The 134749-nt window shown below is 34.9% G+C and overlaps 7 protein-coding genes and 1 long non-coding RNA gene across 12 annotated transcripts in view; 5 read left to right on the top strand and 3 right to left on the bottom strand.

Moving 5' to 3' along the window:
- The window catches only part of LOC128203302 (heat shock 70 kDa protein 12B-like), a 19360-nt gene extending 14164 nt beyond the window's left edge, over window positions 1–5196 (bottom strand). Inside the window, exon 1 of one of the 4 annotated variants that reach the window (XM_052904668.1) lies at window positions 5178–5196. The gene's annotated coding sequence lies outside the window, so the exon portion shown is untranslated. Of the gene's footprint in view, window positions 1–4836; window positions 4890–5177 lie in introns of those variants that run through there. The other 3 variants (XM_052904663.1, XM_052904666.1, XM_052904664.1) reach the window with 3 other exon arrangements.
- Window positions 5197–22917: 17721 nt separating this feature from the next.
- Window positions 22918–27767, top strand: LOC128245754 (heat shock 70 kDa protein 12A-like). The gene is made up of 4 exons (XM_052963982.1): window positions 22918–23229; window positions 24952–25170; window positions 25690–25825; window positions 25992–27767. Exons 1-4 carry the CDS (start codon window positions 22918–22920, stop codon window positions 27044–27046), a joined length of 1722 nt encoding a protein of 573 aa, XP_052819942.1. The 3' UTR covers window positions 27047–27767.
- Window positions 27768–40216: 12449 nt separating this feature from the next.
- On the top strand, window positions 40217–43080 carry LOC128245753 (heat shock 70 kDa protein 12A-like). Its single transcript, XM_052963981.1, has 4 exons — window positions 40217–40528; window positions 41022–41240; window positions 41436–41571; window positions 42032–43080. Exons 1-4 carry the CDS (start codon window positions 40217–40219, stop codon window positions 43078–43080), a joined length of 1716 nt encoding a protein of 571 aa, XP_052819941.1.
- Window positions 43081–57211: 14131 nt separating this feature from the next.
- Window positions 57212–64202, bottom strand: LOC128203262 (heat shock 70 kDa protein 12A-like). The gene is made up of 5 exons (XM_052904596.1): window positions 64126–64202; window positions 61310–61640; window positions 59476–59694; window positions 58708–58843; window positions 57212–58494 (listed from the first exon to the last, which is right to left on the bottom strand). Exons 2-5 carry the CDS (start codon window positions 61619–61621, stop codon window positions 57440–57442), a joined length of 1722 nt encoding a protein of 573 aa, XP_052760556.1. The 5' UTR covers window positions 61622–61640; window positions 64126–64202; the 3' UTR covers window positions 57212–57439.
- A 2384-nt stretch (window positions 64203–66586) lies between these two features.
- On the bottom strand, window positions 66587–79109 carry LOC128245752 (uncharacterized). Its single transcript, XM_052963980.1, has 6 exons — window positions 78870–79109; window positions 75208–75291; window positions 74338–74470; window positions 69423–69545; window positions 68077–68207; window positions 66587–67388 (listed from the first exon to the last, which is right to left on the bottom strand). Exons 1-6 carry the CDS (start codon window positions 79107–79109, stop codon window positions 67269–67271), a joined length of 831 nt encoding a protein of 276 aa, XP_052819940.1. The 3' UTR covers window positions 66587–67268.
- A 5655-nt stretch (window positions 79110–84764) lies between these two features.
- Window positions 84765–89219, top strand: LOC128246423 (uncharacterized). Of its 2 annotated transcripts, none has more exons than XR_008263247.1 (3): window positions 84765–84781; window positions 87832–87986; window positions 89064–89219. It is a non-coding gene; the product is annotated as an uncharacterized LOC128246423 (long non-coding RNA). The 2 variants fall into 2 exon arrangements; XR_008263246.1 differs by lacking the exon at window positions 84765–84781 and adding an exon at window positions 84809–85129.
- Window positions 89220–107179: 17960 nt separating this feature from the next.
- Window positions 107180–108571, top strand: LOC128246624 (uncharacterized). Its single transcript, XM_052964915.1, has 3 exons — window positions 107180–107306; window positions 107654–107692; window positions 108050–108571. Exons 1-3 carry the CDS (start codon window positions 107246–107248, stop codon window positions 108436–108438), a joined length of 489 nt encoding a protein of 162 aa, XP_052820875.1. The 5' UTR covers window positions 107180–107245; the 3' UTR covers window positions 108439–108571.
- Window positions 108572–122810: 14239 nt separating this feature from the next.
- Window positions 122811–124338, top strand: LOC128203764 (uncharacterized). The gene is made up of 2 exons (XM_052905305.1): window positions 122811–123135; window positions 123970–124338. Exons 1-2 carry the CDS (start codon window positions 122875–122877, stop codon window positions 124189–124191), a joined length of 483 nt encoding a protein of 160 aa, XP_052761265.1. The 5' UTR covers window positions 122811–122874; the 3' UTR covers window positions 124192–124338.
- Window positions 124339–134749: the final 10411 nt, after the last annotated feature.

The following is a 134749-nucleotide window of genomic DNA, read 5'->3' as shown; positions in this document are numbered from 1 at the left end:
ATGTTGTCCAGTCAACATGTCACTTAAATAAAAACTACTTCCTATGTTGTCCAGTCAACACGTCACTTAAATAAAAACTACTTCCTATGTTGTCCAGTATACACGTCACTTAAATAAAAACTACTTCCTATGTTGTCCAGTCAACACGTCACTTAAATAAAAACTACTTCCTATGTTGTCCAGTCAACATGTCACTTAAATATAAACTACTTCCTATGTTGTCCAGTCAACACGTCACTTAAATAAAAACTACTTCCTATGTTGTCCAGTCAACACGTCACTTAAATTAAAACTACTTCCTATGTTGTCCAGTCAACACGTCACTTAAATAAAAACTACTTCCTATGTTGTCCAGTCAACATGTCACTTAAATAAAAACTACTTCCTATGTTGTCCAGTCAACACGTCACTTAAATATAAACTACTTCCTATGTTGTCCAGTCAACACGTCACTTAAATAAAAACTACTTCCTATGTTGTCCAGTCAACATGTCACTTAAATAAAAACTACTTCCTATGTTGTCCAGTCAACACGCCACTTAAATAAAAACTACTTCCTATGTTGTCCAGTCAACATGTCACTTAAATAAAAACTACTTCCTATGTTGTCCAGTCAACACGTCACTTAAATAAAAACTACTTCCTATGTTGTCCAGTCAACACGTCACTTAAATAAAAACTACTTCCTATGTTGTCCAGTCAACACGTCACTTAAATAAAAACTACTTCCTATGTTGTCCAGTCAACACGTCACTTAAATAAAAACTACTTCCTATGTTGTCCAGTCAACACGTCACTTAAATAAAAACTACTTCCTATGTTGTCCAGTCAACATGTCACTTAAATAAAAACTACTTCCTATGTTGTCCAGTCAACATGTCACTTAAATAAAAACTACTTCCTATGTTGTCCAGTCAACACGTCACTTAAATAAAAACTACTTCCTATGTTGTCCAGTCAACACGTCACTTAAATAAAAACTACTTCCTATGTTGTCCAGTCAACACGTCACTTAAATATAAACTACTTCCTATGTTGTCCAGTCAACACGTCACTTAAATATAAACTACTTCCTATGTTGTCCAGTCAACACGTCACTTAAATAAAAACTACTTCCTATGTTGTCCAGTCAACATGTCACTTAAATATAAACTACTTCCTATGTTGTCCAGTCAACACGTCACTTAAATATAAACTACTTCCTATGTTGTCCAGTCAACACGTCACTTAAATAAAAACTACTTCCTATGTTGTCCAGTCAACACGTCACTTAAATAAAAACTACTTCCTATGTTGTCCAGTCAACACGTCACTTAAATAAAAACTACTTCCTATGTTGTCCAGTCAACATGTAACTTAAATAAAAACTACTTCCTATGTTGTCCAGTCAACACGTCACTTAAATAAAAACTACTTCCTATGTTGTCCAGTCAACATGTCACTTAAATAAAAACTACTTCCTATGTTGTCCAGTCAACATGTCACTTAAATAAAAACTACTTCCTATGTTGTCCAGTCAACACGTCACTTAAATAAAAACTACTTCCTATGTTGTCCAGTCAACATGTCACTTAAATAAAAACTACTTCCTATGTTGTCCAACGTAACGCGCCAAAGTTGTCCAATCCACGTGTCACTAAATTAAAGACTACTGTTTTTAGTCGTCAAATCCGAGTGTCACTAAATTAGAGATTACTGTTTTAGCTGTCAAATGCATATGTGAATTTATTAAAAAAAAACCTGTTTGTTTCAATTGTACAATCCACGTGAAACAACGAAAGTCAAGTTTTGTTCCGTAGTCTGTTAGGGCAACGTAATTTATGTACAACAAAAAGTGCAAAACTTAGGACAGGTTATTGACAATACTTTGTCAGGTGAATCTCATAATTCTTACATGCCAGCTCAGTTGCATGCAAAGATGCAAGCCTGTGCCATCAATTGGAATCAGTGACCACGATATTGTCCTATATGACACAAACATTACAGCGAGACGACCTAAGCCTCTTCGAAAAGACATCTTACTGTGGAAAAAAGAAGAAGACATTCCAGGCATAAGACGTGACATAAATAATTCCAATGAAATAATATTAATAAAAACTACTTCCTATGTTGTCCAGTCAACATGTCACTTAAATAAAAACTACTTCCTATGTTGTCCAGTCAACACGTCACTTAAATAAAAACTACTTCCTATGTTATCCAGTCAACATGTCACTTAAATAAAAACTACTTCCTATGTTGTCCAGTCAACATGTCACTTAAATAAAAACTACTTCCTATGTTGTCCAGTCAACATGTCACTTAAATAAAAACTACTTCCTATGTTGTCCAGTCAACATGTCACTTAAATAAAAACTACTTCCTATGTTGTCCAGTCAACATGTCACTTAAATAAAAACTACTTCCTATGTTGTCCAGTCAACACGTCACTTAAATAAAAACTACTTCCTATGTTGTCCAGTCAACACGTCACTTAAATAAAAACTACTTCCTATGTTGTCCAGTCAACACGTCACTTAAATAAAAACTACTTCCTATGTTGTCCAGTCAACATGTCACTTAAATAAAACTACTTCCTATGTTGTCCAGTCAACACGTCACTTAAATAAAAACTACTTCCTATGTTGTCCAGTCAACACGTCACTTAAATAAAAACTACTTCCTATGTTGTCCAGTCAACACGTCACTTAAATAAAAACTACTTCCTATGTTGTCCAGTCAACACGTCACTTAAATAAAAACTACTTCCTATGTTGTCCAGTCAACATGTCACTTAAATAAAAACTACTTCCTATGTTGTCCAGTCAACATGTCACTTAAATAAAAACTACTTCCTATGTTGTCCAGTCAACACGTCACTTAAATAAAAACTACTTCCTATGTTGTCCAGTCAACACGTCACTTAAATATAAACTACTTCCTATGTTGTCCAGTCAACACGTCACTTAAATATAAACTACTTCCTATGTTGTCCAGTCAACACGCCACTTAAATAAAAACTACTTCCTATGTTGTCCAGTCAACACGTCACTTAAATAAAAACTACTTCCTATGTTGTCCAGTCAACATGTCACTTAAATAAAAACTACTTCCTATGTTGTCCAGTCAACATGTCACTTAAATAAAAACTACTTCCTATGTTGTCCAGTCAACATGTCACTTAAATAAAAACTACTTCCTATGTTGTCCAGTCAACACGTCACTTAAATAAAAACTACTTCCTATGTTGTCCAGTCAACATGTCACTTAAATAAAAACTACTTCCTATGTTGTCCAACGTAACGCGCCAAAGTTGTCCAATCCACGTGTCACTAAATTAAAGACTACTGTTTTTAGTCGTCAAATCCGAGTGTCACTAAATTAGAGATTACTGTTTTAGCTGTCAAATGCATATGTGAATTTATTAAAAAAAACCTGTTTGTTTCAATTGTACAATCCAAGTGAAACAACGAAAGTCAAGTTTTGTTCCGTAGTCTGTTAGGGCAACGTAATTTATGTACAACAAAAAGTGCAAAACTTAGGACAGGTTATTGACAATACTTTGTCAGGTGAATCTCATAATTCTTACATGCCAGCTCAGTTGCATGCAAAGATGCAAGCCTGTGCCATCAATTGGAATCAGTGACCACGATATTGTCCTATATGACACAAACATTACAGCGAGACGACCTAAGCCTCTTCGAAAAGACATCTTACTGTGGAAAAAAGAAGAAGACATTCCAGGCATAAGACGTGACATAAATAATTCCAATGAAATAATATTAACGTCCAGTATTTTCATTTAGGGTACCTGGCTTACTTTTAAGAATACCGTTAATTACTCTATGAACCGAAGCGTTCCAAAGAAAATGTCTACATCGTGACACACATACCCTTAGATTAACTCTGAAATTAAGAGAGAAATACGAAGAAAGCAAAAAACATCAAAGAAAGAACAATTCACCAATTCAAAAAGGTACATAGATCGATAAAACAATAGAACATGATGAAAAATTTGATCCACCAAGCAAACAAGAATAACTTAAAGTTTTGGGCAAATCTTAAAAGTAAAGGCCAGGAATCCACAGGGGAAGCCCCACTGAAAAACAAGGATGGTTTTATTCAAAGTCACAGCAAAGCTAAGCAAACATCCGAAACGATCAATTTGTAGCTGACAATGTTCTTGGATTTAACACCTGAAATATGCTACATATAAAAAGTACATTTGGTGGGTGTAATAACTTAAGTAATACTCATATTTTTTATTTTATTTTGAAAAGTATGAATCATTCAGACATAAGTTCTACTAGTACAATTACCTGTTGACGATAGTACAAAAATGCCTATATCTCCCATTTAAAAAAACAACAACAACAACCTATTCAAAGGTAGTAATGTCAGGTGCGTCCATGCTTCCCGGTTCATTGTTTTGAGTGGAAAACGTCCTCGATTCGGTGAGTATTACCACTGTTTTCTATATGTTTCAACGATAATTTTAAGAAACGACCTTGTGCACCGAATGAAGAGCAATTGCTCATTTACGAAAACGCTTGTTTTAGATCTAAATAGTGTCTGTATTAAAATATCTCGTGAAAACAATGCATGTTCTTACTAAGCTTCCCGACTCACTCAATGCATTTTTTACTTCAAAACGACTATTTAATCTCTTGCGTACAAACCACACCCATTTTTAGAACCTATGTCCATCCCAAATCTAGAAGATCTAGACGCACCTGGCATTACTGCCCTTGCTATTGCTTAAGAATGATAAACATTTAACCAGGAAAATTAAAGGGACAAGCCAATTAACCAAAAACTGTAAAGAAGTCCCTTAGAGACACAAGGCGTTATAAATACCTAGCCAGAAAAAAACACACAGTGGCACAGGTATACTCGTCCCGTCTTCTGTATAATTGTAATTAAAGAGAATCGTTATACTCACTACATCCATAGAATAACTTGTTTTCTCAAACATAGGGCATGAAACAATTCAAATAAGCTGTTTATATGCATTTGGATACTTCCTTGTTTGCTAAATGCTGACCATTAACTGAATAAGACATATTTAGTATGAAACAATTTAAAAAAAAAAAATATTATTACGTCAATTGTCATTTTATGTACAAATATTATTTTTGTGGTTTCTTCGAATCAATGTTATCAGAATAAAGGTATAAAAACGTAAACAAAATACTTACATGTAACGATCCTTTCACTTTCCACTCGATATCTGGGCTGCCGTTTGTTATAAATAATAAATATATTTCCTGCTTAGTTAAACTTCCTGTATTTCATTTTATGAATTTGTTGAACAATTGAATGTATTAATATAGTAAAGAGGTACTAGGAAATTTCGAAAATAGTGCTTGCATTTGTTTAGTCATATTGAGGCTTAAATTATCGGAACACTTTTGAACAAAAGTAATGGTTTGTGTTGATGTTCTAATTAAGTCGCATGCCGGGAACGGCCCGGTGCCGTAAAAATGAATATAAAGTCAAAAATAAATGCTTTCTCAGTGTAGAGCGCAAAATGCCTCTATTCAAACCAGTGCGCATGCGCAAATATCTCAATTACCCACTTATAATGAGGAAACAGACACGAGCTATTCGGATTTGTCACAATCAAACTTTAAGTGGGGTGAGATGATTGATTGATCACGAAACCACTTTAGTGGGATAGGATGAGTGACTCTCGGGTGTTCACCTTAGTGGGGTGGGATAAATGACCCTCAAGTGATACCTTCAATGTGGTAAAGTGTTTGACACTGTAAAGATCACTTAAGTCGGGTAGGATGAGTGACCCTTCATTGATCACTTAAGCAGGATAAGGTGTGTGTTCCTCAGGTCATCACTCCGATGGAGTAGGATAAGTGACTCTCAGGTGTTCACTTCAGTAGGGTAAGATAAGTGAACCTGAATTGATCACTTAAGTGTTGTAAGGTGAGTGACCCACAATCGATTATTTGATTGGAGTAAGATGAGTGACGCTCAACTAATCACTTCGGTGGTGCAGTGAAAGAGACAATTAATTTATCACGTCAGTGGTGGGGTAAGAGTTGTGTCCCTCAGGTGATCATTTCAATGGGTGAAGATGAGTTATCCTCAATTGATCGATTGAAGGCGTTGGGAGGAGTAACCCTCAATTGATCACTTCACTGAAGCTAGATGAATGACTCCCAGGTAATCACTTCAGTGTGGAAAGATGTTTGACTTTAAAGGGAACACTTCAGTTAAGGTACGAGGAGTAACCATCAAGTGATTACTTGAGTGGGGTAAGGTTAATAACAATTCATTGATCACTTCAGTGGGAAATGAGGAACCCTCAAGTGATCACTTGATTGGGGTAAGGTGCATTACAATCCATTACTCGCTTCAGTGGGGTAAAATGAGTAATCCTAAGGTAATCAGTTCATTGGGTGCACATGAGAGACCTTTTATTGGTCGATAAGGTGGGGAAGAATGAGCGACACTTAATTGATCACTTCATTGAGGCTTGTTGAGAGTGTTTGACCCTAAAATGATCACTTCAGTAAGGGTATGAGGAGTGACCCTCAGGTGATCACTTGAGTGTGTCAACATGTTTAACCCAAAGTGATCACTTTTGCTAAGTAAGAGGAGTGGCCCTCGGGTGATCACTGGAGTGGGTTATGGTGAGTGACCCTCAAGTGATCAATTCAGTGTGGTAAAGTCATTGACCCTCAAATGATTACTTGAATGGGTAAAGATGAGTGACACTCACTTGATCATTTGAGGGATGTTAGCTGAGTGACCCTCAATTAAGCACTTAAGTTGGGTAAGATAAATGACATTAAATCGATCACTTTAGTTGGGTAAGATGTGTGACCCAAAACTGATCACAACTTGAGTGGGGAACTAATGCGTGACCAACAATTAATCAAACGAGTGGGGTAATTGAAATAATCCTTAGATGAGCACTTCAGTATAGTGCGATGTATGACCCTCAATTGATGACGTCAAAGGAGAAGGGTTAGTGACCCTCACGAGAACACTTCAGAGGGGTGACCCTCAAATGGGTGAAGTGGATTAAGTGGGGTAAAATGATAGACACTCAATTGTTCGATTGAATGGAAATTGAAGAGTAACCATCAAGTGATCACTTGAGTGGGGTAAGGTGAATAATAATCATTTGATCACTTCTGTGGGGGTAAGATGAGTAACCCTCAAGTGATCACTTGAGTTGAGTAAGGTTAACAAAAAATAATTGATCACTTCAGTGGGAAGTTAGTTACCCTCAAGTGATCACATGAGTGGGGTAAAGTAAATAACAATTTATTGATCACTCCAGTGGGATAAGATTAGGAACCCTCAAGTGATCACTTGACTGGGGTAAGGTGAACAACAATCCATTACTCGCTTCAGTGGGGTAAGATGAGTAACCCTCAAGTGATCACTTGAGAAGGGTAAGGTTAATAACAATTCATTGATCACTTCAGTGGGAAATGAGTGACCCTCAAGTGATCACTTGAGTGGGGTAAAGCAAATAACAATTTATTGATCACTTCAGTGGGGTAAGATGAGTAAACCTCAAGTGATCACTTGACTGGGGTATAGTAAGTTTATTATTATTTGTATTATTGTTAAGTTTCCTCAGGTTAATGCATACTATGATAAGAATTACTTTTTGCGTTTTTTTTCTTTATTTATGATTGTTAGGATAAGAGTGAGGATTGTGCACTTTAACTGGTTTAAACCCCCAGTAAATTTACATTTTACTGACCGTTCCAAGGCGTTACCTAACAATCCTTGATAAACATACCTAGATTTTTATATATTTAATATGTATGCAATGTGAGTTTTGTGTTGTTTTTCCATGTTTCTTGTTTGTGATTTTTTGTTTTTATGTTCTATGTCTTTGGCGTTTACCCAGTGCCATTAAATCGGGTTTATGTTTAAACATTTTGCTACTGAGCTTGTTTCTGTAGTTTTCGCATAAATACGTTAACTGAATACTTGATTAGAGTAAGGTGAGCGACTCTCAAGTGATCACTTCAGTCGGGTTAGGTATTTGATCCTCAAAGGAATACTTAAGTGGTGTAAGACGCGTAGTGACCCTCAAATGATCACTAAATGTAGGTAACATAAGTGACCCTCAAGTGATCACTTCGGTAGGGAAAGAGGAGTGACACTTAATGATGAACTTGGTTTAGGTAAAATGAGTGACTCTCAAGTGAGCACTTAATTTGGGTAAAATAAGTGACCCTCAAGTGATCACTTCGGTAGGGTTAGAAGAGTGATCCTCAATTGAGAAAGAAATTCGGGTAAAATGAGTGACTCTAAAGTGATTACTTCAGTATGGTAAGGGGAGTGACCCTCAATTGATCTAGTTTCCTACGATAACCGAATGGGCTGCCCCAGGTAATGCCAGGTGACGCCAAGTGACGCGATCACGGCCTGAATTAAGAAAGTAGTCCATCTGATGGCATCGTCGCACTGGTGTACAATAGTGTGTGGAAAGTCTCACTCTGTTCATTCACGATTTTAAAGGTCATGACCGAGGTTAGATGCAAAGACCCATTAGCAGGAATTATACATTTAAAACAACAAGACGAATTTCCGGTTGTGTCGACTGTTTTCCCCGGTCCCAAATTTATTCCTTCTTATTCTATAATAAAAATTCTGTTTGAGTCGATTTTTCTATCTCGATTTTTTCGCTATGTCGACCTCCTGTTTCAGTCCCTGTGGTCGAATGTCACACATTTTCGTTGTTCCTTATGTCGAACTGTAGATCGAGTTGTAGTTGCGAAAATATTCGTGACGGTTTGCGGCATGTCGCTAAATTACCAAGCGTGTCAAAATAACTTTTCATAATTGGAGGATAATTGGTAAGTGTGAATAATTAAAATTGCTTGTATATTATCAAAGAGACATTTATTGCGCAAGCTCATGTTTATTGGTTTTGTATAAAACATGAATATTTTATTGTTTGATAACCATTCCAAATGGTCACAGAAAGAATAACTTCAATATGTCAAATGTTAGTTCCACTGCTCTGGTCGAACAACTCAGAGAAGGATCCAGTATAAAATCCGGGGGGGATATATGGATCGGCCAAAGGGAGTCAGGGTTCTAAATTAAATACATTTGACACAAATAAAAAAAATCACTTTATTTTTCAATAATACGTTTTCACGACGGTAATATGTAACAAGACCGTTCAATTGCGGATATAAACAAAGCACATAAATCGATGACTAATTTTTCTAAGTCCAGACAATGTCGACAAAAAAAGTTTCGAACATATTACACACAAGCAGTGACACACGGAACATAGTTTAGATGCAAATTATTAGGCGAAGGCTTGTCCGAAAGCGAAATTCTTGAATCTTACTGTGCATCACACTTATGTTATAATTGAAACATTTAACATGTTGTTCATGAATATAATTATGAATAACATCCCAAAAAGAAATGTTATCCACACAGTATTGCAAACCTAGCACGAAAACATAGTAACTAGGTATGCCAACTGTAGTGTTGATAAACGCAACATAATGGCTTTTTAATTTCGACTTAACAATATTTTACTTCCACATGGTGCATATATTGTTTGCAAAATATACATCATCTGGTTAATATTCTGCAAGTAATAATAAGCGTACGCATTGATTGACCGGGCTTTCTATCCGCAATCCAATAAATGTTCTAGTGTTGTATTTTGACATTATATAATCTCACATCTATGCAAAATAAGTCTTTCAGTCAGTGAATCGCATTTACAACAACGCTGGAGCTTTAATGTTTCCATCCAAAATCGCCTTCTGTGTACACCTTGTTGGAAATATCACAGTCTGTAAATGGTTGAACATAATACCCAGCAGCCCATATTGTGACAATAGACTATAAAATTTTCTAATAGTTAACCTGGACTTGTTATCATGGCCAATGAATCTGTATAGCCTACTATTAAATACTTGTTTAAACAGATATGTTTTTAAGTCACCGATACAATTGTCCAAAATATGCAGCTGCCTCACATCAATAAAAGTTTCAATGGGAGCAATCCCTATTGCACAAAGTGACCAGTCTGTACTGCTTCTTCTAGGTAGAGACTGCATATACTTCACTCAAAACCTGTGCGCTCTTTCCAACTTTAGTAGCTCCGAGGGTGAAATATATTATTTGATCACACCTCGCATCCATACAAGCATGAGATAACAGCAGAATATATAAAAAAAATACGTCAACGGATATAATGTAACTGGGTGAACAACACTGTTGCAAATGCTTATAAACGTACCACGTATTTTAACACACGCGTCATCGATGGGGTCGTACTGCGATATGCGTCACATTCAATTCCCAGATGAGTATAGTTTTTTGTGTCATTGATACATCATTTACTTCCCTGTTCGAATGTTCGTGCGTTGCGCAAGTTTGGGTTTTCGTTCATTAATAACCGAGCATTTATTAGCATTGTAAGTATATCTACAGAGTCTTGAATAGTTTTCGCAAAGGTCAACCATTTTAATAAGTCCATTAACGAAAAAGAAAATGAGTAGCATGTCGTCTGCCACGGTGGGTGTTCCAAGTTTCACAACATACATACACACGCCTTGTCCACTAGTTTCTAGTAAGTTTATAATCACATTGATTTAAAGGAGCTATATTATTGGCGACGACTTGCCTCCCTGTCTGGTTCCCTCTCGTACTGAGAACCACTCTGATGTATTTCCGTGATAACGTATGCAGCTTGTCATATCGGTTAATACGCTGAATAACATAGTTACGAAGTTGGTTCTAGACAACACTCCTTTTTCAGTTTGTATATGATTCCTGAGTGCCAAACAGTGTCGAAGGCCTTCCTGCAGTCGAAAACCGCTACATAGACCTTAGACCCATGTTAGCTTGCAAAAAACAACTCTTTTCAGAACAATAAAGGAAGTCATTGTACATCCAAGACCTTCCTGAAATCCTCCTTCTTGCTTGTCAATATGTTTCGTTATACACTCCTTAGGTCGCTCTAAAAGAATATGCTCAAATGGTTTAAAATAGCTGATGAAAGCATAATTGCACGAACAATTGTCAGGGTTGTCCTTGGGATTCCTGCCACCTATATGCAGCGTTAAAATAACTCCCCTCTTTAGCGAGTAAGGAAACATCCAGGTTAACACGTTAGCAATAATAGGTATATAATCTTTAGCGTAACTTTAATGTTTATACTGGATATTGTCCGCGCCAGCCGCTTAACCGCTCATGAGAGAGGCTTTAGCGTCACGTACTGTATCCGGTGTTTCTACAGCACTGGGATTGGACTGCAGTGAGCTCAGAGTGTCCTGAACATAAGAATTCAATATGTGCTCCCAGGAGACATCGGTGTCCAGGGTCGCCGACGGCGTATATAAATCTTGGAAGTAGTTAGCCATCCGTCCGTTATCAACTTTGGGTCACGTACCACATCAACGTAAAATTTTCAACTTGAACACGGTTTGTTGGTCTAGAAATATTAAGACAACTGTGATTAATGTTACACTTTCTACACAATGGCACAGCTCACTTGATACGGAAATTAAGTCAATCAATGTATGGTTTTTGTCATTATATGACACATATGAATATGGCGAGCCTGTACAAAGTGGTAAACAGTTGACAGGTAACATAAAACAATCGTTCAAGAAACATCTTAAGAAGTTATCACGAGTATTTACATTATCCGTTGGTATTAAAATGTTGGAGTATTGATACCATAGATCATACGACTTATACGACAATATGCCCCCTATACATTGAAATCGAGTGATTACAACAAGGTAAATTTACCTGAAAATAAAACATGTATTGGTTAGGTGATAGTTTAAAGTGTATGCCAATTATGCGGTCACTATCGATGTTCAGAGGCACATTATACTTTTTATGCCATAAAATGGCTACCCAACCCTTTACAACTATTCTACTGTTATTGCATACAAAGCATTATCACACACATCATGGTAGCAATAATCTGATGTCAGATTATCAAATAGGCGCCTGTTCTGTGGCCTGAGCCAATGTTCAGAAATTCCACATAAATCAATTGTATGTTTAACAAATTGTCAGCAAGAAAAGAAGCACTGGAAATTATGTCTTTGGGCGTGTCTTTACCCCACCGGCTTTAGCCACTTCCGGCCCGTCCACTACCACGCGATTCGAACCTAGGCGCGATGTATCGTTACCGATACCTTCTCTGGTCATCAGTGTGGTTTCGGCGTCTCTAACCCGTGTGGCCTCGTTCAATGGGGTAGAGGGCCCCGCTTTCATGACGGTGGTCTCTGGCCTCGGTGCGGACCGGGTACATCAGGCCATTCATGTTGGGCCATCACGCCAACATGCGTCCCAGCTGTAGGTCCCCCTCGCCAGGTTGAGCACGATAAGTCCCGTTGCGACCACGATGTTCAGGACGAAGACGGTCAGCGCCACCCGGTCCGCCCTAGTACTGGTCCCGAAAACCGTTTCGTGTGAGCTAGGGTTTGCATATCACATAGTCCGGCCGAATCCCATCACACAGAACATGCGTCGTCAGAAACACAATTTACACGGATATAACTCTGTTTGGAGATTTACGCAATGGAAAAATCCGAACGTTGGTAACCGTTGGACCCCGGCTATTCACATAAGAAAACATATTTTGCACTGTCATACATGTGTGGTACCCTCTTACAAAGAAACGCTTTGACGAACGTTGTGTCACCTTGGTGAAGTGTCCATCACCGGTGTTTGTTACTACCGCGGGCATTCTTTTAAAAGTCTCCGCAGCAGAAGCTCGTGCTAAATGACATTTAGCGCCCTTAATATGACAAACATTCACGTCACTTCCGGTGCGGCGTTCATCAGTGACCTTAAGCTGAGCGGATTCCTCGGTAGGTGTTATGACGTCACCATTTGTCACGGTATCAAATATTATTGACATATCCTGCGCAGTCTCCATGGCGCTCACACAAACAACGCCAAAGTAAAATATTTTACGGAGACTAGAAGCTAAAATTATCTGACCTCTATCGTGGAATCTGTCAAGATGATCAACACGCGAGTCAAGCGATTCACGCGCGATTTCTACAAGTTTTAAAAGCTCTCCTACATCAGTACATTTTCTCTAAGCTGGACCGTGATATCACAAACGTAACAGAATGTTGTAAAACAATACGTTGACAATGTCTGTTGGTAAGAGCCATTATATGAGAAGTCCGTTTATTATCGTTTGAGTATAGAGTATAGACCACTTCTGCACAGTTATTTTGTCGAAAAGGGATAAAACTGGTAAGTTAAATTTTTGACGTTTTCAAGATTTATGTTCCTTATTCGGAGTTTGGTACTTTTATAAAGCACTTTAAATACTAAAACCCTCTTGAATAGACAATGCATTTCTTTGATTTTTTTATGTAGAGCACTTCTGTATAGTTATTCGATCAAAAATGTTTTACTTAAAATATTAAAAATTCACCTTTTATGTTCCCTAATCGGGTTTGAATAGGGAATAGTGAACTAGTTCCTTATTCCTTATTCGACTCATTGTGCGTTATAAAGTAATTGTAACACTCCATCCCTTTGAATAAGTCAATGCATTTATTCAAATTATTTTATATTTGTTTGATAAGATCAATTTTTGATATTTCGTCAAAAAATGAGCAAATAAAGCACTTTGAAATTGAGTATTTTTCGTAAATTCTGTTACTTATTCGGAATTTGGATTGTCTGGTACGTTAAAAAAGCACTTTAATCACTAAAATTCTCTTGCATAGACAATGCATTTCTGTAAACTTTTTATGTAAACCACTTCTTCGAAGTAAGTTGAAAAGAATGTATTACTTAAAAAGTTTTTATTTCTTATTCGCGTTTAAATAAGGAATATGGAACTAGTTCCTTATTCTTTATTCGATATATTTTCTATTTTCGTGCATTATTTTATTCCCAAAGTTTTTATTCGAAAAGGAATAAGAAATAAGGAACTAACTTGTCGTCCATCAATATAGCCTTTTGTTTTATATTTAATTGAAACTCCGGTAGAATCCCATATCCAAAGTAGAAAACGAAATGTAAAATATTAGATTTGTTAAAATGACAAAACCTTGAGGAAAAAAGACCTGCAAACTTATTCCTTCAGATTCTGACGCGATACAGGAAAGTTGAGGACAGTTGAGTAGTGTGCTTTGATTTCTAACATTTACACTACCTAAGAAAGTACCTCCAAGTGAACAATTACTTATACTTATGTACGTGTAACTGAATAATATTACACTTTTAAAACTAAACTAGATCCTGAATATTTAATGTTCATTTCTATCTACTGATCGTGAAATAAATATCGTCAATTTTATTCCTAGTTGTTTAAAACTAGCATAAAAATACTAGTTATCAATGTATTGAACAATTCTTTAACAAAATTGAGGAATACAATACATTAATTACCTTTAAAGTTCCGCTAGTCAAAATGATATCATTCTTTACATGGCCGAATTTTGTAATCGGGTATTTGCGGAAATTGTTTAGCAAGTTCTTTACTTTCTGTTTCGTGAAATTATGTAAATTCCGTTTCGTGAAACTGTCATATGAGTTTGATAAGATATTGACACAATTATAAATTTATTAACTGCGTGTTTGCATCTGTTATGATATCGTTAACATTAATCAGTATCAGAAAATAATAAATCGACAAACAACTGATATATAGATGTTTACATTGTAAATATAATGCACATAGCACAACGGTCAGTGTACTCAATCACATTCAAGTCACTTGAGTAGGTAAGATGGGTGACCATCTAGTGATCACTTGAGTAGGTAAGATTAGCAACCATCTAGTAATCACATGAGTAGGTAAGATGGGCGACCATCTAGTGATCACTTGAGTAGGTAAGATGAACGACCATCTAGTGATCACTTAAGTAGGTAAGATGGGCCACCATCTAGTGATCACTTGAGTAGGTAAGATGGGCGACATTCTAGTGATCACTTGAGTAGGTAAGATGGGCGACCATCTAATGGTCACTTGAGTAGGTAAGATGGGCGGCCTTCTAGTGATCACTTGAGTAGGTAAGATGGGTGACCATTTAGTGATCACTTAAGTAGGTAAGATGGGTGACCATCTAGTGATCACTCGAGTAGGTAAGATGGGCGACCATCTAGTGATCACTTGAGTAGGTAAGATGAACGACCATCTAGTGATAACTTGAGTAGGTAAGATGAACGACCATCAAGTGATCACTTGAGTGGGTAAGATTAGCAACCATCTTGTGATCACTTGAGTTTGTAAGATGGGCGACCATCTAGTGATCACTCGAGTAGGTAAGATGGGCGACCATCTTGTGATCACTTGAGTAGGTAAGATGGGTTGCCGTCTAGTGATCACTTTAGTAGCTAAGATGGGCGTCCGTATAGTGATCACTGGAGTAGGTAAGATGGGCGACCATCTAGATTTAATGATCACTTGAGTAGGTAAGATGGGAGACCATCTAGTGATCACTTGAGTAGGTAAGATGGGCGACCATCTAGTGATCACTTGAGTAGGTAAGATGGACGACCATCTAGTGGTCACTTGAGTAGGTAAGATGGGCGACCATCTAGTGATCACTTGAGTAGGTATGATGGGCGACCATCTGGTGATCACTTGAGTAGGTAAGATGGGCGACCATCTAGTGATCACTCGAGTAGGTAAGATGGGCGACCATTTAGTGGTCACTTGAGTAGGTAAGATATGCGACCATATAGTGATCACTTGAGTTGGTAAGAATGGCGACCATCTATTAATCACTCGAGTAGGTAAGATTGGCGACCATCTAGTGAAAACTCGAGTAGGTAAGATGGGCGACCTTCTAGTGGTCACTTGAGTAGGTAAGATGGGCGGCCATCTCGTGATCACTTGAGTAGTTAAGATGGGCGACCATCTAGTGATTACTCGAGTAGGTAAGATGGGCGACCATCTAGTGATCACTTGAGTAGGTAAGATGGGCGACCATCTAGTGATCACTCGAGTAGGTAAGATTGGCGACCATCTAGTGATCACTCGAGTAAGAAAATATGAACGACCATCTAGTGATCACTTGAGTAGGTAAGATGGGTGACCATTTAGTGATCACTCGTGTAAGATAAGATGAACGACCATTATAGTGATCACTTGAGTAAGAAAAGATGAACGAGTCATCACTTTCAGCGACCATCCAGTGATCACTCGAGTTGAGTAAGATAAATGATCATCAATTGAGTTGTGTAAAATGTTTGCATTCAATAGATCACTTCAGTGAGGTAAAATGTTTGACCTCTAAATTGGTAAAGATGTTTGACCTCGATTTGATCACTTCAATGTGGGTATGATGAGTGTGATCCTCAATTGATACCTTGAGTTAGATCAGATGGTTGACTGTCAGGCGATCACTTTTTTTGTGGTAGCATGAGTGACCCTCAAGTGATATATCTTTTTAGTTTTTACAAAACCTCGTTTACTCTCAACTTTTCAAAGTGGTCATGAACTGTGGTAACCTCGAATAATGGTGGCGATGAAATGTGCATACAGGAGGTTTGAAGATCTGTTTAACCATTCATGGCATTAAATTAAACGATCCAATTGTTAAATAGGGCTTATTTACAATGGCAGCTTTGTCCACTCTCACCTCCTCATGCACCTGCACATACACATTGAACCACTTATCATTTTACCAAAACGTCTTCTCCCCTGGGTGTTTTGCACCAATCTTTTTATACGCATTGACTTACGTGTTTTTCATATTTTTCATATTTTTTCTGAACGTAAGGGATTTCGCCGAAATGGACGACCAGAATAAAAGTTTGCACTAGCAGATATATTGGTCTTTTAGACAAATATTGGCTAACTGCCACATTTATCTTTAGCTTGTTATTACCCTTCCATGTGATGGCATTGTCCTGAATTGCCAAAGCGGTAATTATTTCCTCTTGAGTTTGTTTGGAATGTTTATCAACAAGGTAACGTGTCACGGTACCAATACCTACACATGTGGTGAGGAGGTGTGTACGCGAGCCGGTGAGCTCAGTCGGTAGAGCACTCGTCCTGATAGCGAGGAGTCCCGGGTTCGTGCCGCGGTTTGGTTGCACATTTTTCTCCCCCTGTAAAACACGCAATGAAAAAGGACAAATGAACAAGAACATGCTTTTGGTTCTCGGTATCTAAGTATAAATATCAGAATAAACGGTCATTTCTGTTTTACATGTCAATGAGAGCTACTCTCACATACAACCGATCCAACATTTAAATATTGTTTTCATTCATATATATGCCTCCCCATGGACCGCCGCTGGCCTTGTGAATTTCTTTCAAGTTGCCGTTTGGTTTTCGCTCGTGTACGGATACATCTGCTGTTCCTCATGGAGTAAAGCGTTGGAACGTGTTTTATTTAAATGACCACAATGAATAAGACAAATTAAAAGACCGCAATGAATAAAAAAAAACCAGGGCCCGTATCCACTATTGTCAACAAATAGATTTTAAATCATATTAAACCTGTTTATTTTAACGTAATAGAACTCATTCCACCGACTTTACTCATCAATTTTACAATACAGTCTTGAAGTTTAGCCCTCTTTAGTCCTGAGTGTCAAATTTATAGGTTTGTGAATGGCCACTGATTTATGAGATGTAAGCCATTACTCGTATATGCTATAGAGTATCACACCTATTACTTGAAGCCAGTGGTCTTAACACAAAGACGTACAGAAAAGCATTTTAACTGAATTACAAAGAAATCTATTTATTTTATTCGTTTTACCAATATATGTGAATAATTGTACAATTTCGAATAGTAATAAAAAATATCAAAATGTAAAACCCTCCTTGAAAGAAAGTTTCAATGAAATGAAAAATTGAGGTTTTGTCACTTGAGACTGTTAGTAATTATGGTTACAGAAGTCCCGGTATTGAATCCTGTTGTCGATCTAAAAATATACTTTTCTTTTATTATTGTTATATTATTAATGTGTATACTTGTGAATGAATGCTATTATTGTCGATAATGTTTTATGTTTCGTTTAAGTCATTAGGCTGAGTATTAGTCTTCAAATACTAACATATGTTTTTTGATCGGACTTGAACCTACAATATGAATATCAGTCAATCAGACATGCAAACCACGACGTTATAAAATTTAATATATTTTAGTAACACATTTAACATGTAAGGCTGTAAAGCATAGTTTAAATAACGCGGATACCCGATTGTTTTCAATATAAATGAATTACTCATGTACGTGACTAGTCGATATGAAGATAGGACACTATTCATACAGCAAACAATGCAATGTTAAATAAGTCGTGTCAAAGGGATTGCAAATCTACCATAATTAGGATATAACAAAAGAGGAATCTACAATAACGTATTTAAATATCTGTTTAATTATCTGGCAACTTAACACCACCAACTTTATAAACTATTTATCGTATTTAGTTGAAAATTATTTTGATTTAAACTTTGAGAATCAATGCAGTACTTTTAAAACAATACCGCACTACAGTATCATTTTGATTCGCGAGCTTTAGTTAACTACCAGATTAAGAACCCCATACATGGGCAAATTTGGATCTGAAATAAGACCAAAGTACAGAAAAACCTTATAATATAAACGGCGATGACGTTATCATGAAAACAAATAATTGATGCAGAAGGCATTTACAATCTTAGATAACGTTTTGCATATTGTAAATAAACTAGAACAAATCAGTGAAACGGCATACACAAATATGCTTAAATGTAGAAAGTATTTCGAAACAATTCTTCTTCATTTCTTAACACAGTATCCACTACACTGACGTATGCTTGCAGTTTTTTGAAAGAGGTCAAGAGAGAACTGTTACATTCAAATATCTACGTTTATGTTCAGGAGATCGCCTGGACACACTTTTAACAAAGTTCTCAATCCTATCGACACATTTTGCTATGAGTCAGAAGCTTTATGGGAAGTGTCTGAGATACCTTATACAACCACTTATGTATGTCTTTTTTCGTAAATGTAAACATATACACAAGTTAAATATAGTATGCGCCTTTAACAACTATAGAAATGAAAACATGTTAGTACCCTATACCTACAAGATTTGTAAAGTTGATTATTTCCTGTTTTGAAAAGTCTTTGAAGGCGCAGATGATAGATTAGTGCAAAAAACTAAATGCATTATATGTTTAAATGATCTGACTGTATTTATCAAAACAAAAACGCACATGTTCCGTGTAAACATTTATAGCGCTTTTAAATTGGGGGAAATATGGCCACGAAGTAATTATTAAAAATTTTTTTTATAAAATATAATATGTCTTTATCTGTATATAAATTTAAGAAGATATGTAATAAGCGTTTATACTTTAGATATAAACTAGTCTTTTGTGTCTTCCATCATGATTTCGCCAGCGATATCAACGATAAGATACACATTAAATAAATAAGAGAACCACGGACGAAAACAACCGTCACATTCCCATTTAATCCTTAATTTCGTTATTGAGAAGTTCGTTTATGCGCACTGGCTAATTTGGACTGGCTAGAATGGAGGCATTTCGCACAAAACACAAAGAAAGTTAGAATTTATTTTTTTTATTTTATGAATCGCCACCGGTCTAAACACCAAGCATAAACTCAAATAATAACTTATAATAGTCAATAAGTTTTCTGATGATTTACGTTTCAACTGTATTGTGGTTTATTTAATTGTTTTGAAAATGTCAATACAAATGCAAACACTGTTCACAGTAGAGTTCATTGAACCTAATTATTCTATTCATATACTGAACAATCTCATTTTAGAACACAGACGGTTTCACAGATCAGGAAGTAAATAATTTTCGAAAACAGACAAAGACCCACAGATAAGTCTCAGTGGATAGTAACAGGATCGTTACAGGTAATTGTTTCCTTTACGTTGTTTTATACCTTAATACTGTTTATATCAATTTAAAATGATATGTAAAAGTTGCATATAAGATCTCAATAAACATAATGATGTCATTCAGTTTGTCCAAAATTGTTTTTTTACTAATTGTGTATAATAAGGGCCATGATCAGAATTTAACAAACATGGATATAGTTTATTTTAATTTTTACAGCCCTGTTTATTCCTCATATACACGTCAATAGTTAATTCCATAATCAGTCTACCAAAGCGAACGAAACATTTACATTTAAATATTTACATCTGTTCTTGATTTTCTGAACGATAAAAAATGAGATCATTTTGCATGAACCGGTCGACCTTTCCTGACTTTTGTAGGCGGAGTTTCGCAACAAAGCAACGGTGAGTGGGCGCTGGTGAATCACTGCGCGTAGTGATTTTACTATGTTCTACTTTATTGATAAATATAGCAGGGCACATGTTCTGTTAAATGCCGGCGTGTTTACATGTTTCTTCTGATGTTTTACGAAGAATTTAAATGAAAGACATTATTTTCTAGAAATATCATTTGGAAAATGCTTTATTTTGCATTTGATAACAAAAGAACACGCATTGAACAAACAAATTAAAATTGACACGGTTTATTCTACGGTTCGTCTGCAACAACTGTCAAAACAAACATGGCTGATGATTCGGAGTTCGGCGATTTCTTTCTAGGACAAATGTATGATATAATATCGGATTCAGACAATGATTATCTTTCTACGATAGAATTAGGCGATATCTTCGTCTACATTTAAATACATGAAATGATTAGAGACTGCCCAAGTGTTATGTATTTTCGTGAGTTCGAACAAATGTCTTAATATTGACAATTCGAGAAGACTAGCACGACACAACACTTCAATATCTTTGCAAAAATTAAAAGACAACAATAATGAAATAATGACGCATTTAATTACCTTGAACTGGAAGTTATCCATTAAATCACCATGACCACAAATGTCTATGCCCTCTCACATAGGTCATGCATATGCAAAACATGAGTTAAAATGTATCAGAAGTTCTCTTGATTAAAATGAACATATTAAAACAAAAATCATTATTACTTCCACATATTTAACAGAAACTATTAAATGATTAAACAAATCTTTGATTCTTTATTTCTTTCTGCAAATTACTTATGGACTATTTATTATGCGGAGGATTAACAGAACGCCCAGCTAAAACACCAAGGGCGACAAATGCTCTTACCATTTACATTCGCTCTTCACGTTTTGATCCCCTTTGTTGTAATTAAAGGCTTATTCTCAAACACTATTAGGTCGAAAAAAAAGCCAAATAAAAAGAGAAAATGTAAATATAAGTATTGATTCTTAATACTAGCGCGGTTTATGCATTTACAAAAACATAATGCATGAACGCACAAAAATAAGAATCAATCCTTAAGTGTGGGGAATGCATGAAATAATAAATACTAAGCATATAACAGTAGCTTTTAGAGGTTTATCATGTAAAAGAATATTAAATGCATATTAAATTTACTTGAACTGTTTGATGCCCTATGTTTGACAAAACAAGCAATACTATGGATGAAGTGAGTAGAACGCTTCCCATGAATGACAGCATCACAGACATGTTTACCTGTGGCACTGGTGGAGTTTTTAAAACTAGTTTATTGCCAAATTCACACAATATATTTTTGAAAATAGTTCACTGTTTATCATGCTTCAAAATGAATAATGCACTCTCACCATCAAGGATAACATTTAAAAAATATTGGATATATTAAAAAAATAAAACATAATATGTATTCCTTCATGAATCATATTAATTTCAAAGAAAACGGAATCCAACCAAAGTTCCTTATCCTAACATTTCATAGGCTCAGATTATATACAGCGACTAAATAGAGGCCGTAAGAAACGTCCTTCATAGTAATGTGAAACCTCCATTGCATAATAATTTTAATAAAACAATAATATGGTGCCGAAACATAAGCGAGTCCGTTTAAAATCGTAACGCTATTATTTATTCTGTGCTTTCGTAAAATATTGAAGAGATTTGCCTAAAGAATACACATTCAAACAGTAGGGAGGGTTCATACATCAATGTATATTTTCTTCGTCTTTATGATTTCTTTTCGGCAGAGACAGGTGGTTGTCAAAAATATTGAAACATCATCCATTGCCAGACAGAAGTAAATAATCAATAAACTGCTATGGGTTAATTACAGTTTCACACTGAACATTTGAACTGCCACAATTTCTGAAAATATTTATAAACACCTGGGTAAAAATCAGAAATGGCTGCCATATCACAAAACTATTTCAAAAAACTAAGTCATTTCCCAATCTACGATTGATAGGATGCATCCAAAATATCTTGGTATTTCATGGTATGAAATCTCCTAGTTTCGTATATGAATATATTTTTTATAATCTTTTTTTCATTCTCAAAATGAAACTTACTATTGCCTGTAAATTATTTTATTTATAGTAACAACGTTTGCAGAAATCACAAAACTATTTAAGTCATTTCTAAATCTCTGTATGAAGTAACTTCTCCAAAACACAGCTGAGCTTCGAAATTTCATCCAGTCATCTTTTTTTAAACATGCATTCTCTCGTTAATGAGACAATGTTTGTGTTAAAGCTAAATAAGGTAACAATTATGTATAAAACAATTGAATAGAACTTATCATTTTTTAGCAATTTTGTGCTCTAGAATGGTTTCGCTTTATGATATTGACCAACGATATATTTCAAGATTATCTACGACAGCATCCGCTTGTCATGGTAATAAAACATTCGATTTTTAATCCTGTTATGACGGTTTGTTGTAAAATAAGTTATGAGAGTTATGCGGTATTGGGTTATGGCGGAAAGTTAATCAATAATCGTTAGTTTGAATTCATCGCTAGCAGAGATTTTTTGGTACTACTGTTGAATATCTCTCCTAAGAACAAATTTGAATCTAGACCTGATGTCTTGGTTGAGGACAAATAGGAAACCAAGACCTCTTAAGTGACGACGGGAAACATTACCACTAGACAACTCTCATTTTCACATATCTGTCTTCTTTTAGGGCAAAGCAACCATGGCCAGCAATGCTCAAAACAAGACCCTGCTAGTTGCTGCTTTTGACTTTGGTACCACGTATAGCGGCTATGCTTTCTCTTTCCGAGACGATCCTAAAAAGATTCAGACAAACCAGAATTGGTATGCAGGCGGTGGATCTTCCAAACTGGTGTCATTAAAGACTCCTACCTCCGTTCTTCTCAAACCCAAAGGACAGTTTGATTCGTTTGGATTCGAAGCTGAAGATAAGTACGCAGACCTAGCGGAAGACGATGAGCATCACGGCTGGAGGCTTTTCCGGAGATTTAAAATGGTTCTGCATAGTAATGAGGTATTTTATTAATAATGTTATCCTGTACTAGCATTGTATGTTATTATTATTTTCTTTTTCTCCCTTATTATTTGTTTTACTTTCGTGCTTGTCTCTGTAGGTCTCGTTGTATTATTTATGTTATTGATTATACAAATATTAACCTCATATACTAAATTGATATTGCAGGGTGACTTTCAGTGGTTTTTAGGGGGGTAGGTGGTACCAAGAGTAGAACAACAAATGAAATATACCAAACTGTTTGGCAAAGTCTGTAGAATATAAAACTGTCAGCATAAATATTTCTTATTTGACTGATTTTTTTGCGACATTAATTTTAAAATGTTTGGTGTGTCATTTTGTTACAATATAGTCATTTCAATACATTATTCAAAATGTAGTGGTTACACGCTAAATATTTAAGCTCTCAGAAACAGCATCTTTTGTCAACAGCCTTGGGACAGGCTAGTATGACGCCTCGATGTGTTTAAACGATTTGACTGAAGGGTAGCTGAACATGGAGGGAAGTATTATTCACTGTTTAACAATCATTTTTATAAGAAAAAAGACGTTATGTACAAAACAATTACATATAAATAGGTAAAGAAACAAAATATCTCGTGTATGCTTGTTTGGGTATTTTGAGCTTGAAATTGCCTTGACCTTAACATGTTAGTTATGTATGTCAACACAAAGCACATTATGAAACAAATACATGACAGTCATATTCATATATCTTAAAGAATTAAGCATTCACAACTTATTGTACAATTCTGGCAGCAAGTTTGTTACCACTTTAGGCCCAATGGAATAACGCATTCTAAACAAAAATAAACACCTTACTTGAAATATATATATAATTAGTAAATTAATTGAACAGAACTTGAGCATTACACCAAAGATGTCAGTAATGAAATAGTGACATGCCACACATTTAGATAAACTTAGATATATTGTAAAGTGTTACAACATACAATTAACACGACAATAGTAATTTTCAGACACACTTTTGTTTCACACCACCACGCGGATGAAATATATGTGTTTTAAATCCGACAAATGAACCTAACAGTATGTCTTAAATTGAAGACACATATATTTAACAAGCTTGCACCATTTTTCTATCCACAATAATTATACTAAACTTGTAGATGTGACATTTACATTGACCTTGAAATGGTCAATGTAGTATGCCAATATCCGACAAGTTATATCCATGTAAGTATTCATTCAAATCTATTGAATAATTATACCATTTTCAGAAAGAAACTTTTAACTGAAAATTTATGGCGGACATTTTGGACGGAGCCTTGGAGTTTTCAACCCACACCACAGGCTGGCAATTTATGCCGGCAGTTTCAAATACTACAGACTTTGCAAAACATGTTGTTTATAATTTTTTTATACCGTCTCATCCTTACTACAAGTAACATACGTTTTGACTGAAAATCACCCTACTTACAATATCAGCTTGGTCCTTCTACAATAATATTATTTAGAGACACGTAGTTTAATACATGACAGACAATCAACGGAATCACGCGGCGGCATGATGGATATCAAGATATCGGTATCATTACATATAACGGTAACCGCTTTAGAAATATCAAGTAGTCAACCTGTTATTTTTTGTAGCATTGATCAATGAGGAACTAATTTAATAAGTTACCTAATTGGAGCCAAATTCAGCTAGATGATGAAGACGTAAAACGTTTATAAAAGTAAAATTAATGTCACCTCTAGCACTTGACGAAAGAAGTTACGGTGGAGGACATTTGCGGAAAACAGATGAAGGCTTTCCCGCTGTTTGTCCTGTCTATACATTTCATGAGAGAGCACTTGCTAGATGCCGTTAAGAAGCAAAAGATAGGAATCGAAGAAACGGACATATCTTATGTGTTGACCGTCCCGGCTATCTGGGAAGACAATGCCAAGAGGTTCATGAGGGATGCAGCAGTTGCAGTATGTTACTGTTTTTTTTTGTTGCGTTGCATTTTAAATTAATTTGTTTTATATAGACAACCAAGACTTTGTTGGAATAACTGACTGATAGTTTAGACCTTCTTCGTCATATACATGTTAGTATTTTTAAAATGTAAAATGGGCCATTGAATATAGATTAAGTAGTCCAAAGTAAAAACATAGACATGCTTACTAACTTTGAAAACAACTTGAATTGAGGCTTTGCGATCAATAACGTAAACGCGTTGAAACATTATGGAAATCGTTGTATTTTATAAGCTCTCATACGACTCTCACTATGATAATCAGAACTAACGATATTATATAAAAGTACGCTTCTAATGGAACGATGTCCATAACGTCACGTTTCAAAGCAGTTAAAACAACCATTAACCTCGTTACTGAAATAATACATCCAGCGCTTCAAGCTCATCAATGAATTCAAAACCTCCGGTAGAGGATACAGTAGCTCGTATGTACCTAGGTCTATACTAAGCTGCTGTATCGACTTTTTCAAAGGCTGGAATAGACCCAAACCGCCTTAAGCTTGCCTTGGAGCCGGAGTGTGCCTCGATCTGGTGTGAGACGTTGGGTATGGACATAAAAGGCGCTGTATCGATTCCAGGAGCTCAGTACATGGTTGTCGATCTTGGAGGTTAGAAAAGTTGCTCTATATTAAAATACAAAAGTCATACCTACTTATAACCGTCCGTCTTTCATTAACCATAGGATAATTGGCCACAAAAAAAGTGCGCATATTATACATGGATACTATACGTAAGCATTTTAGAAAACAATAATATCCTAACGATTTTTTCCAGGGGGAACAGCAGATATATCCGTACACGAAAGAAAACCAGACGGAAACTTGAAGGAAATCCACAAAGCCAGCGGCGGTCCTTGGGGAGGCATCTTTGTTGATGAAAATTACATGAAAATGTTGGGTTGTTTGTTTGGGGAAAGGGCTCTCATTGAACTGCAAAGTACGGAAATGGGTGATTATTTTGATATCACTCGTGAATTTGAGCACAAAAAACGATCCTTTGATAGCGTTAAAACAAAGCATATTATTGTTCGTTTGTCTGCTTCATTGTGTAACCTTGCTAAAGAGCATTCGAAACAATCGATTGAAGAAAGAATTGCAGCATTGGAAATTTCCATGACACTGAAGGGTCAGGACAAGCTGAAAATCGATGGGGCAGTTATCCAATCATGGTTCAAAAGTCCAATCGACATGCTGATCCAGCATATAAGGTCACTTCTAGCAGAAGCAAAAATGAAACGCGTGCAAACTATCGTTCTAGTTGGTGGCTTCGGTGAAAGCCCGTACGTTCAGGAAAGAATGAGGAATGAAATACCAGCCGTGAGGATGATCGTTCCTGAAGACGCGGGCCTCGCCGTGATAAAAGGCGCAGTGAGGTTTGGACACAACCCAGCCATTGTCAGCTCAAGGATTATGAAATACACGTATGGGACAAAAGTGTTGGTCGAGTTTGATGAAAAGAAACACCCAGGTGATAAGAAGGTATGGAAGAATGGAGAGTGGTGGGTGCCTAATTGTTTCAAGGTGTACAGTCGGGAGAACGATAAGGTGGGAGTGGACGTTCAGGTGACCAAGATGGGTACTCCTTACAGTAAAGTTTCCCTTACACCCGTCTATAGGACGATACAGGAGAACCCCGAGTACGTGACAGACCCTGGATGTGAACTCATTGGGACTATAAGACTGGAAAACAGCATTGACATTCCATTTGAAGAACAGGATATAGAAGACACGTTTGTGTTCGGGGATACTGAGTTGCTGGTAAAGACGAAGAACATGGCCACGGGGAAAGAAGTATTCATGACATTTGAGTGTTTCAAATACATAGTTTGAAGGATGATGAGTGTGGAAAAGCACATCAGAACGTTTGTAGAGTATTGCATACTTATGCCACAAAATATGTAATTGTATAGAACGTTTCACAAAACTATTATATAGATTGTTTCGAAAGTGTTTGCTTGTAAGTTTCACGTTTGAATATATATTCATCAATTTTCTTGTTCGAAAATGCCTTAACCCTTTACCTGATAGAAACTTAATTCTACTCCTCTATCTTCAGCTTGATATATACTCATATTTACTACATTACTGATAGCCTCATTCATTCTCAATGACCAAAATATACGTTACCTGGAATAAAAAATCATCTACTAAATGTGACATATATATCCATCAACACAAAATACCGTTACTGGTGCAAACAAAATATATGTTACTACTAAACGTTTTTCAACAATTGATTCATTTGAGAAACTGGCATCTAATCTTTCTAAGTCTGCGATCTGGGTCATAAAACAATGCCCAAAGGGTTAAACAGATGGCAGATGGCCTATCAATTTTAGTCAGATGTATGGGAATAAATAAATATAAATCAATAGATAGCCAAATAAAACAAGAACACATTTCTGATGAAAATCTATCAGGGAAAGGTTTAAATGTAGAACAGACATATATTGGATGAGATCATGTCTGTATTTACAATAATTAACATATTATGTATTGCATTGTTATAGTACCAGTTTATACGGATTTCAATTATGATAATAAAGTTATGTATCAATTAATGACGACTTAATTGCATACATCAATGGGTAAGAATGTTAGAGGCACCCTTATTTATAGAATCTATTGTGTAGGTTGATCCGTAACTTGTCTGAATGATCCGCTTTACATGGCATTTGAGGGGCAGCATCCGCACATAGAAACGTGGTGCTGCTGAGTGTTGACCCAGTTTTCTACATCGATATGAAGTTATATTCCATGGATGCAGTTTCATTTTAACCGTAACAACAGGTTACATCTCAGACATGTTGGTTTGCCAAATGGAAGAACCCAAATAGTTAAAGTTTATACCATCTTAATTTTATTTTGTTCATACATGACTCTGTAGCTGCAGCCGTTGAGAAGCTTTTTGTAGGCATCGTTTAACAAAAGATGCAGCCTAACTTATCTTTTATCTATTACCTGGCACTCAAGACCTGCGTGTGTAGTCATACTGAGAAAACCCATAATGTGCTTATAAAGGCAAAACAATGTCTTTTTATTTTTCCAAAGTAGAAAAAATATAATTGTATTAAAAGTGTATGTTGACCACTGAAGTCATGCGCACACATTGGTGGAATCATTCCGTCATAGATCAGTGGTTGATTAGTTTCACCACCGATGTATATGTATTTATTTCTTTATTAAATAACTTTCCAACTTAGGAAAATAATAACAATGACATTTGGACAAAATAATGTGTACAGTGATATGACGAATAAACCAATACTTACATAATGTAACAACGTAATGCAATATTATATCGCATAATATACCTATATCCGAAACGAAATTACATCAGCTTGCTAATCGGACCAAAACGGTAAAAGCTGTTTTACAATTTGATTTTCAATTCGAAAATTAGACTGTGCAATAACCTCATACTGATAAAGCAAATACACAATCTATAGAGGTACTGATAAGACGTAGGAATATATCTCACATTCAATTTAAACTTGTTTGAAGGGTTTTGTCAACATTCATTTTAATATCATGGACGCTAGGATATTGTTTCAACTTTTAAACAATATAATAAAGTGATTCATAGTTTTGTTAAGTTGGCAGAAAGTAATATTTCAAGCTGATAGAACGCCTGATATATTATTATAGATAAATGTTCCCTATTGTTACAAGGGCAGCATAATGAATAAGCTGTAATTCACTCATCACCAATACATGTATAAGAGGCCATAATATTATAGATGATTTTTTAGATATATTTCATTAATCATTTAACAAAGAGTATTGGAAATGACTATTAAACAATTGAACCAAATACAATATTTTATCAGCGCAACACGAAGTATGACCCAATTACAGGACATTTGCTTTGAATTAAAAAATAAATGTTGGCAAGGTATGACTTAGCTTCGGAATGCCTAAAAAAGCCTCGAAATGTCACGAAAAGCCTGAAAATTTACAAAACTGTTCAAATAGTTTTCTTTTTACCCGTTAATTTCACTTTACTGAAATTTCACTTCAATGCTCTGGTTCAAACAATTACATTTTCATTTTAATTTGTTTCTGATTTAAATATATCGTCAACACACACTAAATATGATTCAATCCCGTTATCAAACACAGTTTCAGTTTTAGATACAAACAACAAGGGATTTTCCTTTCTTTCCATCACAAGGATTGTTAGTTTAATGAAGGCGTCCAACAAACATTAATATACGAATGGAAGTTCTAATTTTTCATTTAGTAGATACATTAAGCTGTCAATACTTATACTGATTTTGATAAAGCAATTGGCGTTATTTGTTCGTCAACTCTTTTAAGTACAAGTCACATTTATATTTTAATGACCGTCAATAAATAAACGACGCTCGTTCATTTAAATATGCACTATAATGGAAATTACTTATAATTACTATTTCCAAAGTCTATGTTACACAATAAATGCAATTCTTTTAATCATATTCAATCTACGAAACCAGGTATAAAGTAATCATTATTTCAAACGTCTTTGCCGCACTCAAAAATATATTCCTTCTTCGAATACGCATATTTTATTACATGATATCTAGGGGTTAAGATGTACCTTATTTTAGGCGTTACTAGACGCTTAATGAGAACAGAATAACACCATTGCGCATTTTCCCTCCAAAGCTGCATTATGATTGTATTAAACTACTTATTACTTGCGCAACTCTCTTATATATGTAAATACATTACAGTCAAAATCTCGTTTTTTATTTTACTTTATATAGTCCCGTCAATTTACGTATACATGAATACATGAAATGAAAGCAACTATCATTATCTTAAATTTTTTGAGACACTGCAAATATATATGTGCGTGAGAGAAAAACAATATGGAACGCTGATGGCCTTGGGAGGTATCTTTTTGGATGAAAAGTACATGCACATGTTGATTGAACTCTTTGGAGATGAAGCTTTAAGTGACCTCCGTAAGACTGAATTGAATAACTACTTTGACGTCACTCGTGAAAGTGGACGTAAGAAACGGTTATTTGACACCGAAAAACTAAACATATCATTTTTCGTATTTATGCTTCAATGAGATCTTGCAGGAGACCACTAATGGTTTAAAATACTAACAGATCTGCTTATGCATCATCTTAAGTCTTTCTTAGCTGGACCAAAGACGAAAAGCGAGCAAACCGTTATACTGGTTGACCGTTTCGGAAAAAGGACTATGCGTTCAAGAGAAAGTCAGAAATTCAATAGCCGGCATGAGACTGATTGTCCCTTCAGACGCGGGACTCGCCGTGTATACACATGAATGATTAAAACACAATTGTTTATAAGTATTTCCAAAGGCTTTCGTTTTTATTTTCCGACCAAAATAACAATTATCAGTCGGTGTTCATATTTTTGGCACAGTGGACTTAAGGGTTGTATGATCATGTTCAATTATGTTAAAGTTCTGACTCAACACACATTGAAAGGTTTATTAAAAAGTAGACTTCTTTTAAAAGAACAGAAATTGTCCTAACATAACACAAGTAGATGAAACAAATTACGAACCATTGGCATTGAAGCTATCAAAATGTCTTATAGAACAAGTTAGTGTTTAACATGAGTCACGTCGTCAGCTAAAGAGTCCTGTTAAGGAATTGAAAAAGCGACTCTTTATTTATTTATTTTTTCATTTTGATCCGTTTGAACAGGCACTTATTGTTTGGATATACTTTTGTAAACAATTTCATTATGTAAGTTTATTTATAATTTCATGTTTAGTTCCCATCAGCAGGTTGAATTAAGTAGTTTAACAACAAAGTTTATACCTCAACAAAGCTAACTTTCGCAGACGCGGTAACAAATCTTTAAAACAAAAGTATAGTCCCTTTGGGAACATTAAAAGTTTGTAATGCAAAGGTACACCTTTCAGTTTAAATTCCAGTAGTAGAAATATTTACAGTGCCTTTTGCCATATATTTTCTTCGAGTGTTTTGATAACCCCGCACCATCCGGAGTTATATACTATATGATTAGTGATGTAATTATCTTCTCATATAATCGAAGCGTTTGCGCTTTGAAATGCATAGTAAATGTGAATACAACACCAGTTTTACTGACCATTCCAAGGAGATAATTACCTGTAAACTCGTTGTATAAAGAGAGACAAACTTCATGTTCATGCTTTGTTGAAATCCCGTTAGTTCGAAATCCCGTGTGTTGGAATCCCGTTTTCACAGAAACGGATTTGTCAAAATGATTTAGATTATCCAACCAAAAAATTGGCAGGGTATTTTGAGTACATACGTATCTACAAATGCAGTCTTAAACTCACTTCATGGTTACAAAAATGCAAATATCTTTCATAATACAGAAACAATCACCACAAAGCCACATATCATAACTTGGAAAGTGTGAAATAGTTTGTTTCCTGGAACTGTTCGTGATATTGTAGTACATTTTACATATGAAATGCAAATGTTTTTCAATATATTCTGTTAAAATCTTCTTTTGAAAAAAGACTTTCTCTCAATGGACCTTAAAATATAGACTCTGGCTCTCGGAAAAAATATTGTTTTGGTCTTTTGAAATCATTTTACATGGTAATAATTTCTAATATACTTCGCATAACCAGAAAAAAATAACTGTTTTCTACAAAACGGACAAATTAAGGATATGAGATCGTTCGTCCACCAAACAAGTTTTAACGCCAGCTTTAGAGAAACATTAGATAAGAATTGTCTTAAAATTCGATCCTTAAGAAGTGTTTCATTTCGATAGAGACACTGTCAACAGTAAGAGCACTACTGTCAATGTCAGAATGGTTTTGTTTAAATGTCTTGTCTGTTGGTTGCCCTTTCGTGAACGTGCATTCTAACCTTTTTCTGTCAATAAAAAGGATTTTAACTGGTCAAATGACAAGAAACTATAATTGAGTGTATCTTTGCCTTTGCATCGATATATATTTTTTCCTCAATAACATGGACTTTATTGTGAATTAACTGCTCGTATGGGAAGTCATATTTAAACAACATAAGATACATGATTTATAGAAATAAGATGAATTTGACGATCAAGGAAGTAAATTTCCCGGTTTTTTAAAGATCGATATCCGATCACCTGATTTCTTATCTGTCTGAGCCATACAGATGGCGGTGGTTTACAATTGGATAAAGGATTTTCTCAGGTACTTATTACCTTTTCTTTCGAAATATTTATGCCTTAAATTTTCAATCCTAAATGTTAAATACCAAATAAAGCTATTTCAAATCAAAATGTATACATGGCATTTACAAGTGGTTATTTGATTATATATATGACTGCTTATATTCGAGGAGTCTAAGATTTGACACGTCTGATGGTAAAAGTCCAAGTGTAGTAAACAAAATGTACTCTCCATTGCTAAAATTACAACATGAATTAAATTAAAATGTTTTAAAATACTGTATAAATCAAATGTGAATATTTAATGTTGTTGTTGTTTTTTTCTATTTCTGATATGAGAATTTGGACATTCTCATGGGAAACATGTCTGGCAAATAGAAATATGTTTTCCACATTTAAAAATCAACAATATCTTAAAATCTGATCAAGGTATTGCTGCAACATCTCAGATAGTTATCAAACAAAATTATTGTAAATATTTTAGTGTCATAGCAATAAATCCTGATGGGAATTTAATTTATTTACGTATCGTATCTATTATACAGGGAAGTATGCATACATATATTATTAGAAAGGTAGAAAGGCTTGATAATATATCACGCGATTGTTTTGTTTGTTTGACCCACTTGGTATCTTATTACGATTATTTAGGCTTTGCTTTGTATTACCCCTGTGAAATCTCCTGCCGCACCCATTCAGTTTGAAGAACCGTTACTCTTAACTTGCGCGAGATGCACAGCGATATATTCCCGACAGAGTTGCTTTTTCACATTTCACTCAACAAGAAGAGCTTTTGTCAAAAAGGTCATGAAGTTTGCCTGTGAGTTTCCTTCCATTTATCTGTTAAAGTATGAAATACATTCAAGAGCCTTCCACAATGAGATTGTGACTGGGCAAGGTGAACAAATTTAGCGCTTTAAAAAACCGTTTGATTTTAAGGTACAATATTTTTCAACAGTTTAGCATACATGCTTTGGTGAGTAGCAGATCATACTTATTTTATCTGAGATACATGTATGTTGAATTATATTTCTACGGCAATATATGTCCATAAATTGACATGGTCTTTGTGTCAAAATTATCAAAACGACCAAATCAGTAGTTTCTCATTAGATTGATTCAGATTTTTTTCCGAAGGGAATTTGCATTTTTATCACAAGAGAGTTACAACATTAGAAATTATTTCAGGTCCCAACCTGTTTGGCAATATCAAATTAAAACCATTCAATGGCTTGGTAATATCTTAAGAAATTGTTTTGCATCTTCGCAACAAAAAATATAATTTTAAGACATCATTTTGTCAAATTGTATTCAATATCTTTCTTTTTTAAATTTATCATGAAGAAGCCACATGACACTAGCTGGTTGATGGGTATGATGTGATCGATTGATTGACTGATTGATTGATTGGTGAATTGATTGGCTGATTTATTTACCCTTTCGTTTCCAATAGCATCAAATAAAATGACACAACTTTGTTTTGCTGCCAACTTACTAGGAACAAGGGTCAACACGTTCATATACCATTTAATCGTTTACTGGTTCCCTTATCAAATGACTCCAAGTTATAGTTTTTGGATATTTACATGTCCTAAAAAAACTCAATGATTGTTTATAGAACAGACAGTAGATAACTTGATGATATTGACAATCGATTTATGGCGCCGCCGACCGACAAGCTAATTACAATTGTTTGTTCAAATTAGCTAAAATGATTTGTCAACGCTTTAATAAATATTTAAAATTAATATTTTTTAGTATCAATTGAATTGAGTTTTCACGAAAAATATATCTTGTTCAATTATTCAATATAAATCAGACCCGGAAGTAGTTGTGATTTTCAACTTTCTAGAATCGTATGTAGACACTCAAATACAGTTCGTATAAGGTAATTTTGTAAAGCTTCAATCGGAAATCTCCACACATTTACATCGCATTTTTAGAAATGCTATATATAATATTTTATATTTCCTCCAATTTTCAATCAGGAGATTCACTTCAGTTATTATCAGTACAATTCTGTGAAAAAATCCCATAACAGACGGGTTTCGAGATTTTCGTTGGTAAAACTTTGAAAATAGGGTATTTAAACCACTGACACAGGCGCACAAACGCCAATGCATTTACGAATATGTCAACACATGTACAATGTACATCAATTACGTAATGCAATACATTTTCTCGAAAACTCCCTTTATCTCTTTGGGAAATGGAAATTGCACTCACATGCAAAGTGAACCGATTTGTGAAAGAAATGCACACAACTATTTTAAAACCTTTTGCAACTTTATTTTGAATTCTCAAAATAGGATGTGAATTAACATCTCATAACAGAAACTTGTTTACTTTACAACCAAACAATATTCTGTAGTGAAGATAAGATTTAGCAAAATATTTTAAGTGCACTTTTAAACTCGTGTGAAGTGTTATGTCAACAAATTTGTTAAAATGAAAGACACAATAACATTGGTTCACCTTCCAAACGCTATTATAAAATGATATGTAGTTGTTTTGCAGTTGAATGTAAGTAATAAATCAAGCTGATCTATCTCTGATCGCCTTCTAATTTCTTAAAGACGAATATCCATATTCTTTTTCAGGATGGTTAGTTTACATCAGGGTCTCATAAAGTGTGGCACCATAATAGTCTTGGAATTTAAGCATCTAAAACGGAAAACTATCTATACACAATTTTCATTACATGTTGGAGAATACACCATCTCCGGGATAATACCTTTATAATGCATCTTAAATTTGTTACAATACAATTATGTTATAATTGCAGCGCAAACGTAGGGTTTGAAGCTTTAATCTTCTAACTGTGAATTATACAAGAATCAAGGATTTGTTAAATCTTGGTTAAACTTTGAAAACGCAAACTAGTATAGCGATTCCGCTACAGAACATGAACAAACGTTTAAATAGACCAGTCCAACCAGTTTGACGCCTTTTCTGGTCACGTTACCAAATGAGTATAAATACAGCAGCTCGCCGGTTTTTGGACAATCTTGTGTTGGCTGTTACTGCTGAAAAAAAACGCTAAAAAACTACTGTTAAAAGTACATATATTTGGATATGTCTAATACAGTTTAAACACTGATTGTTCCAGTGGCAGGTTAAACTCAAGGGGTTGCATTTCCTAGTTCTAGAGATTCAAATTAAAAAGCCTTATTATTTGAGTATATAAAACCTGTTTTAAAGTGCATTGCCTTCCATCATAAAGTACAATTGTGACAACCCTGACAACAAGGGGCAAGGAGATTATTTGCAAATTCTTGATTTTCCATTGTAAATTGAAGTAAGTAAACGTAATCCAATCAGACATTGCTTAAACATTAACTTCCAATAATTATTTTTACTTCTTTTTTCCATCAATCAACTTGCAAAGTAGCCAAGAAGAACATTGCAATATATATATATTATACCTTACATAAATGTGTCCCTTCTTTGTATATATAAAACTGATCGGTCCGTATATCACTGTATAAGTTATATAAAAACACAGTTTTTTGACGTCAGCGGTCCATATCATATCTTTGGCCGGTCCGGACCTCGCCAAAAATGTAATATGGACCGGTGACGTCATACAACTGGTAAGTGCGGTTTGCTATTTTCACAACGGCGAAAATTTGTCGCAAGTAAAAATTATAAGCTTTGTTCAATAAAACACATCGAAGGCGCTTTAAAAATAATGAATGGTAATACAAAATGTTCGGTATAATATAAGAAACATTTACACACCACTAAGGGCCATATGACATTATAGTGACCGGCCAATCAGCCCCCGAACGTGAAAGGACCTCGGCTAACGCCTCGGTCCATATACACCTTCGTTGGCTGACTGGCCGGTTCTTATAATGTCATATGACCCTCAGTGGTGTGTAATATTTCTTAAATTTATATAGCTGAAATCAAGCTAGCTCTGTCAATAGATCAATAGATACTAAATTATAACATTTCTTTCGAAAAACAACAGTACATTTTATTATATCTTTTAAAGAGGAATGACTTGAGTGTGAACAGTCACATGAAGCACCAAAATGTAATAAAAACACGTTAAGCACTGAAATACAATGAAAAGCCACGTTAAGCAACGAAATGCAATGAAAAGCCACGTTAAGCAACGAAATGCAATGAAAAGCCACGTTAAGCAACGAAATGCAATGAAAAGCCACGTTAAGCAACGAAATGCAATGAAAAGCTACGTTAAGCAACGAAATGCAATGAAAAGCCACGTTAAGCAACGAAATGCAATGAAAAGCCACGTTAAGCACTGAAACGCAATGAAAAGCTACGTTACGCACTGAAATGCAATGAAAAGCCACGTTAAGCACTGAAATACAATGAAAAGCCACGTTAAGCAACGAAATGCAATGAAAAGCTACGTTACGAACCGAAATGCAATGAAAAGCCACGTTAAGCACTGAAATGCAATGAAAAGCCACGTAAAGCAACGAAATGCAATGAAAAGCCACGTTAAGCAACAAAATGCAATGAAAAAAACACGTTAAGCACCAAAATGCAACGAAAAGCCACGTTAAGCAACGAAATGCAATAAAAAGCCACGTAAATCAATGAAATGCAATTAAAAAACACGTTACGCACCGAAATGCAATGAAAAGCCACGTTACGCACCGAAATGCAATGAAAAGCCACGTTAAGCAACGAAATGCAATGAAAATCCAAGTTAAGCACCGAAATACAATGAAAAGCCACATAAAGCACCAAAATGCAATGAAAATTCACGTTAAGCACCGAAATGCAATAAAATCCACGTAAAGCACCGAAATACAATGAAAAGCCATGATTAGCACCGAAATGCAATAGAAAAGCCACGTAAAGTACCGAAATGCAATGAAAAGCCACGTAAAGCACCGAAATGCGATGAAAATCCACGTGAAGCACACAAATGCAATGAAAGGCAACGTTAAGCCACGTTAAGTCTCGTAAAGCCCCGTAAAGCCACGTCAAGCCACGTCGAATAAAATCAAAAACAAAAAAAATGTAGTAATATCAAGAAGAATAAATAAATAGTTTATATAAAAAAAACTTTTAAAATAATTTTCTTCAACCTCTAACGTTCAGTTACTTAATTTGATTAACCTAAATCGTATGCCTCATTAATTGATACTTTTTTAGTATATCGTTATGATAAACTTAACCGGATTCGATCCGAGATTCAGTTTTCAGTTATCAAATTCATACGTTAACTTTAGTAAAGCATTGGTCCCATACGATTTATGTTCTTAGATATGTAAAAGATATTGACATATTCACAGGATAAGCAGGATGTTTGAACAAGGCCTCTAAAACACGTTTATAAAAGAAAAGAAGTTCAAATTTTGATAGACACGATGTCAAAAGTATATGAACTTTGATGTTATCATTGCCGTATTGTTTAGATATAAATAAGGTTTTATTAACGAGTTCATCGACGTTTCATGCCCGATGAACACTTCCTGTTTCGAATGATGATCAAGAGAAAGGCTGTAAATATACGAAACATGTGCTTCAATATAGTGTGAAACCATTTAGTCAACAATTAAAAGCAAATAATGTAATTGGTTGATCTTGTTGACAGTCCAAGCCAATTTGTTTTTGTTTTTAAAACAAGTCATTTTATATTTGTTTCAATTTTGTGTATGTTCTCTAAAATGCTGACTAAGAACTCGATAAAAACATCCATCATGATTGAAACCCTGAATTTTCCAAATATACAACGGACAATTAATTCCTAAGAAGTAATGAAATTCGTACAGTATTAAATACATGTGAAACGCAGGACTTTAATATATTGTTTGTTCTGATATTGAATATTGTAATGACCAACTACTGATAGAAACAATACTTATGAACATTATGCCGAATATCAATGTGACAAGGCAAGGCGAGATGAAAGCTTCGTCTTCTATATTAAATGTTTTTTTTTTCAAAAATGCGTTTCTATCATCATCATCATCATCATCATCATCATCATCATCATCATCACCACCACCACCACCACCACCACCACCACCACCACCACCATCATCATCATCATCACCATCATCATCATCATCATCATCATCATCATCATCACCACCACCACCACCACCAACATCATCAGCAGCAGCAGTAGCATCATCATCGTCATCAACGTCATCATCATCATCATCATCATCATCATCATCATCATCATCATCATCAAATGCTTGTCATGTATACACAGAACATGTTTCGTGTGCACTGTACAAAATACAATGCCGAAAAGTTTGTTTAGGCTGAACACAAATGATATAATAACAATTATTGGTGTAAAAGAATCTTGATAAAATTTGATATATTTGAAAAATGAACGAACAATTAGTGTTTGTTAAACCTAAATTGTAACTTATATGCTTACCGTTTCATACCAAATATGTCATATTCAGTTCATGGTCAAGATTAAATAATGAAGCAAGTTGTTTATTTTTCATCATATTTCAACAATTTGTTTGAAATCTTTCATGTTATATGTTTGAGGATACAAGTTGCTCTAAAATGATCAGTAAGATTATCTTGAATGACAACCAGTGACACTAAATTGGATGAACATATGAAAACTAGTGTGCGTATTTATTCGTTTAGTGTATATTAACTGGGTCGTCTTCACATTTTTTTTGATGCAGGGCTTGTCCTAAAATTTTCGTCAAAACCAATAGGGGTTGTGTTTCTTTAAACGGGAGAAACCTGTAGTGTGTACTTGTCCAGTCGTTTTGCTACTGTCGTCAATAAGTTCAATTGGCATTGGGGGGAGGGAGGTCTTTAAACGGGAGAAACCTGCATTGTGTTTTTTTGTCCAGTCGTTTTGCCATTTTCGTCAATAAGTTCAAGTACATGTATCATTTTTGTATGAATGATTAAAACTATTCAACTGTCAAGAATAACGTTCTCATATTTATTTATGCTGCTCTTAGGATATAACTATATATATACACATTTTCAAAGTGTTTGTCATCCTCTCAACACATTCCTTCCAATCATCTACAAGCTACGAAACTTGGTTTAAAATACTACATATTACCAACGTCTTTATCCTACTCAAAAAATATATTCCATTTTCGAAGACATACAGCATATTCAAGTTAAATCCATTTCTGAAAAAATGGCATTATGCAATAGCTAGAACTGTATTTTTTATCTATATAGACATGTCCAAAGCTAATACAAATGTACCAATACATTTCTAAATTCCGTAAAATGAAACAACAAATACTTCGGCTCGAGTGTGAAGAAGCTACTAAACTACTTTCCAGTCAGTTTTCTGGGTAAAAAACAACACTGGACCCAATATAATAAAAGTTATAAAGGCATTTCCAAATCCCTCATTACAACGCATTTTACCATATAATAGCAAAATTTAAAAAAAAACTAATGTTACTTTTCTCTCGTATGTTGTTAGATTAATGTATGTTGTTTATTGATGATGTATAAAACAGGTGAGTATAACTTATTAGTGTCGATCAAATACTTTTTAAGCTCAAGAATTACTTCTCTTTAGAATATTGACCAACATAGATATCGACGGAATCTGTGTGTCAGATATGTAAAACAAATCATTTTGAATCATGCTGGTATGTGGTAAAATGGAATGACTCAATTATACGATGTTTGGGCCTGGAGGCGGTTTTATCAAGAAGCATATGGTCGATTTCATATCAATGCGAGCTTTTAATTAATCGTTTCGTTATTATTGAGTATTGATGGAACAAGCACCTGCTCTCTTTGTCGAAGAGCCAAGAGAAACGGAAGGAACATTGCCTTCTTGGGTGAGAGGCGGAAACCTATACCACTAGATTATTTTCATCTTCACTAACATTTCGTGTTTTAGAGCAGCGTGTAGCTTTAATAACCATGACAACCAGTGTTCAAGGCAAGACCCTGATAGTGGCAGCTTTCGACTTCGGAACAACATACAGCGGCTATGCTTTCTCCTTCCGAGATAACCCCGACAAGATTCAGACAAATCAGATCTGGTATGCAGGCGGTGGGGCTTCCAGATTAGTGTCACTAAAGACGCCTACATCCGTCCTCCTTAATCCAGAGGGAGGGTTTGACAAGTTTGGTTTCGAGGCCGAGGACAAGTACGCAATCCTTGCTGCAGATAATGAGCACCACGGCTGGAGGCTTTTTCGGAGATTTAAGATGGTTCTTCATAAGAATAAGGTATGTTGTAAATTTACGAATCATGTTTGCCTGATATACATATAATTAATGATAGCACATTGGTTTGCCCACGAGCAAGTGTAGATATTCAACATGGTTTGGTTGTAAGAATGCCAATTAATTCCTAAAACTGTTAAATAGCATTCGCACCTTCAGTTAACTAAGAAATCTACAGGGCACCTAATACAATCAATTTAATTGAAGATTACCTTGTGAAGAGGCACAACGTTGAATTACTAAGAAACACGCAACGATAGACATAAGACGCAGCAAAGCAGCATACACAAATTTCATAAATATCTTATTATGACTAATGGTTGGGATAATCACACTTGAACGGTCAGTGAGTACTTAACATCACAAGTATCTTAGTATCGGTCAATTAAATCAATATAAATCATGATAGTCTAATATGAGCCATCATCAACACGAAGACAACGTATCAAGTAATGACTATAGTATTGCTTTTGTAAACATGTAATGTTTTCTCTAGTATTTGACGAAAGACGTTACGGTAGAGGATTTTTGTGGAAAACGTATGACGGCTTTCCCATTGTTTGTTATATCGATAAAATACCTTAGAGAACATCTACTAAAGGCAGTTGCTACGCAGAAAATAGGAATCAAAGAGACAGACATAACTTACGTGTTAACCGTCCCGGCCATCTGGGATGACAATGCCAAGAGGTTCATGAGGGATGCAGCAGTTGCAGTAAGATATTGATATTTCCTTTGGATTAAATTTAGTGTAGGTTGTTTAGCACTTGATCATATGCATATTGGTATTGGGAAAAGTTCAATATAATGTTAGTTTTAAAAACTTAATATTTTAATCAAGTTTACTAAAATCAAAACTTTAATACTCACGTTGATATTATTTTAAACCTGTATATGCACTTTTGTGAAGGCTGACATCGACCCCGCTCGCCTTAAGCTGGCCTTGGAGCCGGAATGTGCCTCGATCTGGTGTGAAACTTTAGATGTGGACATCAAGGGCGCTGTAGCTATTGCAGGATCACAGTACATGGTCGTCGATCTTGGAGGTTAGAATTATGTTTAGCTCTGTAGAATCAAATGCTTATTTTAATTAAAATCTACATAATATACTTGTCGTAGTTTCGTTCAGATAAGACCACTGGTTATACGTAATAGGTGTGATTTTTTCGAATTATATAGACTACGGGACAACATCTCTTAAATCAGGGTCCATATTGAGTTATATACACAGCCCTGAATTTGATTCTTAATACTCAAGACAGTTAAACTTTACATTAGTATTGAAAAATTGCTACTGAAAGAGTTATGTCGATTACACGTGCTCTATTAGGTAGAATTAACAAGTAAAACTAACAAGTAATACTACAATTCTATGTTGTGAAATGTTTAAAAAGGAGCATTTCTGAGTCAAAAACTCATACTTATGGAGTTAGTAAATATATACTCTTGTTTTAGTTTAATTCATTGTGATATTTAACAAAAACACGTTTTAGCGATTTACTGCAGGAGGAACAGCAGACATATCCGTACACGAGAGAAAATCAGACGGAACATTAAAGGAAATTCACAAAGCCAGCTGTGGTCCTTGGGGAGGTATCTTTGTGGATAAAAATTATATGGTTATGTTGGGTCGATTGTACGGGGAAAAGGCTCTGATTGACCTGCGAAAGACGGAAATGAGTGATTATTTTGATATCACTCGCGATTTTGAGCACAAGAAACGATCCTTTCATGCGGAAAACACAAATCCTGTTTTTGTTCGCTTATCTGTTTCATTACGTGACCTTGTTGATAAATATTTCAAACAAACTCTTGAGGAGAGAATTGCAGCTTTGCACATTCAGGAAAATTCTATAAAGCCAATAGGTAAGGACAAGCTGAAAATCGTTAGCACAGTTATCCAATCATGGTTCAAAGGGCCAATCGATCTGCTGATCAAGCATATAAACTCACTCTTAGCAGAAGCAAAGATGGAACGCGTGCAAACCATTATTCTGGTAGGCGGTTTCGGTGAAAGCCCTTACGTTCAGGAGAGAATGAGGAATGAAATAGCTGGCGTGAGACTTATCGTCCCTCCAGACGCGGGTCTTGCTGTGTTGAAAGGCGCCCTGAGGTTTGGCCATAATCCCGCAATTGTATCCTCAAGGATCGTGAAATACACGTATGGGATATCAGGGCACACAACTTTTAGTGAAAAGAAGCACCAAGGTAAAAAGAAGGTTATGCTGAATGGAGAGTGGAAGGTGCGTGATTGCTTCAATGTGTTCGTGCGGGTGAACGAGGAGGTGGGAGTGGACCATCAGGTGACCATACAGAGTACCCCTTATAGTGAAATATCCCTGACACCCGTCTACAGGACGACACAGCAGAACCCCGATTTTACAACAGACCCCGGATGTGAACTCCTCGGGACGATTGAGCTTGAAAACAGCATGGACATTCCATTTGAAAATCAGTATATAGAAGACACGTTTTTGTTCGGAGATACAGAGTTGCTGACAAAGAACACTTTCACGGGAAAAGAGGCATTTTTGACATTTGAGTGTTTTAAGTAAAATGTTTGCCGGACGATGAGAGTAGAACTGCACATCAGCACTAACATATGTATGCCACAAAATATGTAACCGTTTTAGACGTTTCACAAAACTATTTTATAAAATATAAAATGTTTTTGGTTTTAACATAATTTTACTTTTTCTGTACAATGTACTACGTTTGCATAAACATTTATTTTCTTTTTTAAACGTCTTAAATATATAACACAATTACCTTGGATGAGATCGTGTTTGTATATGCAATAATTAACAAAAAAATGTATTAAATAGTTTTAGTAGTCCATGTTTACCCGGACTGCAATCCAAATATATTTTTATATTTATATTGTTAAATTAATTGCGAAAATAAAATACTTATTCTGAAAAAGATGCATGCAATTATATTCAATTCATCCAGTAGTACGTGTGAAGGTATTTTCACAGTAAATGATCGTAAAGAAATTATTTGATGGATTTTATTACTGGAATAGTTTTCAAATGGATATCTTTTTGCAATTCATTATTATCCAATGATTTTGAGAGTTTTTGAAAGTGTTTTTAAAGTAGACGTAACTTTGATAGCTGTTCATATATAGATATACCCGTTTCTTAATGTTCTTAGATTTTCCAAAATGAAATTACAAACGGAAAACCTATATGACGATATAACATCTGGACTATTCGTTGACAGGGCAAATCTCTAGTAAAAACTATTCATATACGCTTCTAATATTTGCATGTTAAAGAGATAAAAATTCGCAGGAGCATTCCTACTTATACAGCCGATTGTGTAGCTTAATCCGTCTCAGGGCGGTATGGTCCACTTTGCACGGTTTTCGAGAAAAAGTAGATGCACATATAAAAGAGCTGAATGCTGGCAAGTGGTTCTACATCGATATGAAGATATATTTATGGACACATTTGCAGCTCGTAACAACATGTAACTTCTCAGACATGGCCCTGTAGGCTTTGCAAAATGGACGAACCCGATTGACATGGTGAACGCTTATACCATATGTACTTAATTTTATTTATACCTGAGTTTATAGGTGCACTCTTTGAGAAACTATGTGCAGGAATAGTGTAACAAACGGAGCAGCCTTACTTATGTTTTATCCATAACCTGTGACTTAAGACCTGCATTGTGTGGAAATACTGAGAAAACACATACTTTGCTTTCAAGTATATACCGGGCGTATCTAAAGCGGTGATTTGTTTGGTTGTTGGTAATTTGTTGGAGATTGATTGGAGTAAATATGGAATATGAGTAAAATTTAAATCAAATTAATTGAATTAAAAAGATAAAATGTTATCACAGAACTGACGTATACGGCTTTATGGTAGTTGCCTAGAAAAGGAATTCTTAGACTGATGTTCTTTGAGACTCTACACTACTGTATCCGGATTATGGGCACGCTTGTCATAGTATTAGTATCCTGAATATGTATCGTCGACAAGATCTTTACTGGAAAGATAAAATATATGTGAAACTAAGCATTAAGTGCATTATCGTGTGGATAGATTCAAATCAAACATGTTTTCACTACGATTCTTCTAGACAAGGCTTTGCAATCTGGTAGCAAACTTATGGGTTTGCGTCTATGTGTGATTAATGCATGACTGCATAATTCATAATAAAGGCCATTTTTATCATGATGACCACGATTAGTTACATACAAGCATAAATATAGAGTAATGATACTAGGGCACTTTTATAAAAATGAATGAACAGATATATCATCGGGTAGTATTGGTCTCTGGCTTTGGCAGACGACCGTGAAAGGAACGGAAGGGTTAAAAGAAGGGCCAGGTAGACAAACATTGGTTATAGACAATTGGGATGTCTACCAGACCGCTGACGACGCCAGACTCCTGAGACAAATGAGTGGATGAAAAAACAACTACAAACATACGAAATCGGACGGACATGTGGTAATTAGACTTTCACATGAATAATATGCACGCTGACACAGACATACAGACGGACACGCACACGCACACGTGCACACACACACACACACACACACACACACATACTCATACACACACACACACACACACACACACACACACACACACACACACCAGCAAATAGAACAAGACCGGTGGACAACAGTAAAATAATTTACTAATCGTAAATGGACATATGGTCAAAAGCAGAGTCACTCAATATTTGTAAGACCAGATTCACGCCGAAGTAATAAATACGCTTAACACAGTTGTAAATTGCGAAACAAAAACACGGACTCAATCATTTCAAGAATTACCTTTTAAAGAAATACCCATCGCATTAAAATCATTCAGATTCAGTGTTTGTAGAACACCATATAAAGCACTGTACCTAGAAATTTACGTGAAAATGAAGTAGCGTTTCAAAGTTTACTATATTTCTGCTGATATCAATATTTAAAATAACAGGACAGAAATCAGTTACAATAATGAAATTCTGCTAAAGGTTAAGATTTGTCTGAAGAATGAAAATGAAACATTTATTTTGTAAATGTAGGTCTGCTCACTTCAAAGCAATCCACATAATATATTGTACGGACATTTTGTGTTAATTGCATCAATGCAAATTTAGTATGGAGTGTACAAAAAATATTGCTCCACCATCTGAATTTCTATTTTATCACTTACATTTCGTCCTCAAATATGTCAGGTAATCCGATATTATTTTTGGTATCAATTGAACGCGCTTTATGTAAAAACATTTTAGTAATGAACGTAAAATATTATACCAGTCATATATTTTAGCTTAAATTGCTTTACAAAACATATATGTTTGAAAAATGAACATACTAAAAAAAATGTTATAAGAAGCGTTTAATAGGCCAAATTCAACCGGCTATGTTTTAATTTCACGCCCCTTGAAGCAGTAGATTTATTCTTTGATTGCCTGCTTGCTTGACGTTTGATTTATATAATATCCTATAGTGTCTAATTGCATGACGTAAAACCACACAAAGTTGACTTGCCGCCAATTTTAAAGGATGACCTATTCATGGTTCATTTAAACGTATACTGTTTTCCTTCTTAACTGATATCAAAATAATAGAGTTCAGACTGTTAAATGTAATTTAATTTTTAATGATTGTTTACAGAACAGGAGGTAAATGACGTGCTGAAATGGACAATCGGTCTATTGCGCTACCGACCGATCTGATCACATCGCCTCGTCTCAAGAATCCTTATAGATAAACTATTTCGTCAACGCTATAATATGTAAAGTTCTGCGAGATCTTAAATTAATATTAGTATGATCAAGATAGATTTTTCTCAAAAAAGTTTATATCGATCAATTGATTAATGTTTGGTCAATATTACCAAATCCCCTAAGTAGCTTTGACCAGATACGTAATTTAGACAATCGAATAAAGATAGTTTAAGATCATTATATTTTTAATCTTCGCTTAACGGAACCGCCGCTAATTAATAATGCGATATGAGAAGAAAACCATGTATTGTTGTTCAATACATTGGACCTTACCAGATCATTTCAGTGGGTAAATGACCCTTAAGTGATCACTTTAGTTTGGTGCCATGAATTGCCCTCAATTGATCACTTCAGTTTTGTAAGAGGAAAACCCCTTTAAGTAGTAAATTTATTGTTTGATTGCCTGCTTGCTTGACGTTTGATTGTTTGATTTATATAATATCCTTAAGTTTCTTATTGCATCACGTAAATGGTTCATTTATGGTTCATTTTAACATATCCTGGTTTCCTTATTCACTGATTTAAATAATAGCTTTCAGACTGTTGAATGTCAATTGCCCTCAATCGATCACTTGAGTTATGTAAGAGGAAAACCCCTCAAGTGGTCGCTTCAGTGGGGTTAAATGTGTGACCCTCAAGTGATCAAATCATTGGGGAAGGATGAGTGACCCTCAGGTGATCACTTCGTTGTGGTAATGGCCCTTAATAGATCACTTGAGTTGTGTGAGAGGAAAATCCCTCAAGTAATCGCTTCAGTGGGTTAGATGTGTGACCCTCAAGTGATCAAATCATTGGGGAAGGATGAGTGACCCCAGGTGATCACTTCATTGGAGGAATGACTCTCAATTTATCACTTCATTTGTAAAAAAGGGGTGATCCTCAGGTGATCACTTCAATGGCGTAAGATGAGTGACCATCAAGTGATTACTTTAGTTGGGTAAAATGATTGACCCTGAAATTATTTAAATGGGTAAGGTGAGTTGATCTTCAGTTGGTCCTTTCAGTGCGGTGAGGTGAGTGACTCTAAACTGATCGTTTGAGTTGGGTAAAATGAATGACACTTAATTGTTCAAACGAAATGGATAAGATGAGTGACCATCAATTGATCGATTGATTGTAAGACAAGTGACAATTAACTGATCAATTGATTGTGGGTAAGATGAGTAACCCTCGTGTGATCAATTAGGGTTGAATTAGTAGAATTAAGTGATCTATCTGTTTTCAAAACCACGTTTACTCCGAATTTCTCGAAGTAGTCAAGAACAATTATAACCTCAAAAGATAGAACCTAAATAAATAAATAAAATAAAATGTGTCAACTGGTTAATTGTAATGCAAAGACAATGCCAATTTGAGGAAGGATATTGCAGTAAAATGTAATGCTTTAAAGATATCTTTGATAAAATTATTACTTTGTAAGATTTTCTACTCTCCAAAAAGGGATGTTGTTACCTGTTGTTTATAAATTGTAACGCAAAATTAAATATCAAGTTGACGTTTTGATCCTTTCAATGTTCGTCCTTTCCCAACCACAATTGCAGTGAGGTGCCCATGCATGTAATTTACACCCTTACAGATCAAAAGAAAAGGAAGATATGGCATAGTTCGATTTCTTCCCTCTTGGCAAAACCAGTACATGTTTGTGATAAGCTTACAAATTATCATCATTAACCTGGAAGTTATAAAACAACTTCATTGCATTCAAGGTGTAGTTTTATCAGTGTACATGTTTTTTCAAAGAAGCAAGAATCGAAAGTGTTTTATATACATATCGTAACACATTTATCATACGTTCTTACGAAAAAGTGTCCATATTATTCTGCATAAAGCCTTATAAAACCAGCTTGTAAACATATGCTTCACAAAAATAGTAAGATTCAACGTGGAGTGTCTTCCACCTGTGTAAAACTACGCCTGTGTGGCTCGAACCAGTTTAAAAGCGTGTTACATTATTTGCTAAGAATTTTATATAGGACAAACGAGAGACAAACATACACATAGACGTACAGTTCATGACCAACAAATATGAGACCCATCAACAAGGCAAATACCATTTAGTAAATATTTAGATAATTATTGCAAAACCCACCCAAAATAGTCAAAAATCCCTTTTTATAAATTTCACAATAATGATGTTTTAGCTAGGTTTTCAAAAGAACGTTAGTTTATTGACATTTTTAAGCCATTTTTAAACACAAATTGATGACGTCACAATTGACGTTGCGTACGCACATATGTGTACACATGTGAAGTTGGATAGCAATTACACATTAATTTTAAGCCCTGATAAATAACAAGCGAAACCGGTCGACTTATTAAAGAAAAGAAATGTTTTTTATTTGATTACAGTAAAACTGCGATCACTCGAGGTCGCCAGGGACCGAGCCAGAACCTCGAGGGAACCGATGTTTCGAACGACCCGATTTTCAATTTTCCAGTATGATATGAAATATCTTTTAGTGTATTTTAAGTTTGAAGTCGTCAAACAGACTGTTTACTAAGACACCGATTATGTGTTGCGTTGTGGAAATCGCTAATATGTTCAAAAGTTGACGTAAACTAAATGTAAAACGCAAAAGAAAAAAACAATAAATGAATAAATAGAAATGTTTATTTTAACAAAAAAGCACATTTTCGTAACAAGCAACATTTGAATGACAGTACATATTGTGGCATTAGTCAGATTTAAGTTTCGCAAAATCAAGGATTGTTCCAAGTTTCCAAGTTTATTTCGTATAACTCATGTCACAAAACATGACAAAAAGAGTATTGAAATATATATATATATATATATATATACAACTATGTAAAGAACGAGAATAGTCTCAACATTTTAAGACATAATCTATAAGAATAAATAAATTCAATCAGTGTCATCCAATATTAACATTATACCTCTATAATGGAGGAGGCATTTAAAGGGAAACAAAATGCATCAATGTATGTATTATTATGAGAATCTAACCATTATCTCTTTAATAAGCTTACAGAGGTTTTCAAAATGTATACCTGAATCAGGTCTTATTTCCATTACTTGTTTAAATCTAATAATATTTGGATGTCTAATATATTTATTATCAAGACAACTTTTTCTTTTACCAATAAATTCTTGACATTCCAACAAATAATGATATTCATCTCCTATGCTATTATCGTTACAAAATAAACATTGTTGATTGGCGCATCTTGTCGGCTTCGCGAAACCGTTCAATCGTATTGTGACGTGACAGCGTACAGAGCGTCTGAAGATCATGGTCAGCATCGGCAGTGAATTCAAAGAACCTTCTGACCACATCTAAAGCGTTAACTTCTCGTTATTAACTTCTCATAATTATCATCTCAAATGCCCATATCAACTAATATTGGTCATGCGTTAACAGTGAAAAACGGTTTTTCACACCTTATCAAATTGCCATTCAACCGTCATTGCAATTTTTACAACTTGCGAAAATTTTAACACCTAGCAATTGTTTGTTTATTTTGGAACACGCGTTCGGGAAAAAGTGTGAAATTATGTTCTCGAGCGAGCCATAAGGTTTTGTGCACGATTTGTGTACTTGGGACCGAGGATATTGCTCGACTGCTCGACATAATTAGGTTTCGATGCAGCGTGGGTATATTTTATATGAAAATAGAAGGAAAAAAGTTCGGGACCAAGCTCCGACTTCGAGGGAACACCGGTTCTCGAACGAACGCTTGTTTGAGGGAACGCAGTTTCACTGTATATAGATTCTTGAACCGGCATTTTACTGTGTTATATATATATATTTAAAACATTTAAGGCATTTTCAAAACACAATATATATATATATACATATATACATCAAATACGCACTTACAAAATAACGATATTCAGTTAGATCCACAATTATGAGAGGGGATAAATGTAAAGAATTCTGACATTGTCATCGCATTAAAATCATTCAGATTCAGTGTTTGTAGAACACCATATAAAGCACTGTACCTAGAAATTTACGTGAAAATGAAGTAGCGTTTCAAAGTTTACTATATTTCTGCTGATATCAATATTTAAAATAACAGGACAGAAATCAGTTACAATAATGAAATTCTGCTAAAGGTTAAGATTTGTCTGAAGAATGAAAATGAAACATTTATTTTGTAAATGTAGGTCTGCTCACTTCAAAGCAATCCACATAATATATTGTACGGACATTTTGTGTTAATTGCATCAATGCAAATTTAGTATGGAGTGTACAAAAAATATTGCTCCACCATCTGAATTTCTATTTTATCACTTACATTTCGTCCTCAAATATGTCAGGTAATCCGATATTATTTTTGGTATCAATTGAACGCGCTTTATGTAAAAACATTTTAGTAATGAACGTAAAATATTATACCAGTCATATATTTTAGCTTAAATTGCTTTACAAAACATATATGTTTGAAAAATGAACATACTAAAAAAATGTTATAAGAAGCGTTTAATAGGCCAAATTCAACCGGCTATGTTTTAATTTCACGCCCCTTGAAGCAGTAGATTTATTCTTTGATTGCCTGCTTGCTTGACGTTTGATTTATATAATATCCTATAGTGTCTAATTGCATGACGTAAAACCACACAAAGTTGACTTGCCGCCAATTTTAAAGGATGACCTATTCATGGTTCATTTAAACGTATACTGTTTTCCTTCTTAACTGATATCAAAATAATAGAGTTCAGACTGTTAAATGTAATTTAATTTTTAATGATTGTTTACAGAACAGGAGGTAAATGACGTGCTGAAATGGACAATCGGTCTATTGCGCTACCGACCGATCTGATCACATCGCCTCGTCTCAAGAATCCTTATAGATAAACTATTTCGTCAACGCTATAATATGTAAAGTTCTGCGAGATCTTAAATTAATATTAGTATGATCAAGATAGATTTTTCTCAAAAAAGTTTATATCGATCAATTGATTAATGTTTGGTCAATATTACCAAATCCCCTAAGTAGCTTTGACCAGATACGTAATTTAGACAATCGAATAAAGATAGTTTAAGATCATTATATTTTTAATCTTCGCTTAACGGAACCGCCGCTAATTAATAATGCGATATGAGAAGAAAACCATGTATTGTTGTTCAATACATTGGACCTTACCAGATCATTTCAGTGGGTAAATGACCCTTAAGTGATCACTTTAGTTTGGTGCCATGAATTGCCCTCAATTGATCACTTCAGTTTTGTAAGAGGAAAACCCCTTTAAGTAGTAAATTTATTGTTTGATTGCCTGCTTGCTTGACGTTTGATTGTTTGATTTATATAATATCCTTAAGTTTCTTATTGCATCACGTAAATGGTTCATTTATGGTTCATTTTAACATATCCTGGTTTCCTTATTCACTGATTTAAATAATAGCTTTCAGACTGTTGAATGTCAATTGCCCTCAATCGATCACTTGAGTTATGTAAGAGGAAAACCCCTCAAGTGGTCGCTTCAGTGGGGTTAAATGTGTGACCCTCAAGTGATCAAATCATTGGGGAAGGATGAGTGACCCTCAGGTGATCACTTCGTTGTGGTAATGGCCCTTAATAGATCACTTGAGTTGTGTGAGAGGAAAATCCCTCAAGTAATCGCTTCAGTGGGTTAGATGTGTGACCCTCAAGTGATCAAATCATTGGGGAAGGATGAGTGACCCCAGGTGATCACTTCATTGGAGGAATGACTCTCAATTTATCACTTCATTTGTAAAAAAGGGGTGATCCTCAGGTGATCACTTCAATGGCGTAAGATGAGTGACCATCAAGTGATTACTTTAGTTGGGTAAAATGATTGACACTGAAATTATTTAAATGGGTAAGGTGAGTTGATCTTCAGTTGGTCCTTTCAGTGCGGTGAGGTGAGTGACTCTAAACTGATCGTTTGAGTTGGGTAAAATGAATGACACTTAATTGTTCAAACGAAATGGATAAGATGAGTGACCATCAATTGATCGATTGATTGTAAGACAAGTGACAATTAACTGATCAATTGATTGTGGGTAAGATGAGTAACCCTCGTGTGATCAATTAGGGTTGAATTAGTAGAATTAAGTGATCTATCTGTTTTCAAAACCACGTTTACTCTGAATTTCTCGAAGGGGTCAAGAACAATTATAGCCTCAAAAGATAGAACCTAAATAAATAAATAAAATAAAATGTGTCAACTGGTTAATTGTAATGCAAAGACAATGCCAATTTGAGGAAGGATATTGCAGTAAAATGTAATGCTTTAAAGATATCTTTGATAAAATTATTACTTTGTAAGATTTTCTACTCTCCAAAAAGGGATGTTGTTACCTGTTGTTTATAAATTGTAACGCAAAATTAAATATCAAGTTGACGTTTTGATCCTTTCAATGTTCGTCCTTTCCCAACCACAATTGCAGTGAGGTGCCCATGCATGTAATTTACACCCTTACAGATCAAAAGAAAAGGAAGATATGGCATAGTTCGATTTCTTCCCTCTTGGCAAAACCAGTACATGTTTGTGATAAGCTTACAAATTATCATCATTAACCTGGAAGTTATAAAACAACTTCATTGCATTCAAGGTGTAGTTTTATCAGTGTACATGTTTTTTCAAAGAAGCAAGAATCGAAAGTGTTTTATATACATATCGTAACACATTTATCATACGTTCTTACGAAAAAGTGTCCATATTATTCTGCATAAAGCCTTATAAAACCAGCTTGTAAACATATGCTTCACAAAAATAGTAAGATTCAACGTGGAGTGTCTTCCACCTGTGTAAAACTACGCCTGTGTGGCTCGAACCAGTTTAAAAGCGTGTTACATTATTTGCTAAGAATTTTATATAGGACAAACGAGAGACAAACATACACATAGACGTACAGTTCATGACCAACAAATATGAGACCCATCAACAAGGCAAATACCATTTAGTAAATATTTAGATAATTATTGCAAAACCCACCCAAAATAGTCAAAAATCCCTTTTTATAAATTTCACAATAATGATGTTTTAGCTAGGTTTTCAAAAGAACGTTAGTTTATTGACATTTTTAAGCCATTTTTAAACACAAATTGATGACGTCACAATTGACGTTGCGTACGCACATATGTGTACACATGTGAAGTTGGATAGCAATTACACATTAATTTTAAGCCCTGATAAATAACAAGCGAAACCGGTCGACTTATTAAAGAAAAGAAATGTTTTTTATTTGATTACAGTAAAACTGCGATCACTCGAGGTCGCCAGGGACCGAGCCAGAACCTCGAGGGAACCGATGTTTCGAACGACCCGATTTTCAATTTTCCAGTATGATATGAAATATCTTTTTGTGTATTTTAAGTTTGAAGTCGTCAAACAGACTGTTTACTAAGACACCGATTATGTGTTGCGTTGTGGAAATCGCTAATATGTTCAAAAGTTGATGTAAACTAAATGTAAAATGCAAAAGAAAAAAACAATAAATGAATAAATAGAAATGTTTATTTTAACAAAAAAGCACATTTTCGTAACAAGCAACATTTGAATGACAGTACATATTGTGGCATTAGTCAGATTTAAGTTTCGCAAAATCAAGGATTGTTCCAAGTTTCCAAGTTTATTTCGTATAACTCATGTCACAAAACATGACAAAAAGAGTATTGAAATATATATATATATATATATATATACAACTATGTAAAGAACGAGAATAGTCTCAACATTTTAAGACATAATCTATAAGAATAAATAAATTCAATCAGTGTCATCCAATATTAACATTATACCTCTATAATGGAGGAGGCATTTAAAGGGAAACAAAATGCATCAATGTATGTATCATTATGAGAATCTAACCATTATCTCTTTAATAAGCTTACAGAGGTTTTCAAAATGTATACCTGATCAGGTCTTATTTGCATTACTTGTTTAAATCTAATAATATTTGGATGTCTAATATATTTATTATCAAGACAACTTTTTCTTTTACCAATAAATTCTTGACATTCCAACAAATAATGATATTCATCTCCTATGCTATTATCGTTACAAAATAAACATTGTTGATTGGCGCATCTTGTCGGCTTCGCGAAACCGTTCAATCGTATTGTGACGTGACAGCGTACAGAGCGTCTGAAGATCATGGTCAGCATCGGCAGTGAATTCAAAGAACCTTCTGACCACATCTAAAGCGTTAACTTCTCGTTATTAACTTCTCATAATTATCATCTCAAATGCCCATATCAACTAATATTGGTCATGCGTTAACAGTGAAAAACGGTTTTTCACACCTTATCAAATTGCCATTCAACCGTCATTGCAATTTTTACAACTTGCGAAAATTTTAACACCTAGCAATTGTTTGTTTATTTTGGAACACGCGTTCGGGAAAAAGTGTGAAATTATGTTCTCGAGCGAGCCATAAGGTTTTGTGCACGATTTGTGTACTTGGGACCGAGGATATTGCTCGACTGCTCGACATAATTAGGTTTCGATGCAGCGTGGGTATATTTTATATGAAAATAGAAGGAAAAAAGTTCGGGACCAAGCTCCGACTTCGAGGGAACACCGGTTCTCGAACGAACGCTTGTTTGAGGGAACGCAGTTTCACTGTATATAGATTCTTGAACCGGCATTTTACTGTGTTATATATATATATTTAAAACATTTAAGGCATTTTCAAAACACAATATATATATATATATACATATATACATCAAATACGCACTTACAAAATAACGATATTCAGTTAGATCCACAATTATGAGAGGGGATAAATGTAAAGAATTCTGACATTGTCAACCGATGGTGTTTTCGATTGAAGATGGCCTAGGTGTTCCGAATGCCATTTTTCATCATAAGTTATCTCGGATATTTATGGACGGTTTACAAAATCAGACTTTTTTGCATTTAACTACGCTGCGAGTAGATCGGATAGTGATTTCATTTTAACAGTTAAACCTAGGGACTTTGATTTTTGGAATCTTAAATATTTATGCAATAATCACTTCACTGGTAATCAATTTGAACTTAGTAATTAAATACAAATTACATGTTAAAATAATACAATCAAGTAATAGTATTAAGATTCTTTAGTATTATTATTTAGTTTACAAACTACTTCTTTTAATTCACCGGCATACATGCAAGGATGTTTTCGATGGAAAATGGCCGAGGTTCTCCGATTGCCAATGAGGAATTTTCTGAAATTAATTATATGCAATTGAATTTTCTCATTAGTGGACATTCTTACAACTGTTATGTAATGGCCTTTTATTATGGTCATAAAGGACGTTTGTTTTGGCACTATTATATAACGAGAAGTTCACATGGCAAAACTGAACGTTTCTTACGCCCTCTATTACAATTATAGTAAAGAGATTTCTATTGGCAAAAGAGTACATGTCTGAGACGGATGTTTATTACTGCCAAAGGTGACTGTCTTGCGGTAAACATTATGAAACAAACGTTTGATACTTCAATTTTATGCAATGGACGTTTTGTTGTTGTTGTTTTTGGTAAACAAGTTTTGTTTTTATCAAAGTGAAATTTGTTGAGGCCAATATTATTGACTTTTGTCCTTATTACGAAATGAACGTTTATCATGGCAATAAAGGACGTGTTACGGCCAATACTATGTAATAAACGTTTATTGTAACAACAGTTGATTTTAATACTGTCCTTGTCATGCAATGGACGTTCATTACGGCCAATATTATGTAAAAGACGTTTATTGTGGCAAAAGTAGACTTTATAAAGATCCCTTTTATGTAATGGACGTTCATAAGGCCAAAGTAGACTGTTGTTTACGGCCATTATTATGTAATAAACGTGTATTGTAGCTAATATTTACTTATCTTTCGGCCACAACTATGAAAGGCAGGTTTTCCACGGCCACCAACATTTAAAGGGCGCTTCTCTTGGCCATAAAAGACGATTATTATTGAACATAGTTATCGTAAAATTTGTTTTCATTCCTCATACACCCAATATGTCATAAAAAGTAAAGTGTTTGTTTATTATAGTGTCACCCCTCTTAGTTAAGGGCCAGCCCGTTGGGCTTATGAGACACCTACACTCGTGAACATCTTTACCCCGATTCCTTATCCCAAATGCCAGGCGCCTGGCAGGAAGGCAATCGGTACCCCTCGATTTAACTAGCTGCTGGGTCGGCAACAGGCCATGTCAGAACAAGCCCCTTGTGAGACTCGAACCTTCGACCTCCCGTTCCGTAGGCGGATGCCTTAACCACTAGGCAACGGAGACGGTAATATTATTTATATTTGGTAGTGGGAGCACATGATATGTTTTAAAAATGAAAATCATGGACAGCATTGAAGTAAAGTATTAAAAAAGGACATAAAATAAATTGTTTTTTATACAATCGCGTTGTGTAAAAATGTTACACTGATGGTAAAGGCCAATATTAGATCTGTTCACTGTCACTTTTATCTTTTTAAAGTTATTTTTAAAGATGCGCTCTCACAGATTGAACGTTTTGACAACTTTTTTTTAATTTTTTGTCTTGGAACGAGCCAATTTTTGCGAAAATTCATGGAAAGCAGTTATATAAGACTGATGACATTAGAAAGCAGATTTTTATATTTAAGTTGAACAATTGATCTTTTATGCATTTTTCTTAAACTGTAACGGTCTAAGCCATAAAACAATAATTTTCGAACGGAAGTATTAAAATCTACGATCTGATTTTCTGTAAGTAATCCCTTATCATTGGTTTGCAGATATTTACGCAAAAGTTTGCTCTTTCCAAGACAAAAAAGTTGTATGAATGGTATATCTGTGAGAGTGCAGCTTTAAACACTCCATTTTCATGCAAATAAGCTTTCAGTTTAATATTTTATAATTTAAAAAAAAGTTTGTTAATATCTGATTCTTCATAAAAAGGCAGATGTATGAATTCCAGTGTATCTGAAAACAATTCTGATAAATGTTTTAACCTTTTGTTGGATGTCGGGACAATTTGGTAAAATAACTACGAAACATATGATTTTATTAATATCTGTACAAATAGAAATTCTTTCAAATCCGAGTGTTATTGTAAATACGCTTATTATTTATGATTTAAATATGGAAATAGACTAAACAAAAACGTTATATGCACACACAGACTTAAATGACTTTCAAATTGGTTTTTAACACATGAAGTCACTATAGAGTTTGCAAAAATGTTATACAAGTCATGTCAAATACAACAAAACCTTTCATTTGAAGCATTCAAAGGTCATGTAGGCTTCTTTTCCAGTAATCGTGTTCTTCGTCTTGACGAGTAGTTCCGTATCCCCGAACATAAACGTAGTTTCTATTATCTGCTGCTGAAATGGAATATCGGTGCTAATTTTGAGTTTAACTATCCCCAACAAATTACATCCGGGGTCTGTAGTGAACTCGGGGTTCTCATGTGTTGTTCTGTAGACCCTTGTGAGGGATATTTTGTTATTAGGAATATTCGTCATGGTCACCTGTTTGTCCACTCTCACCTCCTCGTTCACGCGCACGTATACATCGAAACACTTCTCAATCAACCATTCTCCATTCTTCCAAACTTTCTTCTCCTCAGGATGCTTCTTTTTATCAAACGGGGCATACACACTTGTCCCATACGTGTAGTTCATGACCCTGGAGGAGACAATGGCGGGGATGTGTCCAAACCTGACGGCGCCTTTCAACACGGCGAGGCCCGCGTCTGGAGGAACGATCAGTCTGATGCCGGCTAATTCATTCCTGATTCTCTCCTGAACGTACGCACTTTCACCGAAACCGCCCACTAGAATAACGGTTCGCACGCTTTTTATCTTTGGTTCAGCTAAAAGAGACTTCAGATGCTGGATCAGCAGATCGATTGGTCTTTTAAACCATGTTTGGACAACTGTTACATCAATTTTCAGCTTGTCGTTTCCTCTCGTGGTGATGGCATTTTCCCGCACTTTTAAGGACGCAATTAGTTCCTCTAAAGATTTGGAAGAATACTTTTCTGCAAAATCCTTCAGCGAGGCAGAAATACGAACAATTATCTGCTTTGTTTTGTCAGTGTCAAATGACCGTTTCTTATGTTCAAATTCCCGAGTGACATCGAAATAATCATTCATTTCAGTCTTTCGGAGTTCAGTGAGAGCGTTTTCCCCAAACAGTTCATTCAACATTTTCATGTAATTTTCATCCACATATATGCCTCCCCACGGGCCCCCACTGGCTTTGTGGATTTCCTTCAGGGTTCCAGCTGGTTTTCTTTCATGGACAGATATATCTGCGGTACCTCCTGCATTTTAAAACAATGACAAATTGTTTTGTTTCATGTATTTAAGGTATACGTTACCTGTCGAAACTAAATTAAAAAGCAATCTTGACTCAACTGTAATTGAACAAATAAGTAAATTGGGACAATAACCCAGAAAAAGTGAAAGTGACGAATAGAACACTGATTGTAATAATTTGTTGTTGTTTTTATGTAGAATACTTTATGATCCCTTACCTCCAAGATCGACTACCATGTACTGTGATCCTTGAAACGCTACAGCGCCTTTGACGTCCATACCCAACGTCTCGCACCAGACAGAGGCACACTCCGGCTCCAAGGCCAGCTTAAGGCGCTTCGGGTCTACACCAGCCTTTACAACAAAGTATCACATCAGTATATGTAAATACAATTATACTTGTTACGAATTCAATAGTATGTGACAATTTCCTTTAAAAAATGAATTCAAATTCAATCTAAGTACTTCGACACAAAAACTATTCACAGATACGTGTCCATGTATCAGTTTTAAATAACGAACTACGACTAAATAATGAAGACTACGAATTTTCTTTCGGCAGAGCTATTTTAGGTAGTCTATTTTAGTTCATTGCTTTGACGTTCCATATTTATATAATAACTTTATATTAATATTACATGGATGGAAGCCCTACCCATGAACATATTATTTCGTAGTGACATGAACGTTTGAACTTAGATACTATCAAACAAGTCTGTACTAATTTAGCCCATATGAAAAGTGTTATTTGAAGAATGCAATGCGTTCGGTATAATATGAGAAATATCAATTATCACATCGGGGTGTACGGTTTAATATGAAAAATATATATCAATTGCTACATTGGGCCATATGTATTATTAACGACGTATTCAGTAAGTTCACGGAAGTGAATGGACCTTAGTCAATGATATACATCGTCGGAATGATCATTCCAGTGCCAATTAACTCTTAATGCTGTAAACAATTAAAAAAAAACGTCTTACTTCTATAGCCGCGTCCCTCATAAATCTCTTGGCATTGTCATCCCAGATAGCCGGAACGGTCAACACGTACAATATGTCAATCTCCTCGATCCCTATCTTTTGCATAGTTACCGCCTTAAGTAGATGTTCTCTCAGGTACTTGATCGACATGACAAACAGCGGGAAAGCCGTCATCTGTTTTCCACTAAAGTCCTCTACCGTAACATCTTTCGTCAAGTGCTGAAGTTAAATTTTATGTTTATAAAACAACAACACATTATTGCTTTCAAGTTGGTGATGGTTTTAGTTAAACGCCCGTATATAATTTGCTCTTATTGATAAATATCGGGATTTATTATATGCGTATCAAATTCCTTTTCCATATCCAACAGTGAAAATACAGAACGCCGTATTGAAAATCCGTACCATGAAACTGTCGTTTTCTGATTCCGTATATAGCGAGTACCGTGTGTAGTCTCGGAACTACTTTCGCGTGGCTAAAACTAGCATGACAAGAAACACTGGTAAAACCTGTCAGCTTTTAAAAACATTAAATTATCTAACTTTCCTCACGCTCCAGAATCATGCAAATATTCAGGAACATGGTTCTTCAAGAACATGGTTCTTTGAAGAACCATGAGGATAAGCACGAAGCAGAGAACAATTCCAATCTCTCTAGACAGCTACTCCAGTGAACTAGTTGTTTGCCATTTCGAAGTTCATTAATTGTTTTAATTTCCATGTTTATTATCATATATGAGCAGCTCGCCAATACAAAGAAGAAGGCGAATTCGCGTCACGATAAAATAGCTATTGACTTACGAACTTCCCTCAATTCTGCATATTTTGATGGTCAAAAAATCCCACGAATATTTACTTTGTTTAAAATGGCCGCGTTACGCCTTCAGGAAATAACGATTAATGTATACTCGTAAAATAAGTACCGTTTTGGGTTTTTTTGTTCTGTGACATTTATGATTGTTCTCGTATTAGCAATTTGTTAATTTTGATAAGTCATACAATATGTTGTTCTTATTCTGCTCAGTTAAGTGAATTATGTTCGTTTCATTGTAGTAGCCACCCTTGACTTCAATACACAAAACTACGTAACACATTCGAATTCATACGCGCATTTGACAGATGGCGGTAAATTTAAATCAAATTGAACCCGAAAAATAAAAATAAATAATTAAATAGGCAGGTATTTAATGAATTGAATATTACGATAAAACGCTTTTCTGGTGACCCGCATCACGTCTCGTTTGGTGAGTAAATATGTATCCGTCTCGACCTGAGGTCTCGACGGGATACAAGTCACCAGAAAAGCATCCTATCATAATATCCCCTATATATGCGACGTTGAGTACTCAAAACATGGTTTTATTCCACCCCAATGGAGGGCGGTAACCAAGATACATGTATTGATAAGGATATTTTTAAATCAAAGTAATCTGTGTTTGCTGCTGCTAGACCTTATTAGTGTATTTCTCGTTTAATTCATATGGTGATAATTAAAGAAGTCCAACTTCAACACAAATTATTTATTTATGATATTTATTATTTATTATAATCGTTTAATTCATGTAAGACTTTGAACCTTGTTTCTCTAAACAAAAGCATCGTCACCTCATTTTAGAATGGTTGCTTGTCTAATTTGGCTAATTTTTGTTTGGCGACTTGGCTATTTTTTGTTTGGCGACTTGGCTTAATTGTGTTTGGCTACTTGGCTATCCGGCTAATTTGTGTTTGCCTACTTGGCTAATTTTTTTTGGCTGCTTGTTTTCTTCGCTGATTTGTGTTTGTCTACTTCCCTAAATACATTCATCAAGTTGAATATATTTTATTAATGACTTACCTTATTACTATGCAGAACCATCTTAAACCTTCGGAAAAGCCTCCAGCCATGGTGCTCATCATCTTCAGCTAGGGTTGCGTATGTGTCTTCAGCCTCGAATCCAAACTTGTCAAACTCTCCCTCCGGGTTTAGAAGGACAGATGTAGGTGTTTTCAGTGAAACCAGCCTTGAAGCCCCGCCCCCTGCGTACCAGTTCTGGTTTGTCTGAATCTTGTTGGGGTCGTCTCGGAATGAGAACGCATAGCCGCTGTATGTGGTTCCGAAGTCAAAAGCCGCAACCAGCAGTGCCTTGCTTTGAACATAGCTTGCCATGGTTGGTAAAAACAACACGCTGCCCGAAAATAAGACATGTAAGGTTGAGATTGATTTTGAAGTTTCTTCCTCCCAACCATGGGTTTGTGGGTTTGAGCTACACTAGTGGCACATTCTTATTTTAGACACTGAAACTCTTTCCACTTGAAAATTTCAAAACGATCATCATTTCAAATGAATTGTTTACACTTCTTATGAATTTTATTGAACTATAGTTTGATTTACTTGTACCCATGATTTCCAACAGACTGAGGAATTGCTTGTTTTCGATAAGAAAAAATGTAAATTAATTTTGAAGCCAAAATCCCCTTGTCGGTTAGGATGAATTATTAAATGGGTATTCATTTCATGTAGCGGTTATTTCTTCTAAAAGTCAAATGCATGAATTTGACGAACATGTTCTAGTTATTGATGATTTAGTTATTTATAATAGGAGCGGTTAGTCGGTTCGTATACCTGACGTACAGTTCTGACTTATCAGAAATTGATTCATTGCCCGTTTATGTGAATGCCTGCGAGGAAATATTTGAAAGAGTGAATAAATGCGATAAAAATGTTTAAGTTTTTTTTCCGAATATTTATTATAGATATAGTCGCATAATTTAAACAAATGCTGTCACAGAGACAGCGCGCTCGACTTTTTATATTATATGCAAGATAGAGTTATCATACTTGATTGTTTAAAGTTTCAATGCAATACATCAAGTAGTTGCTGAGTTATCGACTTACATGTGCTTAAAATGCAAAACCTTAACCATTATTGCTTGCAAGTTGAATAATAAAAGGGCAAAATTTATATCTTATGGAAGATTATAAGTATCTTCCATGGCCGAGAGTGTAGGTTCATTCCCACCTGAGCATAGGTTGTTTTGTGGAAACGAGGTTTACCGAGTTTCCGCAAAACACCCTGCGCGAGGGTCGGGATGAACCTATATTACACGAGTGGCTATGGTAGATGCGTTTTCTCCCACCTCAGTTTAACAAAATTAAGTAAGCATGTATTTTTTGCTGGAACTTTTTTGTGCTTAGTGAAAATAAATGCGTATGGATATGCGATAATTCATGGTTGTCATGAATATGCGCGCAGTGATTCAGATTATGTTAATGGTCAAATCGGTCTTTAAATAGTTCTAAGGAGAGTGAAGCATTATTTCTTGAAAGGTGCGTGAAAAGTGTTTTATGGCGACATTTGAAGCGAGAAATAATTAATTAGCGATCTAAGTATTGCCACAAGACAAGGTTTCCATGATGCCACAGACGACAGTCTTCAACAAGGGAGGTAATTACAATGTGGTGACCATTAAAAAGGAGTTCCATACGGGCAAAACCTTAACCAAAATTTTAAAGTCAAACAATAAAGGGCCATAATTTTCACAATATGCAAAATAAGCTATCTTTAATTATTTAAGTAGGTTGGATGGTTGAGTACCATTGTATAAAATCTGAATGCAATACATCAAGTAGTTGCTGAAATATTAACCTATGAGTGCTTACATGCAAAACATTAATCGGAATTTCTAAGTCGAATAATAAAGGGTAATAGTTTGCATTATATTCAAAATAGAGTTATCTAACTTAATCAATTATGTAAGTTTGATAGTTGAGAACACTTGTCTAAAGTTTCAATGCAGCACATGATGAATTAACAAAGATATTGACTTTAATGTGGTAACATGCAAAACCTTAACCAGAATTTTAAAGTCAAATAATAAAGGGCCATAATTTGCAATTAATTATTTTAGTAGGTTGGATGGTTGAGTATCATTGTATAAAGTCTCAATGCAAAACATAGTAGTTGCTGAGATAATAACCTATGTGTGCTTACATGCAAAACCTTAACCAGAATTTCTAAGTCAAATAATAAAGGCCCATAATTTGCATTATATTCAAATTAGTGTTATCTTACTTGATAAATTAAGTACGTTGGATAGTTGGGAATACATATTTAAAGTTTCAATGCAATACATGATGGATTTGCTGAAATAATGACCTAAACGTGCTTACATGCAAATCCTTAACCAAGGTGTGACGCCGACGCCGACGCTTGGGTGAGTAGTATAGCTCTCCTTATTCTTCGAATAGTCGAGCTAAAAACGCTCCTTGTATTTTTCTCAGGGTGCGCCATTTAGATTTTGATGCTATATTTATCGATTGCTGTAAGTACAACATTTAAGACAAGGGAATTTACAAACAAACATTACACGACATTCATATATTCACATTTGAAGTAAAACTGGTTAATTGTGTCGGGGTTTTTTTTACCGATTGAACAATATTTTATTGACATGTATTTCAGAAATAAATTAGACTTTAAAGAATGTAAAACTAATCTACTTCCTTGTTGATCAAATATTAAACAAATCTTCATGACCTAAATTTAGATATATTGATCATAAAACTCTTTTTTTCAGTTTATCTAGTAATTTTATAAGACGTTGACAAACAACTATCTATACTTTTTTGCAACAAAATTAAAGAATTAAAACGTTAATAAAATTAATTACCTTCAAAGATCCGCTAGAGAAAATGGTAGCATTACCTAATATGTCGACTTTTGTTATCTAGTATTTGTTGAAATTTGACAGCAAGTAATCTACTTCCTGTTCCGTGAAAAGTAGTTTATTTCAATTGAATTGAGATTTGCAAATGAGTGAATATGTTAATTTTTGTTAAATTAGAATATGACTATGTTAATAATTTGAAACACGATAACGTTTAAATATATAAATTTCAAGAAAGTTTCAACTAATTAATAGTATAATAATAATATTTATTGTTTACGTTGTAAATGATTGCACCTGATGTTTTTGACAATTTAGAGTTCAACAGGTCTTGCAATTACATTCGAAACTCGTTGGCTCGCACTCCCAGGGACCGACGAAGCCTCGAAAAATTCGAGCCAAGCGGAATTGCTTACATTCAGTATAAAGAAATCGGTTCTTTAAATCCAGATCGAGCCAACGAGGAATTCGAGCCAAGCGAGTTCGAGCCAACGGGGTTCGACTGTACATGTGTTAAAAGAGAAAGTAGACCACCTCTTTCATTAGTTTAGAACGAATCGTATTGCCGTGAAGTTCCATTTTAAACCATCAAAACAGCATCTAGCAATGGTGGTTGTCTTTGTGTCGTACAGCCTTACAAGAGTTGAGGGTTGCTTCTTAGATTCAGCAGCAATGACATTGGTGTTTTATGAGAGGCTAGTCAAGTTTGACGAACTGGCTCAGAGATTACAATATGTTAACAGCGTAGATCTATCAGTTACAGCTGTTTTGTAGCTAAAGTTGTAATGTTAATATGTTGTTGTTGATGGATTTTTTTTCAAAGTAAAGCTACAGCTTTAAAATACGGATGTAGAGTTTGTGTAGAGTTTATTTACAAATACATCAAGGAAAAAATGCCCATGAGTATACAACAATAAACATGTGTATTTACAACAGACTGTTTCATTTTATTACTTCTATATTATTACTATTTTGTTACTTTTTGTAATTGCTATAGCTATAAGCAATAGCTAAATATATACATATAAATGTACAGCTTTAGCTATATGTGTACAACTTTAACGCCGTAGTCGAGCAGCCCCATCCGTAGTGTACCATGTGTGTTATGCCCGAATCTTGTCGTGGACGTCTCGGAAGAAAGCATAGCCACTGTTTGCTGTGTATTTACTGTATCCCCATCAGGAGTAGCCTGAACATGTCACATATTAGCTGTAGCCTGAACATGTCAGATATTAGCGGTAACTTCAACATGTCAGATATTAGCTGTAGCCTGATCATGTCAGATATTAGCTGTAACCTGATCATGTCAGATATTAGCTGTAGCCTGAACATGTCACATATTAGCTGTAGCCTGAACATGTCAGATATTAGCTGTAACCTGAACATGTCAGATATTAGCTGTAGCCTGATCATGTCAGATATTAGCTGTAACCTGAACATGTCACATATTAGCTGTAGCCTGATCATGTCACATATTAGCTGTAGCCTGAACATGTCACATATTAGCTGTAACCTGAACATGTCAGATATTAGCGGTAGCCTGATCATGTCACATATTAGCTGTAGCCTGAACATGTCAGAAATTAGCGGTAGCCTGAACATGTCACATATTAGCTGTAGCCTGAACATGTCAGATATTAGCTGTAACCTGAACATGTCAGATATTAGCTGTAGCCTGATCATGTCAGATATTAGCGGTAGCCTGAACATGTCAGACATTAGCGGTAGCCTGAACATGTCAGACATTAGCGGTAGCCTGAACATGTCAGGTATTAGCGGTAGCCTGAACATGTCAGACAGTAGGGATAGCCTGAACGTGTCAGATATTAGCGGTAGCCTGAACATGTCAGATATTAGCTGTAGCATGAACATGTCATATATTAGCGGTAGCCTGAACATGTCAGACATAAGGGGTAGCCTGAACATGTCAGACATGAGGGGTATCCCGAACGTACCAGCCATTAGCGGTAACCTAAACGTCTTAGACATTAGCGATAACCTGAACGTACCAGTCATTTACGGCAGCCTGAACATGTCAGAAATAAGCGGAAGCCTGAACGTGTCAGTTATCAGCGGTAGCTTAAAGGTGTAAAATAAACAAAACAATGAACGCAAATTATTAAACAAATGTCGGTCTATTTAATACAACATGTTTTCAATAGTTGCCGGGTCGTTTTAATCTGCTATGGTTTCATATGACGACTCGTTACGTCTAGGTACCTAGACAGCCAGAAGTGAGGGTGGTCAACGGCGGAAAATGCGACAAAGCCGGGTTAATGAAGGCTCGGGCGGCCTTGTTGAGGTAGGAACTAAGGCAAGCAAGCGGATGCCAACGTTCGTCTGTACTATAGCCAGTGAACGACCCATACGGAAATTTATGTGCACGGAAATCCGGTCTTTGAACTAAGGTCATTACAGTAACTTGCTATAATGTTATTCTTTAACCATTTAAAACGAACACCTAAATTATGTCATTTTTTATTTTGTATAGTTTACATAATGTTGCTAACATACATACAATAACAATACAGATGTACAATGTAACAAATGCGTGCATGTATAGTTTAAAGCATACATTCAATTTATTAAATATACATACATGTGTACATAAGCAGTTTGTTTAAAGCTTGGTGTTTTCAAATATTTGATTTTTTGTTCTAAAAACAGAGCAAATCTTATTCAAAGATAAACGTTGGCATTAACAAGGGCGTCGCTCTGTGAAATCCCAACGCTTGTCTTTTGTTATATGTTCAGTCCCACATGGATTCAACTTAATAAGGCCATGCTTTGCATTTTATTTTGGCACTATGTGTTTCCACATTCATGTGACTCCCTTCAATTATTTTTTGTGTAATGACCACTGCAAGTCAATGCAGGGTCAATCATTTGCACAACGCCACCAACACATAGAAAATTACAATAACAAGACTTTTCTCTTCGAAAGAAAGTCAAAAGTAAAGCAAAGAAAGAACTTTATAATATTATAATATTTCATTGAATTACAGTGGTAACCGATACCTACAGTAATAAAACATCTCTGCCATGGCATTGCTACAGTAATAAAAAATCTATGTCATGGAGTTGATACAGTTATAAAAAATCTCTGCCATGGAATTGCTACATTAATAAAACATCTCTAAGTGCTGTCAAGTAATCAGTGGCTGAGTAATGTCCTCGTCACTGTCAGTGGTGGTCACAAGACCTGCTTTGTTTACCGGCTGTTCACTGCTGGGTACCAGCTTACTGAATGACAGGACCAACATGAACTGAAATAAAAGAATGAAATCATTTTTATACGTAAGTCGAAAGAAACTGTACATGGAAAAGGCATGCATGTTTACAATTTCTCCACCCCATCACAAAAGATTGACGGTAAAAAATGGGATGGGGTTGGCAAATTTTGCATTTGTAATATAACCAACTTTCTCAAGAACTAAAATTGGAATTATATTTTATTGATTAAATAGACTGACCACATTTAAAATTTTGTTCTGAAACTTATGTTGGAATATGACCAATAATTTCATGAGTTCATAGATTAAACACATTTTAACTGTTGTCCTTAAAACATATGTGTGTTAATATGTGTTTATCTTGTTCTTATCCTTTACTTTGTAAAACATGTCCTTTAGCTCGCAACTATTTCGCCACAATGTTGAGCTATCTTAGCATATTTTTTTCCATATTTTTTCCTAAGATTCGATATTAAGTTTCAAATCTTTTGAGGCCTATTTTGTAATAACATTTAAGCAACTTTTCTAGGATACTTCAAAATGTCAACATTTTCATAACGTTTAAAGAATTTAAGCAAAGTCTTAAAAATATAATACTTTTTAGAAGGTGTGGGGCCGTAGGAAGGCTTTCGTTCATATTTGTAATGTTAGTTTCCGAAATAAATAAATGATAATCATAACATTGAACATTGAGGAAATAGTCATTTAAAGAAAATCTCACCAATGATAATGCAAGCAGAGCTAACATGACTCCAAACATTATATAGGGACGCGTAATTGCAGATCCCGCCCATAGTGGTCCTAGAATTGTTGCCATGCCAACAACACTGCGTCGTAATCCCATACTCAGACCTGATATATGAGATGAAGAAATGTTAATGCATTTTTTTCAGATCATTTGTATGCATACTTCTTTTAGGTGCTATTACAAGGAAAACACAATTTTAGGTTCAACTACAAAACATCTGATCACAATACTGAAAAAAAATCTAATAGAAACTATAAATATATAAACTTTAAATTTCCGCATATCAGATATGTCGCCTGTGAGGAAGGCCCATAACCATTTTTTAGTGAAGGTCACCATGACATTGCCCTATGACATGGTGACCCCAAAATAAATAAGTATCACCTACTGGCCATGACTTATGTGCAAGGTTAAAGACTCTAAAATAATATTCAATTTAATGAGTTTTTTTCGCCTAAAATTCGACCCGATTCTCAATTCGGACAAGTAGATTTTTTTAAACTTTTAATTTCACTATCCTGCATAATCCTTTTAACCTTTATAAACAAGTCAGCCGGTAGAGATATGCTTAAATGCAGTCTTCAAAAAATCTTCAAAAAGAGGGCTTTGCTTTATGTCTTTGTTTGTAATTCAGTGTGCTATATTCACAGTTGTAGGCATTTTGTCGCCATTGTCCCAATTTTAAGCTCATTATCACCAATCACAAAGAAGTAAAAACCCCACAATTATGTATCGAAATAACTGGGTTATACTTACGTAAAACCCCACAATTATGTATCGAAATAACTGGGTTATGCTCATGTAAAACCCCACAATTATGTATCGAAATAACTGAGTTATGCTTATTTAAAACCCCACAATTATGCATCGAAATAACTGGGTTATGCTTATGTAAAACCCCACAATTATGTATCGAAATAACTGGGTTATGCTTATGTAAAACCCCACAATTATGTATCGAAATAACTGGGTTATGCTTATGTAAAACCCCACAATTATGTATCGAAATAACTGGGTTATGCTTATGTAAAACCCCACAATTATGTATCGAAATAACTGGGTTATGCTTATGTAAAACCCCACAATCATGTATTGAAATAACTGGGTTATGCTTATGTAAAACCCCACAATTATGTATCGAAATAACTGGGTTATGCTTATGTAAAACCCCACAATTATGCATCGAAATAACTGGGTTATGCTTATGTAAAACCCCACAATTATGCATCGAAATAACTGGGTTATGCTTATGTAAAACCCCACAATCATGTATCAAAATAACTGGGTTATGCTAATTTATTAACATGTATAACAATTACCTTGAGTCTCCACCCTGGTGATTTTTGAGTAAAGGGAAATGCTCCCGGACACAAGCATAGGCAAGGCAAGCATGTCAAATATGATCCCGATAATAAACCGCCAAAGATTTGTATAATAGGAACCTAAAATAGTATTAAAACAGGCATATACTGTATTATATAACTCCTAATAAATAGTATATAAAAACTATCACACAAACAACGTTTTTGTAGGACAACAATGTTTCATGCTTATAAACATGGAACTTGGTATTTTAACTAGCATCCATTTAAACAAATTACTTATGACGAAGATAAAGGTGATTTGTAATAAAATAAACAACTGGGTGTTGAATGTTAAAGATAGGCATACCGAATATAAACAACAAATGTGTTTAGCAAGAACCACACGCTATACAGTTCATGGACATGTACATAATTATATAAACTTTAATCGTTGGCAGAATTGCAGTAAGGCCAAATAAAAAATAGGTGTGTTTCAGGTAACACTGCTAAAAAAATAGGGTAGGTAGGTCGGAATATTTTTTTTTTTTTTTTTTTTTTGATATATTGATTTCAGTAACTGTTGACTCAGAAAGTAACAAAATAAAAGTCATCAATTTTCAGGTTTATCAGTAGTTTTTAAACATGTTACATGCTTCAAAGGAAACACTCTTTATTTGTCTGGTTAAATACTTTTGACAATGATGGTTGGATTTCAACTAAGTTATGATACACCACTCTGCTATTATTTAAGACTTTCCAGGACCTGTTTTACTTTTCTTTATGCACCCGTTTGCTTTCAATCACCCTCTGTAGAATACTAACCTCCCTGAAACATAATTACATGAAGAGTGGGACAGCAAATTTACCATATAAGCCATCAGCCAAGGAAACCTCAATGTTGTCAAGAGGACCTGGGGGTTCAGGTTTGAAGAACAAGTAACATGCAGGTTTTATTGCCAAAATTGCACACTTAAGTCTGACATATCAATCCGAAAGTCAGTATCTGACACATTTGTATCTGACAAGAAAATATAGTTCAAGAATTGAAACATACCTGCCACACAAGCACAAACGTAATTTAAGAGTTCGGACATTCTATAAATTCGGACATCCATTATTATTTTCAAAAATAATTTATTTTAGGTACCTAATTTTCGGACACCCAAAGGACATCGACTAAACTTTTACAGTTACTAAGTCTCACGGACAAAAATTATTGATCTTTATCGTTACAATGCCTGGCTAGATTACCTAACCGTATACATCACTGTGATAAGTTAGTTGGTTACTACCCATCCTAAACCATTTATTGCCTGGTGAAAAGGAAGTGTGATATATTCAATGGAGGATTAAAGAAACAACAAGGGCAATGCAGAGATTAAGAAAACACAGACATGACATGTTTGTAAAACGATCCGCCAATTAACTTTGAAACTTGTACCACACTTTTAATATAGACTTTATGAAGCAATAATCGTACAGTAATACTCATTGAAACATCAATCATGCCAAGAAATACCAGCCAATTTTTCCACTTTTCATTTCTACACAAGAGCCAATTTCAGCTACACATTAACCCCTAATTGACCGAGAATCTGACCATGTGTTTAATCATGTTTTCATATCTAGGGAGTTGCTGTAGTTTGGGTCAAGATTTGGAAGAATGTATTTAATTTTGCCCAGAAAGACGTGAAGAAGTAGCAAGTGTTAACTACAATTAATTAAAATTACAGAGTACTTAATTTAGTAAAACTTATTATTTACTTATTCTTAAACAAAAATATGTTGTTTTTAATGAGTAACATTATCGTTTTAGACATATGACAGATGTTAATGAAAATGGTATGCTTAACCAACCGTTTTATTTGTAAATGTAACCTATATTACATTATATATGAATATGGCCCTCTCATAGGTCGAATTATATTTAAGGGTATGCTATACTAAGCGTATGTATATTGATTTTAAAATGTCAGATTTATTGGGTTCACATTTTTAAACAAAAACACACACTCTTATTGTTCATTTTTAAAGCTTTGTTGTTGTTTTTTTTCACTGTAAAAAATATTGAGTTCGTAAGTATACGTATACACCATGGAAAATGGGAAATACAAACGAAACTTGAAAAAATATATCACATTGGCGAAACTGAATCTCCGAATGTTAAATTTACTTCAATTTTGTTGATATTATCATGAACACATGAGGCGGTTAAATCCATTTTCGTATAACTGATTGGGATTTGTTTTTGCAATGTTTCAATCTAAAAAATTGCTTAGTTTTGTGTTCATCTGGCATTGTCTTCATACCGTGACCTGTGAAAGAACATATTTTGACCGACATAAACTCACGACAATGGTCGCTGTCCTTGAGTGACACCTTTTCTGTAAAATATTGACCCACCCCCACCCCAAATAATTACATGACTCAGAACGATCGTTACTGTAAATAGGTATTTAACCCCACCGAACAGAACCGACTACGTTGGTCATTTAATACGTGTGCTCTTAAGTCTTAGTAATACAGGTGGTAATACTGCAGCTATTGTTGTTGATACTACCACTACTGCTTCTGCTATTGCCAATGTCAACACCACCGCCACAACACCACCGTCAGCACCACCACAACCACCACCACCACCACCGATGATGATGATAATGATGATGATGATGATGATGATGATGATGATACCCCTAAAACTACTGCCGCTCCTGCTGAATAGTTGTTGTTGTTGTTGCCACTTCTACAACAACAGCTACTACTATTCCTTCTCATAACTATCATATAACTTCTACTGATGCTGCTAATCTTGCGTTAATCAACTATATGTTCCTGTGAATGAAGGAACTAAGCTTTTTGTATCAATGCGAAGACCCTTCATTTATCTATTTATAATGAGCGCAAAGTACAATGAACCCTTAAAGGGACTGTACACCAGATTCGCACCAAAAAAGTTTTCTTCTGTAACGAATCTCAGGACAATTATCTAATGGACTGTGTTACGCTTTATCATAATTGTAAAAAAAGTACCAAAATGTAAAAAAAACTGTGTCGGAGACCGGGTTCTTCAGTTAGTAAGTTTCAATGCATTGTACATATCGATGCCAAGTTTATGTCAGTTTTCGAAATTTTCCTTTTTTTTTCGCTATTTTATCATACGGAGTATAGCCCCTTTAAGCTGATTTTCGACATCCACAGATCAACAACTCCCAGGTATCATTTTATTAAATATACATGAGTCATAACATTTTGAGCCGGAAGTTGATAAGTTTGACTGGGGTTTGTGATTCTATTTGTTTCAAAAAACTTCCTCACGCCGGCCAAATCCTAAGAGCCTCTTATAGAACAATACCGTACTCAAGTTGTTAAATTAAACGACTTGATTACGGTATTGTTCTACAAGAGGCTATTAGGATTTGGCCGGCGTGAGGAAAATATTTAGCTGCCGGGGAACTAAGAAATATAGTTAGTACATTTGTACTTGATGTTTTCAATCTTTAAACATAATTAAACATAATAACAAGAGTGTGGTTTAGATAGTTAAATATTGTTATCAAGGAGATTGTTCATAAACAATATCAAAGATGTAATGCTTAGCTTAGTTAATTAATAATTATACTTTTTATAGTTAAGAAAATCATGTCAATACTTAATAATAAACTATTATTGAATTTTTATTTTAATTTTTGACAAGTGTCGTAATAAACAAAATGAGATGAAGCGTTAAATCTAAGAACCATGCACTATAGAAAGATTTTTCCGAAAAATGACCAAAATTATTGCTCCCCTGAATTTCATGCTGGTCGTAATGGCCATTAAATGAAATGAATTAAATGTAACAGCAGATAACTGATAAAAATTTCATGGAGAACCAAGTCAGCCCTTTAACCCTTAGCACAAAACCACTGAATGGAACATAATGCATATGCTGCTAAAATCCAGGTATATGCTGGCATACAGGGGTTTCCTTCTTAATCGAAAATTGGATAGGATTTCTTGGCATGAAAACAATAAAGTCAACACATTCAATGATACAGGTAACTATTAAATGTGATAAATTAAAGTTATAAATGTAATACTTAAGTTACAATAAAAAAACCCAGACACATTAATCCTGCATAACAATATCCATGCTCTCCATGAGATCCTCGTGGGTATAACTGAGTTATGTGACGTCACACAATGTGACTGTTTGATCTGAAGCCGATAAAAGGTGTTTATTCATTTCAATGCATGTATAAAATGGTGTTGAATGGGATTTTAACTATCTTGATGAAGGAGCTACAGTGACTTATAGGCGTAATAACCATTGATAACTACGGATAAATTAATAAGTGGTACAATGCAGACATGAAGAAAAAAGGCAGGTTTACCATACATGTAAATAAAATGTAAAAATGGTTATTTTCTATGAATTCGTAGAGCGAAAAATTAATTATTTTAAGGTGTCCTTCTAAGGTGAAGTACGGTAAATACATTCAGAAATCCAACTCTAATATTGTCAACTTTACGTACATACATTTCGTAACAAATGCTTTTCGTACCCAAATCATATTTTTTCAGGGAAAAATAGGTTAGGGTTGGCGGGAAAAAATAGGGTCGGTCGGGTAACCTGAAACAGACCTATTTTTTTATTTGGCCTTATCATATATCTTAAACAGTTTCATTCGAACAGGGACTGATGTAATTCATACCACTTCTTATAAATCTGGACTGCTATGTATATATGTTCAAATCACTTCTAATTAATATGAAAATCAATGTATATCCGTTAATACCATTTCTAAAAAATATGGAATTTAATTTATGTTCGAACCAGTTCTTATACATTCATAATATTATGTACATTCGTTCATACAATCTCCAATAAATATGGAATGCAATGTATGTTTGTAGCATTTGTTATAAATATGGAACTTAATATACGTACATTCTCCTGCGACAGGTATCACATAAATCATCCAAGAATTTGCTACTGTGAGTACAATTGTCCCGCACAGAATCAAACTGCGGTCCTGCACTCGCCTGCTGAGCCATGTGACCAGACCAAACACAATTATGACCTGAAATTGTAGAGAATTCAGTGCTTTCATTGAATTTTAAAAACACTGATAAAAAAAATAATTTTATTTGTTGATACCCACAAGGTACATTGTCATTGAAAACAAATGCATTTGTTTTAAGTGAAATCAAAATGTCAAGTTATACAGATAAGATACATACAACATCAGAACAGTGTATTATGTAAAATTAGAAAACAATTTTAAATCTAGAATGGCATTTTTCATAAATTTCCATAAAATTGTGCACAACAAAGTTTTGAATATATGACAACCAAAATGTGCCAAACCAATGGTCATTTTGTGCAATACATTCAGATATGTCAAATTAAAAGCTACTTTGTTTGTGCTTGCACCAAAAAGCTACCTTGCGCTTGTATGCAACAAGAAAATAAATGGATATTAATAATTTGCCATAAGGGAAAATAGAATTAACGCTGTTTATGCTTGATAGGTTGAATTGAAGAAAAGTTTTTGTGACAGGATGGAAAACCAAAGTTATATTATATCAACTATTGTTGATATAGTGATCAATATGTAACATTCCAGAGCAGGTGTAAACAAAATGTATAGTTGTACATGTATACATATATACTATTTCACACATTTTGAAAATTAATTTCTTTTGCAAAAACGAAGTGTTTTACAAATTATATTTTAAATCCTAATTTACTTAAATCTCTGTAGTTCTAATATTTCTTTCTTCAGTACCTACTTATGATTAATAATTTATATCTTACCTCAAGACCAGCTAAACAATACATTATGCTGTTTTCCAGCTCCCCCCAGCCAAGGAACTTGTTGGACAAAGGTGTGACCATTGTCTGAAATAAAAGGCAATACAATAATATCAATGGATCCAACATTAACGAAATATAATACAAACCAACAAAAATATTATTTCGTATTTACAAAAATATTTTAGTATTGACCAAATCATTTTGTTTTTACGAAATATCATTTCGTAAAGACGAAATAACAATTTGTAATTACAAAATATTCATGTTTACGAAATGATGTTTCGTTATTAGGAAATGTGATTTCATGTTTACGAAATAATATTTCATAATCACGAAATGTATGTCGAAACGTATAACGTAATTAGGATTGTGTCTGTAAAAAAGTATATAACTCCGAACAGAACTGACTATGTTCTATTGAAGTTTAAACATATATTTTAGGTGAAAATGTTTGGTTATTTAATGCGTGCGCTTCAAGTCTTAGTAATACAGCTGGTAATGCTGCAGTTTTTGCAGTTCATACTACCACTACTGTCATCACCACCGCCACAACACCACCGCTGCCACCAGCACCGCAACCACCAATACCACCGATATGCTTCCCCTGAAACCACTGACGCTGCTGCTTATACTGTCGTTTCTGCCACTTCTACAGCTTCAGCTATGACTCCAACTACTAACTATCCAATTACTACTTGTACTGCTGATAATCTCCCGATAATCAACTATGACGTTGTGGATGAAGGGACTACGTTTGTGTGTCAATGCGAAGGCCCTTCATTTATTTACTTATAATGATGAAGGCACGTAGTAAAAACAACCTTTTTTCCGAAGATTTTCGACATCCACCGAAAAAAGACTCCCCGATATAATTTTATGTCGTGCACATGAGTCAAATATAAGTTTAAACATGTATACATGTATTTTACAACGACTGTGAAAAAAAAACAATACATCTATTGCTCTTTTTTGAACGATTTAACGCGAGAGTGTGATCTTGTTTAGTGGTGGAAATCGGAGAACGCGGTGATAAAACAAACGTCCGGTCCTATACCAAACTCACATGCGCCCACGACGGGAATCGAACCTGGGGTCGTCTTGGTGAGAAGCGAGCGCGCTTACCAGTGCGCTAACCGGACAACCAACCAAGTAGTCGATAAAATGTGACCCATGGGCCATTTTTTCTAAAGAATAATGACTGGGTCGTAATTCTATTAGGGGTTAAATACATCCTTACACCGGCCATATCCTAATAGCCCCTTATACAACAATACAGTAATGCATTTGATAAATTAATCGACACAATCTAAGCTAAAGGCACTATTTCAATACATTTAGATGTTGCGGAGTTAAGAAATATAGAAAGATATATCTGTACTTGATGTTTTCAATCTTTAAACATAACTCAAATGCCTAGTTTAGAGAGTTAAACTCCGTTGTCAATGAGATTTTTAAACTACATCAAAGATTTAATACTTAGTTAATTATAGTTCAGAAAATCATGTCTATATTCAGTAATAAACCATTATTGAAATTTTTGTGTTATGCTTGACAAGTATGGAAATATAAAAATTGAGATGAAGCGTAAAACCTGAGAATCATGCTCTATTCCAAAAACTGACCAAAGTCATTTCTCCCATCCAATTCATATTGGGCGTAATGGCCATTAAATTTTGATGATTTAGCTATTAGCAGATAACTGATAAAAGTTGCCTGGAAAATCACAAAACCATTCACTGGAATATTAAATATGCCAGGTATATGCAGGCATAGCCCCTGAAAACATGGGTTTCCTTCTTAATCGAAAATTGGATAAGATTTCTTGGCATGCATTCGGACGATTTGTTTTATTACCGACTATTTCTTCAAGTTCGTCGCTAACCTCCTTTACCGACTCTTTCTTTTCATCTCTGACCTCCTTTACCCACTATTCCCTTTCATCTCTGACCTCCTTTACCCACTATTCCCTTTCATCTCTGACCTCCTTTACCCACTATTCCCTTTCATCTCTGACCTCCTTTACCGACTCTTTCTTTTCATCTTTGACCTCCTTTACCACTATTCCCTTGAATCTCTGACCTCCTTTACCGACTCTTTCTTTTCGTCTCTAACCTCCTTTACCCACTATTCCCTTTCATCTCTGACCTCCTTTACCCACTATTCCCTTTCATCTCTGACCTCCTTAACCGACTCTTTCTTTTCATCTTTGACCTCCTTTACCACTATTCCCTTTCATCTCTGACCTCCTTTACCCACTATTCCCTTTCATCTCTGACCTCCTTTACCGACTTTTTATTTTCATCTTTGACCTCCTTTACCCACTATTCCCTTTCATCTCTGACCTCCTTTACCGACTCTTTCTTTTCATCTTTGACCTCCTTTACCCACTATTCCCTTTCATCTCTGACCTCCTTTACCGACTCTTTCTTTTCATCTTTGACCTCCTTTACCACTATTCCCTTGAATCTCTGACCTCCTTTACCGACTCTTTCTTTTCGTCTCTAACCTCCTTTACCCACTATTCCCTTTCATCTCTGACCTCCTTTACCCACTATTCCCTTTCATCTCTGACCTCCTTAACCGACTCTTTCTTTTCATCTTTGACCTCCTTTACCACTATTCCCTTGAATCTCTGACCTCCTTTACCGACTCTTTCTTTTCGTCTCTAACCTCCTTTACCCACTATTCCCTTTCATCTCTGACCTCCTTTAACCGCTCTTTCTTTTCGTCTCTAACCTCCTTTACCCACTATTCCCTTTCATATCTGACCTCCTTTAACCGCTCTTTCTTTTCGTCTCTAACCTCCTTTACCCACTATTCCCTTTCATATCTGACCTTCTTTTGCCACTTGCGATAATTAGACATGTGTTTGACAAACTAAAGCTTTTAATCATTTTTTCATTATGTGAAATGTATGAGATCTAAAATAGATTTTTTTTTGTCCAAAATTAAAATAATATGAAATGATACATTCAATGCCGGTGTATTAGAAATAATCAAATTGCGCCGGCGAATAATGTAAGTAAATCAAGTTTACTTTCTGAACATATTTACAACAAAAATCTTGCAGTATGGCGCTTTGTTATATTCAAACAATTATCTTTCATACGTAAAAGAAATATGAAGGTTTTTTTTCATTTCGAGGTTTAAAGTCACCATAACACCTTCTTCTTTTGATCGATGTGTGCATTAAATGATTCTGGACTAATCAAATGGCTGATATGTAAACTTCAGGATTGTAAAACATTTGCGTATGCTTTTCAAGCATAATATTTTAAGTTGTCTGGTGAACGCAGTGGTAAACGTTCAGCCTTTCATCGTGTGCTTATTATTAATAGCAGGGTTATCATAAACCGTTTAAAAACTGGGATTGTCCATGCAGTTTTAATGTTTTAAGTTGTTAAAAAAGCAAAAAAACAATTGCTCCATCAAATTGCAGTTAATATCATTAAGGCAAATACAACCTGTGTCATATTATATAATTGTTTAATAACACTCTTATGTAAAAAACATTGTTCGTTTAAAGATGAGGTATTGTACCTTTCCTACGCTTCAGCATCATATGCCATTTGCATAATTTTGTACCAGGCAGTATAGGGTTTATTAAAAAATTATGAAATCGCATTTTATGTTTATGGAAATGCATTATTTTGCCTAATTACCGTGACATGTAGCCCAATAACTGTGACATGTAGCCCAATAACCGTGACATGTAGTTCAACAACCGTGACTTGTAGCCCAATAACCGTGACTTGTAGTCCAATAACCTTGCCATGAAGCCCAACAACCGTGCCATGTAGCCCAACAACCGTGACATGCATTCCAACAACCATGACATGTAGCCATATAACCGTGACATGTAGCCCAAACAACCGTGACATGTAGCCCCAACACTGTGACATGTAGCATAATAACGGTGACATGTAGCCCAATGACCGTGACATGTAGCCCTAAGACCGTGACATGTAGCATAATAACCGTGCCATGTAGCCCAATAACTGTGACATGTAGCCATATAACCGTGACATGTAGCCATATAACCGTGACATGTAGCCATATAACCGTGACATGTAGCCCCAAGACCGTGACATGTAGCATAATAACCGTGACATGTAGTCCAATAACCGTGACATGTATTCCAATAACCATGACATGTAGCCATATAACCGTGACATGTAGCCCCAACACTGTGACATGTAGCATAATAACGGTGACATGTAGCATAATAACCGTGACATGTAGCCCCAAGACCGTGACATGTAGCATAATAACCGTGACATGTAGCCCAATAACTGTGCCATGTAGCCATATAACCGTGACATGTAGTCCAATAACCGTGACATGTATTCCAATAACCATGACATGTAGCCATATAACCGTGACATGTAGCCCCAACACTGTGACATGTAGCATAATAACGGTGACATGTAGCATAATAACCGTGACATGTAGCCCCAAGACCGTGACATGTAGCATAATAACCGTGACATGTAGCCCAATAACTGTGACATGTAGCCATATAACCGTGACATGTAGCCATATAACCGTGACATGTAGCCCCAAGACCATGACATGTAGCATAATAACCGTGACATGTAGCCTAATAACCGTGACACGTAGCCATATAACCGTAACATGTAGCCATTTAACCGTGACATGTAGCCCCAAGACCGTGACATGTAGCATAATAACCGTGACATGTAGTCCAATAACCGTGATATATAGTCCATTTACCGTGACATGAAGCATAATAACTGTGACATGTAGCCCAATAACCGTGATATGAAGCCCCAAAACCGTGACTTGTAACCCAATAACCGTGACATGTAGCCATATAACCGTGAAATGTAGCCATATAACCGTGACATGAATCATAATAACCGTGACTGACATGAAGCCAAATAACTGCGACATGTAGCCCCAAGAACGTGACATATTACATAAAAACCGTGACATGTAGCATAATAACCGTGACATGTAGCATAATAACCGTGACATGTAGCCATATAACCGTGACATGTAGCCCAAATACCGTGACATGTAGCATAATATCCGTGACATGTAGTCCAATAACCGTGACATGTTGCCCAAAGACCGTGACATGTCGCATAATATCCGTGACATGTAGTCAAATAACCGTGATATATAGTCCAATAACCGTGACATGTAGCCCAATAACCGTGACATGTTGCCTAATATCCGTGACATGAAGGACACTAACAGTGACATGTAGTCCTTTAACCGTGACAGGTAGACCTATAACCGTGAAATACAGACTTAGAACCGTGACTTTTAGTCCAATGAGCGTGAAATGTAGCCCTACACCCGTGACATGTAGCCCAATAACCTCGACATGTAGACCAATATCCATGAAATATAGTCCAATAATCATGACATGTAGTCCAATAACCATGAAATGTAGTCCAATAACCGTGACATGTAGACCAATAACCATGAAATGTAGCCCAATAACCGTGACATGTAGTCCAATAACCGTGACATGTAGACCAATAACCATGAAATGTAATCCAATAACCGTGACATGGAGACCAATAACAGACAAACAATCATGTAGACCTATAACCGCCACATCTAAACCTTCAACCTTGACATTCAGACAAACAACCGTGACATCTTGTCCTACAACCGTGACAGTTGACCTACAACCGTGATTTGCAGACCTACAACCGTGACTTGTAGACATACAACCGTGACATGTAGAACTACAACCGTGACATGTAGACCTACCACCGTGACATGAAGACTTAGAACCGTGACATGTAGACCTATAACCGTGACATGTAGAACTACAACTGTGACATGTAGATCTAAAATCCTGACATGTAGACCTACAACAGTGACATGTTGACTAACAACCGTGACATATAGACCTAAAACCGTCACATATTGACATACAACCGTTACATGTAGACATACCACCGTTACATGTAGACCTACCACCGTGACATGTAGACCTATAAACGTGACATGTAGACCTAAAACCGTGACATTTAGACTTACAACCGTAGCATGTAGACTTACAACCGTGACATGTAGACCTACCACCGTGACATGTAGACCTACAACCGTGACTTGCAGACCTACAACCGTGACATTTAGACCTACAACCGTGACATGTAGACCTACAACCGTTACATGCAGACCTACAACCGTTTCATGCAGACCTACAACCGTGACATGCATACCTACAACCGTTACATGCAGACCTACAACCGTGACATGTAGACCTACAACCGTGACATGCAGACCTACAACCGTGACATATAGACCTACAACTGTGACTGGTAGACCTACAACTGTGACATGTAGACCTAAAACCGTGACATGTAGACCTACAACTGTGACATGTAGACCAACAACCGTGACATGCAGACCTACAACCGTTACATGCAGACCTACAACCGTGACATGTAGACCTACAGTCGTGACATGCAGACCTACAACCCTGACATGTAGACCTAAAACCGTGACATGTAGACCTACAACTGTGACATGTAGACCAACAACCGTGACATGCAGACCTACAACCGTTACATGCAGACCTACAACCGTGACATGCAGACCTACAGTCGTGACATGTAGACCAACAACTGTGACATGTAAATCTACAGTCGTGACATGCAGACCTACAACCGTTATATGCAGACCTACAACCGTGACATGCATACCCACAACCGTGACATGCATACCTACAACCGTGACATGTAGACCTACAACTGTGACATGTAAATCTACAGCCGTGACATGTAGATCTACAGCCGTGACATGTAGATATACGACTGTGACATGTTAATCTACCGCCGTGACATGTAAATCTACAGCCGTGACATGTAGACCTACAACTGTGACATTTAGACCTACAACCCTGACTTGTAGACCTACAGCCGTGACATATAGACGTACCATCGCATATGTAGACTTAAAACTGTGACCGGTAGTTTGCAGACCTACAACCGTGACTTGCAGAAATAAAACTGTGACATGTAAGTAGGGTAAAAAGGGGACTCTCGCGGCCATCTTTGGCGGTTTCCCGCGTTAGCGGCCATCTTTGGCGGTTTCCCGCGTTAGCGGCCATCTTTGGCGATTTCCCGCGTTAACGGCCAGGGGACTCTCGCGGCCATCTTTGACGGTTTCCCGCATTAGCGGCCATATTTAGCGATTTCGCGCGTTAGCGGTCATATTTGGCGATTTCCCGCGTTAGCGGTTATGTTTAACCATTGTTTGAAATCCAAGACAAAGAGTCATTGTTTAACTGGGTCTCCATTGATTAACAGTATTCATTTCAATAGAAGGGATATAAACAATAGCATTGTCACACTTATCACATCAGTGTATTGTATGTCAAAGGACAACTCATCCAACGTTTCTAACATAGGGTCATCGACCTAGGATCTATTTAATGGTATTGTTTTCCCTCATCAGACGATGGATTTATCATAACCTCCACCATCTTTATATGTGATCAAACGGATTCTTTTATATGTAAGATCACAGGTCATTGACAAACAAAAGTTCATCAGAACCCAGCCATCGCGTGATCGAAAGTGATTTCAAGAAATTGAATGACTAAAGCCTGACCGTTTAGTGTCAATTCGTACAACAACACCATATCTAATAGCCACCCAATTACTCTCCAACGTACCCATTGTAATAACTTAAAAGTGAAGACAGTTAAATGAGCTGCTGATGGCTCAAAAGACGAGATTGTCGTTATCATATATCTAGTTTATCATTCAGGGTGACTAAAGCTCTTCCACTGTGGTGAGCTATCACAATAAATCACTTATTAAACCATTGTCAAATGCCAGTGCTCGATTCACTGGACTCTGTTTATCATTATGGACACCTCCGTTGAACCTTACAATGACATGAAAGTTTTTCAACTTACTAAATAATCTTTTATTTTGACCACCAAAAGTAGGTTTTGAAGATATAACAGTTTTGTCCTCTCTTAGCTTCTTTTGAGTTTCACTATTTTTATTAAATCGGTAAAGGATTCACACAATTTCTTTATCAAATAACCTCATATCTTAAAGGTATGATGTATCGTTTACATTTCATTAAATCAACCCTACAGAAATGTTAAGATGTGTTCGATCTTATTGTAATGAAAACGTGAATGTTTTTTTATTATGTATTTTTGTGTATAACTATTTCATTCCATTAATACAATATTTTAAAATTTAACAAGACCAAACTGAGATTTATAAGTTGAGGACATGTCTGACGAGCTATTTTTATACCATTCCGGTATGTTGTATCAATAAATAAAATATCAGACAAGATTTTAATATTTATTTTCTTATAAGTACAATACAATGCAAATACAAATAAAGTTGATTATAATTGAATTCAAACAATTTGTTTAACAAAGATCATACATTTTTATTTATTTTTTTATTTATTTTAGGTTACATTTCAACAGTAGAGCAGTAGATAACATCACATGAAATTACATGAAATTAGATGTAATTTGGTATAAAACATAGAAATTATATGTCTTGTATCTTATAATGTCCATAAGCATATGATTTAATTCCATCTTCTAATAAAAATCGTTTGTCATCAAAACTAGATAATCCTACTTTGCTGATTGTTTCCAGATAAATTTTATGGTTATGACTTCTTAATGAATGCATTGTTGAGTGCATTTGAAAATTATTAAATAATACATGTTTATAATCATTAAGAGTCAATGATTTTTAAACAACCGCTTTTGATATCCCTTTTGCTCTTTTCTCGTCTATATCATCACACTTGAATGCATACATTTTCGATCGCAAACCGCAATATTCACTAATACATTTCTCATTTGTTTCACTTTTCATTTTTCCCATTACTTTTTTGTTGAAGTCACTATATAAAAAATGATCTTTAGGGAAATCTGAAGTGTCAAACAAATGTGAATAGGCCAACATATCTTGGAAAATGTCCGGTGTTGTACATGATACTAAAAATGAATCTGTGTCCGTTAATTCTAGCTCAACGTTGCTACCATACACATTTTTCAAATGATTGTAATAAAAATCGTACATGGTATATTTTGACAAATCAAGGATACTCATTCCAACAAAAATTGGTTTATTTAATTATTTTTTTTGCGACTTAATTCAACACCAACAAGGTCTTCAGAAAAAATCCGGTGCATCTTATAAGTGGGTTTGGATGACACCTTCTGTAGTCGTTTTTCTGTATGAACAAGTTCTACGGACCGATGCTTCCGAAGATTTTCCATGGTTTTTCCTGAAAGTAAACAAATATTTTGGTAAGTAACTTTTCAGCATGTTAATCTTTACTCTGAACTGCTCAATATATGTTTTTATGATGGTATCCGTCGTTATCTTAGATACCTGTGTTTTGGATGAGGGATATGAAAATGGGACCGAAAAATACACTTTTTACTTGCCGGTAGTGAGTTTTGGTCAGTTTTACTTTAGGTTCCTAATTGTACATGAGCACTTGTAAGCGTCTGATTGAAGATGAATGAAATACCAAAAAGTGAAACTACGCCTGACAATTATTGAACAGTTGTTTTTGTAGATAAGTATAAGTGGTATGGAAGTGACAATAAATTTATTGTATAAATTACATACGGGCAGATCATACAAAAATGATAACAATGCAATAATTAACACGAACCCCCAAAAAACAAACAAAAAAACAACAACAAAAAACAACAACCTTACCGAAGACCGAGTTGTTCATGAGTTTGAAGAAGTTCTTCTCGAAAGCAGTCTTGGCTTGTTGTCGCATTTTGGTGTTGAACTCAACGTAGGGTTTCATGAAAGCCTCTTGTTGGAACTCTAATACTTTATGTATTTTTTTCAATTTTAGACCGAGTTGGAGATACAGTTGCAGGTTGCGATAGTGAAGTACATAATTCTGTTTGTTTTCTAATGTGGTGAGTAATTTTTCCACCTTTGCTCTGGGTGGAAGTTCCTCACTGTTGTGTAAATGTTTCAACACATGTTGAGCATAAGGAGATAATTTTTCATTGGGTGTGAATTTACGTTCCGGAGCTAATGGGTAGTCGTTATGACTGTCATGTAAATGTTTTGGATATTCTAGATCTACTTCTAGAATATACCACTTAGATCCATCCTCTGGTATTTTTTCAGGTTCAAAAGTATCAATTTCTTCCTTCTCTAAAAACTTAAAGAAGCCTGTTGGTAGTTGTTGTGACATACTGTAACCATAAAGATTATTGACATCATAATAAGCTAGAAATGAGGTTTCTTTTGTAGGATCATAATCATTCAAATACGCATTGTTTGCTTTTTTGTATCTATTTGATATTTGACTAATACCACCTCGAATACCTTTTTCGATAAATAAAATTTGATCAATGTCTGTCATGAGCTCTAGAGTGACTTCAGTCATTTTCAACATTGCCTGCCAGCTCAATCCCGGACTGGTGTAAAAGTGACAAGGGTCTAAACCATAACACTTCAGTGACATATCACGAAAATTTTCAAAAACATCAGCTAATAACAATATGTCTGTTTTTAAATAGAGATCATGATATTCTCCAAGACTTTTTAGTTTAAATGTTTGATATACTTGCTTTGCATGTTCATAGTCTTCTTTTGATATATTTTCCTCAGTCAATGAAGAGTAAAAATTCTCTATTGCTGGAAGATCAGCATCTTCAAATTTATCCCAGTCAGTCATGAACTCGTAAGGATAAACCCCCTTTCTAAGCAGGAGGTTTCCATGATCTTTGATTTCTGAATGAAAGTGATGGAAAGACTGTGGGCCATTTTGAGCTAAGTTATCTACAAGGGTCCCAAGAGATGAAGGGAGAAAACCCAAAGAGTCAATAAACCTAAGATTTCCAATACTAAAACTGATATACTTTTCAACTGACTGTGGGATGCAATTGATTTTATAATTTTTAAATGTACCAATGCTTTGACAAAGCAAGTGACCATCAAAATTTTTAAGATTGTGGAAGATGACTGGGATGAAACTGGGTTGTTTACCGGTACATTGTAAATTGCAATTCATATGTGCAGCTCCTATGTATTTCCCACTTGTGTGATCATGATGTTTTGCTTTCTTTTCCTTGTTACCAAATACTTTTTGACATAAACAACATGTGTTTGCTTGTTCGAACTGTTTTTCTTCACTTTCCTTTAAAACTAGGGGTTTGATATTTTGCATATGTTGCTGTATTTCATGACTTTCTCGTAAAAGACATTCTAACAAATTTTTGGGTGCATCTGGACCTCTGTAGATAACAGTATCTTTGGTTAATTTTGAATCAGTTGAAATAACTTTATATCCAAAGGAACAGGGTTCTAACAATTGATTTTTTGATGTTGAAGCTGTTTGGTTGTTAGTCTCTATTGGTTTATTTAATGTTTCAAAATCAGCCACAATAACATAAGGGACACGCATTGTTTTTTCATAATCTTTAAATTCAAGAAAGCAGTCTGCTCCTGATGGAAGTTCAATTTTTTGAGCATCATGGACTTGACAGTATGAAAGGTGATCATCTAATAAACTTTGTTTACTAAATCCATGGAGGCAATATCGACAATAGTAATAAGCACGATGTCCTTTCTTACCATGACTAAGAAACCTGTTTATGTTTTTTATAAGCACATAATGTGAACTGTTTTCTGATTGCAAAAGTAATAAGTCAATATGATGGAGTCTGTTTTGGCAATTTGTAATGCGTAGTGGAAGAACATCATTGTCTTCAAAAGTAAACACATTTACAGACATAAACGGGTTTTGCTTCTCAAATTGATTTATTTGATTCAATGACATTGGAAACAGCAGACCTTTTGTGTTTAATTCATTTTCAAATTGTTCATAATCACTCACCAGAGGGGAATCCAAGGGATGAAGGGATGCTAAACAACACCATAGAAAGCACTTTTGGTCAAGATTTCTTATGTTTAGTAAACTTTGATAGTTAATAAGAGGCTTTGGTAGCTCTACAAAACTAGATCCGGACACTGGAGAATATTTCACAGTGTGCACAGTTATACTTAATACTTGTTTGAGAACCCACCCAGAGCTTTCTCTTATGTACTTTTCAAAACTTTCAAACATTTTTTGAAATGCTTCATTTAAGTTGTTTTCATCAAATGTTATCAAATTTAAACTTCTATAACTCTTAGATCTAAAATGTGGAGTTGATGTATTGTCTCCATCTTTTGTGTGTTTCACTAGCTCAACCTGCACTGATAAATACCATTTAATAGGATACAATTGAAGTCTTTTTTCTAAAATATTTTGAATGTTTTTATTGGCATTGGCAAAAAATGCCAACAGATCATATTGTTCATGTTGATTTGGTTGTATGGTGAAATCTTGAATGTTTTCATTAATAGCATGTTCATAACTGTGGTCCATTGTTGTAGATGATGGTGTTTTTGCAGTGGAAGTTGGTGTAGATGATGGTGTTCTTGCAGTGGAAGTTGGTGTTGATGATGGTGTTCTTGCAGTGGAAGTTGGTGTAGATGATGGTGTTCTTGCAGTGGAAGTTGGTGTTGATGATGGTGTTCTTGCAGTGGAAGTTGGTGTTGATGATGGTGTTCTTGCAGTCGAAGATGGTGTAGATAATTGACTGTAGTTGTGTTCATTTTGAAGGTGTGGACTTGGAGAGAGCGGTGTTCTTGCAGTCGAAGATGGTGTAGATAGCTGACTGTAGCTGTGCTCGTTCTGAAGTTGTGAAGTGGTGAGAAGTCCTGTTGTATGATCTACATTGCTTGTTGAAGAGGAGCTTTGGGTGTCGCTGCTTGGAGGTATTTGATTATATGGAGTTATTTTTCCACCAGTTTGCTGATGTTTTCTAGACAAGTGTTTTTTAAGATAATCTTTTCTTTTAAATTTGTCTCCACAAACTTCACAATTGTAAAAACTTTTGTGTGTGAGTGCATGAGATATCAAAGAAGTCTTGTTCTTAAAGTGTTTTCCACAAGTATCACACTCAAATATTTTTGAATCCAATTTATTCTTTTTTGTCTCTGATATTCCTCATATTCATGCGCATATTTTGAAGTAAGGTAATCACTAAAACTTTGATCATCCATGTTTGAAGGTTTATGTTAAACTGATCCCACTTCAAGTCAGAAATGCTTTAAATATTCTACCTTTTCCCAGTTATACATTGTAAACGATCCACTTTTCTTGGGTTGGTTTTTTCCTAACAATAGCTTTTGTCTTTTTAAGCTCAATTTTCATTTTTTTCTTTGGTGATTGTTTTGTCTTTGTAGTTGTTCTTTTACGACCTTTTGTTTCTAATAAATCTTTTGTAGTAGGCCATGCTTTTTCAAAAACAATATTTGATCGTTTTACAAACTTTTTTTTTCTTTGGATTTAAAAGTTGTCCTCCTTTTTGATTTGAAGTATCCTTAATATCTCTTGTATCATCGTTCAATTTATTATGTATTGATGATTGTTCCAATTTTTTTATGATGAAACTGGTTATTGTTATCACTTTTTGTAAATTCCATCTTCATATGTTCATATTTTGATTTTGAAATCAATACTAGTTCTTGAGCCATGACTCACAAGGTTGTATTAATAAAATAAATTGCTTAAAATTATTTAGGAGGAGAGCTCTTCTCTTTTTTTGTAAGAGCCCTTTTACCACAAACTTACGAATGACATTCCTATATCTTTTCAATGACTTTTTGATATTGTCGGAAATTTTAAGATTTCCAATGAGAATATTGTAAACCACTTCCACAATCACACTCATTTGTGATTTTGTTAATGCTTTTATCAGCATTTTTTGTTGATTTTCACTTGTGTTTAAGAGAAATTTAAAAAAAATACTTTTCCTTTTCCATTTTTTCACTCATATTTTTCTTTTTCAGGTCGAAAGACAATCAACGTCTGAGAGGGAAATATGTTGGTGCGCAATTTATACAACTTGTTTGAATGTGGGCTTACATCAACGAGTAAGTAAGAGTATTTGTTTTGTGTTGCTTTTTTATAGGCATCCATAAAATATTTTAAATCACCTGGAAACATTTGACGAGAAAGTGTTTGAATCTGAAGTTGGTCTCTCTGGTTATTAAACAATACAAAGTAATGACTATTCAGACTAATACTTCGGAAATACTTTCCTCCAGAAAACAGATTTTGTACCACAAAAAACACTGAATTTTTTTTGTGGTGACTATAAATCGTAAATAAGTTCACAATGTCAATACTTTCTGAAGCCTTTTGCACTAAATCATCAATGACTAAAATCTTAAATCCAGAGTCGTATGCCCAAAGATCCATATCTTTTTTAGATGGTAAACCTTCAAAGAATTCTATGTTTTGCACATGTGTTTTCATGATGTCATATAATGGTTGATAAGTTGAATAAATTTTAAGCAATTTATTTTATTAATACAACCTTGTGAGTCATGGCTCAAGAACTAGTATTGATTTCAAAATCAAAATATGAGCATATGAAGATGGAATTTACAAAAAGTGATAACAATAACCAGTTTCATCATAAAAAATTGGAACAATCATCAATACATAATAAATTGAACGATGATACAAGAGATATTAAGGATACTTCAAATCAAAAAGGAGGACAACTTTTAAATCCAAAGAAAAAAAAGTTTGTAAAACGATCAAATATTGTTTTTGAAAAAGCATGGCCTACTACAAAAGATTTATTAGAAACAAAAGGTCGTAAAAGAACAACTACAAAGACAGAACAATCACCAAAGAAAAAAATGAAAATTGAGCTTAAAAAGACAAAAGCTATTGTTAAGAAAAAACCAACCCAAGAAAAGTGGATCGTTTACAATGTATAACTGGGAAAAGGTAGAATATTTAAAGCATTTCTGATTTGAAGTGGGATCAGTTTAACATAAACCTTCAAACATGGATGATCAAAGTTTTAGTGATTACCTTACTTCAAAATATGCGCATGAATATGAGGAATATCAGAGACAAAAAAGAATAAAATTGGATTCAAAAATATTTGAGTGTGATACTTGTGGAAAACACTTTAAGAACAAGACTTCTTTGATATCTCATGCACTCACACACAAAAGTTTTTACAATTGTGAAGTTTGTGGAGACACATTTAAAAGAAAAGATTATCTTAAAAAACACTTGTCTAGAAAACATCAACAAACTGGTGGAAAAATAACTCCATATAATCAAATACCTCCAAGCAGCGACACCCAAAGCTCCTCTTCAACAAGCAATGTAGATCATACAACAGGACTTCTCACCACTTCACAACTTCAGAACGAGCACAGCTACAGTCAGCTATCTACACCATCTTCGACTGCAAGAACACCGCTCTCTCCAAGTCCACACCTTCAAAATGAACACAACTACAGTCAATTATCTACACCATCTTCGACTGCAAGAACACCATCATCAACACCAACTTCCACTGCAAGAACACCATCATCAACACCAACTTCCACTGCAAGAACACCATCATCTACACCAACTTCCACTGCAAGAACACCATCATCAACACCAACCTCCACTGCAAGAACACCATCATCTACACCAACTTCCACTGCAAAAACACCATCATCTACAACAATGGACCACAGTTATGAACATGCTATTAATGAAAACATTCAAGATTTCACCATACAACCAAATCAACATGAACAATATGATATGAGCTAGTGAAACACACAAAAGATGGAGACAATACATCAACTCCACATTTTAGATCTAAGAGTTATAGAAGTTTAAATTTGATAACATTTGATGAAAACAACTTAAATGAAGCATTTCAAAAAATGTTTGAAAGTTTTGAAAAGTACATAAGAGAAAGCTCTGGGTGGGTTCTCAAACAAGTATTAAGTATAACTGTGCACACTGTGAAATATTCTCCAGTGTCCGGATCTAGTTTTGTAGAGCTACCAAAGCCTCTTATTAACTATCAAAGTTTACTAAACATAAGAAATCTTGACCAAAAGTGCTTTCTATGGTGTTGTTTAGCATCCCTTCATCCCTTGGATTCCCCTCTGGTGAGTGATTATGAACAATTTGAAAATGAATTAAACACAAAAGGTCTGCTGTTTCCAATGTCATTGAATCAAATAAATCAATTTGAGAAGCAAAACCCGTTTATGTCTGTAAATGTGTTTACTTTTGAAGACAATGATGTTCTTCCACTACGCATTACAAATTGCCAAAACAGACTCCATCATATTGACTTATTACTTTTGCAATCAGAAAACAGTTCACATTATGTGCTTATAAAAAACATAAACAGGTTTCTTAGTCATGGTAAGAAAGGACATCGTGCATATTACTATTGTCGATATTGCCTCCATGGATTTAGTAAACAAAGTTTATTAGATGATCACCTTTCATACTGTCAAGTCCATGATGCTCAAAAAATTGAACTTCCATCAGGAGCAGACTGCTTTCTTGAATTTAAAGATTATGAAAAAACAATGCGTGTCCCTTATGTTATTGTGGCTGATTTTGAAACATTAAATAAACCAATAGAGACTAACAACCAAACAGCTTCAACATCAAAAAATCAATTGTTAGAACCCTGTTCCTTTGGATATAAAGTTATTTCAACTGATTCAAAATTAACCAAAGATACTGTTATCTACAGAGGTCCAGATGCACCCAAAAATTTGTTAGAATGTCTTTTACGAGAAAGTCATGACATACAGCAACATATGCAAAATATCAAACCCCTAGTTTTAAAGGAAAGTGAAGAAAAACAGTTCGAACAAGCAAACACATGTTGTTTATGTCAAAATGTATTTGTTAACAAGGAAAAGAAAGCAAGACATCATGATCACACAAGTGGGAAATACATAGGAGCTGCACATATGAATTGCAATTTACAATGTACCGGTAAACAACCCAGTTTCATCCCAGTCATCTTCCACAATCTTAAAAATTTTGATGGTCACTTGCTTTGCCAAAGCATTGGTACATTTAAAAATTATAAAATCAATTGCATCCCACAGTCAGTTGAAAAGTATATCAGTTTTAGTATTGGAAATCTTAGGTTTATTGACTCTTTGGGTTTTCTCCCTTCATCTCTTGGGACCCTTGTAGATAACTTAGCTCAAAATGGCCCACAGTCTTTCCATCACTTTCATTCAGAAATCAAAGATCATGGAAACCTCCTGCTTAGAAAGGGGGTTTATCCTTACGAGTTCATGACTGACTGGGATAAATTTGAAGATGCTGATCTTCCAGCAATAGAGAATTTTTACTCTTCATTGACTGAGGAAAATATATCAAAAGAAGACTATGAACATGCAAAGCAAGTATATCAAACATTTAAACTAAAAAGTCTTGGAGAATACCATGATCTCTATTTAAAAACAGACATATTGTTATTAGCTGATGTTTTTGAAAATTTTCGTGATATGTCACTGAAGTGTTATGGTTTAGACCCTTGTCACTTTTACACCAGTCCGGGATTGAGCTGGCAGGCAATGTTGAAAATGACTGAAGTCACTCTAGAGCTCATGACAGACATTGATCAAATTTTATTTATCGAAAAAGGTATTCGAGGTGGTATTAGTCAAATATCAAATAGATACAAAAAAGCAAACAATGAGTATTTGAATGATTATGATCCTACAAAAGAAACCTCATTTCTAGCTTATTATGATGTCAATAATCTTTATGGTTACAGTATATCACAACAACTACCAACAGGCTTCTTTAAGTTTTTAGAGAAGGAAGAAATTGATACTTTTGAACCTGAAAAAATACCAGAGGATGGATCTAAGGGGTATATTCTAGAAGTAGATCTAGAATATCCAAAACATTTACATGACAGTCATAACGACTACCCATTAGCTCCGGAACGTAAATTCACACCCAATGAAAAATTATCTCCTTATGCTCAACATGTGTTGAAACATTTACACAACAGTGAGGAACTTCCACCCAGAGCAAAGGTGGAAAAATTACTCACCACATTAGAAAACAAACAGAATTATGTACTTCACTTTCGCAACCTGCAACTGTATCTCCAACTCGGTCTAAAATTGAAAAAAAATACATAAAGTATTAGAGTTCCAACAAGAGGCTTTCATGAAACCCTACGTTGAGTTCAACACCAAAATGCGACAACAAGCCAAGACTGCTTTCGAGAAGAACTTCTTCAAACTCATGAACAACTCGGTCTTCGGTAAGGTTGTTGTTTTTTGTTGTTTTTTTTGTTTGTTTTTTTTGGGGTTCGTGTTAATTATTGCATTGTTATCATTTTTGTATGATCTGCCCGTATGTAATTTATACAATAAATTTATTGTCACTTCCATACCACTAATACTTATCTACAAAAACAACTGTTCAATAATTGTCAGGCGTAGTTTCACTTTTTGGTATTTCATTCATCTTCAATCAGACGCTTACAAGTGCTCATGTACAATTAGGAACCTAAAGTAAAACTGACCAAAACTCACTATCGGCAAGTAAAAAGTGTATTTTTCGGTCCCATTTTCATATCCCTCATCCAAAACACAGGTATCTAAGATAACGACGGATACCATCATAAAAACATATATTGAGCAGTTCAGAGTAAAGATTAACATGCTGAAAAGTTACTTACCAAAATTTTTGTTTACTTTCAGGAAAAACCATGGAAAATCTTCGGAAGCATCGGTCCGTAGAACTTGTTCATACAGAAAAACGACTACAGAAGGTGTCATCCAAACCCACTTATAAGATGCACCGGATTTTTTCTGAAGACCTTGTTGGTGTTGAATTAAGTCGCAAAAAAAAAAAAAAATTAAATAAACCAATTTTTGTTGGAATGAGTATCCTTGATTTGTCAAAATATACCATGTACGATTTTTATTACAATCATTTGAAAAATGTGTATGGTAGCAACGTTGAGCTAGAATTAACGGACACAGATTCATTTTTAGTATCATGTACAACACCGGACATTTTCCAAGATATGTTGGCCTATTCACATTTGTTTGACACTTCAGATTTCCCTAAAGATCATTTTTTATATAGTGACTTCAACAAAAAAGTAATGGGAAAAATGAAAAGTGAAACAAATGAGAAATGTATTAGTGAATATTGCGGTTTGCGATCGAAAATGTATGCATTCAAGTGTGATGATATAGACGAGAAAAGAGCAAAAGGGATATCAAAAGCGGTTGTTAAAAAAACATTGACTCTTAATGATTATAAACATGTATTATTTAATAATTCTCAAATGCACTCAACAATGCATTCATTAAGAAGTCATAACCATAAAATTTATCTGGAAACAATCAGCAAAGTAGGATTATCTAGTTTTGATGACAAACGATTTTTATTAGAAGATGGAATTAAATCATATGCTTATGGACATTATAAGATACAAGACATATAATTTCTATGTTTTATACCAAATTACATCTAATTTCATGTAATTTCATGTGATGTTATCTACTGCTCTACTGTTGAAATGTAACCTAAAATAAATAAAAAAATAAATAAAAATGTATGATCTTTGTTAAACAAATTGTTTGAATTCAATTATAATCAACTTTATTTGTATTTGCATTGTATTGTACTTATAAGAAAATAAATATTAAAATCTTGTCTGATATTTTATTTATTGATACAACATACCGGAATGGTATAAAATAGCTCGTCAGACATGTCCTCAACTTATAAATCTCAATTTGGTCTTGTTAAATTTTAAAATATTGTATTAATGGAATGAAATAGTTATACACAAAAATACATAATAAAAAAACATTCACGTTTTCATTACAATAAGATCGAACACATCTTAACATTTCTGTAGGGTTGATTTAATGAAATGTAAACGATACATCATACCTTTAAGGTATGAGGTTATTTGATAAAGAAATTGTGTGAATCCTTTACCGATTTGATAAAAATAGTGAAACTCAAAAGAAGCTAAGAGAGGACAAAACTGTTATATCTTCAAAACCTACTTTTGGTGGTCAAAATAAAAGATTATTTAGTAAGTTGTTTGAAAAACTTTCATGTCATTGTAAGGTTCAACGGAGGTGTACATAATGATAAACAGAGTCCAGTAAATCGAGCACTGGCATTTGACAATGGTTTAATAAGTGATTTATTGTGATAGCTCACCACAGTGGAAGAGCTTTAGTCACCCTGAATGATAAACTAGATATATGATGACGACAATCTCGTCTTTTGAGCCATCAGCAGCTCATTTAACTGTCTTCACTTTTAAGTTATTACAATGGGTACGTTGGAGAGTAATTGGGTGGCTATTAGATATGGTGTTGTTGTACGAATTGACACTAAACGGTCAGGCTTTAGTCATTCAATTTCTTGAAATCACTTTCGATCACGCGATGGCTGGGTTCTGATGAACTTTTGTTTGTCAATGACCTGTGATCTTACATATAAAAGAATCCGTTTGATCACATATAAAGATGGTGGAGGTTATGATAAGTCCATCGTCTGATGAGGGAAAACAATACCATTAAATAGATCCTAGGTCGATGACCCTATGTTAGAAACGTTGGATGAGTTGTCCTTTGACATACAATACACTGATGTGATAAGTGTGACAATGCTATTGTTTATATCCCTTCTATTGAAATGAATACTGTTAATCAATGGAGACCCAGTTAAACAATGACCCTTTGTCTTGGATTTCAAACAATGGTTAAACATAACCGCTAACGCGGGAAATCGCCAAATATGACCGCTAACGCGCGAAATCGCTAAATATGGCCGCTAACGCGGGAAACCGTCAAAGATGGCCGCGAGAGTCCCCTGGCCGTTAACGCGGGAAATCGCCAAAGATGGCCGCTAACGCGGGAAACCGCCAAAGATGGCCGCGAGAGTCCCCTTTTTACCCTACTCATGTAGACCTACAGCCGTGACATGAAGACCAAAAACCGTGATATGTAGACCTACAACCGTGACATGTAGATCTAAAACCGTGACTTTTAGACCTACATGTTAATTCGTAACTTGTAGACCTAAAACTGTGTATTGACATACAACAGTCACATGTAGTCCTTTCACCGTATCACCGTAGATTTACTACCGTGACATATAAAGCTAAAACCGTGTCAAAGTCTATCGACAGCTTTTTACCGCTTGATTGCACGGCGAGGAGTCATAACATTTTCTCGCTTCAGTGAGGAAGGCCTCGATGCATTGAAATTCAAATATTAAAGGAAGTATTTACAACGAAGTTCACTGGTAGTTTTGAAATAAATGTATTTATTATCGGAATTGATAATGTAAAATTCGGTTGTGAGGTAGATTTTGTAGGGTACTGTAGTTTATATAAGTTTTACATTTTCCTCGAGGAAATTACAAGTATCGGGCTATGTACTGATTTGGGAAATCATTCGATAAGCAAGTGGGGTACGGAGAGGATCGTGTCATTGTACACTAGTAGCGTGTTTTATTGATTACAAAAAATGATATACAAATAGATGATTGTTTCTGTGTTATTAACGCATATTTATTTTTCAGTTTGGTATTGTTTGTGTTACCAACGTACGAATGGGAGTTTATTCGTGTAGAGGGCTGTGAGTGGCATTGATTCCGGACATTACTACAATGCAGAAGCATTCATCACTGTGTATAGGAACATTGAGCCATTCACCATGTTATGGCTATTCAGGGAATCAGTGCCTGTGTGAATGTTATTGAATTGTCAGAATATACAAAATAAAATACCCCGCTTGTTGGCACACCTATATTGTGTTCCTTTGTTTGTCTTTACTTAAGGTTAAGATAATAAATATTTTATGTTTGGCATAAAATGAAATGAAATAGAAAACATAATTAATATTATGTAATATATTGACACTTCTAATATATCTGTAGAAAAAACAACAACACAGCAATGAAACTTCCAGACTATAGTGTTCATGTTATTTTTGCTACATGGATTTTATTGTATGAAGGTAAGTACACCATGTATTCTAAATAATGAGAGTACTGTATAATTTAATGGCATTTGTCTACATTTTTGTTGATATATCTTGTCGATCTTAACGTTAAATTCGAAACATTATGTAAATAAATGTACTCCGATGATCAATATTCATACATGGTAGCACTATGTTTTAAATAAACATTGTACGTGTTTAACTTTAATTTCCTTTTAAAGTCTTATTACATGTTTTGTATTGTACACCCCTAAGTAAAACATTACTGTTTACTAATTACTATTTACATTTTAAGCTTACATTTTAGTATAAATTCCAAATACTTATTATTATTACACTTCATTTCCATGAGCAGATTCTGCCGGACAAGATTGCCTTTCTTATAAATCAACAGGTAAGAAAATATGGGTAAGATCAAAATATCATGTGAATAAAACTATATATAAATGATCACTTTCTAAAGACGTTTACGTTTACTTTTAATGATACATTCCTAATTTACCCTTTCAAAAGTATTTTTGATTGAACATATTTCCATCATTAAGTTCGGGTAATGCAGGAAAAAATCGAATTAAGTCACCCGAATAATACAATTACTAAACAAATTAAACATCGACAAATATCATGAACTAAATAGATTATTTCATTACATGGTAAAGTAAACCTCGTTTGAAGAACATAAACAGCCTCTATCATAACTTTCTAGTATGGTCAATATGTCGCTCGAAAATTTGCAACACGTATTTCCAGTTGTGAAAGTCTGCGTCTAATAATAACTGGGCTTCTGATGCAAGGACGGTATATCTGGACACACGTTTTGCCCCTACATTCAGCAAGATAACATGCCCGTGTTCCGTGTCTTCTGAATATTACAAGTCAATTACAGTTTCATTTACACCGGGCTCCAACACAGAGACGGTGTCGTTTGACTTTCGCACCGCTAATATAAGTGGCCTCAGTCCAAATGGATTATTTGCCATTGATGAGAGGCTTGAATTTTGGTACAGGAGCTCCTATGACCACGAAACACGTTCTGCATGCCTCGAAATATGAGTAAATGGTAGGTCTTTTACAAACATATTTCATTTTACTGCTGCTAGAAATACCAGGTTTTTTCTAGTTTAACGCGAGTGTATTATTTCCATATTGTGGCATCTGCATTAATACATCTTTTCCTTGGTATGAAGGGGGGGGGGGAAGGGTGGTGTACGTGAGCTCACCTTAGAAAGACTCCGGTGATGCAGAGAAGCTTCCATCTGTCTCTGTTTATGATGCGATCAGATTTCAATAACGGCATTAGATGTTCCGAGTTATCATTAATACTGGCGTGAGACCACAGTTATTTTTACTATATGTTTCATATAGACACTAACCTGGCTTTTGACTTTATACACACCTCAATTGAAAATCAAGGACATGGCATCTCTAGAACAATTCAAGACACAAAATATAATCACAAGAAAACACCATGTTGACCATTGACCCGACTGTCAAAATTGAGTTCAGATACATAACCCTTCCGTCAAAGAGTCAATCGGCTACAAACAACTAATTGTCAAACTTCCACAAGCTATGATTTGTCCAATATTTACACTGAAAACTATCAATTTCTGCAATTGAGTGTCAAATTCAGTCAAGTTCTCTGCAAAAAGAACATTTTTTTGCTTCATTTCATTCAATTTTAATAAAATATTGATATTTGAACACAAGCACTCTTTTTCTGTATTTACATCCGGATCTTGGTCAACGGTAGCAGATAACTGTGGTCTTGAGCCTACTTTGAAAATTACTGGGGCAAGCCCAGAAGTCAAACATTCAAAATTAATCCCTGTTTAGAGACACAAGGCAGGGGTGAACAAAAGACATGAACGTAAAAACACCACATACATAAATTCAAACAGCACAAACAGAAACCATGCATTAACATAGTTTAACCGATAAATGATTAGAGGACCATAAAGCCTTTTTTGAGTCGATTTATTTGCGAAAATTATAAGTATTTTCCATAGACGTATCCTAGCCCGAGTGCAATATGTTTTAAAGCAACGATGATTACAAAAAAATAACCGATTCAAAGGCTGTGATATTGCGGATATTTGTTGATAGCAGTGTATGGTCGTATTTATTTCACGAGTGGTAAGATAAAAAGTATTTTGATGAGTGGCCACAAGTGAAATAAAATACGATCTTAAACTGAAATACACTTTTCATATATTTCTCTTTTTTTCAAAGTTTTTTTTTTATCTTAAGACAATTTTATGGGATTCTTTGCGCGATGGGATGTACCGCTTCGCTAATTTTCTCCAGGTCGCGCGAGCAGTAAAGTCGACATACAAAATAGTTCCATTCGTTTAAAGCTGCACTCTCACATATTGAACGCTTTGACAACTTTTTTATACTTAAGTTCGAAAAATGATGTTTTATGCATTTTCCTTAAACCGTTACTAACAGTTTAAGCCATAAAACATTAATTTTCGAACGGAAATATGACAATCTACGATCTGATTTTTTGTCAGCAAACTTATATAATTGGTTTGCAGATATTTATGCAAACATTTGCTCTTTCCAAGACAAAAAATAGAAAAGTTGTAAAAATGGTATATCTGTGAGAGTGCAACATGTATTAACAGTTTGAACCTGAAAAGTATGGATTCAAAAAGTGTGAAAGGGTTATAAACCAACGGCAATTTAAGCTCGTTATTGTTCCTTGTGTATATTTGTCACTGTTGTTCTCAGACCCAGGAGTCATTGGTTGCGAATTCATGGCGCGGTGCAGTGTGTTTTAGTGACAGTTCACTAAAACTCTCGGAGGAAATGCCTACGATTTGACCGAAGAGGCGTGATGACTGAATACCCATGTATCACGAAAAAAACTCTAACTAAGCAAAATGTGTTTTTCCCTAATGATTATCCGCAACTGATTTAATAATACGTTCGACCTCTCAAATGCTATTCCAGTACATGTCCGCGTAGTTGTTTGGTAATGTTTCCATGACCTGTTTAGTTTAAAAGTGCTTTCAAACATTAACTGCTATTATTTGGAACATAGATGCATTATTAAAAGTTCATCAGTCAATGCTCATAAAAGGGTTGCTCTTAAAAAAATATCGGTGAACTTTTTCTCTTGGAACCGGAAATAGAAAAATGACAGCTACGTCATCAGCTGTAATTTCGCGTGAGGGTCGTCCCATGGGTAGTGACGTAAAATGCATAAACATGTATGCATAATGGATGAGCACTGGCATCACTAAGTGTGTGTACCTGATACATCTAGTCCGGATGCGTGTCAATGAGTGCCTCGACTGCTCGTGGGTTGCTGTTTTTTCATATCATCTTCAAATGTTTTTTTCTTACCTTTCAATAAATCGCTCACTTTCGCAAATTCAACATCCTGTTTGACAGATGTGTATCAGTTTAAAAGCCTAAGATGACTTTCAATAGAGGTCACAAAACTCAAAGGTTCGATTTCTCATACATCTCGCATTTTTGTTTCTAACGGAATCTTAGAGAATCCGATAAAGGTTTCTGAACTTTTTTTTAATCAGGTTTTAAACAAAAATCAGGTTATTAGAATGGGGATGTTGTTGGGTGGGCGGACGTTCGGGCGACCTTTGTCTGGTGGATGGGGGACGGTCAATAAATTAAGCTAGGATTGATTGGCAGTAAAGTATTTTGGTGTGTAGTTAATTTTGTGCAGAGCTAGCTTGGAATTGCTTTGAGTGTGGTTGTTTAAAGGTTAACTGTTACCAAAAATCGAAATGTAAAGAGCTACCTTGGATTTGCTTTTGCGGGGAGTGAGGTCTAGGTCAATGACTCTGTTACTAAAATAGAAAATGGCAGAAACATTTTTTTCCGCCAAATAACTTAAGCTAGCATTGATGGATAGTGATGGAGGTTGTTGTGTAAATAGCTTATGTGAATAAATAACTTGCGATTGCTTTTGAAGGGATGGGATGCGGTCAAGGTCAAAGTCGTTGTTACTAAAAATGAAAAAAATGGTTTCCGCTCAACCACTTAAGTAAGAATTGATGGATACTGATGAAGTTGGTGTGTAGGTGGCTTTTATTACGAGCTAGTTTGGGTTTTGAGGGACAGGGGTCAATATCAAGGTTACTGCTACTTAAAATAGAAAAAATGGTTTCTGCCCAATATTTTTAATTAGAATTGATGGATAGTTATGAGGGTGGTGTGTTAGTAGCTTATGTGAGCAGCTTACCCTGGGATTTTTCAGAGGGGTCAAGGTCACTGTAAAATAGAAAAATGGTTTCCACCCAATTATTTAAGGCTGCTTCCTTTTTTATTTCTTCTACAAAAAAAAAAATGGTTATACTCTCTGATTGCCCATATTAAAAACCTGGTTTCTAGTTTGCTAACGTTATCAGAAAGAAAAAGGTGGACTTCTACGGTCTTGAACCTTTCTTGCTATAACTCATTTTCTTTCTTTTGTTGTATATTTCCAGTTTGCTTGATTCTCGTGCGTTTTGATTTGTGTTACTCACATTATTTGATTCAGCATTTTGCATAATTAATTGTTCAAATTCTGTGTTAAAAACAGTTAATCATCAATATAAGTAAAATCCCCTCAAAGGCCGATTCGGTTATTGTGTCCATTGCTAAAGTGCAGATGACATCAAACATGTATTTTATAATACATGTACATTTCAAGTCAAGGGAAGTAAATCTTACAGACAATGAAAACGAAGCAGTCCCGAGCCGTCTGCAGTAAAATATCAAATATTATTACTTTACTCGAGCCTGAGAGAAATGATCGAGTTATCATTCACCAATATTTCCACTATTCCATTCATAAGCATAAAATAAATATCTATCACCCATGAAGGCACATGGTAGCATTTTCTCCTACCAAGATTTCATATTTTTTAAACTTTAGCTACAACTCATTTGGCACACTTACAATGACGTGGGTAGTTATTAACATCTAAACCAACAGTTGACACCAACAGTGTCCCGGGATCACATAAATTTAATGTTTAAGCAGAAATCAATTAAATGTCGTAAAAAGGATTTTGATTGCGGATCATTTAGCACGGGAGGTAATAGTGTGCTCATCGTTGGTCATTCGGAGTTCCTCGGACATTTTTATCGAAAACAACCTCGGATTTATATGGAAGGTTTACATACTCAGAAATCGGTATGTTTAATTCCGCTGCAAGTAGACAGCGTATTAATTTATTTTAGCGTTTAAATTAATGAATTTACTTTTTGAAATCATTATTATGTTTGCAATATTTCACCTCACTGGCAATCAATTTTGATCTTATATAAATAAATACAAGTTAAAACATTACATTTTATCAATGGTATATTAACAAAAAATACGGACTACTTCCACTGATGTACGGCATACATCCGGGCTTGTTTTCGATAAAAATGGCCGAGGAGTTCCGAATGATCGTTGGTTTTGCTAGTAAATTTCCGGTTTCAAATTTTTTGATCTGCATTCTATTCTTTTGAAATTAATTATTTATAGTTTGCATGATGAAAGTTGAACAAACACTGCATTTTTACCTCTCAAGCATGCAAAATAGAGGTAAAATTCCCGAAACATGCACACAATGAAACCCTGTATACTCAGTATATACCCTAGAATGGAATGAACTAAATAAACGAGCCCTGGTGGGGAGACCGGAATATAACGTAGAAATGAAGGATGAAATTGAATATAGAAGAACTATACATTTGCTTACATATTGAATGGACGTGGAAACCACTCGTTGTTTGTATTATTTAATCACACTCTAAGCATATGTTTATTCCTTAGTATTTATTTGGCTTCTGGGCTTGTCTACGTATCTCATATTATACCATTATATGTCTGTTCGAGTAAAGTATCGTTATTATATGTTACGGGGTAAGTTGATGACCCGATATGTGAGATTTAGGGCAATGGAAACCATATGATATATCCAAAACCCCGTAACGAATATATTACGTCGACAACCTGTTTACATGTGTAAATTGTTCAATAATTCATCGGAATCGGAAGATAGACGCCATTTTGGTACGATGTAAATTTGGTGACCCAATATGGAAAAACTATGGGATCACCACGTGACCAGTCCGGGACAAATGCCGTTGCGTCATTTATGTTGGAGGCGTGATATATGCAAATATTGCCCTACGCGCTCTAATTCTTAATGTATTTCTTTCTAGATAATTTATCTCCAGAGCACACCTTAAACGTAAGCTGTAGAAGATTTGTAACGTATCAGCCAACCACGCAGACAATACAAACTTCTAGTTACGTCACAATGGAAAACCTTGCGCAGACAATACAAACTTCTAGTTACGTCACAATGGAAAACCTTGAAACAACAAATTATGGTACATGTAAAAAATAAATAAAAAAAACATATAAAATCATTTATACTAATCTTTAAATCTTTAAATTTTGATTAATTTGGGTTCATATTTCAAACTTGCTTTCTTTGTCATCCACACCTCTTCATAAATATTTGTTTTTCTTGAAGCCTGTGTATATGGCAGATGTTCCGCTGTTTATGAAACTAAAGAGTTTATTCTATGTGGCGTATACAGTGTTAGCACTAATTCAAGACTGCTTATCCAATACGTCCTTCTGACCAGTCTCTTCCAGAACTTATTCGTAGGACGGTTCAAAGCATATCTTACATATAAACAATATTTCTGATCATTTTCAGTTCTCATAGGTGTTGGTGCGAGCTCTGGTATTGTTTTCATAGCGGTGGTCATTGTGGCAAGCCTTATATTCATTAAACGGTCAAGTGTTCAATTACCTATTTTTGATTCAGCGCAAACGCATTTAGAATAATTGGATAACTGTGTTGTTTTTAGCACTAGATGCATTAGACCTACAAGAACGTTTGTAAATTGATCGTTAAAAAGCATTTGTATTTACGAAGTTATTTTCTTGACCGGTCCTTGACAATATAATGTTCCTTGTTTTGTATTGTCAATTGCATATATCATTGCATTTCAGGAAAAAGGCCGAAGTAAATAAGGAAAATTATACCCCTGACACGGACACTCAGATGAACACAATGACAAACACGACTCAGAGCATTGAGCATGATAGCTCTAGATATAACTATGCAAATGACATAAACATTTCGGAGCCATACAAGTCTGTGGATTATGTTAATGTTTTGGGGTCTAGTGGCGTGGATCCAGCCGGAGGAAAAGCTTATGGGGAAGACAGCCATTACACCTCTCTTTGTACAAATCGTAGCTCACATGAATACGAGAAATGTAAACCAGATAGGCATGGCAACTAGAAATGGAAATAGATTTACAACAGTTCCTGTTCACACATAATATTTGCTGGATTAATATAATCACATTGGAAATCAACAATAAACTGATAATGCACATCATTCGACAACAAACAACGGAAATGTTTTAATGTGGTAAATCGATATACGTCAATCTCGGAGAAACCTGAAGACAACTTATGCAGTTCAGAATATAAAATAACTAGGAAATGTTTTTGCATTGCCATAAAACAATAAAATGTGTTAGTTTGCACATAAAGACTGCCGTAAAAATTGTCGAAAGACGTCAACGACATCATCTGCAATATCGCAGCCACTTTTAAATACGTATTATTCAAACTGTCGGCGGTGTTGGTTCCAAAACATTTGTATTTTTTTCATTATACAATAAAACACATTTATGCATATCACATAGTCAATGGCCAGTCAATCTTTAAATTTCAAAAACATAAATTGGTTTAACAATCACAGTACCATAGCACAACATAAACAGAAACAATAATCATATTACGATAAATAAAAGCACAAATACAAACAGAAAGAAGATAAATCGACATTAATTCAATATAAAACAGAAACAATTGAGTAAACAGAATACAAAGTGTGAATACCACGTGATGAATTACTGAAGATTTTAAACAAAGATAACTTTAATATTAATTCATCCTTTTTAACGAAATATTGCACAGTCTACGCCGCTTACAGAGCCCTGCCTTTTGTATTTTACTAGAGTTTGATTGAGATTTAAGTGTCGGCACTTCGGCAAATCTTTTCACAAAACAAAGTCAAAAACAATATTGAAGTTCTTTTCAAACAAATGTTAGCATTTTCCTAAGACATTGCGGGATGCGAAATGGTGTTTGCCTAAATATTTGACTACTGGGCATGCTCCTGTAATTTTCATGTATTTTCATATTTTTCAATTTAACAATTACTCATTTTTTAAATGGATCATAATTTAAATATTGTATATGTGGTGAATAAATACATCATAATTAAGTATAACAACTACACAGTGGAAAAGATATTCATCTTCATTAGTATTACTGCAAAAGAACTACGTAGATTAAAAATAAATATTATGGTACGTGTTACGTTATATGACCCGAATCAGGCCTATTTTAGATAGGTTAACACTTACTTTAGTAACTTAATTGGTCAAATTAGCATGTCACTAATAGAATCATTTAGAGTGTATTCGCATTTATCAAAGTATCTATGTATTTTCGTCAAATTGTTGATCATGTTTTTTTGACAAACAAGGAAATACTTCGCGCACTCTCATTCTGAAGGATGTCGACAGGGCAAAGTACAAGTAGGGATTGGCGAATTTGTTTATGAAGAACAGTCTGGATAGCAGAAAGACTGAAGTGTTCCATGCGTTGGAATCTGTATTTACCATTACAGTAAGTAGATGCACCAAAGTGGATATAGTATATGACAAGACAAACACTAAAGCCACGAGGCCCATGAGTTTGTTAGTTCTCATTAGCCGCATGTTACTTCTGGTAAATGTTGTAGATAAACCGGAATCCATGTGTTCCATGTGACGTCGAAAAAACAACACTATTCTGGTATAGCAAACAATCACCACTGTACTTGTTAGGAATGCGATGAAAATGTAACCAGCATTGAGGTACTTGATGATTTGACTTTCCTTGTTAACTACACAATATCCCCAACGATCAGTCTTCCTGTTTACTAAGGTAAAAAGAGATATAAGAAAACACACCAATAGTATCGTGATATACAGGTATGTAGCTTGTTTCGCCGTTAATAAGTCCTTCCTTTTGGTTGTTCTTCTATCTCTAACAATTGCTATCAGACCAGTAAGTGTGCTTGCAAAAAGGAAGCTCATCAATAGCACTATGTAATGTATGTTACACATAACAGAAGGCATGTATAAGTTCCACAACAAATGGTTTTCCATCACAAAACTAGGAGCAGATATAAGTAATGACAGTAAATCGGATATAGATATAATAGTATTGTGCAATCAGTAACAGTCTTCTGTGAGATTTTTCGATCACCGAATAAAACCACGATGTTTCCTGTGATCCCATGTAGATCACATGTAGACCTACCACCGTGACATGAAGACTTAGAACCGTGACATGTAGACCTATAACCGTGACATGTAGACCTACAACTGTGACATGAAGATCTAAAACCCTGACATGCAGACCTACAACCGTGACATGTAGACCTACAACCGTGACATGTAGACGTACCATCGCATATGTAGACCTAAAACTGTGACCGGTAGACCTACAACCGTGACTTGTAGACCTACAACCGTGACTTGTAGACCTACAGCCGTGACATGTAGACGTACCATCGCATATGTAGACTTAAAACTGTGACCGGTAGACCTACAACCGTGGTTTGCAGACCTACAACCGTGACTTGCAGAAATACAACTGTGACATGTAGACCTACAGCCGTGACATGAAGACCAAAAATCGTGATATGTAGACCTACAACCGTGACATGTAGATCTAAAACCGTGACTTTTAGACCTACATGTTAATTCGTGACTTGTAGACCTATAACTGTGACTTGTAGACATACAACCGTGACATGTAGACCATTAACTGTGACATGTTGACATACAAGCGTCACGTATTGACATACAACAGTCACATGTAGTCCTTTCACCGTATCACCGTAGATTTACTACCGTGACATATACACCTAAAACCATGTCAAAGTCTATCGACAGCTTTTTACCGCTTGATTGCACGGGGAGGAGTCATAACCTTTTCTCGCTTCAGTGAGGAAGGCCTCGATGCATTGAAATTCAAATAAGGAAGTATTTACAACGAAGTTCACTGGTAGTTTTGAAATAATTAATATTATGTAATATTTTGACACTTCTAATATATCTGTAGAAAAAACAACAACACAGCAATGAAACTTCGAGACTATAGTGTTCATGTTATTTTTGCTACATGGATTTTATTGTATGAAGGTAAGTACACCATGTATTCTAAATAATGAGAGTACTGTATAATTTAATGGCATTTGTCTACATTTTGTTGATATATCTTGTCGATCTTAACGTTAAATTCGAAACATTATGTAAATACTTAAATACTCCGATGATCAATATGCATACATGGTAGCACTATGTTTTAAATAAACATTGTACGTGTTTAACTTTAATTTCCTTTTAAAGCCTTATTACATGTACATGTTTTGTATTGTACACCCCTAAGTAAAACATTACTGTTTACTAATTACTATTTACATTTTAAGCTTACATTTTAGTATAAATTCCAAATGCTTATTATTATTACACTTCATTTCCATGAGCAGATTCTGCCGGACAAGATTGCCCTTCTTATAAATCAACAGGTAAGAAAAAATGGGTAAGATCAAATTATCATGTGAATAAAACTATATATAAATGATCACTTTCTAAAGACGTTTACGTTTACTATCTAATGATACATTCCTACTTTACCCTTTCAAAGGTTAACATTACATGAACATACTGCAATCATAAAGTTCGGGTAATGCAGGTAAAATCGAACAAAGTCACCCCGAATAATACAATTACTAAACAAATTAAACATTGACACATATCATAAACTATTTAGAACATTTCATTATTACATTTATAGTAAACATCATTTGAAGAACATAAACAACTCCTATCGTAACACTAGTATGGTAAATATTTCGCTCGAATCTTTGCGACATGTATTCCAGTGGTGAAAGTTTGTCATGATGACTGGGCTTCTGATGCAAGAACTGTTTACCTGGACACAAGCTCAGCCCCTACATACTGCAAGGCAGCATGCCCGTGTTCCGTGTCTTCTGAATATCACAGGTCAATCACAGTTTCATTTACACCGGGCTCCAACACAGAGACGGTATCGTTTGACTTTCGCACCGCTAATATAACTGGCCTCAGTCCAAATGGATTATTTGCCATTGATGAGAGGCTTGAATTTTGGTACAGGAGCTCCAATGACCACAGAACACTACCTGCATGCCTCAAAATATCAGTAAATGGTGGAGGGGGTGTACATGATCTAAACCTCAGAAAGACTCCGGTGATACGGAGAAGCTTCTATCTTTCTAAGATCATGATGTGATCAAATTTCAATAATTGCATTAGAAGTTTCGTGGTATCATTAATACTTTGAAAATTACAGGGACAAGCCCAGAAGTCAAACATTCAAAATTAAACCCTGTCCAGAAACACAAGGCACGGGTGAACAAAAGACATAAACGGATAAACACCACATACATAAATTCAAACAGCACAACCAGAAACAGTGCATTAACATAGTTTAACCGATACATGCTTAGATGACCATAAAGCCTTTTTTGAGTCTATTTGTTTGCGAAAATTATAAATATGTTCCATAGACGTATCCTAGCCCGAGTGCAAGATGTCTTAAATCAACGATGATTACAAAAAATATCCGAATCAAAGGTTGTGATATGACGGATATTTGTTGAAAGCAGTGTTTGGTCGTATTTATTTCACGACTGGTAAGATAAAAGTATTTTGAATGAATGGCCACAAGTGAAATAAAATACGATCTTAAACTGAAATACACTTTTTTTATTCATATACTTCTCTCTTTTTTTAAAAGTCTTTTTGAGCTTGAGACAATTTTATGGGATTCTCTTCACGATGGGATGTACCCGCTGCGCTAATTTTCTCCAGGTCGCGCGAGCAGTAAAGTCGACATACAAAATAGTTCCATTCATTTAAAGCTGCACTCTCACATATTGAACGCTTTGGCAAATTTTTAACTTTTTGTCTAGGATCGATCCAATTTCTGCGAAAATTCATGGAAACCAGTTATATAAGACTGCTAGCAAAAATTCAGATCGCAGATTTTTGTATTTAAGTTCGAAAAATGATGTTTTATGCATTTTTCTTAAACCTTTACTAACGCTTTTAGCCATAAAACATTAATTTTCGAACGGAAATATGACAATCTACGATCTGCTCTTTTGTCAGCAATGTTATATCACTGGTTTGCAGATATTTATGCAAAAATTGGCTCTTTCCAAGACAAAAAAAAGAAATGTTGTAAAAATGGTATATCTGTGAAAGTGCAGCTTTTAGGAGTATTTGTAACAATTAAAATATATATACGAAAAACACTTATCTAAGACTTGTATTTAGATACAAACAAGTATCGAAGCAAAAGCAACGCGGAAATTAAAATATATATCGTGTAGGAAAACAAACGAATAAACTTGAACATGTAACATGTTTGTGTATCCACGATAGACTTTAAGAGCTTTAAACTGAAAAGTATGGATTAAAAAAAGTATGAAAGGGTTATAAACCAACGGCAATTTGAGCTTGTTATTGTTCCTTGTGTATATTTTGTTGTTCTCAGACTCAGGAGTCATTGGTTGCGTATTCATGGCGCGGTGCAGTGTGTTTTAGTGACAGTTCTCGGAGGAAATGCCTACGATTTGCCCGAAGAGGCGTGATGACTGAATACCCATGTATCATGAAACAAACTCTAAAACTAAGAAAAATGTGTTTTTTCCTTAATGATTATCCGCAACTGATTTGATAATACGTTCGACCTCTCAATTCCAGTACATGTCCGCGTAGTTGTTTTGTCATGTGTTCATGACCTGTTTAATTTAAAAGTGCTTTCAAGCATTAACTGCTATTATTTGGAACATAGATGCATTATTAAAAGTTCATCAATCAATGTTAATAAAATGGTTGCTCTTAAAAAATATCGGTGAACTTTTTCTCCTGGAACCGGAAATAGAAAATAGACAGCTACGTCATCAGCTATAATTTCGCGTGAGGGTCGTCCCATGGGTAGTGGCGTAAAATGCATAAACATGTGACTATGCATAATGGACGAGCAATGGCATCACTAAGAGTGTGTGCCTGATACATCGGCTCCAGATGCGTGTCAATGAGTGCCTTTACTGCTCGTGTGTTGCTGCTTTTGCAAATCATCTTCAAGTGTTATTGCTTACCTTTCAATAAATCGCTCATTTTCGTAAATTCAACATCCTGTTTGACAGATGTGTATCAATTTAAAAGTCTAAGATAACTCTCAATAGAGGTCACAAAACTCAAAGGCTCATTTACTTATACATCTCGCACTTTGTTTTCTAACAGAAAGCTGATAAAGGTGTCTGAAATCTTTTTTAAGCAGGTTTTAAACAAAAATCAGCTTATTAGAATGGGGATGTTGTTGGGTGGGCGGACGTGCGGGCGATTTTTGTCCGGGCGGGGTTGGGGCGGTCAACCATTGTTTTCCGGCCCCAATGTATCAAGCTAGCATTGATTGGTAGCATTGATTGGTAGTAATGTATTTTAATTTGAAGTTAGCTTTTGTGCAGAGCTAGCTTGGAATTGCTTTGAGGGTGGTGGTTTGAAGGTTAACTGTTACCAAAAATCGAAATGTTAAGAGCTACCTTGGATTTGCGTTTTAGGGGAGTGAGGTCTAGGTCCATGATTCTGTTACTAAAATAGAAAATGGCGGAAACATTGCTTTCCACCGAATATCTTAAGCTAGCGTTGATGGATAGTGATGGAGGTTGTTGTGTAAATAGTTTATGTGAAGAAATAATTTGCGATTGCTTTTGAAGGGGTGGGATGCGGTCAAGGTCAAAGTCGTTGTTACTAAAAATGAAAAATGGTTTCCGCCCAACCACATAAGTAAGAATTGATGGATACTGATGAAGTTGGTGTGTAGGTGGCTTATATTAAGAGATAGTTTTGGATTCCTTTTTGAGGTGCAAGTGTCAATATCAAGGTTACTGTAACTTAAAATAGAAAAAATGGTCTCTGCCCAACATTTTCATTAGAATTTATGGATAATTATGAGGCTGGTGTGTTAGTAGTTTATGTGAGGAGCTTATCCTGAGATTTTCTCTGAGGGGTCAAGGTCACTGTAACTAAAATAGAAAAATGGTTTCCACCCAATTATTTTAGGCTGCTTCCTTTTTTCTTACTTCTACAAAAAATAATATAATGGTTATACTTTTTGATTGCCCATATTAAAAACCTGGTTTTTGGTTTGCTAAAGGTATCAGAAAGAAATAGGTGGACTTCTACGGGCTTGAACCTTAATTGCTCTAACTCATTTTCTTTCTGTTGTTGTATATTTACAGTTTGCTGGATTCTCGTGCGTTTTCATTTGTATTACTCACATGATTTTATTCAGCATTCTGCATAATTTATTGTTCAAATTCTGTGTTTAAAAACAGTTATTCATCAATACAAGTAAAATCCACACAAACGCCGATTCGGTTATTGTTTCCATCGCTAATGTGTTGACGACTTCAAACATGTATTTTATAATACATGTACTTTTCATGTCAAGGGAAGTAAATCTTACAAACAATGAAAACGAAGCAGTCCCGAGCCGTCTGCATTAAAATTATTATTACTTTACTCGAGCCTGAGGGAAATGATCGAGTAATCAATCACCAATATTTCCACTATTCCATTCATATGCATGAAATAAATATCTATCGTCCACAAAGGCACATGGTAGATGCATTTTCTCCTACCAATTTTTAATGTTTTGCTACAACTCATTTGGCACACTTACCATGACGTGTGTAGTTATTAACATTTTAACCAACAGTTGACACTAACAGTGTCCCGGGATCACGAAGACACCAAACCCAAATACACTTAAAGTTTAAGCAGAAATCAATTAAATGTCGTAAAAATAATTTTATTTGCGGATCATTTAGAACGGGAGGTAATAGTGTGCTCACCGTTGGTCATTCGGAGCTCCTCAGACATTTTTTTATCGAAAACAACCTCGGATGTATATGGACGGTTTACATACGCAGAAATCGGTATGTTTAAATCCACTACAAGTTGATGGCGTATTAATTTATTTTAGCGGTTAAATGAATGAATTTACTTTTTGAAATTATTCTTATGTTTGCAATATAACACCTCACTGGCAATCAATTTAAACTTATATAAATTAATTCATGATACACACTACATTTTATCGATGATAAATTTAAACAAAATACGGACTACTTCCACTGATGTACCGGCATACATCCGAGCTTGTTTTCGATAAAACTGGCTAAGGAGTTCCGAATGATCGTTGGTTTTGCTAGTCAATTTCCGGTTTCAAATTTTTCGTTTCTGCATTCTATTCTTTTGAAATTTATTATTAATAGTATGGGTGATAAAAGATGCACAAACAATACATTTTTACCTTTCAAGCATGCAGAATAGAGGTAAACTTGCCGAAACATGCAAACAGTGAAACCCTGTATACTCAATATATACCCTAGAATGAAATGAGCTGAATAAACGGGCTCGGGTGGGGAAACCGGAATATAACATAGAAATGAAGGATGTGATTGAATATAGAAGAATTTACTTACATATTGAATGGACGTGGAAAACATTCGTTGTTTGTAATATTTAATCACACTCTAAGTATGTGTTTATTCCTTAGTATTTATTTGGCTCCTGGGCTTGTCTACGTATCTCATATTATACCATTATATGTCTGTTCGAGTAAATCATCGTTATTATAAGGTACGGGTTAAGTAGGTGACCCGATATGGGAGATTTAGGGCAATGGAAACCATATGATAAATCCAATATCGGGCTACCTACTAACCCCGTAACGGATATACTACGTCGACAACCTGTTGACATGTGTAAATTGTTCAATTATTTATCGGAATCGGAAAATAGACGCCATTTTGGTACGATTTAAATTTGGTGACCCAATATGGAAAAAAGGGGTCATCACGTGACCAGTCCTGGACCAATGCTGTTGCGTCATTTATGTTGGGGGTGTGTTATGCAAATATCGCCCTACGCGCTATAATTCGTATTGTGTTTTTTTCTAGATAACTTAGTCACGGAGCACATCCTTAACGTAAGCTGCGTCAGCCAACCACGCAGAAAATACAAACTTCTAGTTACGCCACAATGGAAAACATCGAAACAACAAATTATGGTACATGTAAATAAATAAAACAAGAACTTTTAAATCATTTAAACTAATCTTTGAATTTTGGGTAATTTGGATTCATATTTCATACTTGCTTTGTGTTCTATGTTATCCACACCTCTTCATAAATATTTGTTTTTCTTGAAGCCTGTGTGCCTGTCTGGTGTTCCGCTTTTTATGAAGCTAAAAAATTTACTCTATGTGTTGTATACAGTGTTAGCACTAATTCAAGGTTGCTTATCCAATACGTCCTTCTGACCAGTCTCTTCCAGAACTTATTCGTAGAACGGTTCAAAGCATATCTTACATATAAACAATATTTCTGATCATTTTCAGTTCCCATAGGTGTTGGTGTGAGCTCTGGTATTGTTTTAATAGCGGTGGTCATTGTGGCAAGCCTTATATTCATTAAACGGTAAAACGTTCAATTACCTATTTTTGATTCAGCGCAAACGCATTTAGAATAATTGGATTACTGTCTTGTTGTTTAGCATTTGATCACACCTACAAAAAAGTTTGCAATTGATCGAAAAAAATATTTGTATATACGAACTTATTTTCTTGACCTGTCCTTAACAATATAATGTTTCTTGTTTTGTATTGTTAATTGCATATATCATTGCATTTTAGGAAAAAGCTGGAGACAAATAAAGAGAATTATACCCATGACATGGACACTCAGATGAACACAATGACGAACACGACTCAGGGCATTGAGCATGCTAGCTCTAGATATAACTATGCAAATAACGTGAACATTTCAGAAGCGTACACGTCTGCGGACTATGAAAATGTTTTGCAGTCTAGTGACGTGGATCCAGCCGAAGGAAATGCTTGTGCGGAAAACAGCCATTACACCCCTCTTTCTACAAATCGTAGCCCACATGAATACGAGAAATGTAAACCAGATAGGCATGGAAACCAGGAATGGAAATAGATTAACGACAGTTCCTGTTCACACATAATATTTGCTCGATTAATACAATCACATTGGAAAACCACAATAAACTGATATAGCACATCATACGACAACGTACAACGGAAATGTTTAAATGTGTTACAGATGCAGAATCGATATACGCCGATCTCGGAGAAACCTGTTTACAACTTTTGCAATTCAGCGTATAAAATAACTAGGACATGTTTTTTACATGGCCATAAAACAATAAAATAAGTTAGTTTGCACATATAGATTGACGTAAAAATTGTCGAAAGACGTTAACGACACCATCTGCAATATCTCAGCCACTTTTAAATACGTATTCTTCAAACTGTCGGCGATGTTGGTTCCAAAACATTTGTATTTTATCCATTATTAGAGAGTTTAGAGTTTATTTCAGAAATACAATAAAACACAATTATGCATTTAACACAGTCAATGGCCAGTCAATCTTTAAATCACAAAATCATAAATTGGTTTAGCAATCAAAGTACCAAAGCACAACATAAACATAGCGAGAGGAAAACAATAATATTATCCGCAATAACTATAGGCCTTTTCAACTCAAAAGATTTTAATACATACATCGATAATTTTCTGTTTACATAAGTATTTGAGAGGTGAATAATTCTATAATTTTAATCATTTTTGATCTTGAATAATAATATTTTTCTATGTAAGCTTTTTATATCAGTATATAATTAACATACAAGAACAAATTGATTTTCATCTTCTAGTAACATTAATGACATTTACTTTTCGAATAAGGTATAACACCTGGTTTATGCCATCTTCTAGCCTCTACCTGTAATCTTTGTGCAGACATCCTTTATCTTGACAATGCAATTATATAATAATCAATATTAACATTTTTTTTAGATAAGTTGTATTGTTAAAATCAGCAAATAGCACATTGGTTTTATTTCTGGTAGATTCTATTAATTCTGAGCGCAAATTATATATAAATATATCAGTAACTCTGTGCTAAAAACATTCAAAAAGTCTTAAAGTCAAAAAGCATATATATATATATTGTGTGTGTGTGTGTGTGTGTGTGTGTCTGTGCGTGTGTGTGTGTGTCCGTACGCACGTGTGTATATGTGTATGTGTGTGCGCGCACGTGTGTGTTCCTTTGCTTACCTTTGCGCCATATATAATACACCACGATATATCTCTAGGTACTTCAACATCTTTTCCATCAAACTGGCCATGACAGCTTTTTTGATGTTTATTACATATTTGTGGAGAACTATTTACAAATGTTAAAGTTTAACACTGAACACCTGATTTTTCCTCCTTTCATTATTACATTATCTGATAATGTAGACGGACATGTTTTTAATATTTCAGCTATAAGCAGTTATGTATAGTATAAGATCTTATTATTTCCTGACACGTCCGGTCACAAACATTGTTAACAATCCATTTGAAATTCCATTATAAATCCCATTTAAAGACATTAGATACATCGGTGAAATAACTCCAATAACCAAGACCTTAAGTTGGTATGATTATTTATTTTAGTTTTATTCTTTACTATACCATTCATTGATGGAAATTTTAAAAGTCTGCGTTTATTTGCTTTACCGAATATACACTATTAAGAAAACCCTGTGTGTTATGTATTGACATTTTTGTTAAATATTATATTACGGGAAGAACCCATTAAGGAATGTTTAATCTGTGTTGTTATTTTCTCCATACGTTTTTACCAAACATTTTGATCAAAAGATCGTTTTTACTCGTTATTCCTTTGAAAATCTTTGACAAGAACATTACAGTAGGACTACCGAAATCGTTTACATTTTTCAACTGCAAATATAATATTTTTATAACCTAACATGTGTTGGTAGCAAATATAACTGACTACTCTAATATTTACCTCATTGTATATGGTTATTGAATATAAACGTGATAATAACGAATATATATATATATATATATATATATATATATATATACTCGTATATGTATATCTATATATAATAGATAAAATACAACCTGTCGTGCTATCTTCAGAGAATAATAAATAACTGTTTCTGTTTTTGTGAAGTCAGAAAAAATGGATTTATTTATTACACGAAGATGAAATTTCTCGAACCACAGATATTACGTATTTAAACTGGAACAACTCAGACCTGTACGGTCTGTGTCCCGCACAGAATTAACTTCAGATGGAGTTATTGCAAGACTTAGCACCAAGGTAGGTACATTTCTTTTGAAAATATCTTCAATGGCCAAACAATTTCTTCTTTAATGATAAGGCATTGTGAAAAGTTCTTAATTTAAAGACGTCTTTTTCTTAACAAAAGTACAATGCAATATAAATCTAAAAACAATTAAATGAAATATGTTGAAAAAAGCGAACAACAAGTTGTTAACGTTCGTTGATCATAACAATGGTAAGTATAATTCAAATTAGGCAAAAAATAAGAACTTCAACATGAAATCCGTTAATTGGGATTGCCTGGCTGCTAATGTTTTTAGTAAACAACGTATGTCATTAACGATGGCAGTTAAGCACGTGACCTCATTCCAGCTTATGAAACCGAATAAAGCTAATATGCAACTGTGTTTTAATAGTGATAGCATCAATAGTCATTAGGTCATCAGAGCGGCTGATATACAATTAAGCAAATTGAAAAAATAATACAATGTACATAGTAATTCAACGTAACGCAACAACAATAACACCTTTCAATGACAATTGATTGACACTACCTATGAAATATTTCAAAACGTATGATATGGAATAAGACCTTGCCTTGAAATAAACATAAAAATAAATACAAACACAAGTACAGACAATAATCATATAACGATAAATAAAAAACATAACAAATACAAACAGAAATCATACGAAAGATAAATCGACATTAAATCAATATAAAACAGAAACGATTGAGTAAACAGAATATAGAGTGTGTATACCACGAGATAAATTAAGTCATAAATGCTACGTCGGAAAGCAATATATTGCTTCAAATAAAAAGATTAAACAAAGATAACATTCATCCTTTTAAATGAAACATGGCACAGTCTACGCCGCTTACAGAGCCCTGCCTTTTGTGTTTTTACTAGAGTTTGATTGAGAGTTAAGTTTCTTAAAACACTTCGACAAACCTTTTCACAAAACCGCCGCCTAATGTAGCACTATCAAAACATTTTTGGAAAGAGGTTTGTCGAAGTGTTTGAGGAAACTAATCACCAGATCAAACTCTGGTAATAAAACGAAGGCGGTGCTCTTTAAGCGGCATAGACTGCCCTTTTTATTTAAAATGGTTAAGAAAAAGAAAAGTTATCTTTGTTTTAAGCCATTATACGAATAAAAATACTGCCTTTAGATGTAGCATTTGTGACGTAATTTATCACGTAGTATACACACACTGAGAATACAAACATAACAAAGATGTATTGTAATTTAAGGCCTTCAGTCCCAAATAGGAATGAAAAAGCAAAGATAATGCCATGTAGAATAAATCAATGCTGCGTTAATGGATAAATCATAATACTAACATACAGAAAACTTATACAAATAAAATAGTGACTTTCTGTAACTTTTCAATAAAAGCATAGCTGTTAAAATCAGTGTAGCTTTATTCAAATCACGATTACTGCGGTATTCTTTCCTTTTTACATATGTCTTAACATTGCATTTTGAAAAGGCGAAACAGGACTTGTTACTATTTTATGACATTATTTTTAAGGAGAACTGTGTAACCATACTATTATCTGCATAATGCATTCAAATAACTATAAGGCTCATATATTACATAGTCATATACAATATTAATGTTCTTTTCAAAACAAATGTGAGCATTTTCCTAAGACATTGCGAGATGCGAAATGGTGTTTGCTTAAACGTTTTGACTACTGGGCATGCTCCTGCAGTTTTCATTGTATTATCATATTTTATAATTACCCCATTGCTCATTTTCTAAATGGATCATAAATTAATTATTGAATATGTGATGAATGAATACATATACATCACAATTAAGTATTATAACCACATAGTAGAAATGATATGTATCTTCAATATTATTAGTACTTCATAGTTTAAAAATAAAGATTTTGGTACTTGTGACCTTTCATAACCCGAAATAGGCCTATTTTAAATAGATTAACACTCACTTTAGTAACATGGTCAAATAAGCACCTCACTAATGGTATCATTACTAGTTTATTCGCACAAATGAACGAATCAATGTATTTTCGTCAAACTGTTCATCATGTTTTTTTTGACAAACAAGGTAATAAATGGTTCACTCTAATTCTGAAGGACGGCGACAGGGCGAAGTACAAGTATGGATTAGCGAAGTTGTTTATGAAGTACAGTCTCAACAGCAAAAAGACTAAAGTGTTCCATGCGGTTGACTCTGTCTTTACTATAAAAATAAGTAGATGCATGACCGTTGGGATAGTATATGATAAAACAAACACCATTGCTACGAGGCCCATCATCTTGTTAGTTCTCATTAGCCGCCTGTTGCTTCTGGAAAATGTTGTAGATGAACTGGAATCCATGTGTTTTATGTGACGTCGAAAAAACAATATTATTCTTGTATAGCAAACAATTACCACTGTACTTGTTAGGAATGCGATGAAAATGTAACCAGCATTGAGGTGCCTGATGGTTTTACTTTCCTTGTTAATTACACAATATCCCCAACGATCAGTATGCCTGTTTACTAAGGCAAATAGAGATATTAGAAAAGACACCAATAGTATCGTGATATACAGGTGCGTAGCTTGTTTCGCCGTAAATAAGTCCTTCCCTTTGGTTGTTTTTCTTTCTCTAACAAATGCTGTCAGAGCAGTAAGCGTGCTTGCAAAAGAGAAGCTCATTAATAACACTACGTAATGTATTTTACACATAAAAGATGGCATGTACATGTTCCACAACAAATGGGTGTCCATCACAAAACTAGGAGCACATATTAGTAATGACAGTAAATCGGAGACAGCTAAATAGAAAATTGTCCAATCTGTAACAGACGGCTGGGTAAGCTTTCGATGGGCGAATAAAACCACGATGTTACCTGTGATCCCTAAACAAAATGACGTCACAAGAAATGACGTCAGAAGTAATGATGCCCACGAGGGAACTTTCGCTACAAGGGAATCCGTGTATTGTTCAGCCGTAGACATATTTCCGACGAGATTACTGCTAGCATGGACTGTAGTGATGTTCATCTGCGCGGATGCCCTTTGCAATGACCTGGTTATTAATGGAAACAAAAATAAAAGGTATACATTGGTCAATTCTCTAATTGGTCATCTAACGTCTTTGCTAAAAATTTAATGACGTAAACAAATATAATTCAAAACGTCAGTCATATCTTTACCTGTAATTCAGTAGTTTGTGCATCATTTTGGTGGCGATTCATGACAATTTTGTTAAAATCGTAAGACAGGACGTTGACTTTTAAAACAATTTCGATAAAGAAAACCCAATAAAAGCAATGTGGTGCAAATAAACGTTAAACGTTAAATGTGTTTATTTGATTAAACGCCTAGTTTTATGCATTATATTCAATGGCGTTGTACAATACATGTATACTCTATATATCCAACATAATATTTGAGCATATTTTGATAAAAGACAATATAAAGCAGTTAAACAATAAGATATTAAAACTTGCAACATTCATTATATTAAAGTTGACTAAAGTAGTAATATATGTACATCAAGTTAAATCATAATTGGTCAAAGCAACCGATAAAAAAACTGCAAAAAAGAAACTCAAAGACGCTAAAAAATTAAATATAATATCAGACATTTCTTATCCGTGTCTGTTTTAAAACAAGTCATAAAACTGTGTAAAATAGTGAGTTTTGAGGTTTTTCTTGAACACATCTATAGACACTGACTGCTTAATATACAATAGCAGATTATTCCATAGTTTTGGTCCGATTGTGCAAAAACTTCTATCGTTAAACATTGTTCTCTTGTCGAATGGTACATCATACTTGATTCCAGGGTCACTAGCTGATCTTAATCCTTGTTTACGACTTACACTCTCAGCCAATAACTCAGTCAAATAAGCGGGATCCCTACCAGTGCCACAGTCTAACTTAACTGTCAATGTCTTGAAATTGATTCTAGCCTTTATTGGCAGCCAGTGCAGATCATAGAGAGCTTGCTTGGCCCGTCATATCTGCCTCGGTTAAGAACTAATTTTGCGCACATATTTTGGATGCGCTGCATTTTGGTTAACTCTATCTCAGAAATACCATACAATATAAGGTTACAGTAGTCCAAATGAGAGATAACAAGTGAAAGTAAAAGGATTTCGGTTGCAGCTCTGGTTAAATATTTTCTTATACATTTCACCCTGAAAATGTTTAACATTGCAGTGCGGCATTTACGCTTCACGTGTTCCTTAAAGGATAAGGTTTCGTCAAGAAAGGCACCTAAGTAGCTAATGCAGCTTTCTTGGTGTACAGCATGACCAGCAATATCTATATTTGTAGTGACACATTTATTAAGTTGAGCCTTACTGCCAAACATAATGAATTCTGTTTTGGAAGTGTGCATTTTTTGAGTTGCCTTTAGGCAAACTCTCTGGAGTCATGTTTGATACCATATTTCAGAGTTACACTTTTTTTCGTGGACCCCTTGATTCAGGTAGAATGCCGCGCTGAAAGAAGTTCCATATCTATCATGTTTTCCACATGCATAGTTCAATTATTATGTGTGATGTGTCTTAATAAATCATTTATTGTGCGAGTCTGAAACTCGATTATTTGCATTTTGGTCAAATGAAGGTATTAAAAATGATTTATCCTGTCTCGTAGTAATTTATGCTTTTACATATTGTCAGAGGGGGTGAGCGCAAGACTGTGTTAAGTGTAAAGCAATAAAGAATGCACAGTCTTGCGCTCACCCCTCTGTCAAATTGTGCAGTACCGGGTAATAAAAGTAGTCCATTGAATTTCCCGCCAGCTTGTCAAAACGCGCCCAATTCTGTGGTACTTCGGCTAAAAGTAGTCCATGAATGTGAAGTTTCGGGCGTGCTATTTTGTTATTTCATTAAAATAAACGTATGGAAATTAAAAAAATTAACGTCGAGAAACGTTTGTTATCATAAGTGATTTATATACAATTCATTTTGAATGTTCGACTAAAATATCGCGGAGGAATCGTCGCCAGCTTCTTCAAACCACAAACTATATCTGGTAAGTAGCCAACTATAACAAATTGTTTTTCCTTCAATTTCTTATTGTATGTGTTGAGTATTTTACAATCATAGCAGTGCACTGTTATTTTTATCTTGTGACATATCTGCACATTTTACAAAGCGTCCGAAGTCAGTCATTTTTCAAAAACTCTGGGCATCGTTCAACAACACCGGAGCCTGCCATTTTGTAAAATCTCGGCCCTCGTTCAACAACAACGAATCGACAATCAGCAGTTCCGTTTGCATGCACTTGAATATATTGTCATTCATTTGAGTTTTCTTTTTATCGTAGGTTATTTATGTTTGATGTTCTCTGTGCATTTTTAAACAAACCATTTTTGCACAAATTACGTAGTGTCAAGGGGACGCCTGAATTCGACTTCGGAAAAACGATCCGTCTTCGTTCATTTTAGCATGCATGGAATAATTTCGTAACCAAGTCTTATGTTTATCTCGGGTTATATATGTATGTTGTATTCCGTGCATTTCTACTTAACGTTACTCGAGTGCGCATGCTAAATTTAGGTTATCATTTTACTGCGCTATTCGCCCCCACCACCATTATCAAACACGTACATTTGGGATTTTTTTTATTGATGTTCACACTCACAGACATGTATTGAATTGACATATTAAAGACTGGTTAAAAATCAATTAACATTTTGTTTACATCAAGAGTTTGATAATCAATAGTTTGAGGTGTTTGGAATATTGGATACATTGTTAAAATATTGTAAAGCAAGTATTTGAGAAGCACTTGTGACTTTTTTCATCAAGTGTTTACATCACACGTGTTTGAATATTGGAAACGAGATTTTAATTGTTAAGTGGGTGTTTGATCAATAGTTTGATTTTAACTTTTTCATTTTTATTGGTCGAGCTTCTTTGATTCTAAGTCCTTTGGACTGTATTGAGCACAAAGTGTATTCTAAGTGTTTTCTCAAAGTGTATATTTTAAATTTTACAGAAATGTTAACCACATCCAAGATTATGTGTTGCAGGTCAAAGTTCAATGTCACAAAGCTTAATTGTCATATATTCTACTAATACAGCTAGTGACTTCATATTTGGCATGTAGGTGTACCTGATGGAGCCACCAATTTTCAGTGGTAACATTTGAAGGTCAAGGTCATCCTTCAATGTCAAAGGTCAACTTTTGAACTATTGCAGATACAGAATTGATACTTGACATGCATGTGTATCTCATTAAGTTGCAGATATTCATTTGTAACATAACACAGTCAAGGTCATCCTTCAAGGTCAAATGTCAAATTTATTTGTGACAAAACCCTTTGGGCGCATTGGTGTTTCAACTACACACTTTTATTTACCATCGCAAGGGTTACAATTTGACAGGGTAATAACTAACGTTTTTTTTGTGTGCAAATTTAATGCCCCTTTACAGGCAGACAAATGTTGGCATACATAAAAGATGATTGAAAATAAGCAATCAAAAACTTCTTTATGCCACATCAAAGATGTCGATGTTATTTCTCCTTGCAGGACAGCGTTGCCACTACAGTAATGGTGAATGACAAAGAGGTGAATGTGCGGACTATTACGGTGGAGGACCGTACTGGGAAGGTGAAAGTCAGCCTGTGGCGCAACATTGCAGCAGAGCCTGTGGTGTTGGGGGATGTTGTTGCCATCACCAATATTGTTGTCAACAGCAAGAGATATAACAATGAGGAATCCCTGTCGTCAACACAATTTACAAAGATAGAGGTAAATGCTATATCTTTGAACATACAAACATACATGTACTCGAGCAAAAGTTCCTTTCCAAATCCTCTGATCTACCTAAACTATTTGCAATGCACAGACTTGAATTTTAGCATGAAGGTGCATCTCAATGACCGACACATTTTGAGGGGCCACTTGTCAAGGTCACATTCAAGATGTAAAATTGCCATTAACTTTTCATCCATTTGACAAACTTCATATTTAACATGATATTGCATCTCAGGAAGCCGCTCATATTTTTAGCGGCCATGTTAAGGTAAAGATGTCCCATCAACATCAAGCGTTTCATTTATGAAATGTTTATACTACCCCTGGCAATTACGCATGCAAACTATTTCGATAGTGTATTTGTCCCATACTCTAACTTAAAAACTACTTGAAAGAATTAAAGGAATTGAAGGAATTTGATTGAAACTTGCAACTTAGATAGCAATTTGAAGTTGTGCACTTTGCAAGGGTTATAACGCTTGGTCAATTTGTTGCAGAGTTATCTCCCCTTGTTCCATAGTTTAATAGTGTAAACTTTGTCCAGAGCATACTATGACAACTACTAGATTATATTTGATAAAGTTTTAAACAATGGTAGAGCTCAATTAGAGGAAGTACAGTTTACAAATACCATAACCCATGTTTGCTTAATGACAGAGTTATTTCCCTTTGTTACTTTTTCTTGTCCAGTGCATAACTTGAAAACTACCGGATGGAATTTTATATACTGCATACAATGGTAGAGCTCAATGAAAGGAAGTGCAGTGTACAAGAACCATAACCCCTTTATGCTTAATAACGGAGTTATTCCCTACTTTATTTATATAGGTTACTGACATGCCAAACACCGAGATGACGGCCACCATTCTAGGACTTGACCTGGGTGATGTGGAATCCCAGTTACTCACAGAACAGGATGGAATCTTCAATGTATCAAACGAAGTGCTAGTTGCAGCCTTTCAGTGTCAGTTGGAAGACATTACAGCCAAACTACCAAAAACACTGAATTTCATAGCCAAAGGACAGTCTGTGGTCACCTTTAATGAGTGAAAAATCATGTTCAAAGTTTATAGTTTAGAGATGTTTACTTTTCATACACTGGAGCATGACAGTCTGTGGTCACCTTTAATGAGTGAAAAATCATGTTCAAAGTTTATAGTTTAGAGATGTTTACTTTTCATACACTGGAGCATGACAGTCTGTGATCACCTTTAATGAGTGAAAAATCATGTTCAAAGTTTATAGTTTAGAGATGTTTACTTTTCATACACTGGAGCATGACAGTCTGTGGTCACCTTTAATGAGTGAAAAATCATGTTCATAGTTTATAGTTTAGAGATGTTTACTTTTCATACACTGGAGCATTCATAGTGTTGCCTGTTATATCATTCCATCACCAAGAATTACCAAGAATTGCTAGCTCTTGACCTGGGTGGTGTGGAATCAAGCTTAGTCACAGAACAGGATGGAATCTTCATTAAATCGAACGAGGATCTAGTTATCACTTAGGATTACCAAACTTAGTGTGAGGATGCATATATTGAATGCAGCGTTCCACTTTCATCAGTTTCATGTCCTTCTGACGTTGACCTTTACATTTGATCTTCATTATTTAGAGTAATATTCTTGATGAAAATTCACTTTAAAACACACAAAAATCTATCTTTGTCTGTTAGAGGACATTACCTATCTGTCATTGATGTGACAGATTGATGCATTATTTGATGTGAAAGTGGCGTATTTTACCTATAATAAAAGTCATTTGAATTCAATTTGAGAATTTTATTTCTCATAGTTCCTGCCCACAACTGTCAGTCATTATGTGAACCACCAGCCGTGTTTCACAATTTTACTTTAAAGGTACCAGTATGAAACAAGAGCAGCAATGTGCCAATCAACCTCTTGTGTACTTTTTAATTGGCCAATTGTAAAGCACGCAACGGTTCGTAAACTAATTTACAATCTGGGGTGGGAATCATGAGGCATTAAAATCCTCACACTTTATTCATTTTGGTGTAATTAGGGACCCCCACACATCAATGTGGGAGCCCTATAGTAATCACCCTGTTTGTCTGTCCGTCCATTCGTTTTTTGTTTTTCTTCCATAACTTCAGTATTTCTTAACACATTATCCCCTATGCTATATTTAGATTCCGACGTCATTTTTATATTTTTAGCTAACCAAAAATAGTCTTGAAGGCAAAGTATCGGTTTATCTCAATGGTTTTAAAGGCATTATGGGATATAGAGCATTTGCTCCTAAGGAGCAAATGCTCTATTTCTCACAATTTCTTCAAACATCAGCCACAATAATTGTGCAATAATGTGTCTCTAGGAGATAATGAGTTAATGGAATTTGATAAAACTTCATACAATAGTAAAGCTCAATGGGAAGAAATGCAGTGTACAAGAACCATAGCTCTAATTTACCTAATTATGGAGTTATTGACCTTTGTTACTTTGTCTTGTCCGGAACATAACTTGAAAACTACTGTATGGAATTTCATAAAACATCATACAATGGTAAAGTTCAATGATAGGAAGTGCAGTAATTTGCTTAATTACAGAGTTATTGCCCTTTGTTACTTTTTCTTGTCCAGAGCAAAACTTGGAAACTACTGGATGGAATTTCATAATACTTCATACAATGTTAAAACTCAATGAGATGAAGTGCAGTGTACAAGAACCATAACTCTTAATTTGCTAATTATGGAGCTATTGTCCTTTGGTACTTTTACTTGTCTGGAGCATAACTTGAAAACTACTGGATGGAATTTCATATTTACTTCATACAATGGTAGAGCTCACTTGGTCAGAGTTCTAGTTCAATTACATATTGTAGGAAAAAATCTACCTCTTTTACTAAAAATGATTTCATCTATAACGTTTTTGGTCATTACTTTTACCAGACGATATAGGTTTTTTTTTCATCAGCAGAATTACTTTTAAATCTTTGTCAGTGCATATCTCCTATACTATATGGCATACGATCACCAAACTTGGCTTGTGGTTGCATTTTTGGATTGTGAAGTGTCCTGTATCACTATCATTCTGACCTTGACCTTCACATTCTACCTTGATTTTCACACACCAATTGAGTGGAGGCGTCCATGTACCATATATGCATGTCTACTAGTAGTTAAGTTTTAAATATACTTTAGTTAAATACAAGGAGTACAGGAATACTCGCATTTTATTATACCAGGCTTTAAAAATTTAATTTGCTTTTGCCAAATTCCAGCTACAGCTGTCTGCATTCTTTTTACATGCTCTTGGTGACACCTTCCCTAATTGACCACTACCTATCTAAGACAGGTAGTTGTATTAAAGAGTTGTTTTGCTGAATACACTCAACAAAACTCCTAATCGGTCACCTAGGTAATCTAATATTCCCTTCCCTGTACAATAAGCTTAATTACAAATTAGATTTATGAAAAGACCATTATCTCGTACACATGCTGTGAAAACTTGGTTCACGTACTACGCTTCATCAAAAAGATACAGTGTCTCAAATGACAACACTATCAATAATAAAAGTCACAAAATCTAACATAGCGTATAAAGGAAGAAAAATAAAAATACCACCCTTTGTCACTTTAAAATAATATTTCATGACATGTGAGACTGATACACAGTCACCAATGGCTAAATAAGTTAAAAAAAATCTTCAACTTTAACATTACCTTCTATGTGAAACAGAGACTGTGTCAAAAGATTTTAAAAATACAAAATCAATGAAAAATGTGATTCCCTATGGAATTTGCATTGTAATTTCTTTTCCTTGTGACTTTTGGATTAGGAGTAATCACATATGAACTGTGTTTTCTCTGCCGTTTAAGCTTCGATTTAGCTGAAATTTTCTAAGAATATTGCCACGAGATGGGGAAAATAGAATACTGAACTGTATATTGTTGACACTTTATGCATTTTTCAGGAAAGTTACTTTACTAAGTGACCGATTAGGAGTTTTGCCAAGTTTACATCAGCTGAGACAATTTTCAAGTTGGTGGCATTACTTTGGGTACAATTTCTGCCATTTAACACTTAAAAAAGTACCCTCCATTCAATGCATGACTTATTGTCACATGTTCAAACTTCTGTTGCTAATGCATGTTGCAAACTTAATGCATTTTAACACAATTGTGCCCTTCATATATTTGTTTTTGCCCCCATCTCTTAAAGAGGGGGGCCATATAGATTTGCCTCTGTCCATCCAAAATATTTGTTTCGTGCATAACTCTAAAAGCACTCATACTTCAGACTTGAAACTTCATGGATATTATTCTGGGTGTGAATTTGTTCGCCTTGGTATTTTCATCCAACCACATTAACATTGACAGTCAAGTCAGAGTTATGGGCCTTGATTTAGTGAAAAAGTGGAATTTTCACTTTGTGTCACATGTTACTCTGAAACTATTAGTGCTAGAATGATATAACTTCATGGCCATATTATTCAGGGTGTGAACTTGTGCACCTGGGTATTTTCATCCAACCACATTTAATATTGACGAGTTATGGGCCTTGGTTTAGTAAAAAAGTGGAATTTTAATAACTGAAACTATTAGTGCTAGAATGATAAAACCTAAGTTATATATTTATATCAGCCGGTGAACTTGTGCAATGGGATATTTTCATACAACCATATTTTGATATTAACAGAGTTCTGGGCCTTGATGTGTTTGTGACCAAATGGTAAATGGGGGCATCTGTGTGCTATAGATACATTTCTAGTTCCATTTGGTACCAAATGAAAGTTGTGGGACTGCTGCAAGCATCCGAAATTTTCCATGTGAACTTTATTTCATGTACATTCACTTGTGTTTTTAGCTCACCTGAGTATACAGGTGAGGTATTGTGATCGGTCTCTGTCTACCAAAACTGTTCAAAGAATTCTGATATGTCAAAAATATCGCCACCAGGGTCGTCGCCAGTTTTCCTTATACACTATATAGAAAACTTTGAAAATCTTCATCTCCAAAACTACTGGTCCAATTACAAAATTATTTCAGGGGCGGGGCCAGTTTTCCTTATACGGCTATATAGAAAACTTTGAAAATCTAATCGAAAACTACTGGTCTGATTTCAAAATAATTTCATAGTAATTATCCTTTGGTGTACCTTTACCAAAGTTGTTCAAACAATGATGATATCTCAAAAAACATGGCCACTAGAAGCGGCCAGTTTTTTTCTTATATACCTATATCATAAAGATTTTTGTGCTGTTTCTTTTGTTGCCCTTTTATCAGGTGAGCGATATAGGACCATTATGGTCCTCTTGTTAAATGTTTGGTAAGTTCACTTGTGCCATATTGCAATTCTGACATTATATGTAAATTTACTTATCTTCCATGTTTTTGATATGTCTTTTGCATATTATGTTGCCTATGATTTATTTCTACGGCTTGAGTAAACTTTCAACTGTTTTTAAATATTGTGTATACTTCACTTGTGCCATAGTGAAATGGTATCAAACATACACTCAGTCAAAGTTCTAACCGATCACTATTTAAACTCAATTCTTTTAAAAACTATATTTCTGTGCTGTCTGAAAAATTAGACATACATTAATATACCTACTTAGCGTAAGCGTGTAATATCCGATAGTGGATTCGTGTGTATGGGCGCTGTGGCGAGTGGTAAGAATGAATTTCATTTTTTCGCACATTTTCATTAATTTCATTTTGTGATACAAAATATAATAATTCAGCCATACAATCGATGTCATGGCTGAATAATTCTATTTTGTATCACAAAATTCATTTATGAGTAATTGATGCTTTTACATATCATACGGAGCAAACGTACCTGTCTCACAAAAGTGCCGGTATTCGCATACCAACAGCCATGGAATGATTCTTGATGGACAGTCGCCCCATGTTTAGTTTTTTTTTTATTTATGGCGGTCGACATGTAATGTAAAGCCGCAGTTGGGTGTTCGAACCATCGAGTTGACAGGTTCCACATGCGAAAGAATGAAATATAGCCATACCGCTCATCACAGCACCCACATACACGAATCCACTATCGGATTTTACATGCCAATGCTAAATAGGTATAGTAATGTATGTCTAATTTTTCAGACAGGACAGAAATATAGTTTTAAAAAAATTCCAGTTTAAGAAGTGATCGGTTAGAACTTTGACTGAGTGTATGTCATTTCACATATCTTACAAACTATTGATATGTCATTTGCTTATTATGTTGCCTATGATTTCTGTCTATGTTATGACTAAACTTTTACTATACTGTACATATCGTTGTCTATTTATCTTTGTTTCATTCAACTTAGATATTTTTTCAAGCCAATTTTTTTTTTGCTAACCTTAAACTAATATAACAGTTTACCCAGTTTACCCATTACCCGATATGCTATATTTGGATGATGACATTATTTTCTACACTTGGTTATAAATTTTTGAAATGCTTTGCAAAAGAAAAATTGAATTTCTAACAGTTTTGAAAACCTTTTTAAAAAAGTGAGCATTTGCTCCTTAAGAAGAACATGCTCCATTTTTAACATTTCTCGGATGCATCAAAATGTGTCTTATCAGATAATGGGTTAATAGTGTCGCGGGTTAGTGTTAGTACACATAATTAATGGCAACATATCAAAGCCAAGATCATCCTTCAAAGTCAAAGGTCAAATTTAAGGTTAATCAAGATGTTAATAGGCCATATTGCATACAGGCAGCAAATTGTTTTACAAACAGTGTTTTATGTGAAACATGAGACATACTATTTTACAAAACTGATAATGTACAACATAAACCTTGTACTTGTATTACTTTTACACCATCTTGTATGTACAATCTCATTCTAACCAGTATTTCAAGCAGATTCTATGCCAATCTAGTCATTGTTTTTTTTCTTCATCTCATATCTTCAAAGGCTTAGAAAAAATAACCCCTTCACTCCCAGGCCAAGTGTGCACATGAAAACTATTATATTTACTTCCAACTTAAAACACTTCCCCAACCTTTGGTAATAAAATCTATGGATTGAATTTCAAACAGTTTGGATCTAGATGAAACTTTAGTTACTAAGTGTCTTGTACAGGCTCAAGCCATATTCATAAAGCTCCTAAGGAAAATCTTAAACTTAAGTGAACATTTCCATTGCAGATTTCTCACTTTTTTACCCATAATACTTCAATGAAACTTTGCATTCATATGCAAAACTATGTTTTTCATAAGCATGAAAAGTTTCTTTGACGTTTGCTTAAAAATAAATTGGAAATCCGCATCTGAAATGTTCACTTAAGTTTAAGATTTTCCTTAGGAGCTTTATGAATACGGCCCCTGAGCTACTGTGTGCCATTTAGGCCAGTAAACAGGTTAAATATTCACTATTTTGTTACCTCTGATTTTTTACCAAATCATACTTAATGTGCAATGTATCTATTTTCTTGATAAAAATAAAAGTCCACAAAAAAAAAAATTTGTCACTATAATCACTTCATCAACGTCAAGGTCACACTGATTTCAACTGTTTTATGCAAGACTTGTAACTGCAAGTGATTTTACATCCGACAATTGTATACAGCTGTTTGTCTCCCTCCAAGTGTGACCTTGACCTTATAGGTAGGGACCTGGATCTTGTATATGTCACATCATCTTCATGTGCTGAACAACTGTGTATAGTTCTTTCAAACCATGACAATATTACATGTCTCATGTCTGCTAAAAATCTAGAACCTTTCGTCAAATATTTACAAAACTTTTGTTTACTCATATAAGCTTCATTTAGCAATGCATCTGCAAGAAACTTCTCTTGGCAACTCTCAGGACCTTCAGTCCTTTGATAGTTTGTTTGCGTTCATCCACTTGTTGATCGTAACTGCACATGTTTCTAGTTCGTGAATATTTTGCTGTTCATGTATTGGAGACGCCGGACTAAAGCATTTGTGGGCGATATGATCATCAGCGAACCCGTACACCGAAATCGACGGAGGAATGACATCAAACAGAGTACCAGCATAGGTTAGATATAGCCAGGGACCCAAACAGCTTCCTTGGGGAACACTACATTCTAATGGACGGGGTAATGATAGAGACGTATTAACACTGACTCTACAATTCCGTTGTCTTAGATACGACTCTAGCCAATTCAACGCAGTACCACACATTCCATACTGATTATGAAGTACGTCTATCAAAATGTTGTGATCAACAGTATCAAAAGCAGCACTAAGATCAATAGCAATCAAGGTGGTGACTTCTTGTCTTTCCATTCCACCAAGAATATCATTGACAAGTCGCAGGAGTGCCGATTCACAAGAATGATGTCGCCTGTATGCTGACTGTTGTTTTGGTAAAAGGTTGTGTTTGTCTGCGTGTGCGTTGAGTCTTAGCAGAACTGCCTTTTCTACAAGTTTTGATAGAAATGATAGATTACTCACAGGTCTGTAGTTAGCAAGTTCTAGATCAAGTCCAGTTTTCTTAAGAAGAGGTCTCACGATAGCCTGTTTATATTTGACCGGAAATACACCATGTTTAAGAGATAAATTCACTAATGTTGTAATAGTTGGCAATAGGTTACTAAGGTATTGCTTTAAGATGTGTGTTGGCCGAACACCTAATTCAGATGATGTTGTGTTGAGCTCGCATATAAGTTTATTTATTTCATTTTGGCCTAACTCTTCAAAATGTTCAATATGCGGAACATCCTTACATTGTGGTTGGAAACTAGCATAGTTTTTCAGCGAATTGCGTATTTTATCAATTTTGTTTATGAAAAAGTCAGCGAAATTTTCAGCAAGCACAGTGTCAGATTCACTTGGTGGCATAGGATTCTCCGACTTAGTTCCTGTCAACTCAGACACCAATGAGTATAGTTTCTTTGAGTTACCTTTTGCATTAATTACCCTTTCGGTCAAAACTCTGGTTTTCTCATTGTTAATTTCACAATTGTATTTGTTTCTTGATGTTTTAAATGCTTCAAACTGTTGAGTTTCGCGGTATTTGCGCCATAGTCTCTCTAACTTTCTGGTCTGTTGTTTGTGAGACTGTATATGTTCATTAAACCATGGTTTAGGTTTTCTACATATTTTAGTTTTTTTCAATAAGTGGTGCATGAAAGTTTAATACTTGACTCTTGTTCAAATTTGTCAACAAAATCATTTATACCAGTTTCGACTATATCAATTTTGCCGATGTCATTGGAGAAAGTTGATGGGTTAATTTCCCGAAAGTTCCTACTGGAAACAGTTTTGCTTGTTATGCTTTCTTTTTTGATTCTAAGAACCGTCTTTACTACACAATGATCAGAGATATATGGACCCGGTTTACATGAATGAACCTCAACACTATTCACTGTTTCCGTAATGACCAGGTCTAAGCAGTTTCCACCAGTATGGGTACTGAAGTCGACGTGTTGCTCTAGTCCCATAGCAAAAAGAGAGTTTTTGAAATGTTACCGCATTGCTGTCATCATTTAAATGTAGATTGAAAACTCCCGTAATTAACAGGTTTGAATATTTTGGCATGGTCTGTTCCATAAAATCAAAAAAGTCTACAACGAACTGGCCGTAAGTTGAAGCTGATGGAGGCCTGTATACACCGATAATATGTAGTGTAATATTCTTAAGAATCAGTCGCCACATTGCATATTCAAAACATTTACTAGAAAGTTTTGACATTTTGATAGTTGTTCTACATGCCATTGCAATGCCACCGCCTTTCTTCTTGTGTCTATTAACAACACTCAACTTGTAGCCAAATTGGTTAAGGTCTGATGTTTCAAGTTGGTGTTGTTTGTCAGCAGAGAACCATGTTTCAGTCAATAAAGCAAAATAAATCTTTTCATCTCGTAGGTATTGTCCAACAACAGCATCTTTATTGACAACAGATCTGCAGTTCAAAGTGATGCAATGTATCTGTTCATTCAAATGTTTCAATTTATTGGATTTTTTTGGATAAATGAGGTTTTGATGATTTGCACCACAAGGCTTCCATAGAAATTTTGTTTTCCCTCCATGTTTACCTCTTTGTCTTTTCTTTGTTAGAGTAATGTTCAGCTTATTTATGGTATAGCATACACTCTGGTCTAACAAATTTAATCCCCAATTATGTGTAACCGTTTCTCCAATATTCAATAATTGATCACTATTGTATCTGTATTTTACAGGTGAGTGGTTTTCTGTCGGATACATAGTTGATACACAATTTTGTACAAAATTGTCACAATATTCATATAATAAAATTCAGGTTTGTTATAAAGTTAGAACAATAAAAACACATCTAGATATTCCTTGTAGATTCATGTTCACACTTGTTAAATCATAATCCAATCAACTAGATAAAAATCACAAAATTATTTGATAATCTAAGAGAACAGAAAAACACGTCTGCCTCATACGGCGACACATTCCATTTTAACAAAATAAAAAAGGAACGTTGGCGTGAACGTATGACGAAGTTTTGCCGCTCATTATAGTTTATGCCTGTTATTTAAATTTTAATATTAAAATATCTCAGTTTTTTTTTAATTTTTACATTATTGTTTCAAGCAATATATCACCACAATAGGAAATACCAGGCCCCAATATCACGAACATACTTAAGTCAAATCTTAAACTCAATCTCAACTCATTTTACCATAAAACATCAAAAATTATCGATTTTTTTATGATTTAACAAATTTTAAAACTGCATTCTATCATTGAATATGTTGATTAAATTTTTTGGTCTAAATTCCAAGGGAATAATATTCTACTGCCAAAAATGTATTTGAATACAACTCATTGCCCTTTAACAATTACTCAAGTATACCTTTTTGCTCTAGAATTAGTTTTCTTTGAAATATTGGCAAAATCTTTCAATAACATATTCTATAAGTATAACAACATACAAGATATTGAATAATGCTATGCTTTTATGTGGTAAATTGAGTTGAGATTGAGACTAAACTTGAGTATTGTATGATATTGGGGCCAGGAAATTCTAAATATGTCAACGGAAAGCTTTTAAAGAAAAGTTAAAGGTAAATAATAAGACATAATCCGTTTTTAATTATATTTTAGAACTGTATCAGAAAAAAACCGATGTCTTATCAGCCATAAGATTTAAATTCGAATATAATAATGTTTATATCGTAGCTCCGGATAAATGAAATTCTCTTATGTTTTGTTGAAAATAAATCAAACATATGACATTGTAAACTTTTTATATATGAATGTGAAAACATTGTCAATGTGTCGTCATTTCTTTGCAATAATTTCTTCGTAGATTCATGACTTATCTAAACAAGGAAAACTGTTTTGCTATGAAATACTTAAAAATATAACGTAAACACTTTAAATCATTGATACTATGGTATCAATATGCAATAAGAAACAAAAGCATACTAATTTTCTTGGATTTTTTGTTTTATTAATATTAAAGCCTTACTGATATGTGTCCGTGTAATTTAAATGACTCGGATTTTGGTATCAGTAATTGTTACTTAATATTCGATTACTCTATACCGTTGCAACGTTTTTAACGTTCATGTTTTCGTTTTCAATGGTATCAATTGTTCTTGAACTTTAAGCAAGACACACACCTCATATTTTAGCTAAAATACGTAATTATATCTTTTGACATTACACACCCTGGCATTGCACATAGTT

The sequence above is a fragment of the Mya arenaria genome, chromosome 9 (assembly GCF_026914265.1).
Source record: "Mya arenaria isolate MELC-2E11 chromosome 9, ASM2691426v1".
NCBI lineage: Eukaryota > Metazoa > Mollusca > Bivalvia > Myida > Myidae > Mya > Mya arenaria.
Note: the sequence above shows the minus strand (reverse complement) of the source record. Positions and strands in the feature narration are given on the sequence as shown.

Excerpts from the sequence above, each read along its gene's own strand:
- LOC128245753 (XM_052963981.1), top strand. The coding sequence starts at position 40,217 with ATGACAACCAGTGTTCAAGGCAAGACCCTGATAGTGGCAGCTTTCGAC. Across the intron at positions 41,241-41,435 it reads TGAGGGATGCAGCAGTTGCA|GCTGACATCGACCCCGCTCG; the intron begins GTAAGATATTGA and ends ACTTTTGTGAAG. Across the intron at positions 41,572-42,031 it reads CATGGTCGTCGATCTTGGAG|GAGGAACAGCAGACATATCC; the intron begins GTTAGAATTATG and ends GATTTACTGCAG.
- LOC128245754 (XM_052963982.1), top strand. The coding sequence starts at position 22,918 with ATGGCCAGCAATGCTCAAAACAAGACCCTGCTAGTTGCTGCTTTTGAC. Across the intron at positions 23,230-24,951 it reads TGGTTCTGCATAGTAATGAG|CACTTGACGAAAGAAGTTAC; the intron begins GTATTTTATTAA and ends TGTCACCTCTAG. Across the intron at positions 25,826-25,991 it reads CATGGTTGTCGATCTTGGAG|GGGGAACAGCAGATATATCC; the intron begins GTTAGAAAAGTT and ends GATTTTTTCCAG.
- LOC128203262 (XM_052904596.1), bottom strand. The coding sequence starts at position 61,621 with ATGGCAAGCTATGTTCAAAGCAAGGCACTGCTGGTTGCGGCTTTTGAC. Across the intron at positions 59,695-61,309 it reads TGGTTCTGCATAGTAATAAG|CACTTGACGAAAGATGTTAC; the intron begins GTAAGTCATTAA and ends ATTTAACTTCAG. Across the intron at positions 58,844-59,475 it reads TGAGGGACGCGGCTATAGAA|GCTGGTGTAGACCCGAAGCG; the intron begins GTAAGACGTTTT and ends TTTGTTGTAAAG.
- LOC128246624 (XM_052964915.1), top strand. The coding sequence starts at position 107,246 with ATGAAACTTCGAGACTATAGTGTTCATGTTATTTTTGCTACATGGATT. Across the intron at positions 107,307-107,653 it reads ATGGATTTTATTGTATGAAG|ATTCTGCCGGACAAGATTGC; the intron begins GTAAGTACACCA and ends TTCCATGAGCAG. Across the intron at positions 107,693-108,049 it reads CCCTTCTTATAAATCAACAG|TGGTGAAAGTTTGTCATGAT; the intron begins GTAAGAAAAAAT and ends CATGTATTCCAG.
- LOC128203764 (XM_052905305.1), top strand. The coding sequence starts at position 122,875 with ATGCCACATCAAAGATGTCGATGTTATTTCTCCTTGCAGGACAGCGTT. Across the intron at positions 123,136-123,969 it reads CACAATTTACAAAGATAGAG|GTTACTGACATGCCAAACAC; the intron begins GTAAATGCTATA and ends TTATTTATATAG.
- LOC128245752 (XM_052963980.1), bottom strand. The coding sequence starts at position 79,109 with ATGTCACAGTGTTGGGGCTACATGTCACGGTTGTTTGGGCTACATGTC. Across the intron at positions 68,208-69,422 it reads CACCAGGGTGGAGACTCAAG|GTCTGAGTATGGGATTACGA; the intron begins GTAATTGTTATA and ends CTCATATATCAG. Across the intron at positions 67,389-68,076 it reads CTCTGCTTGCATTATCATTG|TTCATGTTGGTCCTGTCATT; the intron begins GTGAGATTTTCT and ends CTTTTATTTCAG.